The sequence below is a fragment of the Enhydra lutris genome, unplaced genomic scaffold (assembly GCF_002288905.1).
Source record: "Enhydra lutris kenyoni isolate GAN:26980312 unplaced genomic scaffold, ASM228890v2 scaffoldscaffold1, whole genome shotgun sequence".
Taxonomy (NCBI): domain Eukaryota; kingdom Metazoa; phylum Chordata; class Mammalia; order Carnivora; family Mustelidae; genus Enhydra; species Enhydra lutris.
Window position 1 is genome coordinate 75040195 of NW_019154085.1, and position 144179 is coordinate 75184373.

At 36.3% G+C, this 144179-nt stretch overlaps 1 protein-coding gene across 2 annotated transcripts; it reads right to left on the reverse strand.

Annotated features, from left to right (window-relative positions):
• Positions 1 to 10474: 10474 nt before the first annotated feature.
• LOC111142665 (SEC14 and spectrin domain containing 1) lies at positions 10475 to 106017 on the reverse strand. Of its 2 annotated transcripts, none has more exons than XM_022495973.1 (17): positions 105748 to 106017; positions 101827 to 101935; positions 79224 to 79314; positions 74514 to 74627; positions 60657 to 60770; positions 58942 to 59039; positions 56242 to 56297; positions 53723 to 53934; positions 40449 to 40571; positions 29959 to 30153; positions 29316 to 29430; positions 27717 to 27876; positions 19613 to 19694; positions 18645 to 18767; positions 17695 to 17886; positions 13938 to 14059; positions 10475 to 11360 (listed from the first exon to the last, which is right to left on the reverse strand). In XM_022495973.1, the coding sequence occupies exons 1-17, from the start codon at positions 105800 to 105802 to the stop codon at positions 11228 to 11230; spliced, it is 2094 nt and encodes a 697-aa protein (XP_022351681.1). In that variant the 5' UTR covers positions 105803 to 106017; the 3' UTR covers positions 10475 to 11227. The 2 variants fall into 2 exon arrangements, with proteins under 2 accessions (XP_022351681.1, XP_022351685.1); XM_022495977.1 differs by having other exon boundaries at positions 74514 to 74564; positions 105748 to 105823.
• Positions 106018 to 144179: the final 38162 nt, after the last annotated feature.

Below are 144179 nucleotides of genomic sequence, written 5' to 3' on the forward strand. Positions count from 1 at the left end.
AAGATGATCAGACAATGACTTTGAAAGGTTCATATACTAAATTTTTTATAAAAGATATCTTAGAATCTTGTAATCCAAAGTGGTCTATAGACTGGTGTTAGCATCAACATCTGGAAACTTATTGGAAATGCAGAACCTCACTTCCTACCCAACTTACTGAATCAGAATTTGCATTTTAATAACATCTCCAGTTAATTTACGGGCATAGTCAGATTTGATAATTACTGATCTAGAACACATATTCTAATTCAAACTACATGTCTACAATGTAACTATGTTCCTCCCTTGAAGTTAAATCTATGTTCATGTCCTAAGCACCAAAGAGATATCTCTGTGGTTTACCAGCTCTAAACATTTTTTTAGGACAAAAGCAGTCTCAGGGTGCCTGGGTGGCTCAGTTGGTTAAGTGCTGGGCTCTTGATTTAAGCTCAGGTTATGATCTCAGGGTCATGAGATTGAGCCCCATGTAGGGCTCTGTGCTTGGTGTGGAATCTGCTTGTCTCTGCTCTTCCCCTTGCTCTCTCTCTCTCTCTCTCTCTCTCTCTCTCAAATAAATAAATAAAATCTTAAAAACAAAAATAAAAACAAAAGCAGTTTCCAACTACTGAATGAAATATGTTCTAAAAATCTATTGGTAGGTAAGTCAATTGTTTACAACTTGCAACATACAGTAATATTATTAATACTAACTATATGTCTAGGTCACCCTACAGAGTAGCTTGCTTAACCCACAAGTAGCTAAAGTGGGTCAAATTGCATTTTAATCATCATTTTTGATGGGAAAATTTGTTCCCAGTCCGAGCAGAAGAGTATAAGAAAGCCTGGTCCTGCCATCAACACAGCACTTCCGCATAGCTGCAACTGTGTAGACAACTGGTAGAGCTAATAGTCTAATTCAGAGAGTGTTGTAGATACAATAAAATGGATAGAAAGACAGAATGCTAGGTGTTGCTATTGACTCATTCATGTTGTCCCCCAGTCTTCATTTTTACTAAGAATAGACATTGGCAAGATTACTTATCTTCAGGGGTTTGGAGGAACCCTCATCCTGGGACTGAGGGATTTAACCTTTCCAAACAGGCATGGCTTCATTAGCACCAATCGGTAACAAAGGATTTATAACTGAACTATCCATTAAGAGTATCTTCTTTGCTTGTCCACTCTTAAAATGCAGTTTTGTCCTACACAAAATAATGTTTGAAATAGACCTGAAGAGAGGGATATTAGCAAATTTCAGTGCACATTGTTTTCATGAGGTATTTAAACCATGATGTTAGAGTCTCCATATTTCAGACATTTATGACTTCAATTGAGATTTACTTTCTATAACAGTTTAAAAATAAAAAAGGTACATTGATTTATACTTTTAAAATTGTATTGCCCCAGATTTTCTTATATATTATTTCACCTTGAGAATTCTTGTTGCAACAGGTATTTCAGGATAAGAATATACTTGGTAGGCATTTTATACTTACAAGTGTTTTTAAAACACCAATTTTAATAGAAAATTTAGAAAATAAAACAAACATAAGAAAATTACAATGATCTATTAATTCTGTATCTCAAAGGTAACTTACTAAAGTTCTGCAAATAGCTAGTTTTATCTTTAAAAATGGGTCATACAGATGCTGGCGAGGATGTGGAGAAAGGGGAACCCTCCTACACTCTTGGTGGGAATGCAAGCTGGTGCAACCACTCTGGAAAACAGCATGGAGGTTCCTCAAAATGTTGAAAATAGGACTACCCTATGACCCAGCAATTGCACTACTGGGTATTTACCCTAAAGATACAAACGTAGTGATCCGAAGGGGCACGTGCACCCGAATGTTTATAGCAGCAATGTCTACAATAGCCAAACTATGGAAAGAACCTAGATGTCCATCAACAGATGAATGGATAAAGAAGATGTAGTGTATATACACAATGGAATACTATGCAGCCATCAAAAGAAATGAAATCTTGCCATTTGCGACGTGGATGGAACTAGAGGGTATCATGCTTAGCGAAATAAGTCAATCGGAGAAAGACAACTGTCATATGATCTCCCTGATATGAGGGAGAGGAGCTGCAACATGGGGGGTTAAGGGAGTAGGAGAAGAGTAAATGAAACAAGATGGGATTGGGAGGGAGACAAACCATAAGTGACTCTTAATCTCACAAAACAAACTGAGGCTTGCTGGGGGGAGAGGGGTTGGGGGGGTGGGGTTATGGACATTGGGGAGGGTACGTGCTATGGTGAGTGCTGTGAAGTGTGTAAACCTGGCGATTCACAGACCTGTACCCCTGGGGATAAAAATATATATGTTTATAAAAAATAAAATTAAAATAAATAAATAAATAAAAATAAAAATGGGTCATACTATTCCTATGGTTTTGAAAACTGTTTTTCACTCAACAATGTATCATGAATATCTTTTTAGTAGACTTCTACCAACTTCAATAAATAAAGTTCTATAACATTTTCAATGGTATAGTATTCTTACAGAGTATGTTTTTAAAACATTTGGGTTATTTTCAATTTTTTGTTCTTATAAACATTTAAAACTAAATCCTTTCAAGAGTAGACCCTTTTTGTTAAATAATCAAAGTAAAGTGGAAGGTAAACTTCCTATTATGTGTTGTAGTGCAAGGCTATTTAATAAGGGAGCATGGCTTGTTAACCACTACATTTTATTTAATAATGGTCACAAATGAGCTTTTATGCTTATTGTTCACTTCTTTTCCAATTTTTCCACCTATTTTTTTGTTGTTGTTGTTAGATACCTTTTGACTCCTATATCACGGTAATTCTTTTCCTTTTGGACCTGGCAAAAACTGGGGTATTTCTTGTGCACATATTGACTTTCACATAAGAATTTATGATTATGGGGGCACCTGGGTGGCTCAATCAGTTAAGCGTAGGACTTCAGTTCGGGTCATGATCCCAGGTTCTGAGATTGAGCCTGGTATTAGGCTCCCTGCATAGTGGAGAGACTGTTTCTCCCTTTGCTACTCTCCCTGCTTGTTCTGTGTCAAATATATATATTTTTTAAAAAGGGTTTATGATTATCAGAATACTTTTGGGTAGACTTTACACATTAGATGGAATAGCTTTGTGGATACACTAAGTCTCTAATGGGAAATCTAAAGATGTGGGTGAATAGTGCAACTAATAAAATGAAAATATTGAAAATAAAGGTACATTCTTTTTTATATACATATTTTGATCATATGTTGAACGGTCACCCAAATGTACTTAACTTCTTTGGACAAGATACAAGGCTCACCAATTTCCAAACTTTGGCAATTTCCAATTCTAAATTCCTGGAAGCCATTCTGGAGCTGCTATTATTTATAGCATAGTATGATTAATTTTGTTATTTTAAATATAGCTAAATTTGTTCCAATATGCTTTCCCCAGTCCAAATACATATTCACCTTTTAAGTCTTAATAATGGACTTCTTGGTCGGGAAAAGAGGAATTTAACCACTACCTATTGTGGTAAGAACCTAACAATTTCACACAATGTAGGATTTAAAGGAAACCCTGAATTTCTGTGCCAAACCTGTGGGTGGGATGAGGGGCTGTTGACAGAGAATGAGAAGCACAAGGGAAGGGGTATTTAGCCTCTGTCTTCTAGGACTCCAGATTTCAGAATAAAGAGGTCACATTTTGTTTTAATTATTTTAGAAAACAATGTTAGAATAAATTTAAAGCTTTAGAGAACATAATTCAAATAGATTCAAAGATACAGAACTCATCAGATTATGTTATAGAAACCAATATAAGTTAATTCTCCCTAGATTTTATGAACGATCTTTATTAACAGAAACCAAAATTATTGTCCAAAGTGATAACATATCAAAGAAATACATATCAAAATATGCTGCCATTATTAATAGTTTTTAACATCTTTATTGCATTTACAATGTGTGGAACATTATAGGGATTTACAATAGAGGCCAAATATCCCAGCCCTTAAAAATTGAATAGGAAAGATTGGATAAACCATACATAAGTATCTTTGAACATAAGCATTAGAAACATACATATGATCATAATTTCACAGGCTTATACAAGTAATTGCTATATGTAATATAACAGGCAGGAAGGGTAAAACACAGTGAATAAGAAAGTCACTGGGGTGTGAAATAACTATAACTAGGTGGTACTAAACAAAAAGACAACACAGGAAATATGATTTGTAAAGGCTAAAATGTCCTGCAAAAACATAGCTATCCCCTATCACAACTGTGAGGTAGAATTCTTCCCACCCCGTTTTCTGGTTTCTTGACCACTAGTTGGGGGCCTTTCCCATCCAGATGGCGCTCTCTCACATTGCTGTACTCAGGACAGACTAGTAGCACACATTTTTTAGACCCCTTCTACCCCAATTGAACAGAAGTAATCTTTTGTTTAATTGGTCTTACTTCACCTACTGAAAACGGGTGGCAAAAGTTAGTAAAATAAACCAGTGCTGTTTCTTCTAGCTAAGATATCACCATGCTTGGGAAATGCTTTAATCCTTCAAGAAGTGAAACTAATGCTAAAATTTCAGGTATAGGAACCTGTTGGGTGCTGTTTAGGGCAGACAGGTATTTCTTTCCTCAAAGAACACCAACTGCCAAGTGTTAATGCCATTTCTATCACAAACCCACTTCTAATATTTCAAATATGAATCATAAAAATAGTTTACACCTTTCTACACATCCAAAATATAGTGAAAATCCAGGACACAGTATAACCACATTGGAAAAAGTATAGCAGTTTCTTTTAAAACTACCCTATGACACAGAAACTCTAATCCTAGGTACTCACCCAAGAGAAACAAAAGCCTATCTTTACATAAGACTTACATTAAGAATAATCATAGCAGCTTTATTTATAACTACTAATGCTGGAAACAGCCCAGGTATTCATAAATAGAAAAATGGGTAAATTGCAATATAGTCATACAATGGAATACTACTCAGCAATAAAAAGTAATGAACTACTGAAACACCTAACAATGTGGATATATTTTCAAACCATGGTAAGTGAAGATGCTTCTAGAAAGAGTACATGCTGTGTGGCCCTATTTACATAAAGATCTAGAAGAGAGAAATTTGATTTGTGGTAGACAAAGAACAGTGGTTGCCTTTGGGAGGGTGGAGTGGGGTCAAGGATTGACTAGAAAGGGTCAAAGGGGAATTTTCTGATTATATATTTTGATAGCACTGTATACATTTTCCAAAACTAAGAGATGCACACTTAAGATTTATGCACTTCATTGTATGCTAATTTTACATAAAAAAAAAAAGTGGTTAAGCACATACTGAGCTCTAGAGTTAATGATATGTATGCTGAAGTTATTAGTAGGAAGAGTGAAGATGCCTGCACTTGGATGAACTGTTGGATGGAGATGATAATGCAAATATAGTTAATGCTAACTAGCGTACGGGTGGCTGATACACTATAAAATTTTAACTTTTTTGTATGTTTGCAAGTTTTCATAAAATGTTGGAAGAAAAATTCCACGGTGCAACACTTACCAAGTAATGCCACTGAGAATTACATTATTGATCTCATGGCAAAATAATCATCAAATTCTTCCAATCAGTGTTAATTTAGAAATTTAAGAGCTTGTTTTAGATATTCCTGAGTGTGAGGTGACAAGTCAGCTCTCAAATCTATACTGGCTCAAAACTGTCAGTTACATTTTGATCCCCTTACACTTTCAATATATATATATATATGTTGAATATATATTTATATATTTATATATTCAATAAATTTGTTGGCTGTGTAGACTAAAGTTAAGAGTTAAGGTGAAGAAACATTAAGAGAAAAATCTAGTACAGAAATGTTTACCTGACTTCTAAACTAAAAAAGAACTACGGCAACTATAATAAAAGATGTGTAGAATCAAAACACAGTGTAAGGTTTGGTCATACAGACAGGCCCCTATGTTTTGAGTGGAAGGACATCTGAATTATCCTCTCAAAGGAGGGACTCATTTGGGGGTGCCCTGAAGTGATGGCATGAAACTTATAAATATTTCTAAGGCTACTCCTTGAGATTCACTAAGATTGGCTCCAGACTTCATTAGCCTTTTGTCAGAAGTAGTTTTCCACATGCCTGACTTAAAATCCATTAACAATACTGTGCTTATTATTTAGTGGCTGCTATCTATCTTTAGGTGTTTGCTAAGAATTTCTATAGAACTGTATAAGGTGTACACACACACACACACACACACACACACACACAGCCTAAGGGTTCTCTAACAAAAATAATCAAATAATCTTGGTTCTTTAAAAAATTTACTCATTGCTTTCAAAATGTTTAGTCACAGTTCTCACTTTCCTTCGATCTCTAAGTGCTTCATGTTCTAGTACAGGCTCTGCTTTTCTTGAAGCACATGGACTAGCGCTGTCAAGCTTTCAAGTTTGCTTCAAAATACTGCAGTCATGTTATTCAGGATCATATCTACGAATGTTTTTAGTCTTAAAACCTTCCCCTGCATTTATGCTATTTCATGGAGCATCCTTAGTTCTAGCAGTCGACGACAGGACCAGTCTTTTTCATTATCACGGCTCAAGTTTATCAAGATTGCTCTTTTCTAACCATAACAGTAGTAATGGTGGTTTCAAGCCATGCTTGTTGATTATTAGGATACTTTTTTAACAGCTTTGTGCTTTTGTTGTTTCCACTGGCTGGTGTTGACTCTCTGAAATCCACTGAGTATGATTTTTACTTACTTATTTATTAATGTCACTGTGTCATGTCCTGTCACCCTCAAAGTAGATGATACTCCTCACTTGTCTTCACTTTCGCTGGTCTATCATCCTGCCATAAAAGAGTTAAATCTGTCAGATTTAAAAGTCTTGTTACTTACTGATGAGCTCATCGACTCCACCCTTAGTATTTCCAGTACGTAATTCTGAATGTAAGGGAAATGGCGCTCAGAGAGGTGAGCATAGTGCCATTTCCCTCATGACCCCATGCTTGTCATCAGAGATAAGAGCAACATTAAAGATGCTCTATTTTCTATTCTGAGAAGATAATTATATTAATAATTCCTTCCACTTTGGATAATATTGTAGTTTTCTACTTATTTTTTTAATATGATTATATTTACAGACCCAGAGAAGTTTAGCCATTTTTACAAAGGTCAGTAAATGGCAAAGCCAGATTTTGAGCCAGATATTCGAACTCCAAACTCATTCCATTATATTCACTACAGTTCTTACTTTGGCTTTTTTATGATCTTTAATATGTTTGCCATTACTTATGCTTCTTAGCTAAACATAGATGTTTCCATAGCACACACTAAAGCCACGTAATGTCAGATGTTAAATCAATACTTAATTTTGCCTTATCAAGGTATTTGTTGCCCTCCACAGCAGAAGTGTATTTCCACTTCTAACTGAAGATTTTTATTTTCAGAACTGAAAGTTAACAGTGCTAAGTCTACTAATTGGGTTAATTGGCTAGGTATGTTCTAGCCTATCTCCTTAATTAGGGAATTCTTCCTTTGGGGGTTTAACCAAAGATACCTCAACCATGTAACTTGTCACTGATGATACTTATGTTAGTTTCCCATGCCATTTTCAGTAAACTTAAGATGTGGAGGACTTTCACAACCAGAGCATGTTTAGTTCTTAGGAACCATAGGATAGGAAGAGTAACACAGCAATATCCAATCTCTCTGGCAAAGAACATTACAATACAGTAGAGAATTCTGAGTTCTCTGACTGTAGACTGTACAGTGAGTTCCGTTCAGCTAATCTCACAGTCGTGCTGTTAGTTACAAGAGGTTTACAACAGAGAGTATGGTTAGCTCACCACTATCAGAATGTAATCGTCATGTTCACCTTAAGAGTATGCCACCAACAATAACAACGAACTCAACAGCACACCCCATATTTCAACTGACAGGGTAATGAAACGACACATTAATACTAGTTAACACTAGTTAATACTAGTTAACTAGCTAACACTAGGAGCACTGGCCAATTTAAATGCCTACAAAGTGATAGTAGTATTCAATCTTCCCCACAGTAATGAAGCCTAGACCTGCCATCAACATCCTGGCTGGGCAGGCTGAGCAGTTTCATCACCATCATCAATGAGTCACCTTAGCAGAATAAGGTCACCAACAATGAGGACTGGGAATGAAGTTAATTATATCTGAAATAAAGTTACCATCTTTGCATCTTAGCTCTGCCGGGCGAGACGTGAGAAGAACAGATGTCAAAACTGTTATATACTGAGCCTATAAAGGAGCAAATACATAGTAAGAAGGCAAGAGAAAAAAAAATCCCCCAAACCAGAACAAACAAAAAACAAAACTAGCCCAATTAACACTTCAAGAATTCCCTGAGATGAGCCAAAGTAATGTGGAAAGTTGTGGCATATACCAACAATGGCATATACAAATGATGGTTCTTTCTCCATTTGTGGGCCAATATTAATTCATGATGAACAAAGAACTCATGCTTTCAAACAGACTTCTGTCACTTCCTTCACATGTACTCTAAGTAAATGCTATGAAAAAAAAAAAACAACACATTAGGACACTGTTGGGTTTTTAATCATCACTGTATGTATACATACAGATATACATATAGAAAGTAGCAGCAAATTTACAAATGAAGAGCAACAGTATTATGTCAAAAGCATATTCGGTTTCATCTGAAATCCTCAAATTACAAATAAATTTCCAGATGATGCCTTATTTTACTCTTGCTGTAGGCTGGATAGCTTAAGGCATATTAAAAATTAACTTACTGGACAGTAAGTAGTCGAGTTGATGATAAAACTAAGAGTCTCATTACTTACAGTGTAGTTCCTTTCTAGCAAAGTCTTAATAAAAAATTCTTACTACTCTGAAATTCAGTAGGATATTGAGTGTAACTAAATATCTATATTACCTAATACATAAGTATCTAAAATACCAAATGACTTCCTGATGAGTGGATTAATTCATAAGTCAGTCATAATTTTAGGAAGTATATTTAAAACACACTTCAGACTACAATATAGAGGGGATTATTACTAATGCCTACAACAGACCATTCACATACAGAGGAAGTGAGCAATTATTACATATGAGTAAAAGCCTGGGAAGAGGAGAATCCCACAAAATCCCTTCCCTCAACAGAGATAATGATGTAGGAGGCAAAGGCATCAATAAACAATTGTAGCATGTGGTTAGCACCATTATGAAGACTGAAATGAAGAATCACAAAAGTTCATACTCAGAAGTTAAGTCCTAAAAGACTGAGAAGATATAAAATATAGAAGGAATTTCTAGAATGTTCTCAGAAGCAGTGGCAGCATAAGAAAAAAGGGAGCAATTAGGCATTCTCCCAGATTTTCTGGCATGTCTGATTAGAAAAAAATTAACCAAATTGCTCGGAGAGAACAAAAGTGAAAAACAGGATGACTTCCTCTAGGCTGAAATGTCAAGTAGGTAGTTCAAAGGGGTCTGAAATTTTGGACCAGATATGGAACACAAAACATGGATAACACAGAAACCTAAGGATGAGATCGTTCCAGAAGCATTCTGAAAACAGAATCTGAGAGTCTATTTTAGTAGATACACTTTAAGTAGAAGTTATGTGACTGCACTCAAAGTTATGGCAGAGGATGACATCTTCAAGGGACACCATTTAGGAAAGGCTGCTCAATGGTGTAAATATTACAGAGACAGAAGGATAAGTAATCCAGACTGAAAGAAATAATCATTCAATTCTGTAACTGAGAGTCCACTGAGAACAGTTTCACTGAAGTGTGTAAAACCAGACTGTAAGGTGCTGAAGAGTGAGTGATGAGGATGTAGAGGGAATGATACGGATTTCTCCAAGAGGTCTGGCAGTGAAGAAGGCTGGAGAAACCAGCAGGCCGAGAGGGACTTTTTTGCTTTGGAGGATACATAAACATTTTTGTGGACATGAAAAAGGAACCAGCATACAATTCTTTGCATAATTCTGTATTGATCACAGCTAAAAAATTATTTTTAATCTTTTTCAAAAACATTTTCTGAAAAAAAAATTAACACAAAAATACGTATTTTACCATTTAAACTTAATATAAACTTAAAAGCACTAACATTTTATACATTTTATCTCTCTAAAAGACTTGTACAATTTTTGTTAGACTGCTTCAGAATTTTGAAATTCAGTAGGATATTGAGTGTTATTTCCTAACATGTTATTTCCTAACACTCAATATCCTAGACTGCTTCAGAATTTTGCTTCATCATGAGAAATTAAACTTTATTAACAATTGCTATATTCATTCCAGAAAGATTCGTCTGATATACAGGATTATACTTAAGTAATTATGTACGCCTTCTTCCCCAGCCCTCCTCCCCAAAGACAAAAGTATCTTCAGGGTTGTTAATAATTTGGATATTTTCAACTTGAAGAGAAGAACAATTAGAAATAGTATTCCATTATTTTTAAGTTAAGATCTAAATTGCTCTTCACAATTATTTTTCAGTATTAAACATGCTTATTTATTATATACACATGCTTACATATGAATTTCCTGGCTAAAACACATGCAACCAACATGAAAGAACAAATATTAAACCATCCTCACAATCCTAAGAATGCCCTTTTAAATAAGGCACTCATGTTTGGAAACAGGATATAGCCACCAAATTAAATAAGATGTTTAAAAGAAGCCTTTTATTAAGCACAAACAACTTTTAATACATTATCAATACAAATAGGAAAATGTCCTTTAATGAATATGATATATCAAAGATCTGAAAGTTTTCTTCATACTGACACAATAAAAATAATCAATTTTGAAGAAGAATTACAAAGTAAAATTTTTGATATACCACTGTCTACTAATAACAATTTAACTACAGTCTAAATTTACTACATCACCTGGGGAGGAAGGTCAACCATTTTTTATATAGAGAATTCTTAAACTCTTATTAGCACCATTCAACGCTTATTATCAGTTGTTCATCTACAAATTGACAGGTCAGGTAAAGCTTTAAAGCAAGTTTTCAGTGCAGTGTCTACAGTTCCTTCTCTTAAGATACTTGGAGTCTATGGTCTCAAAGCAAGTTAAGTAATGATGCCTTGTAGTTGCAAGGTGTTAACATGTAGAAAGAAATGAAAAATGAAAAGAAATGAGGCTTATCCTGGCTGTGAAATGTATCTTAATGTATTGCGGCTAATATGCTGTAGTACGCCAACAACATGCGGGACTATGAACTGCAGATTTGTGGGAAGCTGGTAGCTATGAGCTCTCTGTGGCCATGATTTCGGGATGTCTCAGCTGCTGCCTTTTGAGACTAACCAGTTTCATCCTGTCTCTGATGTGTTCTGCAGTGGAAGCCATGTCACTTGGGCTCCCAAAATATTGTTCAGTTCTAAAAATCAAAACAAACAGAAAAACCGCAATCAGATTCATACAAATCCATGGACTACAGCAAATGCAAAAGGGAGCAAAGATTACCATAAATATTATACAAGTGATAAGACAGTTCACTTGCAGACCATACTGTTTACCTTTGAATAGTAATTCAGTGGGAGGAATATTTTTAAATGGCATTAAATATATTAAGACATGTTGAGAGAAAAAGCCTAGTGGCATTAAATGTTGTATCATATGTACTTATAATAATCTCAATAAATCAAACAATGCAACCAAACAATGAAACAATAAAGGAAACAATGCAACATTGGAGATATTCTACCTTTCAGTTTTGGGTGCATATGCATATACAAATATAAAATCTGTATGTGTTCTTCAAGGATAAGGGCTATGTACACCAAATGTGTGTCTAATATATGTCTAATATAGCTGGCAAGCGAAATATCTGTTTAATGTTAAGGGATCATTTGAGACTTTAAAAGATAAAATCACTTAATGTTATCCTACTTAAAAAGGTACTGTATTCAGAGTCACAGAATCTTTTAGAGCTAGAAGAGTTCTTAGAAATTATTTGGTTAAGGTCTGTATTTTTTAAGATCAGAAAACTAAGGCCTAGAAAATTAAATGATTTAACTAGGATCACACAGTGGGAAAACCAACATTTGAACTGGAGTCTTCAAGCAGTGAATCCAGACAGACCATCTAATTTCTTTTATTTTTCCAGGACAGTGTTACGAAAGATACATCTGAATACGCTTACTGTCAAACAAACTATACAGTGTCAACAAGTTATCCATTTTTATGACAGATTAACAATTTCAAATATTAAAGGTGGTGGTTGTGAAATGTGAATACACAGTACTAACTTATTCCTCAATCTTAAAAACATGAGGAAATGCTATAGACTATTTGTAGAACACAGGAGGAGGAGGAGAAGGCCAAGCAAAAATCCTAGTTATAAAGGCTCCCAGGCTGACCTGAGTAGAAGAGAGATAGTGTTAACAACCAGTTGTGAAGCACAGAAATGGGGATGGGGACTCCCTGGAATGGAATAACCAGAAGGTATCCCTTCAATACTGTTGCAAGCTAAATTTATAAATTTTTAGATTTTATTCTTTTACACTGCATTGCAGATATCTAATACAAATTTAGGCTACTTCTGATGGTTTAATTTTGGCTATGACCAAAGATTATCTAAATATAGACTATGAATTATATGCTTTCAAGGGAATAAAATTGTATCCTCCCAAAATCAATTTCAAATAATCACTTGAAGTTCATGACACAGTAGTAGTGGCACTTACTATGTGTCAGATTTGGGGTTTTTTTGTTGTTTTTTTCTTTTTTTTTTTTTTTTTGAAGATTTTATTTATTATAGAGAGAGCATGCAAGCAGGGGAAGGGAAAGTGGGGGAGAGAATATCTCAAACAAGCTGTGTGCCCAGCACAGACTCTGGGCTGGATCCCACAACCCCTGAAATCATGACCTGGCTGAAACGAAGAGTAAGACACTCAGTTGAATGAGCCATCCAGGAGCCCCTGTGCCAGATTCATTGTAAGTAATTTATATACATTTAGCTCATGTAATTCCCTTGCCCCTGTAACCTGAAAAGGTATGAATAATATATCCCTAATTTTTAGATGACGGAATTGAGGCACAGAAAGGCTGAGTGGCTTCCCCAAGGTGTTACAGCTAGTAAGTGGCGGAGCTCAAATTTAAACCCATGAAATCTGATTCCAAAGTTCACAATCCTATCAATTACTCTACACTACAGAGTAAAGATAAATACATTCAATGATGTGGTTGCTCTGTCATTTGAAGTAAATATCCTCTGGATTACCTCTAAATTATTTTCACTGAGGTCAAGAACCTCAGGGATGAAGCTCCTTCAGATTCATTTAATGGCCCATTTATTTACATGAGATCACTTCTTTCTTTTATTAACTTTCAAAATGCAAAGCAATGTGGGAAGCAGGACCCCATCATTTTACAAGTGAAGAAATTCAGATTCCATATAGCATAGAGAAAAGAGAATGTGTTCAGAGTTGGACCAACATGAGACTGTATTCCAATTCTACTTAGAAGCTGTGAAATCCTGAGCACCTCACTTAATTTTTCTAAGCTTCAGGTTTCTACATCTGTAAATCAGGACTAACCATACTGGTCTAGTACTGTTTGGTCAAAAATAACGAAGTGAAGCGTTTAACTTGGTGTTTAATATATTATCAGCTAACTGAACATTACGGCCCTGCACTCCCCTTCCCTGCGCCAGACGCTGCCCAGAGGCATCCTACTCCCTCTCATCAGGGCTGTGGCTAGAACCCAGGTTATCAGCCTTCTGCAATAAGCTGTCAAGAAGCACCACATTTGATAGTGTCGAGTACCAACTGCTACTGTTGCTAAGAGCTAAGTTTATATTTCTTTTCATTACAAACCAATTTATTGTGAAACAGAAGGTATGAGCCAAAGCTAATTTACTTGGCTTTTAAAAAAACAGATAATTCCTCTCTTGATGATTTCACTTTAAGACTTCACCAATAAAAAGACAAAATTATAAGAACATGTATCATACCCATCAGGATAAACTACAGGAACAGTTAATCTATCCAAAAGTGATTTCCCAACTGCTTCAATCTCATCAAATTGCTCCTCATCATTAATAGCTTCAGGCTCTTCTGGACAGTCTTGCAAAATCTGTAACAAGTAAAATGGCAACCTCGATCAAGAGATAGAGAAAGGCAATCAAGCTCATGTGAATTCAGTAGATTGAAGCTGTTTTTGTTTCATTCTTAGCATCCCCATGTACACCACCATTGCGCAAGACTGATTACTAGCAAAGTTGGCTTAAAAAATTCAAATAAAATGAAACACATAATCCTTAATCATAATAAATAATTGGAGTAAAAAAAGTCTATAGTGACTTCTAAGAAAAAAATAATACTAGACTATTATTCGGAAAGTAAGTTTAAACTGTGCTTGAGAAATACCCTTCATTCATTCCTTATTGTACTAAATGTTTATTTAGCAGCTTTGGATGTGACTGAAATACAGATTGTGACCTCAAATAGCTTACAGACTTCGAAAATGAGAGGAAAATATAAATCCAAAACAACATATGCTTACACTACAAATAACTGATGGGATGACCTACATAGGCACAGTTATTTTAAAAACTGATCTGCTGACTTACCTGATATAAACTGGTAAGGTTATGATTCAAATACAGGAAGTTCTACAGTTCTTGATAAAATACTATTTTCCATAACTATTAACATTTAAATTTAACAAGGGGAGGAGAAGAAGGAAGAAACTGCTATAATTTATAATAGCTAAGTCTATAGGTACTGATCCACACTAGTCAATCCATTAGCAAAAAGCCTAGTGAACACTTGAACAGTGGCTAGTCCAAACTGAGATGTGTTGTAAGTCCAAAATATACACTACATTATAAGAAAAAACTGCAAAATGTGGGGAAGAGAGAAGAAAAAGAAGTATTTATTTTTGCAATTGTTTTTGCATTATACTTAATATAATCTGTTTATTTCAGCACTACTCATAAATAACTTTATATAAAATCCTAGATTCAACTTAAAATATCTTTGGGAGGGAGACAAACCATAAGTGACTCTTAATCTCACAAAACAAACTGAGGGTTAATGGGGGGAGGGGGTTGGGGGGGGGGGATTATGGACATTGGGGAGGGTATGTGCTATGGTGAGTGCTGTGAAGTGTGTAAACCTGGCGATTCACAGACCTGTACCCCTGGGGATAAAAATATATGTTTATAAAAAATAAAATTTAAAAAAAAAATCTTTAAAAAAAAAAATCTTTGCAGTCATTATACTATACAAGTTGTTTATAGTTATATTTATGCTTACCAGTATAAAATAAAATACAGTCAAGAAGAAAATTATACCTGATAACAAAAAGCTTTACAAAGGTTTGAGTAGTAAAGAACCTTAAATTGTGCTTGCTTTAAGTATAATAAAGGCAATGGAAGAGAATATTCTATGCAAAAAAATCTCTCAACCATTTACATTCTTATATGGCCTCATAAAGAAGTCTAGATCTTCATGTCCTTGCAGATACATTTTAAGTTTTTACTGAAATTCCATTCAATTAACATAGAATGTTATTAGTTTCAAGTGTACAATACAGTGGTTCATCACTTACACACAACACCTGGTGCTCACAAGTGCCCTCCCTAATCCAATCACCTATTAACCCATTGCTCACTCACCTCCCCTGTGATAACATCTCTGTTCTCTATAGTTGAGTCTGTTTTCTTGGTTCACCTCTCTTTTTTTTCCCCTTTCCTCATTTGTTTGGTTTCTTAAATTCCACTTGAGTGAAATCATATGGTATGTGTCTTTCTCTGAATTCTTTCGTTTAGCATAATCCTCTCTAGTTCCATCCATGTAGTGGCAAAGGGCAAGATTTCATTCTCGGCTAAGTGATACTCCATTGTGTGTACACTCCACATCCTCTTAACCTATTCATCTATGAATGAATACTTGGGCTGCTTCTGTAACTTGGGTTATTGCAGATAACGCTGTTATTAACATCAGGGTACATGTATACTTTAAATTAGTATTTTTGTATATTGTATTCTTTGGGTAAATCCCTAATAGTGGGATTGCTGGATTGAAGGGCAGTTCTCTTTTTAACTTTCTGAGGAACCTTGTACTGTTTTCCGGAGTGGCCTTGCAGATAACTTTTTTTTTTTTTAAAGATTTTATTTATTTATTTGACAGACAGAGATCACAAGTAGGCAGAGAGGCAGGCAGAGAGAGAGGAAGAAGCAGGCTCCCTGCTGAGCAGAGAACCCGATGCGGGGCTCAATCCCAGGACCCTGGGATCATGACCTGAGCCGAAAGCAGAGGTTTTAACCCACTGAGCCACCCAGGCACCCCGCAGATAACTTTTTAAGATACTGCTTTCAAAATGTATCAGTAGTGTTAGATATTGGGCCAGTAGTCACCCTTGGACAGGAGGCAGGGGCAGCAGGAACAATGTGACTAAAAGAGCTTCTGAGGTGCTGGGAATGTCTGTTGTTTGAATAGTGCAGTGATTTCACAGGCATGCTCACTTTGTGAAAATTCATTGAACAGACTGAATTCAACAAACATTTATGATCTGTACACTTTTCTGTGTTAATATACTTAAATAAAAACTTTTCATTAAAACAATCAGTAGGGGCACCTGGGTGGCTCAGGTTGTTAAGCGTGTGCCTTCGGCTCAAGCCCTGCATCAGGCTCCCTGCTCAGCGGGGAGTCTGCTTCTCCCTCTCCCTTTGCCCCTCCCCCAGCTTGTGTGCATTCTCTCTCTCTAATAAATAAATAAAATCTTTTTAAAAAAATAAAACAATTAGTAGATAAATAGGTGAAGCCATTTATATACTTTCACCTTCATTATTGTTAGGCCTATTTTAAACCAAAACACTGACCTGTGGAGTTCTGTGACCAGCTCAGCAAGAGTTAACTATAAACACTTCCCAACAGAGGTACAGTAGAACACTGCGCAATTCCTGAATTCCTGGTCACATCTCTTCTGTTCTACAGACTAGGCTATATCACATTTACGCCTTCAGTTTCTCACATTTCATATTGTACTGAACATCCCCTACACATAAACTTCCATTGTGAGAGATCAAAACAAAGTTAACTACATAACAAAGCTCCTCTTCAGAGTGGAGATGTAAGGGTTGAGTGCTATGAAGTTTCTCTGTGCAGTTACGAGAAGGGCTCTAATGAAAATCTGCCCAAGTAACACTACATATTGCATTTCTGGTTTCCAGGACTAATAAATTCATGAAATAATAAATTCTAGAATGAATCTTTAAAGATAACAAATGAAAAAGAGGTTTTATTTTTATCTTTATTCTCATTATTTTTGGCTGAGTAGTCTATACTTTAAACCTTATAAAATTACAAAGTGCCCTTTTAAAAAATTTATGACAATTAGTTGTAGTTGCTGAGGCAAAATGTCCTTTCCTTGCATAATGAAAGCAATGGGAGTTGTGACACCCTAAAGATAGCTCATTTTGGGGGTCAGATTTGGTAAGAAGAGAAGCACTGTTGAGAGAAGACTCTTAGATGGTTTTGGATTTCTCAAACCACAGTAAGCCAGCATTGGTATAGATTATACTACAAGAATTTGATTTGAACTCTCTAAGACAATATATTATATCTAAAACTTTAAACAATGGGATTAAAATAAGGTGGAAAAAACACAAAGGCTAATCACATAATTATAATATTACAATTAATGCATTTTAAACATACAAAGTAAGTATTACTTTCGAGACTACAATTTTTAAAAAAGCGAACCTTTTCAGCATTTGAGTGAAATGCAATAGCCATTTCCAGCCTATGCACTCTCTCTTCAGATGCTATTGTAAATTGTTTCCATACTCTGTTCAGTCGAGGAAGTGTGTCTCCAGATGACCGAGATGTGCAGCGCAGAGACTGACACAACACCACCGTGGCCTGTAGCAACTGTCTGCCGTAGTCATAAGTGCTCTAAAAAAGAAAAAGTAAACGTGAAATTATAGTATAAGAATTCTGAAAAGAGAGACAGGAAAGTGTGCAGGAAGGACTGTGGTTGCAAATAATAACACTACTGGGAATCAGTACTGAATGACTCCACTGACACTTACTACTACAAATTAACTGCAGGCATAAAAAAGGATGGGAAGACAACACTTTGAATTTTTAGTAAGTTTCTTTCTTGTTAGCTTTTGCTCTCTTCTTCTGTTTTCCCCATCTCATTCTTATCAATTCCACAATCCAAAAATAATGGCTGATCTCATTAACCAAAACAAATGGGTAAAGATGGGCTCTTCATAGGGCACTTTATATCCCATACAGAAAACTCAATTATTAGGGAAAATAAATAAAGATACTTTTAACACACACACAAAATCTGCATTGTTATACTAACACTGGTGAAATAGAGAAACTGGGGTTTCTACTATACCGCTATTAACTCCTCTATTTCTTACTCACTTTCGTGAGTGAACAGATGGATTGCCTAAAAAATGGCATAATCTAAAACAAATCAGAGGGAGAATACAGAACCTGTATTCAGGAAAACATAAACCCTCTCAAGTTTATGCAGCCTGCTTTTGATGCACCAGCTGACATTTTCTTAGTTCTGTGATATTTCTGGAATAATATAACTAACCTTCTTGGGCTTGGAGGGTTAAGTTACATTATAATCATGCAGAAAGCTATTCAAACACTGAGCTTGTAGAAAAGGAAGATAACCAGTTCTGCACCTGTGCAACATCAACAAATTTTCTATGCTTTTCTAGTAAAACTTTCGTTTCCTGAGCATCATCACCCAATCTGATGTGGGTCTTAAGCAGGGCATCCAGAAGTTCGCTTAGCCATTCTACCGCCTAAATAAAAAAATAAAGAAGAGTGACGCTGGATCCATAACTCTTATTATATCAAAACAACATGTTTATCAAAAGAAAAATTACTACCATGTGATTAATTAATCTATTAGTTATAACCCAAGTCCTTAATAGCTTATTTCATTTAAGAAAGCTACATGAATTAATGATCTTTCCACCCCCTCAAAATTTTTAAAATCTAAGGACAAGATATATTAAAGAGAAGCACTTTTTAAAAATAGCACATGATTCATATTAATAGATTGTGTGTTTTCCTTAATGTCCAAGCACTGGTATTACAGAAGACTGATGAATCACTGAACTCTACCTCTGAAACTAATAATATACTATATATTAATTAACTGAATTTAAATTAAAAAAAAAAAGATAGTGTGTTTATGTAATATGGATCTTACTGGAATCTCATTACAGATTATGTTGTTACTTAAAATCATAAAGTTCCTCTAGGTCAAGCTGCAATGATGTTCTCTGATGCTAATTACACAAAGACAGCATATAGTTTTCCTAGTGGAAAAACCCTCTTGCAAGTTAAAAAAGCCATGTGCTAAACCAGCCTTAATCTTAGCATGTAACTAACAAGTCAATAATAATAAATAATAAATAATCCCAATTTCTCACTTAAGAGAGGAGTTCATTAAGAAGATAAGTCATATGAGACCAGTAAAATAACTGGAAATTAAAAAACACTTTGTTATTTTAATAAGATAAACTAGAATTTGACTTAACACATTTACTTTCTTAGGACCATAAAAAGTACACTTTTTTAACAGGTGAAATCAATCTTTTAAGAGAAGACAACTACATCATGTGCCTGACTGATCTTTTACCTGGGCAGCATCCTCTTCACATTTAAACAACTGCACCATTTGAAGCATCTTTAACCTTCGCACATCCACCATGTCTTCACATCTAATAAACACAAACATAAGGCAGAACATCATTTCAGTTTCATTAATAATTATTTTAACATCATCATCTGGCATGCATGTTTTATAGTATACTAAAATACTTAATCCTATACACCATGGAGACTTCCAACTACTTGTACTGATTTGTAAGAATTTTAAGGATATCTATGTTACATCAAAATACTTCAAAACTTCAAAATACCTGAAAGATTCCTAATTACAAACCCCTGAGGACAGAATGGATTCTGTGAAATACTGAAGCAAAGCATCAACAAAGTAATACACTAAAACCCAAAGAAATCTCCATTGCCAGTTAGCATTAAACAAGCCTCAAAGATAAACATATGAAGTTTCTTAAATAATAATTTTGACAATGATGCGCCAAGGAAATAAAATAAAAACGTTCTGAGGAAAGATACTATATCATAATTAAAGGATCTATACAACAAGAATATCTAACAATTATATAAATATTTATGCTACTAACTTGAGAGCAGCTAATTACAAAAACCAATAACAAAATTAAAGAAACACATTGATAATAATACAATAATATTAGGGGACTTCAAAAGCCCACTCATTGCAATGGACAGATTATTTAAGCAGAAGATCAACAAGGAAACAAGGGCTTTGAATGACACACTGGAACAGGTGGATTCACAGATATATTCAGAACATTCCATCCTAAAGCAACAACTTACACATTCTTCTTGAGTGCACATGGAACATTCTCCAGAAAAGATCACATCCTGGGTCACAAATCAGGTCTCAACAGGTACCAAAAGACTGGGATTATTCTCTGCATATTTTCAGACCATAATGCTTTGAAACTTGAACTCAATTACAAGAGGAAATTTAGAAAGAATTCAAATACACAGAGGTTAAAGAGCATCCTACTAAAGAATGAATGGGTCAATCAGGATTGAAGAATTCAAAAAATTCATGGAAATAAATGAAAATGAAAACACTACTGTTTAAAACCTTCGGGATGCAGCAAAGGCTGTCCTAAGAGAAATATATAGCAATACAAGCCCTTCTCAAGAAACAAGAAAGGTCTCAAAACACAACCTAACCTTACAATTAAAGAGCTGGAGAAATAACAGCAAATAAAGCCTAAACCCAACAGGAGAAGAGAATTAATAAAGATTAGAGTAGAAATCAATGAAATAGAAACCAAAAGAATAGTAGGACAGAGCAACAAAACTAGGAGCTGGTACTTTGAAAGAATTAGTAGGATCAATAAGCCCCTGGCCAGACTTATCAAAAAGAAAAAAGACCCAAATTAATAAAATCATGAATGGAAGAGAAGAGATCACAACCAACACCAAAGAAATACAAACAATTATAAGAACATATTATGAGCAACTATATGACAACAAATTGGGCATTCCGGAAGAAACAGATGTATTCCTAAATGTATAAACTACCAAAACTGAAACAGTAAGAAATAGAAAACCTGAACAGACCCATAACCAGCAAGGAAACTGAAGCAATAATCAAAAATCTCCCAACAAACAGGAGTCCAGGGCTGGATGGTTTCCCTGGGGAATTCTACCAAACTTTTAAAGAAAAATACTTACTCTTCTGAAGTTGTTTCAAAAAACAGCAATGGAAGGAAAACTTCCAAACTATTTCTATGAGGCCGGCAACCTTGATCCTAAAACCAGACAAAGAGTCCACCAAAAAGGAGAATTACAGACCAATATCCCTGATGAACATGGATGCCAAAATTCTCACCAAGATACTAGCCAATAGGATCCAACAGTACATTAAAAGGATCATTCCGGGGTATCTGGGTGGCTCAGCAGGTTAAGTGTCTGCCTTCAGCTCAGCTAATGATCCCAGGAAGCTGGGATTGAGCCCCACGTTGGGTTCCCTGCCCAACGGGGAGTCTGCCTCTCGTTCTCTATCTGCCTCTTCCCCAGCTCATGCTCTCTCTCATGTGTACTCTCTCTCTCTCTCTTGCAAAAATAAATAAACAAAATCTTTAAAAAAATAAAAGAATCATTCACCACAACCAAGTGGAATTTATTCCTGGGCTGCAAGTTGGTTCAACGTCCCACAAATCAATCAACGTGATACACTACATTAATAAAAGAAAGGACAGGAACCATATGAGCCTCTCAATAGAGGCAGAAAAAGCATTTGAATAAATACAATATCCATTCTTGATTAAAACTCTTCACAGTGTAGAGATGGTGGCAACATACTAAATATCATAAAAGCCATCTATGAAAAGCCCACAGTGAATATCATCCTAAACGGGGAAAAACTGAGAGCCTTTCCCTTAAGGTCAGGAACACATTTGGGATGTCCACTCTCACCACTGCTGTTCAACATAGTACTAGAAGTTCTAGCCTCAGCAATCAGACAACAAAAAGAAATAAAAGGCTTCTGACATGGCAAAGAAGTCAAACTCTGACTCTGCATATGACATGATACTCTATGTGGAAAACCCTAGACTCCATCCCCAAAATTGCTAGAACTCATATAGGAATTCAGCAAAGTGGCAAGATATAAAACCAAAGCACAGAAATCAGTTGTATTTCTATACACTAACAATGAGACAGAAGAAAGAGAATTAAAGAGTCAATCCCATTTAAAATTGCACCAAAAACCATAAGATACGTAGGAATAAACCAAAGAGGCAAAGGATCTATACTAAGAAAACCATAGAAATGTCATGAAAGAAATTGAGGAAGACTCAAAGAAATGGAAAAACATACCATGTTCATGGATTGGAAGAAAAAATATTGTTAAAATGTCTATCCTACCTAGAAGAATGTATACATCCAAAGCAATCCCTATCAAAATACCATCAACATTTTTCACAGAGCTGGAACAAATAATCCTAAAATTTGTATGGAACCAGAAAAGACCCCAAATGGCCAAAGGAACACTGAAAAAGAAAACCAAAGCTGGCGGCATCACAATTCCACTTCAACCTCTATTATAAAGTTATAGTCATCAAGATAGTATGATATTGGCACAAAAGCAGACACATAGGTCATTGGAAAGAATAGATAACCCAGAAATGGACCCTCAACTCTACGGTCAACTCATCTTCAACAAAGCAGGAAAGAATGTCCAATGGAAAAAAGACAGTCTCTTCAACAAATGGTGCTGGGAAAATTGGAAAGCCACATGCAGAAGAATGAAACTGGACCATTTCTTTAAACCATACACAAAAATAGACTCAAAATGGATGAAAGACCTAAATGTGAGACAGGAATCCATTAAAAATCCTAAAGAACACAGGTAGCAACCTCTTCGACCTTGGCTGCAGCAACTTCTTGCTAGTCACCTCTCCAAAGGCAAGGGAAACAAAAGCAAAAATGAACTTTTGGGACTTTATTAAGATAAAAAGCTTCTGTACAGCAAAGAAAACAGTTGACAAAACCAAAAGGCAACCTATGGAATGGGAGAAGATAAATGCAAAAGACAGATCAGATAAAGGGCTAGTATCCAAAATCTATAAAGAACTTAGCAAACTCAACACCCAAAGAACAAATAATCCAGTTAAGAAATGGGCAGAATCAGCGGTGAGCCTGCTTCCTCCTCTCTGTCTGCCTCTCTGCCTACTTGTGATCTCTCTCTCTCTGTCAAATAAATAAATAAAATCTTAAAAAAAAAAAAAAAAGAAATGGGCAGAAGACATTAATAGGCATTTCTCCAAAGAAGACATTCAAATGTCCAACAGACACGTGAAAAGATGCTCAACATCACTCATCATCAGGGAAATACAAATCAAAACCACAATGAGATACCACCCTCACACTGGTAGAATGGCTAAAATTAACAAGTCAGGAAATGACTGATGTTGTCCAGGATGCGGAGAAAGGGGAGGCCTCTTACACTGCTGGTAGGGATGCAAGCTGGTATAGCCACTCTGGAGAATAGTATGGAGGTTCCTCAAAAAGTTGAAAATAGATCTACCCTATGACCCAGCAACTACACTACTAGGTACTTACCCCAAAGATACAGATGTAGTGATATGAAGGGGCACCTGCACTTCAATATTTATTGAAGCAATATTTATTGAAGCAGCAATGTGCACAATAGCCAAACTATGGAAAGAGCCCAAATGTCCATTGACAGATGAATGGATAAATAGGATATGGTATCTATATAGAATGGACAATGAATCTTGGAACACTGCGTCAAAAACTAATGATGTACTTTATGGTGACTAACATAACACAATTAAAAAAAAAAAGAATGAAAAAAAAATGGACTACTACTCAGCCATCAAAAAATGAAATCTTGCCATTTATAATGATGTAAATGGAACTAAAGGGCATTCATTATGCTAAGCAAAATAAGTCAGTCAGAGAAAGACAAGTGTCATATGATCTCACTCATATGTGGAATTTAAGAAACAAAACAGAGGATCATAGGAGAGGGAAGGGAAAAATTAAGATGAAATCAGGGAGGGAGATAAGCTAGAAGAGAGTCTTAATCATAGGAAACAAAATGAGAGTTCGCTGGAGGATGGGAGGTGATGGGATGGCATAATTGGGTGTTAAGGAAGGCACATGATGTAATAAGCACTTGGTATTATATATGTTGGATGAGTCACTGACCTCTACCTCTGAAACTAATAATACACCATGTTAATTAACTGAATTTAAATTTTAAAATGACAACAAACAATGTAAGTGTACAATAGAAAAATAAAAAATTATGGAATATTCATGGAAAACATATCTTTTATAGCAGTGTAAAGACTGACCTGCAATACATGAATTATTGGTATTGAATCTCTCAAACATAATCTGAGTTTTTTTTGAAAGGGCATTTTAATAAATCTTGAAAATAAGGAAAAAAAGTTAACACTTTTCATTATATTTCATCACCCAAAGTAATATCTAATTTTGAATTAAAAACAAACAAACAAAAAAACAAGAAAAAACCACCACTCCAACTATGTTCCAAAGAAGAAAAAAAAAAAACTCTTGATCTCTGGGTATAGAGAGACACAATTCAGAGTACTTTAAAATTTTAGTGTGGTCTGTCCTATATAATATACAACTGAATTTTCAAGGTGACTTTAGCTACCTCAGCTCTGATCTATTCGCTTTGTCCTCATGCAATTTCATGTATTTTAGAGGAAGAGTGAACTCACTACAATCTCAAACACTAATGACCAGTTACCCAGAAGGCACTGAGCTCCATGACAGTCAGTGTTCTTAAAGAAGGTGAATAATAATACAGAAACCATTGTCACAAGGCTATTTTTTATAAAGAACGCCCTTTATAAAAGCCTATAACATAGTACTAAAATGAATCTGGTTACAGTTATCCTACAAGGAACTAAAAGGAAGTGATGATTAGAAGTATTTTTAAAATCTGAAGATAAACAATGTAAGATTTTAATGATGAAGATGATATCATAAATATATTTAATGCATACTGTCAGGTGTCAGATAATGTGCTTCATGGTCTCAACTATTATGTTGGTCTCACTTTGGGCAGCAGAGTTCTAAACAAACAATGTGGTGAGGGCTACTATGGAGCTATGTAAAGAGTTCTATGGGAGCAGAGAGGAACAAGTAACTAATATGTCCTACAAATCTAAAAAGCCTTCCAAAAATAAGTATCCCCAAGTCTTTAAGAATCCAGCAAGTAGAAAATGAAGAAAGAAGTAGTCTAAGTCATAGATTCATGAAACAGCACGATGCATTCAAGAAAGTGAACAACTGTGTCTGTAAAAGTTGCAGGAGATAAGATTATATAGGATTGAATTATGAAGAATCTCCTACACTATTTCAAGGAGACTGAACTTCATCTGAGAAAACAGGAAATCACGGAGTGGGGTCTTATGATTAGATATGCACTTTACAATGATTATTCTCATGTACAACAGACTAGAGAGGATCAAGGCCAGAGGCAGATAAAAGAGAAGATTTTAAATAGACAATTTCAGGACTCAGAGATAGCAGAACTTAAAATATTTGATCGGGCTATACGGGGTGAGGAAGAGTATGGATTTTAGGATAAATCCCAAATTTGGTACCTGATACTAACTTTAACCTAGATAAGATATTAAAAAAGATCAAGGGGGGGCGCCTGAGTGGCTCAGTGGGTTAGAGCCTCTGCCTTCGGCTCAGGTCATGATCCCAGGGTCCTGGGATCGAGCCCCGTATCGGGCTCTCTGCTTAGCGGGGAACCTGCTTCCTCCTCTCCCTCCTGCCTGCCTCTCTGACTACTTGTAATCTCTGTCTATCAAATTAAAAAAAAAAAAAAAAAAAAAAAGATTCTCTCTCCCTTTCTCTCTGCCCCCTGCCTGTTCTTTTAAAAAAAAAAAAAAAAAAAAAGATCAAGGGGCCCCTGGGTGGCTCAGTGGGTTAAAGCCTCTGCCTTCGGCTCAGGTCGTGATCCCAGGGTCCTGGGATTAAGCCCCGTATCAGGCTCTCTGCTTAGCGGGGAGCCTGCTTCTCCCTCTCTCTCTCTCTGCCTGCCTCTCTGCCTACTTGTGATCTCTGTCTGTGAAATAAATGAATAAAAGAGAAGATCAAGTACCTGGACATACTAGGTTTGAGGAATGTGTGCAGCACCCACCTAGAGATACTAAGTAGGCCAAGTATAGTTATGGGTCCAAAGCATAGAACAGGAGTCTGGGTCAGAACCATAAATACTCAATCACAATCAAATAAGAGAAAGTCATTCAAGTAGTGAAACCATCCAGGGAGAACACATAGAATAAGACAACTGGGCCTCAAACCCTGAAAGCAGAGAAATTAGCTATAGGACAAGAAACCAGTGAAGAAGACTAAGAAGAAACAGACTGTTGGGATCATGAGGGTGTTTTCAGAAGACGACAAGGCTGTCAGAAAGTTTCAAGAAGAAAAAAGTCAGCTGTGTCCAATGCTATTCAGCGTGATCAAGCAATGTGAAGACCAAAAATACTCCCTGGATTTTTAGCAAGATCAAGAATTTATTACATGATAATTACAAAGTCACTGGTGATATCAGTAAGAGCAAGTTCAGTGAAATAGTGAGGGTAGAAGTCAGACTGAGGAGGGTTGAAAAGTTAATGGGAGGCAGTTAGGAAATAGTATGAGTGTAGATTAGACCTTCAAATGACTTAGCTATTAGGAAGGAGAATTCTAGGGCTAGAAGAGACAAAGAAAGAGTTGAGGAGGAAAGTATATGCATGTGTGTGATTTTTTTTTTAATGAGATATTTAAGCATTTAAATGAGAGGCAGAGATCAGAGTAGAGAATGAGAGTAGACAGGAAAGACATGAGGGTACATGACTTATTAAATACAGAGCTACAGCATCCTTTGTGATTAGAATAAAATAATGAAATGGGTAAGTTTGCATGTGAGGCTAGAAGGAATTCCTCACTAATGAGTATTTTCTCTGTAATGTAGAAATAGTTTCTGTGAGGTTTTGTTGATATCCTAAAATTTTTAAGTGTCCAAAAATTTCATAAACCATGCTACACCGTATATATTTTCATATATTAATTTAATCCTTTACTTTGTAATGTTCTCTCAGGTGCTACTGCAAATTGAATATTCAAAGAATCCTTTAAATTCCTGCCTCTATATGAAATAAAACTAAATAGCCTCTTGCCCAGAGTCCACTATCTAATCCTTTCAGAGCACATATGAGTACAATGCTAGTGTGACAATTTGTGAGAACTGTAAATGAAGAAACTGATGAAAGTAGATGACATATTTAATAGCAACTCTAAACCAAATAAAAACAGAAAATCAAAATTCTCCAAAAAGGGTCTTCTTAAAAGATGAAAGGGTCATAGGCTATAGTAGAGATATGGAATGCAAAGTACTTGGGTGTAACTAAAATTTTACCACTGAATTAAAAAGGGGAAAAGTACCATTAGTTGAACAAATTGTCACAATTTGTTAGTACAATTATATACAACAATTACATTCACCAAAACTTACTACATGCCTTCTATATTAACAGGTTAGAACTTCTATTTTGTATGGAAAACATAAATTATATCACTTCTCATTTTAGCAAAAATTAACATTAACAGTCAAACTTTGCCTTTGTTTCCTAAGCTGCATATCTTCCATCACTCCTTGTATGTGGTCCACATTTTCTTTATTTTCAATGGTTACATCCTTTCCATAGGCCCAGGATGCCTGATTGGAGATCTGATCCAGAAGTCCTTGACCTTTTTCACGCAAACCTTGTAATCCTACATCTAAAACAAAAGTTCCTAGATTTAATCTCTTAAACAAAGGAGGTGCTTTCCCTCCCTCAAGGAAATCCCCTCAGCAGATACTGTACTCGGGATTCTACGCACTGATAGCTTTGTATGTTAAACTACCTTGGGAGGGGGTTCTCTGAACACTTCAAGGAACAAACCCATTTAAACGTGGTTCAAATTGAGCTCCCTCTCATGCCAAATTCTGCCTAAAGATAATTTCCAAAAGGTGAATTTCCATTGATGATACTTATTTTTGAAAACTGAAAGCAGGAAGAAAATGTGAGTTCTATTTTGATTAGTAATATTTTTCAATTTGTTTCCTTTGTGCTTCTATGTAGTCCAATTTTTAAGAGAACACGCCAAACATTTTGTTCAAGATAATGTTTAAGAGTTACAAGACTTCAAAGCATTCAAGCAATGCAATATCACTGAAAAATGATGCTGAATATTTTGAGTTCAGGCATCTTCCAGCTTACACCTAATGAGAGGGAACATTTAGGATAGATTTACAGTACTCCAAACCAACAAGCACACAGGAATTCCTTTCTTTTTTAAAGGAGAAGTATGGTTCTAGAAAGCTTCTGATCCTTTGAAATAAATTGCATTTGGCAAATTAAATACAAAATATGTATTATGCCTATCATGTGTTAAAATAACAAAGGCTGCAAACAAATGCCCATACAAACATGATTTTTCAAACGCATTCCCTCAAATCCTTTTCAATAATTAATTAATTTGGTTCAATCATGTGTCACCATTTTCTACTAAGTCTGTCTTAGGTTTCTGCTTCCTCACCTCCATTCATTCCCCTTTGCCCTCCTATCCCACCCAGAACAACCCTTTCTTCCCTTTTGTACATCCACTATCTCCTCTCCAGTCATGACCTAGGGAAATTCACTGTACTTCCTTCCTACTGTAGTAAAATGTAAAGTGTCAAGTGAAATGGGATCATCCTCCCCTTGGGAGAGTAGGTAACCTTGGCAATATTCCCAATTTGGAGAAACAAATGCACAGAACCAAACCAACTATTTATTCACAAGGTTAGGATATAGCAACAACCAAAATCATTGCATAAAACACAGTTTTGGGGCATACAGGATTTACCACAGAACACTTCACAGCTAATTACAGCTTATGCATGCACTACAAATAACTGTTCGTAGTATATGCAAGACATAGCACCTATAGATATAGCTGGGTAAAGAAGAAAGGCTAAAGGCCCAATGAAGGAAGGGTGACAGACCATCAATGAAAAATAGGAATTTTAGCATGTATTACACCCTTCAAGAGAATAAAACCTATTTTATACTATTTTTTCCTGTGTTTTCTATAAATAATTATAATTAGCTCAGTGTGAGTTGACTTCTCTAACCATAGTAATGATATTTCTTAAAAAAGAACCTTATGTTTCAGCATTTTTAAAATCTGCTTACCAACACTTTTCAGCTTCTCTTCAAGCAGTTTTAAAGTCTGCTGAATCGATGCTCCATCAGCTGGTGCTACATCTACGCACAACATCCCTAATAAGCCATCCAACTGCTGAGACAACTAAAGCAGAGGGACACCAAAGAGATAACCCTGATGTGATCAGCATCTAAAGTGTTTAATGATTAATGAGGTTTATATCTAATGAGGTTATCACAATTACACTTGAAAAAGTCTATGCTGTTAAAAGACAAGGACCAATAATTAGAATACATGTTATCTGAAAAGACAGAACACACAGAGGCATGCACCAAGAAGACAAAGATTTATATCCAGGTAAGCAGAATGTAGGAAAGTACTCAAACGTCCATTGCAATCTATGTTATAAAGCATAAACAGAGAAATGATCAAAATGAAATATATCTAAGTTCAAACACTATTTAGACAAAAAATGTTTAGTTGCATGCAAAATGACTTAAAAATGAAAAGAAAATTTTTAAAAAAATCAAAGACTTTTATCATCTCCCCACGACTAAATTATTTTATTTTTCCAGAAAAATAATTAGGAGACATGCAAACCTGCAAAATTTATGTGCAGATAAGTGTTCAGATCATTTGAAGAAAAGAAAAGCAATCAGAGTAGACACTTACATCTTGGGCAACACCATGAAATTCAAGAGCTGCTTGTAAGAGATTCTGCCTAAATTCCAGTTGACTGGCCTGTCGATAGCAAACATCACTAAGTTGTTGCTGCAGTGACTTCAGTTCCACAAGATCTTCCTCGTCCCCAGCATTTAAGAGTGCTGCAATTTGCTGATTAAGTTCCACATACACTGCAAACCATTCCTGTAACACACATGTTGTAAATTAAGGATCAAATTGGTTCCTGAAGAACTGCACCACATTTTACAATTCTTCCAGATAAACTAAGTAACATATATGATAATTCTGTAAGGCAGAATTACTTAAAGTGAGGATGAGAAGTCCCCAACCCCCAAATCCTTTCACATGACTCCCAGAACTCACTCTTACCAACGTCAGTATCTATCCTGTATCTTCACTCTTGTATCTAAATGGTTCCTTTGTTGTTCTACCTGAAACCTGTCCATCCTCAGAGAAAATTATTACCAGACCATTTCTTCTCTCTTTCTCTTAAAACCTACATCTCCTTTAAAGTGCATGCTGTTGGATAACATCCTTCCAAACCTTTCCCATTAAGCACCTTCTTCCAGGGAGTTTGGCAATGGTCACGGCCCTCCACTCTGGGTCAGCGTTTCCACGGACTCCCACCATGTACACATCCATGAAGCACTCTTAACTCTGTCTCCTGATTCCCTCCCTCACTTGCAACCATCCTGTCCCTACCCCAAATCAGCTACCTACTCCAATACATGTAAATTCTTGTCGTAATCATATATTACCATACAGCTCCCAAAGCTTCAAGAATCTCATTCTCTAACCACCAGCTACTGACTCTCTTGGTAACACTCTTTAGGACACTCACTCCTACAGCTCCATGAGACTGCCCAATCCACTGACCTAATTGTTTCATGGCCCAGCACGAAAGAGTCTCACATCCTCACTTCTGTCTTTGGTCAGAGGCTATAATCACCTCCCAGAGCATAACCCATACTCATGCCCTGCTCTCTTCCTTCCTTCCAATCCACCTGTCAAGACCTCAGACCTGGTATGTCTGCCTACTGTATACCTACACCAGAGCAGCAATATGGCTGGATAATAACAATGATGTGAACAGGTGTCTTTTTAAAGTTATAGTGTATATAAATATATAGACTCTCTCCATATAAAAATATATAAAGTATATAAATAACCTCAAATAGACCTTCAGCAATCCTATTACATTTCTCTAGTCAATGCATTTTCCCACTCTCATGATTATTTGTTTTTTTCACTCCTTAAATCTCCAACTCCCTTTTCCCCTCTTCGTTCCCAGCCAAAACTCTAACTTCATTTTCTCTCTGACAAACCTATGACTCTCCCTCATTTCTGCAGCCCTATGCTTCGCCCTCCCCACTAAAATAGCAGATGAACCGTCCCTGGTTCTAAAGTAGCCACTTAACTTGCACTCTCTGTCCTCTATTGCCTACACAAGGCTCTGCCCTTGCACTTATCTTTTCTCTCCCATCATCAATTCATTCTTCTTAACTGGATTATTTCTACCAGCATGCAAATAAGGTGCAGTATCTTATATTTAAAAACAGAATTGCACTCAAGACCAAGGCTGTCCCTTAAAGGAATACTCTATACTCATTCTATCTCCTATTTCCCATTCCCTTTTTAACCCATTCTCATCAGGATTTTGTCCTTCCTGCTCTTAGCAAATTCCCAGTCCTTATCTAATTTGGGTCTCTCAGTTGCATTTAACATAGGCAACCACTTCCTTCTTGAAATGCCTTTTTCTATTCTTTCCTCAGACACAACAGTTCTGCTGCCCTCCTTCTGCTTCTTGTCCTCTAAATTTAGGAGTGACCTGGGGTTCAGTTTTCCAAAGGCTCTTTTCTTCTAAATTAGTACTCTTTGGGCTTGGATGAGTTCGTCTGGTCCCATGCCTTTAAATAACATCTATATGCTGATAATTCCCACATTAATATCCTCACCTTGTCCCCTTCCCTGAACCCGACAGTGATCCTCAAGTGTCCACCAACTATCTCCATTTGGATGAGTATTAGACATCTAAAATTTAACCTGCCCCTAAAGCTACTAATTCTGTAGAATCCCACCTGCTTCTCTCACAGTCTTCCCCAACTTAAGAGTGGCTAAGGCCAAACACCTGATTCTTCCAAGAGCAAGACTTGCTGGCTCAACCTCAGCAATGTGACAACTGCTTACTACATCTACTGCCTCCATGCTATTAGTCTCCAGTCTATTAGTCTCCAGTCTTCCTGTTTTGTTGTTTGTTCCTAGTCCTTATTTTCCACATGTTAGCCAGAGATCTTTTTATTTATTTATTTATTTATTTTTAAATATTTTATTTATTTATCTGACAGACAGAGATCACAAGTAGGCAGAGAGGTAGGCAGAGGGCGGGGTGGGGGGGGGGGGGAGCAAGCTCCCTGTTGAGCAGAAAGCCCGATGCAGGGCTTGATCCCAAGATCCTGGGATCATGACCTGAGCCGAAAGTAGAGGCTTTAACCTACTGAGCCACCCAGGTGTCCCCAGAGATCTTTTTTTTTTTCTTTAAAGATTTTTATTTATTTATTTGATAGAGGCAGAGAGGCAGGCAGAAAGAGAGGAAGGGAAGCGGGCTCCCTGCTGAGCAGAGAGCCTGCTCGGGGCTCGATCCCAGGACCCTGGGATCATGACTTGAGCTGAAGGCAGAGGCTTTAACCCACTGAGCCACCAGGTGCCCCTCCCAGAGATCTTTTTAAAAACATGTATCACACAGACCTGTACCCCTGGGGCTAATAATACATTATATGTTAATAAAAAAAAAAAAAAAAAAAAAACATGTATCAGTTCTCGGCTCAAAAATCCCTCCAATGCGCCTGGGTGGCTCAGTGGGTTAAAGCCTCTGCCTTCGGCTCAGGTCATGATCCCAGGGTCCTGGGATCGAGCCCCGCATCGGGCTCTCTGCTCAGGAGGGAGCCTGCTTCCTCCTCTCTCTCTGCCTGCTTCTCTGTCTACTTGTGATCTCTGTCTGTTAAATAAATAAATAAAATCTTTAAAAAAAAAAAAATCCCTCCAATGATTTCATGTAACATTTAAAATGAATGTCAAGGGGCGCCTGGGTGACTCAATGGGTCCTGGGATCGAGGCCTGCATCAGGCTCTCTGCTCAGCAGGGAGCCTGCTTCCCTTCCTCTCTCTCTCTGCCTGCCTCTCTGCCTACTTGTGATCTCTGTCAAATAAATAAAATCTTAAAAAATAAAATAAATCACAAAGGGTGCATGGGTGGCTTAGTCGTTTAAGCATCTGCCTCAGCTCAGGTCATGATACTAGGGTCGTGGGATCAAGCTCCATGTCTGGCTCTCTGCTCAGTGGGGAGTTTGCTTCTCCCTCTCCCTCTGCCTGCTGCTCTCCCTGCTTGTTCTCTCCCTGCCCCCCCAAATAAATAAATAAAATCCTTAAAAAGAAATAAAATAAATGTCAAGTTCCCTTTTGTGGGCGAAATTGACATGATTTGGCTCCAGACTCCCTTAGAAACATTGTTTTGTATGACTCCTTACCTTGCTCACTGCACTGCAACACCAACATAACTTGTTGTTCCATTACAATATAAGTAAGCACCTACCTACAGTATTTTTTTTTAAAGATTTTTATTTATTTATTTGACAGACAAAGATCACAAGTAGGCAGAGAGGCAGGCAGAGAGAGAGGAGGAAGCAGGCTCCCTGCCGAGCAGAGAGCCCGATGCGGGGCTCGATCCCAGGACCCCGGGATCCTGACCCGAGCCGAAGGCAGAGGCTTTAACCCACTGAGCCACCCAGGCGCCCCCCTACCTACAGTATTTTTACTTCTGTGTCTTCAATCTGAACTGCCTTTTGCTTGAATTACTCCTTCACATCATTTCAAGGTTTCTGATTAAATGTGATCTCAGAGAGGCCTTTCCTAAAAGCCTTGCCTTACCTTCTCTCCATTCCCTTTTTTCCAATATGAATTTAAATTCCATATTATAAGACAGTGCTATAAAGCCAAGAGTCTAGAACATGTGACATTTACTATGTGTTCAGTTAACATGTAGCGAATGAACATATAAAACACTTCATATCAGATACTATAGATTAGCTGACATTAAATTAAGTAGGTAATAGGTACTGCTCTAAATGTGGTCTACTCTTGTGCCCTGTACCTAAAACTTGGGTTTCTCTATTTTTTCATGTTGTTTTATTGCTTGAACTACTATGAAATTTCTGAATATTATTATATAGACAATGTAGTCAGATGTAGAGAAAAGAACAATGGATCTGAAAGACAAACTCAAGGTCTTTTTTCCTTATAAAGGGTGTCATCTTCATTAACTCATTTATCTCTCAGAACCTGGTTTTTTGTTTGTTTGTCTGTTTGTTTTTCCTTTCGAGCAGTGATTTTCAACTGGGGGCTATTTTGCTTCACAGGGATTATTTTGCAATATCCAGAGACATTTTTGGCTGTCACAATGGAGAGAGCGCAATGCTGATGCATCCAGTGGGTAGAGGCCAGTGATGCGGCTAAATGACCCGATAATGCACAGGATAGCCACTACAACAAAGATCCATCTCTGCCCAAAGTGTCATAGGGCCAAGACTGAGAAACCCTGTTCTGTACAACAGTGATGATATCATCTGTCTTACCTACCATATTGGTTATTGTATAAATTAATTACATAATACTATGTGTAAAATACTTTTGGAACCATAGAGTGATTATAAAGGTTAACGGAGGTGGATTTAAAGCAGAAAATACAACTTGAGAAAAATATCACAGTAGTGTTCTAAAATAAAAAGGGATTTCACAGTATTCTCTATAGTACTTGTAAATTTAATTAATATTCTAAACGAATAATTAATCCAATTCTCTGAAGAAGTAAGGGTCATGATTCAAAGAAAAATAGTAAGCTAAAGGATTAGCATCCTGGGTCACCATGTCTTACAGTGAGAACTATCTATATCATAATACCAGGGTGCTTACTAAAAATACCAAAGCTCCACCCCTGACCTACTAAGTCAGAGTCTGTGGACATATGGCTCTGTGACAGGCAGTTTAACAGTCACTTCAGGTGACTCCTAGGACCACTAAGGTTTAAGAACAACCATCCTGGGGTTGATTTTTTTCCTAGTCTGAACCTATAAAATAAAGGCCCTAATAACTAGAACAAGGAGGTAAACAATTTAAGAACTAGTATTTTTCTTGAAATTAACACTTGAAATTAAAGAAACTCACATTAGGAACTGAGGTTTCCCTAAAGAAATAATCAGTCTCTCTGGGATGTAAGGGAATAAAATCTGGAATGCACAGGCACACACACACTCTCTCTCTTCAAATTAATCAAAATGTTTTTTCCTAGGAAATAGGAGAATATAAAATTTATAGAACCTTAGCTGAACAGGCTGCATTCAGTTCAGTTTTGGCCATCCTCTGGCCTACCTTTTATGAACATTTAACTGCATAGGAAAAAAAATTCCAAGACATGCAGTTTGTATTTAGACGGTAGGTAAGAAAGGAGCTTGAATGTTCACATAAGTAGGACAGAGGTAGTCATCAGGATTGACACTGGAATTGTGCAGGAACTGGTGAGATGCATAGCTGCTGAAATAATGGGTATTTATGCTTAAACCAAGACACAGGAATTCTAATCTAGAAGGAAAGAAACACTGCCAGCTCACTTGATTAAGGTCAGTATGTTCATGAGAGATGGGTGTTGACCCTTCATGCACATCTGTTTTGCTGCTTACTATTAGGCATGACACAACAATGTTCTCTTTGAAGACCAAAAGTCAGCACTGTGAGATGGGAGATACGAACGGAATCCTAAAGCTTCAGAGATGTGTTTTCCCTAACAACCACCTACCTTAGACCAAAAGATAAAATCTGATTACTGAACTAAAACACGTTAAAATGTATTTTAAGTTACTATTATCATTTTTCTTATATCTTATTATTTTTTGTTGTGCTTACCTACTTCATATTAAAAAAGCAAACTTCCTTTTGACACTCGACAAAGAACTACATATTTGTAATATTTTCATTTTCTGAAAAGCTTCAGAGATGTGTTTTCCCTAACAACCACCTACCTCAGCCCAAAAGATAAAATCTGATTACTGAACTAAAACACGTTAAAATGTATTTTAAGTTACTATTATCATTTTTCTTATATCTTGTTATTTTTCGTTGTGCTTATCTACTTCATATTAAAAAAGCAAACTTCCTTTTGACACTCCTTGACAAAGAACTACATATTTGTAATATTTTCATTTTATGTATATTAAAACTAAATATTCTAATAAATTTATTTTTAGCTTTAAGATTATGCTTTTATCAGAATCTAAAATTTAATACTCAACAGAGTGATTTAACACAAAATGGTATGGTAATTTCTATCCCTATTAACCAATCAATATACCAGAAATTTGTCATAATTTCATTAAGACCTGAACAACTCCAACATATGCTTTAAAGTGTTCCTATTACAAATAGAAAAGCTTTTAATAAAATATTGGAACATCATAAGCTAATATACTCATCCTGAATCAACCTATTCTCAAGGTGACAATGTAGTGCCACCTATTGGTTAAAACAGTGCAATTCTCATTTGTAAACCTTGTAGAATGAAAAATTTCAAACTATTCAAAAGTGGAAAGAACAGTATAATGAACCCCATGTGCCATCCATCTTCAATAACTATCAACTCCTGACCAATTCTGTTTCTTCTACACTCCCACTCAATTTGTCCCCACCTCCCAATTTTGAAACTGACATACATCATTTAAAGAAATGAAATCCATAAACCATCAGTGTTTCTTTTCTCTGAGCACCAGGTCCATGAATGCAAACAACAATATATGTGCATATGTCCTCAAATACTAAGAGTATAGGAATGAAAAAAAAATGCTATTATCTTAAGCACGTCCATGATTAGCTTTCATTGTGAGCTAGCCAGTAAGCAAGTGAGACAGACTGACAGAGACAGAAAAATATAGAAAGGGAGAAAGAGAAATACAGAGAAACAGAGAGAGGAAAAAGAACTTCATGAGTATGAAGAGACTGGTGTTTCAACCGAGTCTAGCTACCCAGTGATCAAAAAATGTTCTCTCCCAGTTTATTCATATAAAAATAAGGTGATGACATTAGAAGAATCTGTAAGATCCTCTCCAATTCAAAAGTTCTGAAATTTTATTCACATTATAAGTAAACCTGAACACACAGAGCTATCCATAAGCAATTTTTTCATTTAAATTAATTTTTAGGGGCACTGGGTGGCCCAGTTGGTTAAGCGTCAGCCTTTGGCTGCAGGCATGATTTTGGGGTACGGGGATGGAGCTCCACATCGAGCAGGGAGTCTACTTCTCCCTCTCCCTCTGTCCCATCCCCAGCTCATGCTGTATTTCTCTCTTACAGAGATCTCTCTCAAATAAATAAAATCTTTTAAAAAAATAAGTAAAATAAATTGATTTTTAAACTTTATAAATAAAAATACAAAAATAAAAACCTAAACATAAGAATCTCTATGTATACTATTTATAATTTCATCCATACTGTATGCAACATAAAATGTGTTTTTCAATTCCTTTTGTGAACTTCTTTATAATAGGTACATAATCTAACTTCAAAGTATAATTATTCCTCTTGACATCTTTAAAAAATAGTAAAATATAGATAAATCCTGTCTTTAGGTCCCTCAAGTGTCACGTATCTTTACATAAAGGACTCTGGGGATACTTTCATAACCAAATCCTCTAGATGAAGTCTACAATGTTTTACAGCAAATACTGTTTTCAAGAACCAAAAACGGTGGGATGCCTGGATATCCTCAGTCGGTTAAGTGTGGGCCTTCAGCTCAGGTCATGATCCCAGGGTCCTGGAATCGAGTTCTGCATCACTGTCCTTGCTCAGCATGGAGCCTGCTTCTCCCTCTGACTGCCACTCCCCTTCTTATGCACTGAACTAATGCTAAGCTCATGCTGTCTCTCTCTGATAAATAATTAAATACATACAATCTTTTAAGAAAGGGGGAGTACAAACTATAGGATATAGTTACCCTATAGTAACATGCTCCAGAACAATCCACAGGGTTCAAATAAGTCACGGTCAGTATCAAAAATATCAAAAGAATTACGTTATTTAGAAAGTACCAAGAGAGGCGCCTGGGTTAAGCTCCAGCTCTCAGTTTGGGCTCAGGTCATGACCATAGGATCGTGAGATCCGGCCCTGTGGCAGGCTGAGTGTGGAGTCCGCTTGAGATCCTTTCCCTCTGTTCCTCTCTACTCACCTTGTGAGCATGTGTGTGCACTCTCTCTCAAATAAATAAATACAATCTTTAAAGATTTTTTTAAAATTTATTTGACACAGAGAGAGAGAGACAGAGAGAGAGGGGCAAGCAGAAGGAGAAGTAGGCTCCCCACTGAGCAGAGAGCCTGACATGGGGCTCAATCCCATGACCCTGGAATCATGACCTGAGCTCACAGCAGACGTTTAACCGAATGAGCCACCCAGGCATCCCTTAAATAAAATCTTAAAAATAAATAAATAAAATTTTAAAAAATAATAAAAAAAGTACCAAGAACATTAAAAGATTATAACCTCAGGAACAGGAGTTATAAGTTAAATACAAACTACTCAGTATATTTTATTAGCATAAAAGGAAAAAGCACTATGTTGGACCCTGTGAAATGAATAAAATATACAGATTTTTTTCAATTATAGGATTTCATAAGATTTCATTTCAATCTTTTATAAGTACTGGGGTGATCGGGTGGCTCAGTCAGTTTAACACCCGATTCTTAATTTTTGGCTCAGGTTAGGGTTGTGAGATCAAGCACGGCATGGGGCTCTGCAGTCGGCATGGAGCCTACTTAAGATTCTCTCTCCCTTTCCCTTTGCCCTTCCCCCTTCCCCTTCCCTCTCTATCCATCAATCAATCTCTTAAGAATACTAATTAGGAAAACTGCAGACAATATATAATCTTTAGATGATTCCAAATCCAAATCTTGTGATATCTCTTCCATATTATTCTCTCAGCTAGATTACAAATCCTACAGAGTACAGTATATATTTTATCTGCCAATACAACAGATTATTAAAGCTGATTTGGGGAATATTACAAAGAAAACAATATAAGTAACTAAACAGAATTGTATATATTAAAGAGTAAAATAATGTCAAATATTGTTAAAATACATCTTTAGTAAACAGTAAAAGACACATGGTCAACAATTCAAATTTATTCCTGAGAAACAGAGGTTCAACATTTCTTCTTTAATCTCATTTAGTTAAAATAGAATTTATTAATACTACTCAACTTTTAACTACCACTTCAATTGGGGAAGTTAAAGGGAAAAGAAAAACTTAGATGTTCACATAATCCATAAATTTCATCTGGGCCCAGAACTTAAAATTGTTATTGAACAATTTTTTTTTTAGTTCTCTATTATTGTGCATTTAGAGCCTAGTGATCGGGATGCATGTTATATTCATCCCTGAACACATGACTTTTTTTCCCAATTAACACATAAATCCAATCAGAGTGTCTTCTGAGCATTTGGATTTGTTTTTGCTTTTGTTTTGGAGGGGAAGGCTAACTTCTTTTATTACCTATTTATGGGAAAGATGTTTTATTCTTCATATTAAATGCAAGGTTGAATGGTGTGTGTGTGTGTGAACTGATCAATATTTTTAAGCCAGATAATCTAAGGAGATAGAAATAAATGAATCTGTTTATTTTTCTACTTTTCTAGTCAACCTATTTAAATTGCTATCAGAAATAATATGACTGGGGGGAGAAAAAGGATGAACTAATTGAACCACAAAGCAGATGATCACTTTCTCAATAATGAAGAGTTAACTTTAACAGAGCAAGAGCTTAACGTATATCAACTTCCTCCATACACAAGTTGTTAAATTTTAAGCCCTCCTGAATGATTATCTATAATCTGCCTATAGATCATTTTCTAATTTTATAACTGATTTGTTTGATCATCTCCTTCAGAATTACAAGTGGGAGCCCCTAAATGCACAAAGAATGGAAAGATATCCTGCACCCTCTGCACTCACTCTCCGTTAGTTGTGATTAATGCACCAGTTCTGCAATTATTCTCAGGCATTAACTGTACTGTACTCTCCCTAATAAAGCAGGGACATCCCAGGCCTCCCTCTGAGGATTTAAGGATTATAATTTCTGTCTCAGGACTGCAGACGAAGGTTCTATTTTTGCACTATCACTCTTTATTCTGTCATGGTAATTTTTAAAAATTTCATATGGATTTGTTTCTATAGAAATTTATAAACTATACTGGAGGCAAAGCAAAACCAAACTTCCAATAAATACATACTAAATTGTCAAAATGTTCTTTATGGCCTCTAAATATTAAACATACTATACTTTATGCCCTATACCAAAGTTTATAACAACTTATCCCTTAGCACCACACAGGCTCCTAATTATGCCCAGTAACAACAGCCGATAACCTGCAGAGGAGAGGGACTCACACTGTGCTGGCTCTCAATCTCTTCATGCTTCTGCTGTAGGGCCTGGGAGGCTCGGATGGAGTCTCCAATCCCCCACTGGGCTCGTAGTTGTTCTGATCCAGGACCTTCAAGCCAGTTCACAACCTATAAATGAAAGTTGAGACCAAAATCTTAAAATAATCAAAAGCTTTTCAAACATTCAATGTTTTCTCCTCCCAAAGCTCCTCAAATATTTTTTTCTAATTTTTAATTTTTACGTTTATTTATTTGACAGAAAGAAAGCACAAGTAGGGGAGCAGCAGGCAGAAGGAGAAAGAGAAGCAGGCCTGCTGCCTTTGACTCAGGTCATGATCTCAGGGTTCTGGGATTGAGTCGCACATCAGGCTCTCTGCTCAGCAGGGAGTCTGCTTCCCTCTCTCTCTCTCCACCTGCATCTCTGCCTACTTGAGTCAAAGGCAGATGCTTAACCGACTGAGCCATCCAGACACCCCAGTTCCTCAAGTATTTTTAAATTCTTTAAATTCTACTGTAAAGGCAGTAAATGTTTCTTTTCTAATTACGTGGCTATAATCTGACAACTTTTCCAAAAGCAAAATTTGAAAGAATGCACATTGTAGCACCTTAGGCTTTCAGCTCTCTGATCATCTGCCAGGCTAAAAGAAATCTGGAATGCTCTCCATAAAAGATTAAAAATTAACTTACGATGAAAGAAAATAAAAGAACTATAGGATTTTGCATTGGAAGAGACACCAGAAAGGACACTGGTCAAATTTCTTATCTAACACTTAAGAAAATTTAATTTCAGAGATTAACTGACCTGCCCAAGGTAATATAATCCATTATTAAAAACCTAGGACTAAAATCCCTGTCTCCAGACTCGTAGTCAAATGTTCTTCTCAAAGTACTGATAAAACTAAATGAACTAAGTAATTAACTAATATGAAGTTAAAATGCTACTTTTGTCACTTTGAAAATTACAAACTAACTGTAGAATTATACTACAGCAATACCCTCTAGGGGTCTTAGGATGAACTAAAACCTGCAGACCCACATACCATCTGAGGTCCCACTGGCACCACTCAGCAGGATGTGAGGTGAGGAGCTACAGTTTGCGAAAGCAGCATGAGGCATTCTTCTTCTGCCAAGTCAGTTTAGGCATGAGGTGATGAGATCCATATGGGACAGATTTTGGGGAAGACTCTGGTATCAATACTCCAGAGCCCACAGTGCTCATGCACGCTACAGAAGTTCTGAATTCAAGGGTGTTCAAGTTATGCCTTCCATCAAGTACTAACAGTTCTCCAAGTCCAGACCCAGAATAATTTTTACTATAAAAGCAGTAGTTGACATTCCAAGTTTTACAGGTTTTCAAGGAAACAGAGCTAGACAGTTAAGCAAAGATCAAAGTCTCATGCAGAAAGAGTTTTTCTAACTCTTCACACACACACACTACAAAACTACATGGACACAGTGAAGTAATTTTAACAGAAAAAATATTATCAAATTTTACTTGTTACTGAATTAAAATAAGGAATTCAACAACAAATGTATGGTTATGCCCTAAAATGTAAACTTAGGATAGCTGGTAAGAAGCGAATGAGGGTGTGTCCGTAGTATAATGTTATAACCCAGTGGATACACAGGCTTACCTCAGAACTTTATAACAGACCCATGCTGCATTTTTATTATTATCAGGTTAAAATATATTCCTTTAAAAATCTAATAGTTCATGGAATTTTTAGTAGTTATATAAAAGTACCACATCATAGGGAAAAATCATGTCTATTTCTTTCCATTATTTTTTCACATGCATTGCATTTTCACATTACTCCAGATTTAAGCACTACAGCCAATTCTTAGAGTACGGTTATTTCTATCCTGTGTTTTTCACTTAACATTACACTTAAAACTATAATGATTTTCTATGTGGCTACAGTTATAATTTATAATAGTTACAAACCTCTTTTTTAAGAAGGCAGAACTTGGCTGCCTTCTTCCCTCCCTCTCATCTGTCTAACCAACTAATCAACCAACCTATATACATATATATTCATATATGTACATATATATTTGTATATCTACAACAGCTACTTTACAATATATATACATATATACAAATACAACCACACACACCCTAAATATAAACTTAGGATATATAGAGAGACAGAAGTTCATATGTAGTTATTTTTTTTTCTCTAATTCTGTATTGTTTCCCTAGGAAAGATTTTCAGTAGAGATCCTGAATTTAATGACAATATAATGTTAGTATATACAAAAAAAATTGCTCTCTAAAACACCTTTTTCAGGACGCCTGGGTGGCTCAGTGGGTTAAAGCCTCTGCCTTCAGCTCAGGCCATGATCCCAGGGTCCTGGGATCGAGCCCCACATCAGGCTCTCTGCTCAGCGGGGAGCCTGCTTCCCCCCCCCCACCCCCGCCTGCCTCTCTGCCTACTTGTGATCTCTATCTGTCAAATAAATAAATAAAATCTTTAAAAAAAAAAACCAAACCCACACTTTTTTCTATATGAACATCCAAGCAATGAAAGTTTTAACTGAGAAACCTCTGCAAAGTATACAAACTGCCTACTCCTTTTAAAAAACTTCTGCCAAAGGGATAGAGTAAGATAAATAAAGCTAATATGGAATATAATATGGTATCTTGTTTGGAATCATGGAAAAGAAAAATAGCATTAAGTAAAAACTAAGGAAGTCTGAATAAAGTATAAAGACTGTTTAAAAAAAAAAACAAAACACCTTCTGCCAAATTGAAAAACAGAAACCTCTGCAGGTCTACTTTTCAATGTTAGTATACCGAATGCACTGCAAATGTTTGGTTACTGAAAGTATAAGATCTTTAGTAAATTATCCCTTCAAGTTAGTTCCCCACTTAACTTCTACGTTCTTAACTATTAATATATTCTCAGCTTCTACTTTCTCTTTACAAGGTTTTAATAATACAGTGCAAAAACTTAAAAACAAAAAAAGCCAAAGTATTATTTTGGATTCACTGGAATAGACTTAAGTGCTTTCATTTTCTTGGCTGTTTTCACAGTCCTAAATTAATCTGCAACCCCTTGTTGTCAAGTGTTCTTTGGAATACAAAGGTTGGCTCCTCAACATCTCTAGTCTTCCCCTTTAAACTTTGTATTAGCTCTCTTTGGAGGGGCAGAGTGCTAGGATTCTGTTTCTGTTAGCCCGTGGAAAGGATCACTCTTTCACAGTCATGAGAAAGCACTGGGCATGAGTCCCAATTCTAAATTCTGGTTCTGCTCCTACCAGTTGAAAGACTGGTCTGTCCATCTTTAAAATGGTGTTAACGCTACCTACCATACAAAGGTGCTGTATACCAGTCATTATATGTAAGACACTTAGCACAGTAGATAAATACTAGTATTTGTTAGTCTCTTTACTTTTCCCACTTTCTTGAAGAGAAAAGCATAGCTCCTTCTATCTATTCACTCAGTATTAAGCTTTTTATTTTAATTCCAGTATGGTTAACACGCAGTGTCATATTAGTTACAAGTGAACAATATAGTGATTAAACACTTCTATACATTACTCACTGCTCATCATGATAAATATGCCGCTTAATTCCCATCGACTATTTTACCCACCCACCTCCCTTCTCCCTTCTGGTAACCATCAGTTTGTTCTTTATAGTTAAGAGTCTGTTTCTTGACTTGTCTTTTTTCTCCTATGTTCATTTGTTTTATTTCTTAAATTTCACATATAAGTGAAATCATATTTGTCTTTCTCTGACTTATTTCACTTAGCATTACACTCTCTAGCTCTATCCATGTTGTTGCAAATGTCAAGAGTTCATTTTTTTGATGGATGAGTAATAGTCTATTGTATATATATATACACCACACCTTCTTTATACATTCATCAGTTGATGTACATTTGGGTTCTTTCCATAATTTGGCTATTGTAAATAAAGCTGCAATAAACATAGGGACGTATGTATCGCTCTGAATTAGCATTTTCATATTCTTTGGATAAATACCCAATAGTCTGATTGTTGGACCATTGGGGTTTCTGATCTTAGGGGAAAAGCACTCATACTTAACTATGATGTTTATTGTTGAGTTTTTGATATGCAGCCTTTATTATGTTGAGGTATGTTTCCTCTAGACCTACTTTGTTGAGGATTTTTATCATGAATGGATACTGTACTTTGTCAAATGCTTTTTCTGCATCTACTTAAATAACCATTTGGTTTTTATCCTTTTTCTTACTGATGTGTGTCCATTCATTCTTTATAAAGTTTGTCTTACACCTGCATTTTACAGTAAGATCCTGAGCTTCTTAAGGAAGTCACTGAACTGTTTTATTCAACATTTTTTCAAATGGAAATAGAAAGTGGGGGCTCCCGTGTGGCTCAGGTTGGGATCTCTGCTCAGGTTGTGATCTGGGGTCCTGGAATTGAGCCACTTGTCAAGCTCAGTGGGGAATGTGCTTCTCCCTCTCCCTCTGCCCCTGCTCACTCTGGCTTATGCTCTCTCTCTTTCTCTGTCTCTCAAATAAATAAAATCTTTAAGGGGAAAAATGGAAATAAAAAGTGTAAGTTTTAAGGAAGCTTATGCAAACATTTTGAAACCCTTTTCCATTTCCTTTATGCAACTCAAGTCTCATCTATTGCTATTTATTATGACTACAAAGACAAATATACAATGGCTTTCAAGTGTTCTGTTTCTTTTAAAGATTTACTGATTTACATATTTGAGAGAGAGAGAGAGCATGAGAGTGTGCGGGGAGGGGCGGGGGACAAGGGAGAGAAAGTCTTAAGCAGACACTGGCTCAGCATGGTGCCTGACATCTCACAAACCGAAGATCAGGACCTGAGCTGAAAGCAAGAGTCAGAAACTTAACAGACAGCGCCACCCAAGAGTGCTGGCTTGTAAGTATTTTAAATAATATAATTATTTCACTAGAAATATCTAAATTCTAAAACTAAGGATAAATAAGAGCATCTCAAAGTTTTTTAATTAATTAATAATGTGTTATATGTTATTTTTTATAACCTAAAATGCTATTTAAACATTTAAGCTTTGACTTCAGAATATTCTACAAGCAAAAGAAGCAGGCTAATATAAATCATGATACCTGAGGAAAAACAACTCATTAGCATGGAACTTTCAAAGAGCCATAAATTTAAAAATAAACTTTCAATAAAGCAAAGACATACTCTTGGTGCAAAAAACCACTCTCATAGTCAAGTACACATATAGTTTTAATGTATGCTGAAAGTAATTTTTCCTTAGTGTGCAACATCAGTAATGTAGACACAGTAAATGTATGACTATTTCTAATAAAAGTGATGCAAATTGAGGTTGATGCCCCAGTAAACAAGTCTATTTAAATGCATTAATGATGGTAGTTTGCCAAACCAGGCTATAAAACTTAATTTTAATCAGGACATCTTGCTCAGTCAATCTGAATATTAACTTCAGCAAGAGCAGTTTCATGCCCAATCCATATCAATGTGACCCCTCAAATGCCTACATTTATAACCTTGGAGATATGCTATTAAAATCTACCATGACAAGTATTTGCAGAGGCCAAAAATGCATGTGACTATACAACATTCTTTCCTAGCCAGGCTAATTTCTAAAGACTTCATGAGAGAACATCTGGAAGAATGTGGGGTCAAACAAGGCAGAAGGGCATGTTAAGCAATGTCAAGCATCTGACCTGAAGAAAGAATTGGGGAAACTAGAAGCATAGCCTCCAGCTGTATTCTTATGCAACTCTTAGTGTATCCTATTTTGCATCTATGATTCCTTTCTACAAAGGAAGAAAAGCACATGGATGATTCTAGAAATAACATTTGTAATGCTGGCTATAATTACTGCCTCAGTAAATAATGAGAATAACAACGGCATATTTCATTGAAGTAGCATCGTCTCCCACTTAAAAGTTGATGAAAATCTAATTTTTTTTAAATATAGCAGCAGCAGCATGGAGAACCTCTGCATACCACATAAACTCTAATACCACTGATTTAAACTGTGGGAAATAAATGATAATTTTAACGGTTATTACTTATCATATAGCTTATCTATTAGAGCTATTGATTTCTTTTTTTTTTTTTTCTAACATTTATTTCTTTAAGAGAAAGAGAGAGAAAATGGAAGCAGAGAGCAGGAGCAGATGGAGAGAGAGAATCCTCAAGCAGACTCCTCACTGAGTATGGATTCCCAACTCGGGGATCTATCCCAGGACCCTGAAATCATGACCTGAGCTGAAATCAAGAGTCTGATGCCTAACTGAATGAGCCACCCAGACACCTCTGATTTCTTTCATTATGCTCTCAGTGATAAGACAGTAAAGAAGAAATATGGAAAAATTCAGTTTTCACTAATTTAACATAAGTCATGATAATCAACTTTATGATTATCTTTATATAAACAATTTTTTTTATTTTCCCCAAATTTGTAAGACAAAAGACGAAAGACGAAAGACAGTGCATTTTATGTTCTGTGGATGCTGACATGATCAATACACATTTACTATATAGCTAAGTTTAAGTAATCATTCTGACAAGGGAAAGAGATCTTTGCCTAAAAAGTGACCTGTGAAAAAGAGAGAAGAGGAACCATTACATGATGCAGATTAATGTTCTAACCAACTAATGTGAAACATTCAGACAATAACCTTATAATAAAGGTTGTTTTTAACAATAATCTCGTTACCATCATCACCATCATAAATATCATCATCATCACCTCCCTTCTCTAGTTCTTTATTCAACTGAGCTGGTCTATCATTTCAAAAATGCATTTGCCCATACATTAACTCCTTTGCCAATTTTTTTTTTTCTAAATCATACCCACTGATCCCATTTAGCAAGGCACAAATGCTGAATGAATCCCATCACCCACATTCTCTGTACCCGCACTTCAACATCCAGCAATGAATTGATAAGGTCACACAACAAACCAGAAAGGTTCCAACATAAATCCAAGATCAATACTACCTAAAAATACAACTACATGTCTGTGGTATTTTACACGTCCAATCCCCACAGAGAAAACATTGAAACCTCTTATTCATTGTAACATCATCCTCTTCAACCACCACCACCCACCTCACCTTCAAATCTGTACCACTAAGCAGATGACCTTTTCTCTTACATTATTGAAAAAAGAACACATTGCATTGGAACCCCTTCATCTTCACATCTGACTCACACATGGAGACATCTCTGGACACATCCCATCATTCCTCCTGTTACAATGGAGTTCTCCCTATTCCATGCAAACGCTAATCCTTTCAACACAGTCTTTTGGAAATGATTCACTTCTACCTTGTGAGGAACTTGATAGTACTAAATATCTTTTCTCTTCTGTATATTCAACACCTCTTTCCACATAGATACTCCCCACTGGTCTTTACAACTTTGAGAGTTTTCCATATTACTTTAAAAAGAAAAACAGAACAAAATTATATCTGACCCCTGTTGTGGACTGAGTTTTGTTGTCCTCCCCCAAATCCATATGTTAAAATGCTAATAAGCCTCAGTACTCCAGAATGTACCCCTATTTATCTGAAGATAGGGTCTTTTAAGAGGCAATTAAATTGAAGTTGAAAATACATACATACTTACTTACATACATAAAATGAGGTTGTTAAGCTGGTGCAGCCACTCTAGAAAACAGTATGGAGGTTCCTAAAAAATCTGAAAATAGAGCTACCCTATGAACCAATAATTGCACTACTGGGTATTTACCCTAAAGATACACATGTAGTGATCCAAAGGGGCACATGCACCCCAATGCTTACAGCAGCAATGTCCACAATAGCCAAACTATGGAAAGAGCCTAGATGTCCATCAAAGATGAATGGATAAAGAAGATGTAGTATATATATATATATATGTATATATATATATATATATATATACACACACACACACACACACACACACACACATATATAATGGAATATTATGGAACCATCAAAAAAGGGAAATCTAACCATTTGCATGACATGGATGGAATTAGAGGGTATTATGCTAAGCAAAATAAGTCAATCAGAAAAAGATAATTATCATATGATCTCTCTGCTATGAGGAATTTGTGAGGCAGGGCAGGGGTTAGTCGAGGGCAGGGCAGGGCAGGGCAGGGGTTGGGGAGGGGCGGCAATGAAACAAGATGGGACCGGGGAAGGAGATAAACCATAAGAGACTCAATCTCAGGAAACAAACAGGATTGTTAGAGGGGAGGTGGGAAGAAGGGATGGGGTGGCTAAGGGATGGACAATGGGTGGCTGAGGGTGCTATGGTGAGTGCTGTGAATTATGTAAGACTGGTGATGCACAGACCGTACCCCTAAAATAAATAATACACTCTATGTTAATAAAAAAAAGAGGTTGTTACAGTGGACCCTAATCTGGTGTCCTTAAAAGGAGAGGAAATTTGGACACAGGAAGGTACAGAGTTAAGATAATGTAAAGATACAGAAATAAGACGGAGCATCAACAAGCCAAGAGTCTGGAACAGATTCTTTCCTCAATGCCTTTAGAAGGAATCAACCTTCCTAACACCCTGATCTTAGACTTTTACCCTTTAGAACCCTGGGGAAATAAGTTTATGTTGTTTAAGCCACCCAGGTCGTGGTACTTGGTTACAGCAGACTTAGTAACTAATACCACCCTTTTTCTACCGCTTTTAGGCATCACTATTTCTCATCTTTCCTTCAGAGACAAATTCTCAATGAGTTGCCCATACTCAGTGTCTCCCTCACTACACTTCACTGTCATTCCAAATTCACTCCAGTGTGCTTTACTCCATGCTCAGGGGTCACCAAGTGGCCTCAATCTTATACATTATAATGGACATGTTAAGTTGTCCTTTTATTTGATCTTTCAGCAGCATTCTACAAGGATCCCAATTCCATCCTGAAATGCTTCCCCTGGCTTCCATGACACAGAACTCTTCACACTTTTCTCCTCCATCTCTGGCCAATCCTTCCCTTCTTTTCAGGAGTATGCTCCTCTATCTTGTCATCAAATGCTGGAGTTTCTCAAAGCTCAGTCAGAAAGCCTTCTTTTCACATACTCGTAGGACCTTCCTTGGTCAACTCTCACCCACATCAATGCTTTTAATTGCCATTCATACACGATGACAAACAACTAAGTCACCAGCCCAGACCTATGTGGGGCTACCCTTCCATATTTTCTCTTAGTGTCTCAAAGTCACCTCAAATTCAACAAGTCTAAGCAACATCAGAAGAATGAAACTAGACCACTTTCTTATACCACACACAAAAATAAATTCAAAATGGATGAAAAACCTTAATGTGACACAGGAAACCATCAAAATCCTAGAGAACACAGGCAGAAACCTCTTTGACCTTGGACATAGAAATTTCTTATCAGACTTATCACCACAGGCAAGGCATACAAAAGCAAAAATGAACTACTGGGACTTCATCAAGATAAAAGGCTTCTATAGCAAAGGAAACAATCAACAAATCTAAAAGGTGGTCTACAGAATGGGAGAAGATATTCACAAATGACATATCTGATAAAGGGTTAGTATCCAAAATTTACAAAGAACTTATCAAACTCAACACCCAAAGAACAAATAATCCAATCAAGAAATGGGCAGAAGGGGCGCCTGGGTGGCTCAGTGGGTTAAAGCCTCTGCCTTCCGCTCAGGTCATGGTCTCAGAGTCCTGGGATAGAGCCCCGCGTCGGGCTCTCTGCTCAGCAGGGAGCCTGCTTCCCCCCTTCTCTCTGCCTGCCTCTCTGCCTACTTGTGATCTCTCTGTCAAATAAATAAATAAAATCTTTAAAAAAAAAAAAAAAAAAGAAAAGAAAGAAAGAAAGAAAGAAAGAAATGGGCAGAAGACATGAATAGACACTTTTCCAAAAAAGGTAATAGACACATGAAAAGACGCTGGACACCACTCATCATCAGGGAAATACAAAACAAAACCATGATGAGATACCATCTCACACCCCTCAGGATGGTTATAATTAACATAAGAAATAACAGGTGTTGGCAACGATGCAGAGAAAGGGGAACCCTCTTGCACTGTTGGTGGGGATGAAAACTGGTGCAGCCACTCTGGAGAACAGTATGGAGGATCCTCAAAAAGTTAAAAATAGAACTACCCTATGACCAAGCAACTGCCCTACTAGGTATTTACCCAAAGGATACAGTGATCTGAAGGGGTACACACACACCAATGCTTATAGAAGCATTATCAACAATAGCCAAACTATGAAGAGAGCCCAAATGTCCACCCACAGATGAATAGATAAAGAAGATATCGTATAGGGGTGCCTGGGTGGCTCAGTTCAATTGTCTGTCTTTGGCTCAGGTCATGATCCCAGGGTCCTCAGCAGGGAGTCTGCTTCTTCCTCTCCCTCCAGCCTTCCCCTGCCCCCATCCCCCTGCTGCTCATGCTCCCACGTGCTCTCTCTGCCCTCTCTTAAATAAAATATTTAAAAAAAAAAAGATGTGGTATATATATAATATATATATTATATATATATGTGGAGTATTATTCAGTCATCAAAAAGAATGAAATCTTGCCATTTGCAACAACATGGATGGAACTAGAGTGTATTGTGCTAAGTGAAAGAAGTCAGAGAAAGGCAAATAACTCATATATGGAATTTAAGAAACAAAACAGATGAACATATTGGAAGGCAGAGGGGAAAGGAGAGAAGGATACAAGCCATAAGAGACTCTTAACCATAGAGAACAAACTAAGGGTTGATGAAGGGAAGTAGGGTGTGGGATGGACTAGATGAGTAATGGTTATTAAGGCAGGCACTCATTATAATGAGCAATGGGTGTTGTATGTAAGAGATGAATCACTGAATTATACTCCAGAAACCAAAATGGTACTGCATGTTCGTTACTTAAAATAAAAAAACAAAAACAAAAACAAAAACCAACATGTCTAAAACCAAACTTATGATTCTCTATACCCTTTTTCACCCACAACTAAACCCAAATCCTGTCCAGTGTTTCCTAACTGAACAAGACCACCCATCAAGTCTTACAAATCAGAAAAATGATTCATCTCTGATATTTTCTTCTTACCGTTACTCCCACCACTTTCCTTATTGGGACTTGGCACAATTGCAATTTTACAACTATTTGTGTAATTATGTAATTATGCACCATAAAAGTGGGAATGCAGTCTATTCTTACTCACCATTATATTCTACCTAGCACGAAGTCACATTATTGTAGACATTCATTTTTTGAATGAGTGAGCAAATATCAGGTATTATTTATAGAAAATTCATTATATGCTAAGTACTAAATATTTTATAAATATTATTTTCTTTAATCTTTGTAGCAGCCCTATTAAGTTGGTATTATTATTGTTGTTGTTGCTGTCATCCTCAGTTTACTGAGGAGGAAGCTAGGGCACTGAGAAGTTACATTTCCTTCCTGAGAAAGTAAATAACTTGGAAGTAGTAGAAAAAGGTGGACCCAGATCATGTGAGAGACTTGTACACCACTACGTTATTCTGTATTTGTGGTTTTCAAAGATACTCTCAAGCTACTTGGCTGAAGTTTATCTACCTATACTATCTATACTATCTGTAAACTATAAATCCTATCTATAAGTTATAAATATATTACAAAGAAAAAGCTATCTACAATTAATGTATGCTTGGAAATCTTCAGTGTATACATGGCTATCACAAGAAAGATTAAATCTCTTTGCCTGGAATTCAAGATCATCCATGATCATCTTCTTCCTTTCAAGCCTTTTCTACTCTAACACCCTGATGTTCTAGTCAGGCGTCAGCAAACTACTGCCTGCAGGCCAATTTTGACTACCCATTATGTTTGTAAATAAAATTTTATTTTAGCACAGCCACACACATTTGTTTATATGATGTCTACACACTACAACAGCAGGGCTTCACAGCCATAGCTGTAAGAATTGTACAGTCCACACAGCATAAACATTTACTATTTGGCCCTATTTTATAGGAAAAGTTTGCCAACAATGGGACCAGACTTACAGACTAGAGTCTCGTACAATGGAAATAAATGTAATAGATACCATTAATCCAGCACTGGATTCTTTCAACAAACCTTTCAAAAGAGGTCTTGTTACCCTTGTTTCAGTTAATGAAAGAAGGAAGGAAGGGAAAGAAGAGAGGGATGTTAAAAAAGAAGGAAGTCTGTTTGAGTTTGAGGCACAAGTTGGTGAATAATGTGACCATGATCACAGTAAGTACATGGAGGAACTGGGATTTAAATCATACTTACTGACCATGCTTTATGATTCAAAGGCCAAAAACTTCCCACGGTGCCTGACTGCTTGCTTTTTCCTCCACAGAACTTGGGATTTCATGCACTGGTGTTTATTTATGCTATCCTTTCTCTTGCATATAATAATGCCAATTCTTCTTTAAAACTTAAAGGAGATGCCTAGTGAAATCTTTACACATTCTTGGAGAAAAAGCTCAACTACTACCTCCTCTGCTAAACCTTCCTAGATCCCCTGCAGTCAGGGGAATAGTCCCTCTTATAGATGCCCACAACACTTCTGTCTTCAGCTTTAACACTTAAGATTTTATCCCTTTAGCTTAATTTTAGCAAAAACCAAAACTATCTCTATATTCTATAGAAAACCCAGCACAATGTCTTCTACATTTCATTGCTGGATTTTTTAGGTAAAACATTTAACATTTATTTCTTAATTCAACAGAGGAAAATCAGAATGTGGTCTAAGTAACAGAAATGTCTTAGTATTGAGTTTCAGTATTTTTAACCTACTGTTTTTATAAAAATCAACTCTCAAAGGAACTAATAAAAATTCCTAAGTATTAAATACATTAAAGGTTTCTAGCAGCATCAAAAAATAATGAAATCTAATATTAAAATTCCTTACATTTTATGTCATCATTTTGTTAGGAAAGAAAACCTCTTCATAATGCCTAAATTAAAAAAATAACACTAACAAGTCATTAGAAATTAAGGATAACTTGATCATCATTAATAAAGTGTTACTTATTGCAAGAATGTAGAGATCATAGGTGATATTTTCCAACAACCAGTTACTTTTAAAGTTCATAATGATAGAGTAAAATGAATATTCAATGTCATCATTGTAGAAATAATATAGTTTTAATGCAAATATTATTTGTAAAAATGTACACAAAATAGTTTTAGTCTGTTTTGATAGGATTCAGGTTCTCTACACAGTATAATAAGGCCTAATATAAAATCACACAGTAGAAATTGTTTTTTAAAAACCTTAACATTTAGGTTTTTAAAAATTAAATATATTCACAAATCAGACACTTACCTGCATCACCTTCTGCTGAATCTCCTCTAACTGTGTACGTTTACTACGTTGTCTACAAACTTCCTGGTATCGAGTATATTGTTCTCTCAGAGAATCTAATAATTTCATAACCTGTGGCTGGGCCAGCAGTTCATCATCCATCGGAGACCATGAGACCCCTCCATCTGAGCCATTAAATCGACGCTGCTGTAATTCGGACAACAATTCATGCCCTTTACAAATGAAAGATACTTATAATTAATATCCTAAAGAAATACAATTCTTACTTCTCAATCTCCTCAATTTTAGGCCCTTATTTTTAGAATCTATCTGCCTATATATCTGCCTAACTAATAGGTCATAATTACTGAAATGCAATTTTTAAATTTATATAGAAATGGGAAATAGCATATTTTAGTATATAACTACATAGTATATTTATATGCTATATATCATATATATCATGAAGTATATACTATATATGCTACACTATTTAGTAAATATATGGCTTTTCTTTTTCTATATCTATCTGTCATCACATTCTTGTTATTGGTGGATTCATTATTCAGGAAACTGTGCCAACCAATCCTCTTTCTCTGTAGAGCACAATTACATACTGGGATTTCTGTCTAGTATGGTAATAACTAGTATGTTCTATTTGATAGTACTAATCAATACTAAGCAATATGTTGTAGGATTTCAGTATCAATCCATACCTTTAATCCTACTATCTAAAATAAAAGTTGACAGTGTAACAAATAAATGTATGATTAAAGGGAGAAAGCTTTATTACTGGTACAAAATAAAATTTAAATAGTTTCTATTTAAGGAGTCTCTACAACATATTAACTGTGAATCATGAGGGACTACACTAGTATAAGAAATTCATTCAATGTTATCCAATTATATCATATTCATGTAAAAATCCATTCATGCATGAGAAATTAAAACTGCAGAATATCCAACATCAAAATTGGAATTTTAAAAGTGAATAAATCGCAAACTGTTTTTCCAGGATAATACTATTCCAATTATTACTTAAGGACCAAAAATAAATGCAAATACTTAAATTCTCTTCATCTTTATTCAGAAAAATGTCCTATATTTAAATGGCTTTCAATACTTAGAAAAAGAATTTTTATCATGATTTGAAGGTATTACCAATTTCTAAAAAATACCCCAAATTGTTCTAAACCTCTCCATTTGTATATTCTCTTTTTTTCCCTACTCTAAAAGTCAAAAGCATCTAAAAAAAGATCTTAGTGGCATATAAAGCTAATTTCAAAATACAAATTTGAAAAGCTTCTTAATTCAAGGGCTTCAGTAGCTTTCAAAACATTAAATATAACAGTGGAATTAAAATTTAAACCTAAAGCAAGCCATATTTTTATTGACAGTCTACTGTACCTGCTCAACATGTAGGAATTCATAGATTACAATTATTTCCTTATTCTCTAAGGAAGATTAGTATCATACTGAAAACACTTGCCTCAACGGTATCAATACAATGAAGATATTCAAAATTACTTTCTTTACTCTTCATTACATGTTATAATTAGAAAAACAACTGTTTTAAAGACTTTTAAAGTCTCTATATATATTCACATACATTTTTTATATATATATACACGCACACATATAAAGCCATTAAAATCAGAAGCCATTTATTTTTTTCTTTTACAATTGTTATTATTCTTAATGTTTTCCATATAGAAACATTTCCGTTAGAGAAGCAGCACCATATAATGATTTCAAAGACCATACTTTGAAACCAAACTGCCTTCGTTCAAGTCCCAACTCTAGCATTACTAGTTGTGTAACTTGCATAAGTTACTGAGCTTTTTTTGGCCTCAGTTTCCCCATCTTAAACTTGGGATGATAATAGTACCTGTTTTTAGTAGTATGGTGACAGAGTTTAATAATTACTCCATCATGAGCAAGTTTTTTCATTATCTCTAAGCTTGAGCTTCCTCAAGTACAAAATAGGGAAAATGATACTAACTACGTCAAGAGGTCATTAAGGGGGCGCCTGGGTGGCTCAGTGGGTTAAAGCCTCTGCCTTTGGCTCAGGTTATGATCCCAGGGAGCCTGCTTCCCCCTCTCTCTCTCGGCTGCCTCTCTGCCTACTTGTGATGTCTCTCTCTCTGTCAAATAAATAAATAAAATCTTAAAAAAAAAAAAAAAAAGAGATCATTAAGGAGAATGGAATATAAAAACACAATCTTAGAACCCAAGGAGTATTCAATAATCCTCATAGCGATCCAATGAAATTGAAACTTATCTCAATTTCATAGACAAGGAAACAAATACAAATATTTCAAGGGAGAAATAATTTAACAATTTGTCATTATTAATACTTTCTAAAAATATTGTAAGGTATATTAACACACTGTTAGGTTAAACCAAAGGCCAGTTTTTAAATTCCCCTTGAGTTTTTGTCACATAATATATGCTTAATCAATGTTTATTTCATGAACCAATCAATATATGATTGGTTTATTGGATTTGACTGTCACCAATAAACACATTTTTTATCTTACCTGTCTGAAGAACTGTTTCAGGATCAACTGATGGAAGAAAGTTTAAATCCACAGACCTGGCAAACACCACAAGAATAACTTTTAAAAACTTTATTTTTATCTATACTACCAAAGAAAATCCTTTATGTATGCATATCAAACAGAAGTATATGGTGTTGAAATCTGAAGTATACTATTCTACCAGGCTAATGCTCTTAAGCATTAAGAAACCAATTAGATGGAACTAGAGGGTATCATGCTTAGCGAAATAAGTCAATCGGAGAAAGACAACTATCATATGATCTCCCTGATATGAGGGAGAGGAGATGCAACATGGGGGGTTAAGGGAGTAGGAGAAGAGTAAATGAAACAAGATGGGACTGGGAGGGAGACAAACCATAAGTGACTCTTAATCTCACAAAACAAACTGAGGGTTGATGGGGGGAGGGGGGTTGGGGGGGTGGGGTTATGGACATTGGGGAGGGTATGTGCTATGGTGAGTGCTGTGAAGTGTGTAAACCTGGCGAGTCACAGACCTGTACCCCTGGGGATAAAAACATATTATATGTTTATAAAAAAAAAAAATTAAAATAAATTAAAAAAAAAAAGAAACCAATTAGAGATAATTAAATACTAGTACCAAAAAAAAAACAAAAACAAAAACAAAAAACTGTGTGATAAATCATAGAATATACTACTTGAAAAAAATAGTTTATTATTATTATAGTATTATTTCAAATATATTGAAGGAATGCATTTTAGTATTTTCCCACTGCATATTTATTCCAAAATGAAATGTGTAACTATATAACAACCCAGAATGTGAACATTAAAAATGCATGAAGCCATCTTCCAATTGAGCATTTACTTATCTACAGCAACCTTTGAGAGCTACAAAGAATCTCTGATATTCATGTGCATGTGTATCCCCAAGCGGTTATACTCTCTTCCCTGTACTAAATAGTGCTTAATTTGCAGTTGGGCAATGCTCTGTATTTTTTTAAACACATATAGGAAGTAGAAATTGAAGGAAAGATAGGGTACACAGCAAATCAAAGCCTAGGACCTTGCTGCTGTAAATGACAGGTCCTGCTTTAAATCTTCCACTTTTGTCAATTAATCTGGGCCCTTGCCTCTTGTGTAGCCCGGACGTTTCTGGAATAATAACATTAAAAAGGTGATGAAAATTTCAAGTGGAGGGACTATATTATCTGGGATTTAGTGAAGGGACTTCATTATCAAGATTTTAAAAAGACTATGTAGTAACACTTGAGTTCCTTGGGGAGGAACTGGAAATACAAGATTTTATTTGATACTTCATGTAGTCACGCAAACTATAATTTCCCAAAGTGTTTCCCAAAACACTGAACAAGATATTATTAGATGGAGAAAAGGGGGTCCCACTGGCAGGTAAGTACAGGAAACAGGTTTCTTTACTGCAATGCTTTCTCAGGACCTGTAATCTATAAATGTTCACAGTCATTCTCAGAGAGGGAATATGGTAAACAGCATTAAGTTGTGACCATGAATTTGTTTTCTACAGGGACCTCTTAGGACATCTTTCCTGAGGAAAATGACTTTAAGAAGCATCAAACTTACTCTGCTGGGCTACTCAGAAAGCAAGAAGTTTGGCTAATTTTTGTCAACCAACTTGTGCGATGTTTTCAATTCCTAAGCCATAGCATGGAGTGTATGTGTTATCTATATACACACATTTATGTGTATGTCAAAATTTTATATTTTATAAAATATATTTTATAAAATTTTATATTTTTATATGATATCTACAGGACAATAATGTTCCTAAATGCTTCCTGTGACTTTAACTAGATTTCCATTCAAACCATTTGTTTTCACATTTTCACTTTGTTTTAATCAAGACTGGGTATTAAACTCTGACCTTCTCACATCCCACCTCCCTTACTATCTCAGTTAACTGGTATGTTGACTATATTTGTATTCAAGGAATAATAAGATTCATATTATCAAGGTTTCATTCCATTTTTAAGATCAGATTCAAAAGACATAGACAAGGATGAATGTTGATCCTTTCCAATTTCCTAATGAAAAATTATTGTTCTAGTAACCACTTTGTTGAGAGACCAGAAAGAATTAATTTGTTTCCTAAAAAGCTTTTAACCTGGGGAGAGGGATTTGGCTTATCAACAAAAAAATGAAAATTGTTAAGCCTGTAAAGTTCAATGGAAATCTGTTAAAATGATAAATCTAGATAGTTATATTTAGATAATACAGCTGAACAATTACTTCATCCAGAGTCAAAAACACTAAATTCTCCAAACTGAACTCATAAATATCACATATTTTATAAGGACCTAGGAGTTCTAGAAGGTAGGCATTTAAGAGGTATTTAAATAAGGTTATAATAATTTTACTTCAAGCCACAACCTTTTCCTTTATAAGCAAAGTAGAACTCTAAAAAGAAAATGGTTTCATTTTGAGAACATGTTCTTGCAGATGAATTTTTAAGGTAAATATTTTATTCATCAAAAAGCCTTTAGAGAGAAACTCTGATTCAAATCAAGAAATTTTACATATAAAGCAAATTCTCATGAATTAATAAACTTAATACAACTTTTGTATGTCAATTTTGACTGGAGAATTGCTACACCTTACCTCTTTTAGCTTGCATTAATAGAGATATTCTTCTTCAGGTTAATCACAGCTTTGCAAAGGTATAATTGCAAGACACCAGCCACCTACCTTTCTTTCTCTTGCTGATTTCCTTTATCACTTCCATTGTTAATCAAAGCAAGTTCATCTAGTAATGATGTAGATTCCTTTGTAAACTTCTCAAAAACCTACAATAAGATTTTGTTAACATATTAAGAATAATCCTGAAAGTTAGTTTACATAAGGATTTTCAGTTAAGATGAATAGAATTAGCCAGGCAGAATTCCCTTTTCCTCTCTTGACGTCACTTAGTACAATTCAAGGACCACTGCACAACAACTTAAAAAAGAGAAAACAAAATCCCTCTTCCAGAGGTGCCTGGGTGGCTCAGTGGATTAAAGCCTCTGCCTTAGGCTCAGGTCATGATCCCAGGGTCCTGGGATGAAGCCCTGCATGGGGCTTTCTGCTTAGCCGGGAGCCTGCTTCCCCCCTCTCTCTCTACCTGCCTCTCTGCCTGCTTGTGATCTCTGTCTGTCAAATAAATAAAATCTTTAAAAAAACAAAACAAAACAAAACAAAACAAAAAAACCCTTCCAGAACAATGAATAGTTTCAATGTAAGAAATTTTTAAAATTAAAAAAAGAAATATTTATAAAGATTTTATTTACTTATTTGACAGAGATCACAAGTAGGCAGAGAGGCAGGCAGGGGTGGGGGGGCGGGAAGCAGGCTCCCAGCTGAGCAGAGAGCTGATGTGGGGCTCCATCCCAGAACCCTGGATCATGACCTGAGCGGAAAGCAGAGGCTTTATAACCCATTGAGCTGCCCAGACGCCCCTAAAGACATTATTTTTATTCCTCAGACAAGTTTATTTTTATTCCTGTGTTTTGTGAAGAAACATCTGCACTAGTAACAGTTTTAACTACGTGAACATGCTTTGGGCCACTATTAATCTTCTAATTCCAGATTAGAACTTTTCTTTATGTTTTCCTATCACCAAGCCATACTGGTTGCATATACTGAAGACTTTTATATATAAGCATGTAGCATAAAAATAAATTAGTTATAACTTTAACATGGTTTCTTAAAATATTTCTAAAAACAGATTTGGGCAAGTCTGTTTATAATAAAGGGGACACTCATTTGTCTGATATAACTGTCCAAATATGATTGAAATCAAGTTATCCATTCTGAAATATCCCAGTTTATTATTCTTCAATAAAATTAAGCTTATACAGTTGACCCTTGACCATGTTTTTGGGAAGTCAAAAGTTATACACAGATTTTCAACTCTGGAGAGGGTTAGGGCCCCCAATTCCCATGTCATTCAAAGAATAATTGTAATCTAAACTGAGTTAGTTAAAAGTTGTTCTTTTAGTCCCCAGTAGTTTGTTAAACAATGCCATAGCAAGCAAAGGAGTTGACTTCAGTATGGCCAAAGATACATTTTCAGAAATGAAAACCTTAACCTGTCAAACTGCTTTTCCAGTCAAACTGATGTTTAAATATCCTCTCTGAAAATGGTACACCAATTAGATTACCTCTCAAGAAATTATGCTACTCTGTCATTCAACTAAAATATTCAAAATTTTGATAGTAATACTGCTACAAATGACAACAACAAAAGCAAGCACTTACAAGACTGACTGTAGACTATTTGCCTTCAAGCATTATGCTATTAAGTGGTATGCACTATATTTTATTTTTATAACAAAGAACAATCTACATGCTAGTTAATTAAAATGATAAAGTCACCAAAATATGCCTATTTGTATGTAATAACAATCTCACTATAATATACCAACCAGTCTCTTATTTAACCAGTCCATGTGATCATAGGTGAGACTCCCGCCAAAATCTTCTGTTAACTGGCATGGTTCTATGTAACGAGTCAATTTATTGGCAGACACTAAAATAACCTATAGAAGTAAAAAGAAAAGAACCATTTAGCAAGCCAGTGTTAATGGCAATGAAAGCAATAAGGAGGTAAAATCAGGTTAAAATATGCAATACTGTTTCCAAAATGATGATATTATCATGTATTTGATTAATACAATATTTAATACATTAGTAGAAGCATTTAAAATCAATTCAAAAATTGTGGATATCTGCTAAGAATAAGTTATTATAAACCTTATATAATACCACATTTTAAAAAATGAGATGCAGCTGAAATGAAATATTTTCAAAATTTTATCAATATTAATAACTTCTTGGTAATAAAAATCAGTTCCTTTGATACAATGTATTCAGCAAAAAAGTTTGCATATGGCCTTAAAATTAGCTAATTACAATAAGATGATAAACACAAATAATGATAAATCTGGCAATCAAAAAATTATACACATTAAAGTTTCTATAACATTTTTTGATTATGTATTAACAAAACATGTCCTGATATAGTAAAGTAAAACTCAGGATAATATATATTAATATTTAATTTGAAAATCAGAACTAAAAAGCAAGGAGAAGTTCAGAGAATTCATAAACTTGAAATTTACATATTAACTTGATAATCTTTTAATGCTGAACTTTAAAATATTAAAACATTTTAAGTACAAATTATAGAATGACCTAAGAGATCATTGTGTGCTAAATAAAATTTCAATGAGGATATACAGGAATACAAAAGAAAATGTATGTGTGAGAGAAAGAAATTCAAATGGTAGTGTCAATGCAAAATGATACATGGACATTTTAATACCCACCCCCAAAATGTGCAAGTGAAACAACGTGTTTAATGTGCTCAGCTGGAAAAAGCACCATTTACACCTTAACAATAACAAAAGCCAGATATCAATAAAATTATAACTTCTGTGGAACTTTCTCAGAGTGCCATGGTCACAGAAAAACCACCTACTCTGAAAACAAAAACAAGACAGCACCATAGAGAGAATGGTGGAAGGGGAGCCCTACAAAGTGGCCTGAGCAAAGTTTTGGGGGATGTTGGAATTCTTCGGTATCTTGACTGTGGTGAAGGATTTATAACTATATGTATTGGTCAAATCTCATAACTACATGAACATTACTGCTCAGTAAAGCTCATTTTTAAAAAAAATTTTTTAAAAGACAACAACAAAAACACCATAAGAAGGACTTATGGGCAAACTACTAGAGAAAGAAAGAAGGAAAAGAAAAATTTAGAAATATATGCAATATGCAAAACTGGGTACATCTGTAATACATATATATGAAATTATATGAAATATATGAAATAATATATATGAAATTATAATATAAACACTAAATGAAGAGAGATTACCAAAACTGTAAACTGCTTTGGCTAAAGGGGGAGAGATAAATCATCTTAGTAAGATACCAACAACATGGTATTAGAAGTTCAAAAAAATATCAAGGAAAAATGGATCCTATCATAATTATTAAACTTTGTAACAAACTGCTAGTGATAATAATATATTAAGTATAAACCAAAAGTCTTAAATGTTTATATGAGAAAAGAAGGGATAATGAATAATGAATTAAATGACCTATTTATGAAGTTGGGATCAGAAAGTAGTGCAAGAACAGAATAAATCCAAAGAAAATAGAAGGAAGAAGGTAAAAAAAAAAAATTAATAAAGCCAAAGTTGTTCCTCAAAAAAATTAAAATAAAATTGACAAATTTCTGAGACAATAAAGAAGGAAAGCACAGATAAATAAATAATAGTAAGAAAGAAAAGAACACAGCTACATTGACAGCTGTGGTTTAAAAGATAATACAGACACAAAACAATCTTGTATAAATAATTATGTAAATTTAGAAGAAATGGACAAATTCCTATAAAAAATCATTTAACAAAACTGACATAAGAAAAAACAAAACACTTATACCAATGAAGTAAGTGAATCACTAGACTCTTTACATTTTCAGTAATCATACTATTATTGATAATTTTAGTATTGCTATTCTGAGATCATTTGATGAGGAAGAAAGCAAATGACTAATACAAGACATTTTTAACTCTGCCATTCCTGAGGGCATTAAGAAAATGGAATTATTGAGAAGAAGATGTAACAGGGAAAAAGTTACCCTTATGCTCTTCAATTTGAGTTGGAAGTATCAATTTAAACTCATGATGTATTTCATTTTGAATAAAAACATACACACTATTCTCACACACAAACCTAGTTCTGACCATTGAGAAGTTTAGAAAGATGACAAGTTCTGTAGAAATGCACACCTCTAGTACCCAGACTGTTACCTCCAAATACCATTTCCCTCTAAAGGCAATCAGGGCTCCTTGGAGAAATGTCCAATTTCAGCTCTTGGGGCTACAAACGTTCATGATGAGCTTAAATCATCTTCTTATCCAGATATCAACAGAGGTATAAAGCCTACTTGGGTTGTGCCAAAAGGCTGGAAAAGTCTTCCAATGGCAGAAGATGGAACAATTTGCATACCAATAAAAATAATAAATGCCATATTTTGAAACATTAAGTATGGTTAATTCAATGAGCTCATACTGATACAAAAGAAATTATTATTGGACTATATTGGGGAAAATTTTAATTTATTGAAAGCTAGCAAATATAGGGAAACAGGCATTTATTTCACCTTTCATATACAAACTGTACCACTGGGTAAACAATCAATGAAGGTAAGTTTCTCATTACTGACGTGTTCCAGCTAGTGAATGAAAAAAGAATAGAACTCGAATATTATCATTTTAAATCTTTACTAAATCAAGGCACTAAACATAAAGGGACATCGGCATCACAAAAAAGATAACCATTGTGAGTTTCATGATCAAGGAACACATTAGCATTAATGGATGACCTTGAAAAAGAAAAAAAAAATCAAACATGAATCTAATCAACTGTCTAAATCCAATTATCAATTTATAGAAATACAGAGATTCAAAAAGGCAGAAGAATATATTAAACTACACCACAGAGATGCTTGCTGCAATGAAAAACTGTAAGACAACAATGTGGTCTTGTCAAGAAAAAAAATACGTAAGAAAGGAGAAAGAAAAATTAACACTAAAAAGCTTTATTTAATGAATTAATATAGAATCCCACAACCAATAATAAGAGAATTATGTATCCTTTTCAAGCAGGCATTAAATATTTAAAAACTTGACTATGTATCAGACCATAAAGAAAGCCGTGGTATATTTCAAAGGAAATAAGTGATAATATTCTATCACCACAATGAAATTAATTAGAAATCAATAATTATTCAAATCAGAAATCATTAATAAGATTTTAAGACCCTATCTACTTGGAAAGGGATCTCAATCAATTACAATACGTCAACACTATTTGGATGCTGATTCAAATCAATCAATCAATCTGTGTATATGCATAATTTATATATAAACTTAAAAATGCATTTTAAAATATATTACTTATATATTTATATATAGCTCAACCCTTTTATGATATTTATTAGATAATTATAAAATTGAAACCAACTAACTCTTTGATACTAAGGAATTGTTTCTTTTAAGGTATAATAACAGTATTGGGTTTTTTGTTTTTTTTTAAAGAATCTTTATGTTATAGAGACACATAGTATAATATTTACAAATAAATTCAAATGCCTTCAATTTCATTCACTGTAATATCCCCAGTCTTCTTTGAGGGAAGTGGATAAGGGTAAGGATGGAGCAGGATGGATCATGATTTGACAGATGCTGTAACTGGGTTTAGGAATGCCTGGAGTTAAATGTAATATCTTGTTTACTTTTTTATGTGTTCATAATTCTTTATAATAAAAATACTAAAAACCTAAAATACATATATATAGACTCTCTTTTAGAAGAGTCTTTTCAGAAAGAATATGCCCAGCCAGTTTATAAGTTTTAAAAATCAAAGAACAAATCATTTCAATCTTTTTTCTTTAGAGGTTTTTTTTTTTTTTAAAGATTTTATTTATTTATCTGACAGAGAGAGCACACGAGCACAAGCAGGGTCAGCAGCAGAGGGAGAGAGAGAAGCAGACTCCCCGCTGAGGAGGGAGCCCAATGTGGGGTTTGATCCCAGGACCCTGGAATCATGACCTGAGCAGAAGATAGATCCTTAACTGACTGAGCCACTCCAGTACCCCCAGATCATTTCAACCTTAAATAAATGCTTCTAGAGAACAGAAATGTAGGGAACACTCCCAACTTATTTTATGAGACGAACATTGATACCGAAGGACAATGTGAAGAAAGAAAAGACCGTATGACTTGCAAATATCAAGTATTAGCCAATATCAAGCTAGGGTGTGAAGCAGTGAAAATTTTATATACTACAAGTGGATAGATATATTAGAAGGCTTTTTTGGAAAGCAGTTTGGCATTATCTTAAAAATCTGAACACTTGTATAACCTGTGCCTAGATAATCAGCAGAGAAAACCTCATGCATGTTTTATCTGGAGAAATGTACAAGAATGTTTGTAGCATATCATTCATAATGGCAAAAAATTGGAAACAACCCAAATGTCCATGAACAGGAGAATAAGTGCATTGTTTTTATTCACACAGCAGACTAACACTCAGCAATGAGAATGAATCAACTACATCTACTGTAAGAATATGCATGAACCTCAAACATACAATGAGTGAGAAAAAGCAGGTCAGTGAACACTAAAGTCATACCATTTTTAAAAAGCTCAAAAACAAGTAAAACTAAAATAATCCTTAATAATAAATAGTATCTTTAAATGGCAATTCTACAGATATAAATGTAAAATAATAAAAGATAAACACTCCCTATTTTCTTCTGAAGATTTTGTCCTTCACATTTAAGTTTTTAATATGTACACACACAAACACACACACACACACACACACACACAGAATGAGAAAATGAACAAAAGATGGATAAATACAAATAAATACCTTTATTTCAAGACACTGATAGCTAGGTTCTTAGGCTGGATCGTGGGTATCCAAGTGTTTTAGTTTTGTTTTGTATATACATACATTTTTAAAGAATATATACCAAGGGATGCCTGGATGGCTCAGTGGGTTAAGCCGCTGCCTTTGGCTCAGGTCATGATCCCAGGGTCCTGGGATCCAGTCCCGCATCAGGCTCCCTGCTCAGCAGGGAGCCTGCCTCTCTCTCTGCCTCTGCCTGCCTCTCTGCCTGCTTGTGTGCTTTCTCTCTCTCTTTCTGATAAATAAATAAATAAATAAAATTAAAAAAAAAAGAGAGAGAGAATATATACCAAATACTGTGTTAAAAAACTGAAACAGGGCGGCTGGGTGGCTCAGTTGGTTAAGCCAGTGCCTTCAGCCCAGGTCATGATCCCTGGGACTGAGTCCCATATCCGGCTTCCCCTGCTCTGCAAGGAACCTGCTTCTCCCTCCCCTCTGCCTACCATCCCCACTGCTTGTACTCTCTCTCTCTCTCTCTCTGTGTGTGTGTGTCAAATAAATAAATAAATGAAAACTTTAAAAAAAAAAAAAACCTGAAAACAGAAAGACTCAAGAAAGAATCAAGAGAAGGGACCGACTAACAGCAGGAGCACAATGAAATCTCATGCACCAACTGAAGAAAGTAAATTCTCGGAGCACCGGGGTGTCTCAGTCCTTAAGTATCTGCCTTTGGCTCAAGTCAAGATCCCAGGACCCTGGGGTCGAGCCCCACAATGGGCACTCTGTTCAGCGGGAAGCCTGCTTCTCCCTTTCCCACTCCCCTTGCTTGTGTTTACTCTCTCGCTGTGTCCCTCTCTGTCAAATAAATAAATAAAATCTTATTTTTTTTTTAAGATTTTATTTATTTATTTGACAGACAGAGATCACAAGTAGGCAGAGAGGCAGGCAGAGAGAGAGGAGGAAGCAGGCTCCCCACTGAGCAGAGGGCCCGATGCAGGGGGGCGGGGGGCGATCCCAGGACCCCGGGATCATGAACTGAGCTGAAGGCAGAGGCTTTAACCCACTGAGCCACCCAGGCGCCCCAATAAATAAAATCTTAAAAAAAAAAAATGTAACTTCTCTGAGGCAGCTTTCAGGGAGGTTACAGCGAGAACAAAGAAAAATCTAGAGATGGTGGTAAGAGAAAAGCTGAGGGAGTTTATATGCCTTTTTTCCCCATTTAAAAAGTAAAAGAAAAAAAAAGAACTTCAAATTACATTTTTGACTAGTTTAGAAACAGCAAACTATATTATGCCTAAATGGCAATTAATGTAATCTCTCTTTATGAGTTTAGCATATCTCAATTTCACTGTTTTCCTGTTTAGGTAACAATAAGAGCTAATTTAAAATAAATATCTTAACTTTTTTAAAATAAAATAAACATCTTAAAAAAAAAAGAACACAGAAAAATATTACTCTTTTATTCAAAAACTTGTCACAGACAGCTTTATCCTTTTGTTCCAAAGAGGCTTATTTAGACTAGCTCTTAGAAACCGGCATGATGTTAAACTGTCACTGGAAGTGGAGTAAGAGCACAGGAACAATCTCATCGGCCAGCAAGCCCTTCTGGGATCTAGGCAGATACTTCCACACAGTCACCTCCTACGAAGGGGGCTTTTCCTTTCTAGGAAGTGCCTAGTAATCAATTAACTAGATATATACTAACAATGAAACAGAAACATGTATTTATGAGGAAATAACTACCTTGCTAAATTGAGCACCATTCGCATCTGAAAGATACCCCCACAATGCTCTCTCCTGAAAAGACAACTGAATAGAAAATGTAACAAATATAAAATATAATGAATGATCTCTCTGCTCTTCTACTGTGCCCTATTTGGCACAGTGGTCTATTTAAACACTGAAATAATATCTCTTGAAAAATCTATCATGTCCCTTATAATTTAACTTTTAGTGATGTGTCATTTGTTTGTTCAACATTTTTTACTTAATATGAGTTAAATTTATTTATTAGAAGTATTATTTAGTAGAAGGTACGTGTTCTACTGCTGAGAAAAGGATAAACTAAGATATGTTTCTACAAAGGAAATGAGCTTTTATTTCTGCAGTATCCCAGAGAGAGTTGTGCAATGCTTCCACAAAAAGAAATAGATTAAAGTTTTCTGGTTTATTTCTACAGCCTTAGTAAAAAATACTTTAAATCTAAATGTTGTTGTCCCTTTGATATAATAGAACAGAGGGACAAAGTTTTTACTAGAATATGCCAAATGATTTCCAAATTCCTGTCTTAGGTTAAGCACCAATATAACTGAAAGGATACTAGGCACTAGGAGCCAATCACTCCAGGTTTGTACCCTAGCTCTGCCACAAATTCACTGGCCTTGTAAGAAGTCAACCTAAAGGAACTCACTCCAGGCTTATTTCTCCAAACTGCCAAAGAAGGCACCTACATTAAACTATCTGTGATGTGAGCTCTACGGGCTCTTTCAGCTCCGTAGAGGATTCTAATAAGGTGTCATCCTATACATTTAATTTGGGCCATTCTCTCTTATATATGACCTATCTTGTGCAATGAAGAGCATTTGTCACTTTCTACACACACTGGTCTTGGATCATTAGGCCTCAAAAAACAAAAACAAAAACAACAAAACAAAAAATAAAAAATAAAAACCAGAATCAGATGCAGTATTAAGAAGAGATAAGAAAACAATTTAGAATGGTGACTGATTATCACTGCCAATAAATAACACTTTCACTCTCATGAATGACAATACAGAATAAGGTAGAGATCCTTTTGATTATTAGTCTCCCAATTTGAGGATAAGATTAATACCAGTACTACTTCAATTTTATCTTGTCATTTGATAGACTACAGATACTATCATCTAAGCAACAAAAGCTTTCAGAGTCACTAGGTATAATACTGCTGAAGATAAAAGTACATGAATCTCTGAATTGCTAAAAGGGAAACTGGACAGATAGATAACTATTTCAGAGATAAGACAATACATAAGGAAATATTTAGGTGAGCAACAAGAGAAGAATATTCAATAGCTAATGAAAAACAATAGAGAAGTGAGGAGGAAGAAAGTCTTCTAGAAGAAAAATTAAGATGACGAGGAAGGAAATGTGAAATCATGTGGGAAGAACAAGGTGTCATGAAAACAACTACTATGTGTTTATTTGATCAATGTTGTCGACAACTGGTAATAAATCCTTCTTATGGATAATTTTATGAAGTAAAACATACTCTTGCTTCTAGGAACAGCAGTATTTATACCAAAGTTATACTTTAAAAATACTTAGGATACAGGCATGCCTGGGTGGCTCAGTCGATTAAGTGTCTGCCTTCAGCTCAGGTCATGATTCCAGGGTCCTGAGATGGAGCCCTGTGTTAGGCTTCCTACTCAGTCTGCTGCTCCCTCTCCCTTTGCCCCTCCTCCCTAATTTGTGCTCTCTCTCACCTCTCCCTCTGTCAAATGAATAAATAAAATAAAAAATAAAAATATTTAGAATATAAACAAAAACACAAGCTTAATTACAACAGCCCAAATGATCCAAATAACACCAAGGAAAATAATTTTTAATTAAACAAACATCTACACTGAATTTAATTATATATAGCTCTAAGTATCAAAAACGGCTGTGTTGAACTGTACCGTAAAGTCGAATAGGTTTGTCAGTGCATTAGCCAGCATTTGAAATGACTTACTCTCACCTCATTAGGGATATTACAGGCTTTTTAATAAGTGCCTAGTGCTTATTTACTTGGGAAGATATTCTAGCTGAATCTTCAGAGTCTAAAAGAAAACAATATGGAGATAACGAGAAACTTCATAGTTGAGTTTTAAATATCAATCTATGACATTGGAGCCAAGCAGACAGGAAATGTGTCTTCTACTTAACCCTCTAAGATGCAAGGTGTTTAGCCACTATGAATTCATATATATCATGAGACCAACAAAGCAAAGCATTTCTGAGCAGATGCCTATGCTTAAGCAGGATGTGACAGGCTCTTCATAAAAGGGATCTTTTCTCCTACTGAGTGTTCGCAGCTTTAGGTTCTACACCACTTGCCTCTGCTCACTATGCATTATCTCAGAGCAACATTTCCTGTGCGCCCTTGGCATGAATAGCACACATCCCACCAGTCAAAAGTACTCACTCACCATGGCAACATTCAGGCCTCCTGCTTTCAAACTTTACTTTACTCTCTTCCCTCGCTATACTTTTGTTTCTCCTCTTTGGGATGTGTTTCCCATTCAACTATCAGGGTAACACCTTTCCTAATGGAACCCAGCAGCCCAGACTGCTTTCCCCTACAATGCTAGCACAGCTTTCCACTAAGTCTATACCACAGTCAAGTTAACCAATGATTAAAGCGTATAAGATAAAAGCAGGGGGGAAATGCAACTCATTTCTGCTTAGGATGTAGAAGGCTGGAAAGAACAATGCTCCAACCCTTACACCACCATCTCCACCTTCAAAATGATGCAAGTTAATGAAAAACGAAAACTTTTCTTGAACCCATGAGGGTTAACAGGACAACCAACTAACTTGAAATCTAAGGATAGACCAGTGCCTTCGAGAAAAGATGGGGCTGGAGCACTTGTTTACCTGGGAAAAAATGCCTGACACGATACAAGCCAGGAAAGAATTCAGCTAACATTTTTAATGAATTGCTAAAGGCCAAATGTGAACTAATGTGAAAATAGAGAACCCCTGGGAAGCATGGACACGAAGAACTCCACCACTCGAGGGCTCTTCTCCACAGACCTCCTGGGAATCATGAGAAAGACTGGGATAATAAAGATCAGAAACTTCAACAAAACAGCCTCTCTCAGAGTACAGGCCTGGGGGATGCAAATAGTAGCCACCACTGGAAAGGCATGAAGCTGAAGAATGGCAGAGATTCTTCAACTCTATCTCTTCTGGAGAATAAAAATCTTCATGACCTGAGGGAAAAGCAGCAAAGCCAGATGACCTTAGAGCACAAATACAGCCCCACTGTAGCTAGAGGAAAGGAAAAGAAAAGCCCTCTATCCTACTAGAGACAAGAATATATGATCAGCCCAGGGTATCCTAGGCCTTCTAAACCTGAGTTGAGGGCTGTATTCCCTAGACTCAGTGTCACAAAGCCAGCCTAAGACTGAGGGTGACCAGAACAACAGAAAATGCCCCTCTGACAAATACTGAATAACAAGGAACAGCAGTCTTCTGCTAATGGAGTGTCAAAATTGCAAAGAGATCTTTTCTGAGGCAAGGTGCAAAGGAAAGACCTATAGTTAAGGGTGGTATAAACACAACCTAAGCCTGTGGTGCACTGAAGAAAATAATAGCAACAATAAAAGTCAAAGTCAATTCAACTCCTGGCTAGGCTAATTCTCCTGCCCCATTAAAACCCTAGCAAAAGCCAAGATGGACCCATGTGTAGATACAATAGTATTTACCTCATTCCTAAACAAGATGTCCAACATGCAACAAAAGACAAGGAAGGCAAAAAGCAAGAAAAAAACCAACCCACTGTCAGGAAACAAAGCAAAAGATATAACTAGAGTAAGACCCAGAATAGAAGAAGTATCAAGTAGGGAATTTAAGATAATACATGCTGAAAGTTCTCATGGAAAAAGTGCAAGACAACATGCAAGAAGAAATGGGGAATTTCAACAAAGATAGAAATTTAAAAAATAGAAATGTTACAAACAGGGAATGCAAGCTGGTGCAGTCACTCTGAAAACAGTATGGAGATTCCTCAAAAAAGTTGAAAATAGGTCTACCCTATGACCCAGTTATTGCACTACTGAGTATTTACCCCAAAGATACAAATGTAGTGACCAAAGAGGGACCTGTGCCCCAATGTTTATAGCTGCAATGTCTACAACACCCAAACTATGGAAAGAGCCCAGATATCCACTGACAGATGAATGGATAAAGAAGATGTGGTGTATATATACAATGGAATATTATGCAGTCATCAAAAAGAGCAATCTTGCCATTTGCAACAACATGGATGGAACTAGAAGGGATAATGCAAAGTGAAATAAGTCAATCAGAGAAAGACAATTATATGAACTCACTGATAGGTGGAATTTAAGTAACAAGGCAGGGGATCATAGGGGAAGAGAGGAAAAAATGAAACAAGACAAAACCAGAGAGGGAGAAAAACCATAAGAGACTCTTAATTTTAAGAAACAAACTAAGGGTTGCTGGAGGGGAGGAGGGTGAGGGGAATGAGGCAGTTGGGTGATGGACACTGGGAAGAGCATGTGTTGTGGTGAGCACTGGGTGTTGCGTTAAGACTAATGAATCACACACCTGTAACCCTGAAACAAATAATACATTATATGCTAATTTTAAAAAAAATTGGGGTACCTGGGTGGCTCAGTTGTTAAGCATCTGCCTTCAGCTCAGGTGATGATCCCAGGGTCCTGGGATTGAGCCCCACATCAGGCTCCCTGCTCAGCAGAAAGCCTGCTTCTACCCTCTCCCACTCTACCTGCTTGTGTTCCCTCTCTCCCTCTCTCTCTCTCTCTAATAAATAAATAAAATCTTTAAAAAAAAGGGGGGGGGAAGAAATGTCACAAACCGAAAACATGGTAACGTAGATAAAGTAATTTACAATGAATAGGTCTCAACAAACTCAATAAAGACAAACAAACAGTAACTTGAAAATGGATCAACAGAAAATACCCAAACTGAAACATAAAGAGATAAAACAGAAAAAATAAATAAATAAATAAGAACAACAACCCAGAATGGTGAGAAATTTTCAAATAGTCTAAGATACATATAATCGGACTTCTAGAAGAAATAGAAAAAGAAAATGGGGTGAAGAAAATATTTAAAAAAAAAATCTAAGAATTTTCCAAAATTGATGGCTGACATCAAACCAGAGATCCAACAAATGCAGAGAACACCAAAGAGAACAAATACCAAATAAAATACACCTAGGCATTATATAATAAAAATGCTGAAAACCCAAAAATAAAGTGAAAATCTTTTTTTTTTTTTAAAGATTTTATTCATTTATTTGACAGAGAGAGAGATCACAAGTAGGCAGAGCAGCAGGCAGAGAGAAAGGGGGAAGCAGGCTCCCCACCGAGCAGAGAGCCTGACGCAGGGCCACCAGGAGCCCCTAAAGTGAAAATCTTAAAGGTGGCCAACAGGGAAAAAAGATATATGGCACACAGCAGGCCACGGATACAAATAACAGAATTCTCCTCAGAAGCTATGGGAATGAGGGGAGCCTGTGTGGCTCAGTGGATGAAGCCTCTGCCTTCAGCTCAGGTCATGATCTCAGGGTCCTGGGATCAAGCCCCGCATCGGGCTCTCTGCTTGACAGGGAGCCTGCTTCCCCCTCTCTCTCTGCCTGCCTGCTTTTGATCTCTCTCTGTCAAATAAACAAATAAAATCTTAAAAAAAAAGAAGATAAGGGAATGAGAAGTCAATGTTGTTATATAGTTAATGTGCTAAAAGAAAAAATCAATGAAACAAAATTCCATACCCATTGAAAATATCTTTCAAAACCATAACAGAAACAATAGGTTTTTTTAAGGAAAACAAAAGCTAAAAAAATTCAAAGCCAACAGACCTGCTCTGCAAGATATGTTAAAGGAAGTCCTTTAGGCAGAAGGAACATATCAAACAAAAAGATGAATCTCCAAAAAGAAATGAAGAACACCATAAGTGGCATAAAGAAAGATAAAATTCATTTTTTTATTATTTTAATTGCTGTAAATAAACTATCAGTGGCAAAAATAGTAACCATCTATTGTGTGTTTATAGAACAGGAGAAGTAAAATGTATGACTACAATGGAAGTGCTGGATATATACTGTTTTAAGTAATTTCTACTACATATTAAGTGCTATATTATTTAGGTAATTAAAGATATACAGTGTAAACTTAGGGCATGCACATAAAAAAATTCTTAATAAGGATATAAACTACAATGGAGATAAAATGTAATAATAAAAAATAATCCAAAAGAAGGCAAAAAAAGAACCAAAAAGTACATAAAATCTAGCAAGATGATAGATTTTAATCGACCTGTATAAATAATTACACTGAATATAAATGGTTTTATGAAACACTGTAAAGGACATATTGTCAGAATGGATATGAAAGCAACACCCAAGGATACTATAAGAAGCCCACTTTAAATATAAAGAAATAGGTAAATAGATGATAAGTAAAAAGGTATTATGGAAAAAGATACAACATGCCAACACTAGTCAAAAGTAAGCTGAATAGCTATACTAATGTCAAACAAGGTATAGTTCAGAACCAGATATAGTATCAAGGATAAAAAAAAACTTTTAACAGGTTGTGGCAGGAAAAATATGACAGAATTGTTTAAATTTGTATTCCATCTGGAACTTCTTTCTGATCTACAATAAGATGTACTTTTTACACAAGACAGATGAAGACAGAGTGTCCATAGGAAAGGACAGATAACTTTTTTCATGGATGAAAACCAAACCAGATACTAAAAATAATTATGACATATCACACAAAATACACTCCAATTTCAAAATGTCCAGGGTTTCCTAGTATTAGCTAAATGTCCTCTCAGTAATACAATATTTTTTTGTTTAAATAAAAAGTTCTACTTACTCAAAGTTTATAAAGAGTGATACAAATGAAAACAAGAAAAAATTTATAGTCTTTGACAAAGAATCATAATATATTCCACAAGTATCTGAATGTCAATTACATACTATTCATTGCTTAGGCACTGACTCATCACTGCACAAGCTCAGCTTAGTTTCCAACGATGAGCAAATAAAATACCAGCAATATGCTATTTTTAAAGATACAACACATTTCTGCTTTTTAATAGAGTTTATTTACCTCAAAGCCAAGTCTATCCTTCTCTTTCCAAAAACAAAAATGTGTTACTTTCTTATCCCAGAATTCATCAGGCTTCACTACACAAACAAGGGATACCTCAGCTGGAACAACATTCTATAAAATACAAAAAAAAAAAAAAAAATTATAAATTATACATGTAAAATGAATAATTTATTAAAGTTATAAATTACTAGGTTTTCATGGTTGGGCTGAGTAATTAAAAGACCCTTAGAAAAGAATTAAAATAATAAGAAATACTCCAAGCTTCAAAACATACATGGCAATAAAGAAATACTTGGAAAGGCAAGTCGATTCAGAAAAGATTTCAATATAATATACACAGTACATGTGAATTATTTTTGTGTTGTACAAATCTAATAGGTATATATTCAGATTAAACTGTAAGACAATTTTTAATTGGCAAACTACTACATTTGGTTTTTCTACTATATGAAAAAAAAATTTTTAACACAATCACCTTGGGAGAATTTCTTCAAAAATGTAAAATCAATTTTCTCATAAAATAAATTTCTTACTGGCTATTATACAAAAAAGCCCAGATTCTGCTGGATTATTAACTTGAAGAACAGGACTAGCTAATCTCTGACAAATACAATTTCACATTTAATAGATATGGTTATTCATATTACCTAAAGAAGAATGGAAGTTAACATTTACCGAGTTAATAAAATATTCCATGTATATTTTATCAGCAAACCCCATACAGTCTATCTTTAAATAAGATCTTAAACCTATCCATTTCTACCACCCACACTGCTAACATCCCCAAACGAGTCAGCTTTAAAAAAAAAAAAAAAAACAAAAAAAAAAACAGGCCGCCTTCCTTTCTTCACATTTTTTCATGCTCACAGTAAAATTCAAATTCCTTTCCAAAGCCTAGAAAGCCCTCCAGGCTCAGGGCCCCACTGACCCTCAAACCTCAGCTCATACCCTCCCCTCTTAGCTCATACCCTCACCATAGCCATACTAAGTTTCCTGCTGTTGCTGGAATATAACAAGTCTGTTTCCACCTGAGGCTTATACCCTCGATGTTTCCTCTGTCTGGAGTGTTTTTTGTCCTATACACCTAGGAAGAATGCTCCCTCCATTAAGATTCTACTCAAACACTCCCTTTACAGAGAGACCTTCCCTGACCACCCTATCTAAAGTTGCACCATCTGATTCAGTCATCTTCTACTACTGTATGTTGCCTCATAGCACTTATCACTGTCTGCTGTTACATTAATTAGTAGTTAGCCTTATTACTTACTGACTCCTTAAGTAGAACATTAACTTCCCAATGGCAATTACCTTATCTATCATGTCACCCCTATATCTCCAGCCTATGACAATGCCTGGCATATAGAAAACACTCCATAAATATCTGTTGAATAAATGAATTCACATTAGCAAGGAAATCTCATTCTCCCAATTTTACAGGAGAGTAAACTGAGTTTCAAAGAAGCTTTTCCAATATAACAGAGTTGTTTACTGATGGTACTAAAACAGAAACCAGGTCTGACTCTAAAGTTCTACCACACCATTTCAAATGTTCTACACCAGGAGTCAGTAAATTCTTTCCAAAAGTGTAGATAATAAATATTTTAGGCTTTGCAGGCTATGCAAAGTCTCTATTGCAACTACTTCAAATCTGTCATTGTAGTATGAAAGCAACTATAAAAAATATAAATGAATAGACATAGCTGAGTTTCAATAAAACTTTATTTACAAACTCTAGGGGTCAAATACCATTTAAGACAATAAATCTCACAACTGAATAATAATAAATTATGGCTAAAATTAATTATTATCAATTAGGAGAAAATAGAAATCTTTCAATTTAAACACATTTTTAGGCACATAACAAATCTGGTGCCCTCTGCAATGACTGGGTTATGAGTAAGATAAATAAATTCAACAGTATCAAAAGTTATCAGAGGTTGGAAAATCTAGGCTAGACTGAGGTTTATTTATATATTGACTAGTGGAAGGCTATTACTTCAAAATGATTGAATATTAAAGTAGTGAGAGACAAGAAAAACCAAACCACTCATTTGAGAGAATATTTAGTTACAAACAAAGCCAACACTAAGCTCTGGGATCCCAAATAACTGGTACTAGTACCTTCTGAAATAAAAGCAATGAATGATTATGTATGTAAAAACTGTTTGAATAGGAGTAAACAAAAGGCCATTGCAACTTCTGAAAATGTTAACTATTAATAAATCCAAAAGTTGTTAAAATACCTATCAGAAAAGAAATCGCAAGAGGGGATTAAATCATCCACTGATTGTTCTTCAAAACTGCCACTGATCAAAGTCCAGTTCATACAGCAAGTCCCAAAGAGGTCATCTGTGACACAGTTGAATGACAGGATGAAAGGAAGAACACAAGGTCATAATTAATGGATTTCTCACCTAATAGTTATTTTAACAACTTTTACAAGAAGAGTTCATCTTTAGGGTTGGGATATAAAAGTGCTGGGAATACACCAGACAAAAAAAGTGATGGAATACCAATCTGTGCTCCCTTAAAAAACTGATCCTCTGTGGGCTATATCCTTTCCAACCCAAAGGAATGATTCTAATGATAAAGGTTTAGGCCACACATTTAAGAAGAAGGTAACGGATAGATAATTTGGATAGACCTCCAATACCCCCCACATTGGTAAATATACCCTTTGTAAAGGATAAAGCCAAGACTTGGGGGTTAGGCTATGTTAAATTCCAACTGCAGCTCTTTCCCATGTTCATTATAAGAACTTAGTTATTTAAAATCATTGAGCATGGGGGTGTGTGGGTGCCTCAGTAGGTTAAGCATCTGCCTTCAGCTCAGGTCATGATCTCAGGGTCCTAGGATCAAGCCTGGCATCAGGTTCCCTGCTCAGCAGGAAGTCTGCTTCTCACTCTCCTCTGCTCATGCTTTCTCTCTCTCAAATAAATAAATAAAATCTTTTTAATAAGTGAAATGAAATGAAATAAAATAAAATAAAATAAAAACTCTGAGCCTCAGCTGATCTTTGGGATAATAGAACCTGCCTCCCAAGGTTGTGAGGATAAAATAAAATGAGATTAATTTATAGAAAGTTTAGTACACTACCCGAACCATACTGAGCACTGAAATTACTAGTTCCCACGCCCCAAAATCCCTTTTTTCTAATCCCAAATAAAAAATAAAACATTAAGAACCATTCTTCTGGGGCGCCTGGGTGGCTCAGTGGGTTAAAGCCTCTGCCTTCAGCTCAGGTCATGATCCCAGGGTCCCAGGATTGAGCCCCGCATCGGGCTCTCTGCTCTGTGGAGAGCCTGCTTCCTCCTCTCTCTCTGCCTGCCTCTCTGCCTACTTGTGATCTCTGTCTGTCAAATAAATAAATAAAATATTAAAAAAAAAAAAAAGAACCGTTCTTCTTAGTTATCATTTAAAATTCTAAATTATGGAGCACCTGGGTGGCTCAGTCAGGTGGCTTCAGCTTGGATCATGATCTCAGGGTCCTAGGATGGAGTCAGCGGAGGATTCCCTGCTCAGCAGGAGGCCTCCCTCTCCCTCTCCCTCTGCCACTCCTGTTTGTGCTCTTTCTCTCTCCCTCTCAAATAAATAAAATCTTTAAAAAAAAAATGAAAATGAAATAAAATTTGAAATTATACTTCTTTCCACAGAACCCAAAAGCAGTTACTACTTATTTCTCAATTCATTTAAAATACTTGATCTTTCTTTCAATGTCACTGATATTTCCCTAACTGAATATTCACTATCCCATATAACTGTCAACTTCTATTTTCCCCAAACTGACCTGCCATCAAATCCCTTTATTATATTTGTTTTATCTCTGAGCTATCACTAAGTCAGTGTTCCTGCTAGGAATGTCCTTTTCACTTTCTTTCATCTAAATTAGATAATCTCTTTTATTTAACTCACTTAATTTTTACACTCTCTTGAAGACTTTCTAAGGAAACACAGATACATTAGAGCAATCTGCTGCCTTTAAATCACTCAAATGGTTTATTTTTCCATTTCAGATCACAACGTCCTCAATAACCTAATAATAAAGCAAAGAATGTTTACTAGGTAGGTAGGTACCTAGTTCAAGCAAAGATCGTGAAATCTTCCTGTGAGGAACACAAGGAAACACAAAAACTAGTATCAGACCAAAGACTTTGCAACTGCAGCTGTTTATTAAATGCTGATTTGTGGGCTGCTCAAGTTCCCAAGGACACAGCTGTCAAGTACATTTCTTCCAGGAAGTACCACAAATCCTGGTACTCTTTAGAGGAAAGTACAGAACAGAAGGAAAAGACTGCTCAGAACCACATGAGAAGCTCTTCCAGACTAGACTTACCCAGTCCTGCTGCCACCTACAGTATCAGAACGGAGGAGACAGGGGACAATGTAGATATCACAGCACACAGAAACTCCAGGTAAGTCTGACAATATCTTACACTTTTGGACTCACTGGCCTACTTACTAAATTATTTAAACACAACATACTATTTTTGATCATTTACAAATCTTTAGAATAGGTCTCAAATTTATTTTACTATTCAAATCAAACCTCTCAGAAATGAATTTTAAAAATCCAGTAGTGTGCATTTCAGAACTCAGTCACTGCTGAGAAGGTTGGGCACAGTGAAATAAATGAAATGCATTTGCCATTATCACTTTATCTGCTGCTATAAAATAAAACCATTTCCTAATAGTCAAAAATAAAATTACCTGTAGCATTAAGACTACTGTTTTCACCACATTCCACTGTGATTTTCTGCCATCCACAATCACGGTAAATCCTCTAGCCTTACACTTTTCACTGAAACAAACAAACAAACAAAATTACAAAGTATTAAAACAGGCTTCATACTTTATAATCCCAGATAAAGTCTATAGCTTAATCATATATGGCACAGAATTAATCTCACTTGGTTTGGTTTACACTGTCTTTAATAAAGTTCTCAGAGTAACCTTTCAGTTTTGTCTTTTTTTTTTTTTTTAAAGATTTTATTATTTATTTATTTGACAGAGAGAGATCACAAGTAGACAGAGAGGCAGGCAGAGAGAGAGGGAGGGAAGTAGGCTCCCTGCTGAGCAGAGAGCCTGATGCGGGACTCAATCCCAGGACCCTGAGATCATGACCTGAGCCGAAGGCAGCAGCTTAACCCACTGAGCCACTCAGGCGCCCCAACCTTTCAGTTTTTTCAAGCAATTTGAGTTTTCTCCTTTTAGGAAAGACTGACAATTTACAAACTAATTTGGCAAGAAAATTACTCTAAAAGTACAGGGAAAATGTCCTAAAAAGAGAAGAAATCAGAACAACATTCAGTCTCAAGAGCCTTTCAATTTTTTCATTTATAAAATGGGATTCTAGTGAAGTATTTAACTAATGACTGCCAAGTGCATACATCTTGCCTCTCCTTCCTGCCAGAAGTAAAAGTGATAGTTTAAAACCGGTAGAAAATAGGGGCACCTGGGTGGCTCAGATGGTTAGGCAGCTGCCTTCCGCTCAGGTCATGATCCCATCAAGCCCCACATCGGGCTCTCTGCACAACAGGGAGTCTGCTTCTCCCTCTCCCTCCATAATCTCTCTCGCTTTCACTCCCTCTCAAATAAATAAATAATTTTTAAAAGTGGCGGGGGGGGCTGGTGGTTCAGTGCGTTAAGCCTCTGCCTTTGGCTCAGGTCATGATCCCAGGGTTCTGGGATCGAGCCCCACATCCGGCTCCCTACTCGGCAGGGAGCCTGCTTTTCTCTCTCTCAGCCTGCCTCTCTGCCTACTTGTGATCTCTGTCAAATAAATAAAATCTTTAAAAGGGGGGGCTGAAAATAGAGTAAGCTATTATTAAACCACTGGAAATGGATTTTTTGGTGTTCTTTTGGGAAAATTTAATGAAATGAGTGTGGGAGGCCACAATAAGGCTTGAGACGAGGACCAAACCAGGCCCTGACTTGTGCCTCCTTTAAAGTCAGAATAACCTAACAAAAGGTTTAGGACGGGAAAAGTTGAGTAGCACTGAAAAAGGGTCTGTGCTATGTGTTGTGCGCTCACCTACGTGACTTCCCACAGGCTTGCTAAACAAATGAGAACAATTTGGTTGGGGTCATAAGTTCATGGCTGGTCCTTGCTGCCCTCGTACAGCCCATAAATTACTTTCAGGTTTGCTGTATCAATACAGAACAATTGTACTGGCATCAGCCGTTCGGCGTCAGGAGGTCTGCTTATAGTTAATTGTGAAACTTATTATGGGAACTCGTGGTTGTTTAACTAGACACAGGTGTATTGCTTCTCCTATTGTAATATCACTATATATATGGCCTTAATGCTTTGAATAAACTTAGCACTGTTGGACATCCTCCTCAGTGCCCCCATCTCTCAGCTTCTCGAGTTCTTTTCTTCATCCTCTTACCCTCACGTTCCTGGTCGATTTGTCGCTCCGGCCACGATAAATGAGGTAGTATTTATCAACTACATAGTAGTTGAAAACTTGACTACACCATGTCTGAACATACACCCCCTTCACCTTTGCATTCTCAATTACTTGACCAGCAAAATATTCTCGAGTGTTAGAATATGTTACTGCTATATATTACATTCAATTATTCCAGTAATACCTAAAAACTTCTAGTAAAATACAACTAGTAAAATACAACTACACTAAAAAACTCCATGCTAAAGACCAAACTCCATAGCTACTTCATGATTATTATTTTTTTTACTTATAAAATGAATCCAGTGCGAGGATCTCAACTGCTCTCTCTCCAATACAGTGGAAGATACTGCAGTTTTGCTTAGCAGAGCAAGGATTTGGTAGAGAAACCTCTCCACACTCAAAAGTCCTATCAATCACATACATTATAGAAAAGGTAATTGGCAAATCCTTTCCTAAGATTTAAATCCAGCAATCCAGGGGATTTTACTAATCCTGCCTTACTTCCTCCAAGTTTTCACATTAGACTGAAGAGGTTTCTTGGAGAAATAATGTCTAAATCATACCAAGCAACAGTAAGGTTAGAAGTATGAGGATGTTACTGCTAAAGATTTATAAGAACAGGGGCTTGGGGCACCTGGGTGGCTCAGTGGGTTAAGCCTCTGCCTTCAGCTCAGGTCACGATCTCAGGGATCGAGCCCCGCATCGGGCTCTCTGCTCAGCAGGGAGCCTGCTTCCTCCTCTCTCTCTCTCTGCCTGCCTCTCTGCCTACTTGTAATCTGTCAAATAAATAAATAAAATCTTAAAAAAAAAAATTAAAAAAAAAAAGAACAGGGGCCTCTGTAGGCAGGGACAGAAACTGAGCTTCCAAAGAACAAGCAACGGTTCAAAAGATAAGATAAACTGAAATATATGTCCGTACAAAAAACGTGTGCACAAATGTTCACAGCAGCATAATTCCTAACAGCCAAAAGTAGAATCAAATGTCCATCAGTGATGAACAGAAAAACAAAACATGGTAATCTATATAACAGAGTATTATCCACTATAAAAATGAATGAAGTACTGGGGCACCTAGGTGGCTCAGTCAGTTAAGTCTTCAGCTCAGGCCATCTCAGGATCCTGGGACTGGATCCTGAGATGTCCTGTGGTACTTTCTTCTCAATTAGCATGTGCTTCTCAGAGATACAGGTTACATGACCATTTCGTTAAAGAAGTTTTACACGATAACACATTTTTATTTCAGACAGAGTCTACTTCTCCCCCTCTCCCTCCCCCTGTGCTGGTGGCTCTCTCTTTCTCACATAAATAAAATCTTTAAAAAAGCGGGGGGGGGGGGGATAAAGTACTGATACATGCTACAACATGGATAAACCTTGAAAACATTAAGCTAAGTGAAAGCAGCCAAAAACCAAAACCTACATATTGTACAATTCCATTTATATGAAATGTTCAGAATAAACAAATATGCAGAGACAAAAAGCAGATTAGTAGCTGCCAAGGGCTAGGAGGAGGAGAGAATGGGGAGAGAATGCTAATGGGTGCAGCATTTCTTTTCGGGCCAATGAATGAGTGTGTGTAATGGTCACACAACCTTGTCAATACACTGAAAAACACTAAATTGTATACTTTAAAAGGCCGATGTTTAAGGTACGTGAATTACAACTCAATAAAAAAAAATGGTGAAGTACTCCATTTTTGGATTTTGCATTTTAAAATAAATGACTCACTAAGTATTCTTTGGCAGGGGGAATGTGAGGCAATACAGTAATCACTTTGGATTAGCAAAAACATATAAAAAAATTAGTTGGGGAAGCAAATCTAACATCTAATTGCTAGTTGTAATTCTATGCTAGTTGTAATCAAGTAAGGAGGAAATTCTTAGAGTTCCACCAACAAGCCATCTAGGAAGACCACTATAACTCAAATAGGATCCAAGTAACTTAAGTAAGGATACTTCACCAAAAGAGACCGACCTTGATAAGGCAGCTGGCTATTGAGTGGTCTTCAGAAAAGTAAATGCAACTCAGGGTCTCTAACAATGCCTTATGGAAATCTGCAAGCGGGAGAGATAAGACACAGAGTTGTCCAGTAGGAGGCCTTCCCTTGTTGGTACTACAGCCAAGAGAAGTGTGCCATCCCTATAATGTGGTAATTTCTTCTCAACTGGCATGTGCTTCTGAAGAGATACAGGTTACATGACCATTTTGTTAGAGAAGTTTTACACGAATAACACATTTTTATTTCAAAGCACACTCTAAATTAATCTGTATATTAAGAGAAAAAATACTGACACTTGCAAATACCATCTGCAGTGATCTTAAGGGCATAAAGTACTCTAAATTTAATCTCTTAGGATACTTAAAAAAAGACTTAATCATAATTTTCTCACATTTTGCTAATATAATGAAAATTCATACAACTGAAAGATACTATTTGAAAACTGCAAAACCAAGTAATGTTTCAAATACATGAAAGGATTGTTTTTCTTTTTCTTTTCTTCATTCCTACAAGTGAAGTGATAGTTTCAAGTGTTTTTTAACATACTTCAGAAGCATGTTCTGTCCTTTATAAAAGGGTATGTCAGAGGAGCTGCAGTACTAGTATTAATAAACTCTTACTGCTTTTAACATGGGTGGCTCAGTGGGTTAAACCTCTGCCTTCAGCTCAGGTCATGATCTCAGGGTCCTGGGATGGAGCCCCACATCCGCCTCTCTGCTCAGCAGGGAGCCTGCTTCCCCCCCTCTCTCTGCCTGCCTCTCTGCCTACTTGTGATCTCTCTGTGTTAAATAAATAAAATATTAAAATAAAAAAAAAGAACAATGACAAAGAAATCTCTTAACACTATCTCCTTGTTCTTCTCCCATTAGAGCTTTTTTTTTTTTTTTTTTTAAGATTTTATCTATTTATTTGGGACAGAGAGAGGTAGGAGAGAGGTCAGAGGGAGAAGCAGACTCCCTGCCAAGCAGGGAGCCTGATGTGGGACTCGATCCTGGGATTGCAGGATCATGACCTGAGCCAAAGGCAGTTGCTTAACCAATTGAGCCACCCAGGTGCCCCCCGTTAGAGCTTTTTGAGGGTGAGGTGGCTGAGTTAAAACTTTGGTTAAGAGGAGAGGCTCCTTAACAAGCCTACTCACTTTGATTAGAAACAGATGGTCAATTGATTTCTCGGGTCCAGTAGCTCCTCACTAATTTCTGTGATTACAATTAAGGGTTCCTTCTTTTCCACTCATACAGTTCTGCTTACATTTACATTATGGCAACTAATTTCACTTGTGCTTTTATTGTAATTACTTGTTTACAATTTATCTTCATTAGATAACATGCTTCCAGAAAGCAAGGGTATTATCTTACTGATACCCTGGCAGCTTTTAGCACAGTGCTTTAAACACAAACAGCCTTCAAAGATGTTAGAGGGTGCACTACACATCACTCCCTAGTCAGAAAGCAATAATGGCTTTCCTTCTCCTTCAGAACTGAAGCCTTTACCATGGACTACAACATCCTCTATGATCTGATTCTAGCCTTTCTCATCTGACCACAGTTCTAAAACTCTGAACCTCTCTCAAACTGCTCCCACCATACCACCTCCTTGTTGATCCCACATTGTGCTGATCCTGTTCTGCCTCAGGGTCTTTGCACTAACTCTGTCATAAATGTTCTTTCTTAAATGCTCTTCCATTAGATATCTGTACAGCTTGTCCCTCACTCCCATCATCTCTGGTAAAACATTATCCTATCATTTTATAAAATATTGCCACACATGCCATCTTCTCTTCTTTTCATGCTTTGTTTTCATAGCATTTATGAACATCCAATATATTGTGAATTTATTTGTAATATTCATTGGATCATTACATATAAGGCCCATAATAAGGGCGGGACTGGGTCTCCTTTGTTCACCCATTTTCTTAGCATCTAGAACAATGAGAAGCTTATTATAGGGTCTTACATATTTACTGAGTGACTTGAAGACTTATGATCTTAACGCCTATGTGATTTTTGGTAAATCATTAAACCTCTGCATTCTGATCTTTATTCTGTAACACAAATGAGTTTTTCTACAATTAGGAAGAACTGACTTAAGATCCAAGTTTGAATTTTTTAAAAAATCAAAACTTGAAAAAAATGGAAAGGTAAATTTTATAGATTTTGAATTACTACAGAATCAACAGTAATCTGATAAAGATTAATCTGGGCAAGTACTTGGCAGTAATTCTACAAAAGATTTAAGAATAGAAAAGGTGGTAGTCTAGATGATTGTTAAGGTACTTTCCAACCCTAATGAGGTTCCATGATTCTACAATTGGATGATCAACAAGCTCCCTTTACACTAGAAAAATACTGATTTTTAAATACAGGTATTTTATTTTTTTTAATTGTTTTTCCACATTCTTTTTTTGTTAGGACTTTATTTACTTGAGAGAGATTTAAGATTTTATTTATTTATTTGAGAGAATGAGAAAGAGAGAGAGAGAGAGAGCATGGGAGGGGGGGTTGGTCAGAGGGAGAAGGAGACTCCCTGCTAAGCAGGGAGCCAGATGTGAGACTCAATCCTGGGAACCCCAGGATCATGACCTGAGCTGAAGGCAGTCACTTAACCAACTGAGCCACCCAGTCGCCCCAGGTATTTTACTTTATTTTATTTTATATTTTATTTTTTAAAGATTTTATTTGATAGAGAGAGAGAGAGATCACAAGTAGGCAGAGAGGCAGGCAGAGGGAGAGGGAAGATGGCATGTGTGGCTCTGCTGAGCAGAGAGCCCAATGTGGGGCTTGATCCCAGGACCCTGAGTTCATGACCTGAGCTGAAGGCAGAGGCTTAACCCAGGCTTAACCCTTGAGCCACCCAAGCGCCCCCCAGGTATTTTATTTTTATTGTACTTTGCTTTATTGCACTTCATAGATACTACATTTTTTACAAATTAAAGGTTTGTGGCAACCCTGCATCCATCAACTCTACAGGTGCCATTTTTCCAACAGCTTTTGCTCGCTTTATGTCTGTGTTGTATTTTAGTAATTCCCGTAATATTTCAAACTTCAAATTATTATATTTGTTATGGTGATCTGTGATCTATGCTGTTCCTACTGTAATTGTTTTGGGGTGCCAAAAACCATACCCTTGTAAAATGGAGAATTTACTAAGTGTTGCGTGTTCTGTTTCTATCTACAGGTTGTTCCCCTGTCTCTCCCTCTCCTTGGGCCTCCCTAGTCTCTGAGACACAATAATACTGAAATTAGTCTAATTAATTACCCTTCAGTGGCTTCTAAGTGTTTTAGTGAAGTGACAAGTCTCATGTCTTTTACTTTGAAACAAAAGCTAAATATGATTAAGCTTAGTGAGGAAGGCATGAGCTATAGGCTAAAAATAACAAAGGCTAAATAAAAGCTAGGTCTCCTGCACCCGTCAGCCAAGTTGTAAATACAAAAAATATTTATGGAAGGAAATTAAAAGTGCTACTCCTGTGAACAAATGAATAATAAGAAAGCAAAACATTCTTATTACTGATATGGAGAGAGTCTTGAGTGGTCTGGATAGAAAACCAAACCAGCCACAACATTCCCTTAAGTCAAAGCCTAATCCAGGGCAAGCCCCTAATTTTCTTCAATTCTAGGAAGGCTGAGAGAGGTGAGGAAGCTGCTGAGAAAGTCTGAAGCTAGCAGAGGTTGGTTCATGAGGTTTAATCACAGAAGCCATCTCTGTAATGTAAAAGTACAAGGTAAAGTTGCAAGTGCTGATATAGAAGCTGCAGGAAGTTCTCCACCAAAACATCTAGCTAGGATCATTAATGGAAGTGGCTACACTCTACAAAAGATTTTCAATGTAGACAAATAGCCTTCTACTGGAAAAAAATGCCATCTAGCACTTGTACAGCTAGAGAGGAGAAGTCAATGTGGCTTCAAAGGACAGGGGCACCTGGGTAGCATAGTCAGGTAAGCGTCTGACTCTTGGCTTTGGCTCAGTTTGTGAACTCAAGGTCCTGAGACTGAGCCTCATGTCTGGCTCCATAATCAGCACAGAATCTGCTCAAGACACTTTCCCTCTCCCTCTGCCCCCAACCACCCCAGGGCATGCTCTCTCATGTGCACTCTCTCTCTCTAAAATAATTAAATAAATCTTTAAAAAAAAAAAAAAAAGTCAAAGGACAGACTGACTCTTTCAGAGGCTAATGCAGCTGGTGACTAAATTGAAGCCAATGCTCATTTACCATTCTGTCAATCCTAGGGCACCTGGGTGGCTCAGTTAATCAATTAGTTAGACTTGATATCAGCTCAAGTCTTGATCTCAGGGTCATGAGTTCAAGCCCCACTGGGCATAAAGACTACTTAAAAAAAAAATTAAAAAATAAAAAGGAATTATGCCAGGGTGCCTGGGTGGTTCAATGTGTTAAGCCTCTGCCTTCAGCTCAGGTCATGATCTCAGGATCCTGGGATCAAACCCCACATTGGGCTCTCTGCTCAGCAGGGGGTCTGCTCCCCACCCACAACCTGCCTCTGACTACTTGTGTTCTCTGTCTGTTAAAAAATTATAAATAAAGTCTTTTAAAAAAAAAAAAGGAATTATGCTAAATCTACAATGCCTGTGCTCTATAAATGAAACAAACTCTGGATGAAAATACATCTGTTTATAACGGTTTACTGAAAGGGTTTAAGCTCACTGTAGAAACCTACCGCTCAGGAAAATACCTTTTAAAGTATTACTGTTCGTTGACAATCCTTCTGATCACCGAAGAGCTCTGATGGAGATGTATAATGAGATTAATGCTATTTTCATGCTTGCTAACATGACATCCATTCTCTAGCCTATGGACCAAGGAGTAACTCTGACTTTCAAGTCTTATTATTTGAGAATATTTCATTAATCCATAGCTGCCAGAGATAGTGATTCCTTTAATGGATCTGGGCAAAGTAAACTGAAAGCCTTCTGGAAAAGATTCACCGTTCTAGATCCTATTAAAGAACATTCATTGATTGATGGGAAGAGGTTAAAATATCAACATTAACAAAAGTTTGGAAGAAGTTGATTCCAACCCTCATGAATGACTTAGGGATTCAAGACTTCAGTGGAGGAAGTAAATGCAAATAATGCTTTTCTGTCATATTCATTCACTGCAGTGGTCTAGACTTGAACCTGCAATTATCTCCAAGATTTGCCTATATACACTGAATATACTCTTGAAAGAAAATGTTAAGACAAAAATGTTTTCAATATTTCTTTTATAATACTGTATTACTTCATTTGTTAATTATCAACTGTGATAGATCTAGATTAAATGTGACTAAATACTGACACTTATCAATAGCTACTGCACTGTGATTACAGCAGAGGTGGCTGTAGGGCAGTAATTAGGAACACAGGCTAGCAGCCAAACTGCCAGGTTCAAATACCCCTTTTACCCCTGATTTACCACATGCTCTTGGTCAAGATACCTAAAATTGCCCACTCTTTCTATGTCTCAGATCCCTCATACACAAGACAGGGATAATGATGACTATATTCATCATAAGTTTGTTATGAGAATTAAATGACTTAATGATATCTGTTATTTCCTTAAATATAAGATATTCTTTTCACATATGCCTCCCAATCATCCATAAGTAAATCCTCAGGTCCATTTGAATTTAAAGTCCTAAAAAGGAAAGCAAGACCATCCTAGAAAATCTTCTTATCCATCAAAATAGTTTCTACTGAGCCACCAACTTCAGTATGCTTATTTGATTTTCCAACAAAATGTAAGATGTGCTGAGAAAGGTCAGTTACTAGGTCCAGTCAGCCCACACTTGAGAAACCAAACTAGTAAAATAAAATAAAAAGTACCCATAAGCCATACTGACCACTGACTAAGAATGAGGTACTACACTGACTTATGAAAAATACGAATTATAAGATAGAGTTTCTCCCCTCAAGGAGCTCAGAATCCCTTAGTGTCTACTCTATATTGACATTACATTATTTAATGTTACTAGGGAAACAATATATGCTTTTGAAATTTTAAAAAAAGACAAATAATAAATGTAAAAATAAAATAAAAATTTGGGCATCTGGGTGGCTCAATCAGTTAAGCATCTGCCTTTGGCTCAGGTCATGATCCCAGGGTCCTGGGATTGTACCCCACACTGGGTTCCCTGCTCAGCAGGGAGCCTGCTTCTCCCTCTCCCTCTGCCCCTGCTCATGTTCTCTCTCTTGCTACCTCAAATTAATAAAATCTTTACAAATAAATAAATAAATACTTAAGAATCATCATTAAACATATCATGGCTTAACTCCTAAAGAATCAGAAGCAGCAAGGAATATAAGTGTGGATAACAGCAGAATCTGGAAGAGATCTACATAAAGAAGCTAATAAAATTTAATGTCAAAGGAGGATGTATTAAAGAGCATAAAGAATATAGAACATAAAGAATATGATCAAAGGCACCAAATACTAATTTGATAAAGTTTCTTAATTTCTCTGCCCTTTTTCATCTATGAAACAGAAATAATAATACTATCTTATTACTTTGAAAACTGAGTTAATACAATACTTAAAGCTAAGTGCTTTGCATAGTAAGTGTTTAAGAAATATTAACTGAAAAGATGAGTCGAATCATATAAGGTCTTGGCACAGCATTTAAGAAGGCTGAAAGACTGCTTTTGAGAGCAAAGACCTAGTCTTTCCTGCCTTCACAATGCAAGGCATACAAAATAAGTGGCTACTGAACTGAATTCACTGTGCAGTAAGAAAAAGAGGAGGTCAGAGAAAACTGGGAAGGATGAAACTATCGCATCAGTGAAATCAATCCTGTTTTTGTGCGCAAAGTGGAGAGAGAATAGGGACAGAGAAGTTAGCTTGGCTATTGTACTAGTCTAGCTTGACAACTCCCCCATCCCTTGATGTGAACTGAAGCATATATGAAAAGGAAAGAGAAAGTAGAGAAAAATAAAAACTACATGACAAATAAAGCAAATACTGGCTTAGTAGTCTAGTATTGGACTGGCTTTGAAATTGCGCATTATAAATTTTCAATACATATGTGTTGTATGAAGTGAGATGATTATTAAAAACAACAACAACACTCATCAAGAGAATAAAGAATGCTCAGGAGAGCCAGGGTGGCTCAGTCAGTTAAATGCCCTACTCTTGATTTCAGTCCAGGTCAAGATCTCAGGGTCAGAGATCTTGAGATTGAGACCTGTGTCAGATTCTATGCTGCATGTGGAGTCTTCTGAAGATTCTCTCTCCCTCGACCCCTCCCCATCCCATGCTTGCTTGCTCTCCCTCTATAAAAAATTTAAAAAATCTAAAAAGTAAAACAAAACAAAAAGCATGTTCAAAGCACTTAACCACAGTGTTTTGAAGTAACTCTAAGGTCAAGGCAATAACCCCATTTGCTAAAAGTACATTTCTTAAGGAGGAAAAAGGAAGCTGCTGTGGCTCAAACTTCCTTGGTCCTACAAGTCTCATTAAAAAAAAGAAAAAAAAAAAATTAAAAAAAAAAAAAAGAGGAAAGCCTTCCAGTCATACTCTTACAGACTATACTGAAACTTCCAATGTCTAAGAAGACAAATCAATGATCAATTAAGGGTGTTAGATTCATATTCAAACTATCTTCTAATTGCTCCGCAGAGTCCTATACACTCCAAGAAGGCTCCTTAAAAGTGTGAGAGGGGGCACAGCAGTGAAAGTGGAGTTTGAGAAGGGAAGATGATAATGAGCAGAAATGTCTATGGCCCTCCATTTCTATATGTTTTATAAATTTGGCTTCCGTGTCAGATTTTCACTGAAGAAAAATGTCCATAGGTAGATTCTTTTTTTTTAATTCTGAACATACAGAATATATACCTTACAGAATACTAGTAGCTACACAGTCCAGAAGAGAATGGCATGATATATTTCAAGTGCTCAAAGAAAACAAAATAAGACAAACAAACAAACAAAAACCTTCAACCAAGAATACCCTACCTAGCAAGATCATCACTTAGAATTGAAAGATAAAGAGGTTCCCGAACAGGAGTTTAAAGGAGTTCATCATCACCAAAACAGTCCTATGAGAAATGTGAAAGGGCATTCTTTAGTGGAAAACAAGAGAACATAACTAGAAGAAAATTATGAGAAAAGTTCACAGGTAAAAGTAAACATAAATTAATTGCTTATAAAGCCAATATCAAGGTTAAAGCACAAAAGGAGTAAAGTCAATTATATCCAAAAAATTCCAAGGGATACACAAAATAAAAAGATAAAAAATATGACAACATATACATAAAATGGAGGGGTAGTAAAAATTTAGTGATTTTTTTTTTTTAAGATTTTATTTATTTGACTGAGAGAGACAAAGCGAGAAAGGGAACACAAGCAGGGGAAGCAAGAGAGGGAGAAGCAGGCTTCCCACTGAGCAGGGAGCCCGATGCAGGGCTCGATCCCAGAACCCTGGGATCATGACCTGAGGCAAGGCAGACACTTAACAACTGAGCCATCCAGGTGCCCCAAATGTAGTGCTTTTAGAATGTGTTCCAACTTAAGCAACTATTGACATAGACTGCTATACATATAGGATATTACATATAAATCTAACAATAACCACAAATCAAAAACCTATAATAGATACACACAAAAAAAAGAAAAAGGATTCCACGCAGAACACTAAAAAAAGCTATCAAGTCATAAGAGAGCAGGAGAAGAGAAGAACAGACAAGAACTACAAAAACCAGAAAACAATTAACAAAATGGCAGTAAGTACATACCTACCAAAAATTACTCTAAATATAAGTTGACTAAATGCTCCAATCAAAAGACATGGGGTGGGGCACCTGGGTGGCTCAGTGGGTTAAGCCGCTGCCTTCGGCTCAGGTCATGATCTCAGGGTCCTGGGATCGAGTCCCGCATCGGGCTCTCTGCTCAGCGGGGAGCCTGCTTCCCTCTCTCTCTCTCTGCCTGCCTCTCTGCCTACTTGTGATCTGTCCCTGTCAAATAAATAAATAAAATCTTTAAAAAAAAAAAAAACTTTAAAAGACATGGGGTGACTGAATGGATTAAAAAAAAAAAAGAGCTGCCTACAAAAGACTCATTTCTAACCAAGAAACACACAGATGGAAAGTGAAGGGATGGAAAAAGATACTCTAGGCAGAAGGAAGCAAAAAAAAGAAAAAATGTTGTGCTAGCAATACTTATATCAGACAAAACAGACTTTAAAAGGAAGACTAGCAAAAGACAAACACTGGGCATTACATAGTGACAAAAGGATCCACCCAACAAGAGAATGTAACAATTGTAAATATCTAGGCACACAACATAAAAGCACCTAAGTATATATAACAAATTTTAATAGACATAAAAGGAAAAACTGACAGTGATATAATAGTAGAGGACTTTAACACCCCACTTACATCAGTGGATAGATCAGCTGAACAGAATTATTAACAAGGAAACAATGGCTTTGAATGACACACTAGGCTAGATGGACCTAAAAAATACAAAAAGTAAATACAGAACAACCCAACCAAAAAGAGCAGAATAAATATATCTTCAAATGCACATGGAAGATTCCAGGATAGATAACATGTTAGGTCACAACATAAGTCTCAGTAAATTTAAGGGACACCTGGGTGGCTCAGTTGGTTAAGCAGCTGCCTTCGGCTCAGGTCATGATCCCAGCGTCCTGGAATCGAGTCCCGCATCGGGCTCCTTGCTCTGCAGGGAGCCTGCTTCTCCCTCTGCCACTCTGTCTGCCTGTACTCACTCCCTCTCTCTCTCTGACAAATAAATAAATAAAATCTTAAAAAAAAAAGTCTCAGTAAATTTAAGAAGACTGACATCATATAAAGCATCTTTTCCTATCACAACACTATGAAACTAGAAATCAATTACAAGAAAAAGAATTAGAAAAAACACAAACAAAATGGAAGACAAACATGCCACTACACAACCAACAGGTCAATGAAGAAACCAGAAAAAATAAAAAAAAATACATGTATACAAAACCAAAAACAAAGAGTATAAAATCTTTGGGATGCAGCAAAAGCAGTTCTGCAACAGAAGTTTTTAATGATACAAACCTACCTCAAGAAACATGAAAAATCTCAAATAAACAATCTAATCTTACACCAAAAGGAACTAGAAAAAGAACAAAAAACAAAACCCAATGTCAGAAGGAAGGAAATGATAAAGATGAGGGTGGAGATAAATAAAATAGAGACTATAAAAAAATTAGAAAAGTTCAAAGAAATGAAGAGTTGATTCTTTAAAAAGATAAAACTGATAAACCTCTAGCTGAACTAATCAGCAAAAAACAGAATTCAAATAAAGTCAGAAAGGATGAAGAACACTGACACCACAGAAATATAAAGAATTAGGAGATAATGCTATAAAAAATATGCCAACAAATTAAACAACCTGGATGAAATGAATCAACTCCTAGAAACACAATCTTCTAAAAGTGCATTAGGAAGAAATAGAAAATTTGGACCGACTGATTTCTAGTAACAAAACTGAATTGGTAATCAAAAATCTCCCAAACAAAAGTCCAGGACAAGATGGCTTTCCAGGTAAATTCTACCAAATATTTAAAGAATTAATACCTATTCTTATTCTAGAATAGAATAAGAATAATTACTTATTCTAAAAAGTAGAAGAGGAGGGGCGCCTGGGTGGCTCAGTGGGTTAAGCCGCTGCCTTCGGCTCAGGTCATGATCCCAGGGTCCTGGGATCGAGTCCCACATCGGGCTCTCTGCTCTGCAGGGAGCCTGCTTCCCTTCCTCTCTCTCTGCCTGCCTCTCTGCCTACTTGTGATCTCTGTCTGTCAAATAAATAAATAAAATTAAAAATTAAAAAAAAAAAAGATTTTAAAAAAATAAAAAGTAGAAGAGGAAGGAAAACTTCCAAATTCATTCTATAAGGCCGACATTATCCTGATACCAAAACCAGACAAAGATAACACAGAAAAAGAAAAATACAGGCCATATGCCTAAAGAACATGGATGCAAAAATCCTCAACAAAAGGTAAGCAAAGCACATTTTTTAAAGGGATCATTCACCGTGACCAAGTAAGATTTATTCCAAGGTTGGAAGGATGGTTTGATATTTGCAAATCAATCAATGTGATGCCATGACATTAACAAGAGAAAGAATAAAAACTGCATGATTATGTCAATGGATGCAGGAAACCATCTAACAAAACACAACATCTGTTCATGATAAACATATCAACAAAGTGAGTTTAGAGGGAACATACCTCAACACAATAAAGGCCATATAAGAAAAACCCACAGCTAACATCATACCCAATGGTGAAAATGGAAAGCATTTCCTTTAAGATCAGGAACAAGACAAGAAGGTCCACTCTCACCACTTTTATTCAACATAGTACTGGAAGTCCTAGCCACCTGTCATTATCTGAAGATGACATACACAGATAACTCTAAAGATGCCATCAAAAAACTATTTAAAGTAATAAATGAAATCAGTAAAGTTGTAAGATACAAAATTAAAGAAATCTGTTGCTTTTCTATACTCTAGTAACAACATAGCAGAAAGAGAAATTTTAAAAATCTCGGAGCACCTGGGTGGTTCAGTCAGTTGGGCATCTGCCTTGGGCTCAGATCATGGTCCCAGAGTCCCAGGATCAAGCCCCAAGTTGGGCTCCCTGCTCAGTGGGGAGTCTGCTTCTGCCCCTACCCCTACTCCTTCTCCTTTGCTCTTTCTCCCTCTGTACCTCAAATAAACAAATGAATCTTAAAAAGAAAGAAAGAAAGAAAGAAAGAAAGAAAGAAAGAAAGAAAGAAAGAAAAAGAAAGAAAAACAATCTCATTTACAATTGCACCAAAAAGAATAAAATACCTAGGAATAAATTTAACCAAGGAGATAAAATCCTATACTCTGAAAACTATAACTGATGAAAGAAACTGAAGACAACACAAACAAATGGAAAGATATAACATGTTCACAGACTGGAAGAATTAATGTTGTTAAAATGTCCACACTACCCAAAGCAATACTGATTCAATTCAATCCCTATCAAAATTTTTCACAGAACTAGAACAAATAATCCTAAAGTTTATATGAAACCACAAATGCCCTTGAATAGCCAAATCAATTTTAAGAAAGAACAACAAAGGGCACCTGGGTGGTTCAGTGGTTTGGGCCTCTGCCTTCGGCTCGGGTCCTGGGATCGAGTTCCGCATCAGGCTTTCTGCTCAGCAAGAAGCCTGCTTACCTCTCTCTCTCTCTCTCTCTCTCTCTGCCTCTCTGCCTACTTGTAATCTCTCTCCCTCTTTCTGTCAAATAAATAAGTAAAATATTAAAAAAAAAAAAAAGAACAACAAAGCTGGAGGTATCAGAATCCCAGATTTCAAGATATACTACAGTATCAAAACAGTATGGCCTTGCACAGAGACAGACACAAGATTAGCAGAACAGAACAGAGAGCCCAGAATTAAACCCACACTTGTATGGTCAATTAATCTCTTACAAAGGAGGCAAGAATATACATACAATGTGGAAACGAGTCTTTTCAAAAAATGGTTTTGGGAAAACTGGAGAGCTACATGCAACAGAATGAAACTGGACCACTTTCTTACACCATACACAAAAATAAAGTCAAAATGGATTAAAGACCTAAATGTGAGAAATGAAACCATAAAAATCCAAACAAAACACAGACAGTAATCTCTTGGACATTGGCTTTAACAACATATTTATGGATATGTCTTCTCAGGCCAGGGAAACAAGAGCGAAAATAAACTACTGGGACTACACAAAAATAAAATGCTTTTGCACAGCAAAGGAATCATCAACAAAACAAAAAGGCAACCTAGGAGAAGCTGTTTGCAAGTGACATATACAATAAGGGGCTACTATCCAAAATATATAAAGAACTTCTACAACTTAACACCAAAAGACAGTAATAGGATTTAAAAAATGGGCAGAAGACCTGAAAAGACATTTTTCCAAAGAAGAGATACAGATGACTAATACACACTTAAAAAGTCGCTCAAGGGGCACCTGGGTGGCTCAGTGGGTTAAAGCCTCTGCCTTCGGCTCAGGTCATAATCCCAGGGTCCTGGGATGGAGCCCCACATCGGGCTCTCTGCTAGGCGGGGAGCCTGCTTCCCTTCCTCTCTCTCTGCCTACTTGTGATCTCTCTCTCTCTCTCTCTCTGTCAAATAAATAAACAAAACCTTAAAAAAAAAAAAAAAGTCGCTCAATATCACTAATAGGAAAATGCAAATCAAAATCACAAGGAGAAGACACCCCACACCAGTAAGAATAATTAGTATCAAAAAGAGAAGAAATAACAAGTACTGACAAAGATGTAGAGAAAAGAAAAACCTCATGGTCTATTGATAAGAACATAAAGTGGTACCATGACTATGGAAAACAGTATGGAAGTTCCTCAAAAAATTAAAAATAGAAATACCATACAGTCCTGTAATTCCACTAAGGGGTATTTACTCAAAGAAAACAAAAATACTAATTCAAAAAGATATATACACTCTTATGTTTATTGCAGTATTATACACAAGAGCCAAGATATGGAGGCGCCTGGGTGGCTCAGTGGGTTAAAGCCTCTGCCTTCAGCTCAGGTCATGATCCCGGGGGTCCCGGGATCAAGCCCCGCATCAGGCTCTCTGCTCAGCAGGGAGCCTGCTTCCTCTCTCTCTCTGTCTGCCTACTTGTGATCTCTGTCTGTCAAATAAATAAATCTTTAAAAAGGGGTGGGGGGTACTGAGTGGCTTAGTGGGTTAAGCCTCTGCCTTCTGCTCAGGTCATGATCTCAGGGTCCTGGGATGGAGCCCCACATCCGGCTCTCTGCTCGGTGGGGAGCCTGCTTCCTCCTCTCTCTCTCTCTACTTGTGTTCTCTGTCAAATAAATAAATAAAATCTTAAAAAAAAAAAAAGAGCCAAGATATGGAAACAACCCACTGTTCAGTGATAGATGAATGGATAAAGAAGGTGTGTGTGTGTGCATGTTTGAGTGTGAGTGTGTGTGTGTGTGTGTGTGTGTATATACACACATATATATAATTAAATATTACTTAACCATTAAAAAAAGGATGAAATCTTGCCATTTGCAACAACACAGATTGACAACAATCCATGGACAACATGGAAAGGTTATTATGCTAAGTAAAATAACTCAAAAAAGAATGACAAACACCATATGATTAACTTCTATGTGGAATAAAAAAAAAAGAACAAACAATAACAATAACAACACCAAAAAAAAGACTATTAAATACAGAGAACAAACCAATGTTGCCAGAAAGATGTGGGTGGGGATATGGGCTAAATAAGTGAAGGAGATTAAGAGGTACAAACTTCCAGTTATAAAATAAATGTCATGAGATAAAAAGTACAGCAGAAGGAATATAGTCAATAATATTGTAATAACGTTGTGTAGTGACCACATTTATCATAGCACTGAATACAGAATTTTCAAATCATTACGTTATAAACCTGCAACTAATATAACGCTGCATGTCAATTACACTTAAAAAATATTAGCAGTTGCAAAATGAGTTATAGGATTCAAATAATAATTTCACCATTTTAAAGAATTACAGAACTAAACACGGCTGTTCTACTTCCCTTCATAATGTATGTTAGGTCATTTCTATGACTTTGTTGTTAAGTCTGGTTGGTTCCTTCAATTTGCATACAATGAACACCTGACTCTTCAAAACATTTTTATTGGCGTTGTGAATATGGAGATAAATAAAACATTGTTCTGCAAAATATTTAAGGACCTCACAATCTGCTAACAAACTGTAATTTGACTACAAACTACTATGACACCAAGCAGAAGTAAATATAAAAAACAATCTAAAAGAGTTACCTGAACTTAAACTTAGTATTCAGGTCAGGCTACAAGTATCCTGACCCTCTCTTTTCTTCTAAGCCCCCTAATCAAGGATCTGAAACAAAAGCAAGCTTAGGGGCAATCTGTGTGAAAAAGAATCAGGAAATGCCTCCATTGTCAAATGTGCTGGGTTACCTGTTTAAAGTAAATATATATGGGAGAGCCTGGGTGGCTCCGTGGGTTAAAGCCTCTGCCTTCGGCTCAGGTCATGATCCCAGGGTCCTAGGATCGAGCCCCGCATCGGGCTCTCTGCTCAGCAGGGGAGCCTGCTTCTCCCCCCCCTCTCTCTCTACCTGCCTCTCTGCCTACTTGTGATCTCTTTGTCAAATAAATATTTTAAAAAAATAAAATAGATATGTATCAAATAAAATATGTATGAAGTATAGATAAGAAGCTGAATAGTTTCTTTTCATTTTTACAAAACTTTTTAAAATCTAATGTTACCTTCAAAATATTAACGTGTTCATTGCAAAAGAGACCACTTTGGGGCATGTGCTGTAAAGGAAGGGACCAGACAAGCATCACTGCTGGACCTGTCCTGAGACAGTCACAGCTTGGGAGGGGTCAAACTTTAACAGCAGAAGACTGGGAGACACAGCAGGTCCCACAAATAAAATGAAGACATACTACTAAAATGAAAAACTTTCCAGGCTGAGCACAGTCTAACAGGGTAAACTTAAAAACAGTTCCGGGGTGGAAAGAGAGATGGATAAATGAATACATATGTGATCAAGTCCAATTTTGGTTGGAAATTTCTAAGTGAGGGGCATAATAGTGTTTACTGTACAATCCATTAACCTTTTCAGTGCATTTGAAATTTTTCACAATAAAATGCTGGGGCAATTATAATTGAAAAGCAGTTTGGTGGGCACCTGGGTGGCTCATTCAGTTAAGTGTCCAACTCTTGATTTCAGCTGATGTCATGATCTGAGTCGTGAGTCAGGCTCTGCATTGTGCGTGCAGCCTGTTTGAGATTCTTCCTCTCCCTCTCCCTCTCCCCATCCCTGCTCTAAAAAAATAAATAAAATAAAAAATAAAGTAAATGCACTTTTGAGTGGTAGACATTTTGAAGGAGAAAAATCAGTTTTTCAGGTTACACCTAATAAACTAATCTCCAGAGTTGCAAAGAAGAGCTCAAAAACACTCCAGCGCTCTAAGGAAATAGAAAGTACTGATATAAAGAGCTACCAAAGTTATTGGAGGCTACTGCAAGAAAACAGAAGGTTAACAATTCAAATTAACAAATATTTGAGGGCCAAAACCTTGCAAAACAATTTTTAAAAATAAAGTATCCAGGTATCTATTCTGCCTTGCTAAAATAAGTTCTTTCATCTTGCTTCAATTCATATCTTCTCTATTAGCTGGCAGGTATGTGTAGATATGCAGAAACTGATTCATAATTTACACTGGAATAGCATTATATGTATATTTATCTAAAAAAAAGAGAAATTTCAATAGCGTACGCTATTTTGCCCTCCATTGTACTTGCTGCTCATACACCCAGAATGAACAGACAAAAGAGGTGAGTGAAACTATTGGTCCCTTAGCCTGCCTCAGTCACCCAGTGCCCCTTATAATAGGAGCAACCTGCTGGGCTGAGTGTGAGTCTCAAATATACAAGCATGCATTTTCTTTTTTTTTTTATTTTTTTTAAGATTTTATTCATTTATTTGAGAAAGAGAGAGAGAGAGAGAGAGAGAGAGCATGAGTGAGGGGAGGGGTAGAGGGAAAAGTAGATTCCCTGCTGAGCAGAGCCCAGGACCCTGGGATCATGACCTGAGCCAAAGGGAGACTTAACCAACTGAGCCACCCAGGCACCCCGTAAGCATGCACTTTTTTATTACAAACTTAATCACAAGCTGAATGTGTCTTCTGGAACGTAACCTTCTGGAACGTAACATTTCTCCAGTGTCCATGCTAGGAAAATAGCATGTTCATGAAAAAACAGTTTGTAAGTCTCTAATCTCTAATCCTTACTTAGGCATTTTTCATGGATAATTTTGACTATCAGTAATTTGTATAGTACATTCCAACTTCAGAACCTAACCTCACCTCACCTAAGATTCAACTATACTAAATTCTATTCATTTGAAATATTAAGAGCTCTGGATTGGTGTCAGCAATGATAGATTCTAGTCCCAGCTCTACTACTAATTAGCTGTGTAATCCTGGGCAAGTAACTCTAACGTGAGTCTCAATTCCCTCGTCTACATAATAAGACATTTGGTTCAGATGGCCTCTAAGTTCACTAACCACATGTAACCATCTATGAATCATGCATACTTTTTTAGAATTTGTTAGCTGTACTCCAGCTGGTATCATTTACCTAGAAACAGTTTGTTATTTAATGGTGAATAATACAAATCAGCATTCAGCCCAGAGTTATTGAAGGTTATTCAATACTAACACACTGTCAGTTCTGCTAACTTTCCTTTCCAGAAAGTAAAAAAAGAAAATTGAAAATTCTCACTTGAAGACATCTATTTCCCCAATACAGAAAAACCAATCAGCAAGAGAATCATTAAATTACAGGCCAATACTGGAAGCAGGTATGATTAAAGTCAGTGGTTCTAAAATATAGTTTTAACCCTGTTCTCAGCAAAGTGGCTTAAAATGAAATAATCTATTATTCCAATGATGCAAATACGGAAGAATACAAAGAACTGTTCTGACTAAAATGTTTTTTAAAATTCATTAGCTGGAGCTTAAGAGCATTATATGAGAGTTTTGTTCCTTTTACCACCTCTATATTTTACAAACAAAAAAGTCTGTCCTCATTCTCATTTTTTTTTTGTAATATTTTATTTATTTATTTGACAGACAGAGGTCACAAGTATGCAGAGAGGCAGGCAGAGAGAGAGGAGGAGGAAGCAGGCTCCCTGCTGAGCAGAGAGCCCGATGCGGGGCTCGATCCCAGGATCCTGAGATCACGACCTGAGCCAAAGGCAGAGGCTTAACCCACTGAGCCACCCAGGCGCCCCCTCATTCTCATTCTTTATTGCAGTGGCTTGCAAATCTGATTGTAAATAAGAATTATCTGGGAAGCTTAAAGGTTTGTAAAGGATTTTTTTAAAAGATTTTATTCAAAATGAGCGGGGGGATGAGGGAGTGCAGAGGGAGAAAGAGAATCCCAACCAGACTCCATACTTATCGTGGAGCCCGACACAGGGCCTGATCCCAGGACCCTGAGATTATGACCCAAGCCAAAATCAAGAGTCAGATACTTAATCAACTGAGGGTCCCAGGAGCCCCAAGGAATTTTTTTTTAAAGATCTTAAGTAATATCTACACCCAATGTCGGGCTTGAACTCACAATCCCAAGATCCAGAGTTATATGTTCCACCAACTGAGCCAGCCAGGCACCCCATTAAACAATTTTTTTTTTAAACTGATGAGCAGACTTCCCAGAAACAATTCAATCAGAGTCTCTCAAGAGCATTAGAATTTAAAAAAAAAAAATCTCCAGATGAATCTAACATGCAGTCAGACTTCAGCCTCCAAATATCACATATAGAAGAGGAAGTTGAGGAGGGAGCTTATTTTTGTTTTTGAAGTGATGGGGAAGCTCAAGCAAAAAGAAAAGTTTGTCTGTCTTCACCCAAGAAATACAAAATCCAAGGATCTTTGATTAAAACATATACATTTTTTGCATTTTTTAAAATAAAAATGCTTTGAACTCCTAATAGCCTTTACTCAGTATATTAAAACTTACAGATTTATATCTATATAGTGAAATAGCTATTCAAATAAAAGATGCTTTCTACCAAATTCACTTCTCTGTGTTTTCTCAAGTTGCATGGTACATAGATGCTCAGTCTTTGTGTTCCTTAAAAGTTGACAGTGCATACATTTTGGAAATCTGTATCACATTATCCAGTGCCTTAAAAGCATACAATAATTCTTTTATTTGGTGTTGTATCAGAAAAGACTGATTCTAGTGTTTTTAATTATAATTTCACTAGTAAAAGCAGGTGACATAGCAACATACACCTTAATAACAGAAAACATTAGTAAGTGAACAACAACATATCAAGATTTTTTTAAAAACACCTGTAGAGTCACCTTGGAATGCTGAGTAGGTAGTCTAAGGTAACACTCAGCTCGTCCATATTTGTCTGTTCCAGGCATAATGGAATTGTCAGAATGAGGCCACTCCGTCTGTCCTTTCCTCCTATTAGGAAAAAAAAGACATAAATACAACATGTAATAGATATTAAAGCACTAAATAAATATGTTTGGGTCCAATGCTACTAAAACAAATAGTATTTAAGATATAAGTAAATAGAACTATCTAATAGCTGCTTATTTTATACATTGTAAATGTTTATAGTAGTATAGAAAAATTATACCAAATTTAGAAAGAATAAGAGAAAAAAATTCATCCATGAAAACTTCACTTAAACACAGCAATTATCATTCTGTTTAATTTTCTTCATTTAGGCTGCTTCTTAATGTAATCAATTCATCGAGCTCCTACTGTACACCTAACACTATAAGCATTTACAAGTAAAGTAAATTTCCAATCAACCCAGGAAGAAAGGCTTTACATCATAAGAAATAACAGTCTGAAATATAAGTTTATCTGCTAGACTGTGTTGTATCATACATATAAAGTATTATAAAAAAGGATTTAGAAAATGAGAAAATGATAAGAGCTGTGATAAAGGTGAAAAGCTTCGTAGAAAAGTTAAGACTTAAGAAAAATGGGCAGAATTTATAAACCAAGTTAAGAGTATTAGAATATTCTGTGATGAGGAATGATCTGAGTGAACTCACAGAGGTCAGACAGGACTTCTGCATTCATGAGGCAAGAAAGAAAGTTCTGCCCAGCTGTGAAGAGCACACGGGACCTGGCTGTGGAAGCCTGAAAGCCAGGCAGTGGAACATACTTGCATTTTGTGGATGCTCAAGCCCTCTCCAATCTTCCATAGGCATTAAAATCTAACTAATACTTTTATACACGCATATCTTCTGTGAAAATTCCCCATGTGACTAGTTTTGACACTGATGTCCATTCTCTGACCCAAATGACATTTCTGGCAATTTCAGAAGCTTAAAAAACAGTAAATACTAAAGGTAAAAATTTTATATGATCTCTAGAAATCTATCACTAAAAACTGAAAGCTGTAAAGTGAAAAAAACAAATCCTTTGAGTGACATGAGGGCAATTCATGATGGACCAACCACAAATAATCTTCTTTTTATTAGGATAACCTTATAAATTAATGACATTCAACCAGTCTGTTTAAGATGAATAAATGTAATTTTAAATGGTTCAACTTAATAGATAATCAATAGTGACTTCAACTACTTATGGTTTTGGTTCAAGTTTTGTTTTGTTTTTTGTTTTTTTAAATGGATTGAACCCATGGTTTTCAAGCTGAATCCCTGAAATGATTTTGGTTTGAAAAGTTTTTCTCTATTATTAAAAAAGGCAAAAATTATTGGTTGATATAATTAAGAGTCAATAGAGAAAGTCAAGAAGTATGGGCTAAGGGAAATTTCATTTGCTAGTCAAAAATTGCTAAGCTTTACGCCTGCATTAAACTAAATGTGCAAAAAAGGTTCATATCTGTACTGCAGCATCCTGACCCACTGTGCATTTGTCTTCAGAGGACAGTTCTAACATACAGAACTACATTTAACCTCATGTCCTCAGCCTTCACTAAGGAACAATAAAATAATTACTAGAGTAAAAGAAAAAGCCAAGAGAAAAAAGATCTTCAAGGTAGATATGGCTGGGATGCTTTGGTGGCTCAGTCAGTTAAGCAACTGACTCTTGGTTTCAGCTCAGGTCATGACCTCAGGATCTTGAGATCTAGCCCCGAGACTGGCTCCATGCTCAGCAGGGAGTCTGCTCAAGGACTCTCTCCCCCCACCCTTGCACATGTGCACACGCACCCACACCCTCTAAATAAATAAATATTTTTTTAAAAAAAGTAGATATGGGGGCGCCTGGGTGGCTCAGTGGGTTGAGCCTCTGCCTTCGGCTACCATGGTCTCAAGGTCCTGGGATCAAGCCCTGCACTGGGCTCTCTGCTCAGAGGGGAGCCTGCTTCCCCCTCTCTTTCTGCCAGCCTCGCTGCCTACTTGTGATCTCTGTCCAATAAATAAATAAAATCTTAAAAAAAAAAAGTAGATATGACAATGGAATACCATGCAGCCGTCAAAAGAAATGAAATCTTGCCATTTGCAATGACGTGGATGGAACTAGAGAGTATTATGCTTAGCGAAATACGTCAATCAGAGAAAGAATTATCATACGATCTTCCTGATATGAGGAAGATGAGAGGCAACGTGGGGGATTTGGGGGTAGGAAAAGAATACATGAAACAAGATGGGATCATGAGGGACACAAACCATAAAAGAGACTCTTAATCTCACAAAACAAACTGAGGGTTGCCGGGGGGAGGGGGGTAGGGAAAGGGTGGTGCGGTTATGGACACTGAGGAAGGTATGTGCTATGGTGAGTGCTGTGAAGTGTGTAAACCTGGCGATTCATAGACCTGTACCCCTGGGGCTAATAATACATTATATGTTAATAATTTTTTTTTTTTAAAAAGTAGATATGTCCAACAGAGTGAAATGCTGCACGTAGGTAAGTGTCATAAAGATGAAAATATGTCAGTGATAAAGATTACAGAAGAATAATATCTACACAGCAACAGTGTGGGCAAAAAGGCATTTTCTTAAACTGGTGGGAGAAAGAGAAATTGAAATACTCTTAGAGCGTAATCTGACAAAACCTAACATAAATTTAAATGTAAATTCTCTTTAACAGCTCCACTTACATGGGAATTTATACTGCTAAACTTGTACAAAGTGCATGAACGATGAATAAGAATGTTTCCTGTAACACCATTAATATCAGAAAAGAATGGAGAAAACATCAGCATCAACTGGTAAGGAAAGAAGTTGTTCTTTAAAAAAGCAAATACAGGGACGCCTGGGTGGCTCTGTCAGTAAGCATATGCCTTCAGCTCAGGTCATGATCCCAGGGTACTAGGATTGAGCCCTCCATCTGGCTCCCTGCTCAGCAGGAAGCATGCTTCTCCCTCTCTCACTCCCCCTGCTTTTGTTCCCTCTCTCACTGTGTCTCTCTCTGTCAAATAATAAATAAAATCTTAAGAAAGAAAAAAGAAAATACATTAAATAAGGAAACAAGAATTCTAGTGGAATTCAATATCTTATTTTGTCCTATATAATCTGCACTAGAAAAACACAGCAATTCAAAGAGAGATACAACATACTTTTTAAAAAAGATTGTTGGTAGCATAATGATCAAGATAATTATGATAGGATCTAAAGTAAAAAAGAAATAAAAAGCAAGATAAAAAAAAGTCCAAGTAACTCTAAACAGGCAGACCATATTACCTATTCTAAAGCATACGCAAATTTACTCAATGATCCTTAATTCCAGATAATCAATATACCTGAAGTACCCTGCAACTAATAAAGTATCTTTCAGCTTCTCTCCGATTCTTAGCTGATACACACTTTAGGTTAATAGCCAGAGAAAAATTCAAGCCTGTATAAACCAATTCGAAGAGTAAAAAGTGAAAACCATGTAACTGGTATTTCCTAACAACTCCTACTGCACTGAAACTATCTCACAGGAAGATGGAAGACAAAAGCTATGATGCAGGATATCATAAAAACTAATTCTGTATTTCAAAAACAATTATTTAGGTGCTGGTTAGTCAATTATTCTTGGCCCGTATTATTTCATTTTTATATAAAAAGATATGACATCTACCTTGCAGAGGTCATTTTAATCAATTATAGAGTAAATATTGGCCTGCCAAGTACCAACAGTGACAGAGGTGGCTCGCGCACAGCTATCCACTCTGATTAAAAGAGGTCTCAGAAATATCGCTGAAATGAAACCTTCACAGAAAAATGCATTTCTGTTGAACTTACCAAAGGAAAAAGTTTAAACAAATTTATATATCAAACACTTCCAGTTTAAAGAAGAAAGCATACCTGAAAGGAACGCAAGTTTTTTCTTCAGAATGGGTAGTATTACTGAGGCCTCCATTTTACTCCAGTAAACGTCCTCACTTCTGAAAAGAAAGGTAAATGTTAACTACAAGAAAATAATTATTCTGTGAAATACATACTTATGATGGCTTATCCCAGGAGGTCTCAATTTCAGCATTACTAACATTTTGAGTCAGATTTTTTTTTTTTTTTTTTTTTTTTTTTTTTTTTTGGTAAGAATTGTTCTGGGCATTGTGTTTAACAGCATCCCTGGCCTCTACTCATTAGAATACAAATAACACTCCCCCTTCCAGGCTATGACAACCAAAATGTCTCTATAGACATTGCCAAATATTCTCTGGTAGGCAAAAATCACGGCCAGTTGAGAATCACTGGCTTAACTCTTTTTGTTATTGTTTTTTGTTTTTTTGTTTTTTTTTAAAGCAGGCTCCATACCCAACATGGGGCTCTAACTCAGGACCCTGAGATCAAAAGGCACATGCTCTACCAACCAGCAAGGTGCCCCACTGACTTAATTCTTCTCTGGAGCAGTACTCTTGGGGTAGAACAGTAGTAATTCAATAAATTCTTGCTGAATAAAGGAATGAATCAATTACTCAAAGAGGCAATCTTTTCTCTATTGCTCTCCTCCTTAATTATACAGCTTAATTCCAAATATCTGACTCTTTCCATTCCACTATTAAATAGCTATTCCTAATTTCTCATATTTTTGCTTCTCCATATCACTTCTTATCCTCATGTTTACCTCAAGATATTTCCTAATATACTGTTTCAACTTTTGTCCCCACTGTTAACTGTCTCCATCTCTCCACAACCTGAATTTTTTTTTTTTAAATCTCCAGGGAAAGATCTGATTAACCCAGCTGATCTCCTCCTATCAAGCTATAATTCACTGTTCTTGGTTTCGTTTTCTAGTATTCACTTGGCCACAGCGAGGGGTTATGCCTAAATACAAAATGGGACTATCCATACAGCAAGGCCTAAGGACAAGACAGTTTCCCTTGAAAGGGAGCTTTAACAGCATAGGCATCTGGAGGCTTGGCCAGCCCCATATACTATTAAAATAGGATTTTGAGGAGAGCAGGACATTTAAAACAAAGCAAAAAAAAATCAAAGGTTCAATTATATTATCCACCTATACTTAACTACACGTCTGAGATGTATTCTCCAGCACATTTTATTCTTCCTTCCCCATCCCACCTCACACCCACCCACCATCACAATATAGTGACAGCTCCCTGCAACACCCCATGAATTTGCTTTGTATTTAGTGAATTTTAACAGCCTCCTTTTTTAAAATTGAGATATAACTGACATATAACATTATATTAATTTCAAGTGGACAATATGATTCACTATTTACATATATTGCAAAGTTATCACAATAAGTCTAGTTAACATCAGTCACCATACATAGTTTCAAAATTTTTTTTCTTATGACAACTTTTAAGACCTATTCTCTTAGCAATTTCAAATATGCAGTATAGTATCATAAACCACAGTCACCACAAAGCACACTCTCTTGAAAATTATTTTCAAGCAGAGTAGAAAATGTGACTCCACATGAAAATATATTACTTATTCAGCAAAAATTTGTTATGAACTTATCCCATTACAGATACAGCTGCAGCTAAAAACTCAAGTCATAGCCCTACCCTAGGAAAAAAAAAGTCTTTTAAGGAAAAAAACCCTCAGATATTAACAAAATAAGATGTGATCCTAATATTTGTCAAATAATCACTAATTAAACAAGATTACTTAAAGAAATATATTATTTTACAGCTTCTGTTATATACAACAACAACAAAAAATCACCATTATTTGTACCTGTCTACAAAGAAAAAAATCGCTATCAAACTAAATAGGATATATTTTTCTCAAGTTTTATTCTTGAATATTTGTTTGCAATTTGTTCATTTTTGTTCTACATTGGCTGCTGCTGACATACAACTAGTAGGAAACGTGATGGAAAAGCTCACATTATACATTTTAAATCTAAAACCAGTAGCAGGAGCACCTGGGTGATTCAGTCGGTTGAGCATCTGCCTTTGGCTCAAGTCACAATCCCACGGTCCTGGGATCAAGCCCTACATCAGGGTCCCTGCTCAATGGAGAGCCTGCTTTTCCCCCTCCCATTACCCCTCTCCCAACTTGTGCTCTCTCACTCTTTCTCTCTCACTCTATCTCAAATAAATAAAATCTTTTTAAAAAATAAAAATTAAGGGGCGTCTGGGTGGCTTAGTGGGTTAAGCCGCTGCCTTCGGCTCAGGTCATGATCTCAGGGTCCTGGGATCAAGTCCCGCATCGGGCTCTCTGCTCAGCAGGGAGCCTGCTTCCCTCTCTCTCTCTCTCTCTCTGCCTGCCTCTCCGTCTACTTGTGATCTCTCTCTCTGTCAAATAAATAAATAAAATCTTTAAATAAATAAATAAATAAATAAATAAAAATAAAAAATAAAAATTAAATTAAATAAAACCAGTAGTTCATACTTGCAGGTCAATACCCTAACCTGAGGAGTCAGTTACCCAGCTCTACAAAAACCAGAGAGCTCAGATTCACATCTATGGTCCCTTCTCTTGTGACCACCTTATCAGAGACCAGATTTGAAAATGAGATAATGTGGGGGTTCAGAGTGAGTTACTTGCCCCCAGATATGTCACTGGGACATTCAGATATTTTTGAGTTAAAAACAAAAATAATCAAGGCCCAAAAGACATAATTAGAAACTCTGACCTTCCCCCTAACTGCCTAAGCGAACTCAAATAAAGGACTTGCTCCAGGAAGAGCTATCAATCACTGTAGATAAACCACGTTAAAGTATGAACTCAGGGCAGTAGACCTTGAGGAACTTAAGCAATTTTGATCTTTGATTAAAGTCCTCTCTATAGCTTATTGTTCCTACTGTTTCTATAGGGCCTAACATTTGTTTACCAAACATTTACTCTTTTTCGTCTTCCTGTGAATTGTTTTCCTACCCCTTTCTCCTAAATTCAGGATGACATATATATCTCATTTTGCCTGGCTGTCTTTAGAATCTCATAATTATGTGGATTCCCTATAGGTAATTAATTTGATTTTCTTCTGTCAATCTGTCTCATGTCAATTTAATTCTCAGACCAGCTCCAGGGCGCCTGTGTGGCTCAGTCGGTTAAACATCTGCCTTTGGTTCAAGTCATATCAGGGTCTGGGATCAAGACCCACCTGGGCTCCCTTCTCAGCAGGGAGCCTGCTTCTCCCTCTTTCTCTGCCACTCCCCCTGCTTGTGCTCTCTTTCTCTCAAATAAATAAATAAAATCTTAAAAATAAAAAAAAACTTAGAGCAGAAGAACCTTCAAAGGCAGAGAAAAATTTTTCTTCCCCAACAATAATCAAAATGATAATGAAAATTAATATTCACCTAATATTTACATAAACCATGCATTGTTCTAAATAATTTATTTGTATTAACTTATTTAATCCTCACAATTTTTCTATGCGGTAAGTATCATCATCCCCATTTTATAGAAGAAGTAACTGGGGCTTAGACAACTTAAACGTTGCCCAGCATCTCACAGCTAGTTAAGTGGGGAAGTTAGGATTCACACCCAGGCAATATATTCCATAATGATATCCTCACATTACATTATCAACTTACTGGTAAAATAGCTCTGAAAATATCCAGTGACATTTGGTCAAATGAGAAAGATGGAGCTCTAGACTATATACAAAATTAATACACACACACATATGTGTATCATATATATATATAGAATATATACATATGTGCTGTCTTAATTCATGCTAGGTGCTATAACTTTTGCCTACCATTGCTTCCACAATCAACAGTGCAAATGCCAAGTGATACAAGAATTGTTACAAAAAGGTTTGACCCAAGAGAATAAGCTGGAAACAAGAGAACTACTGCTCTAGGTAGTCAGTGGGATGCAGCCACAAAGTAATTTCAACCTTGAAGGGGTAATACAGATGCAGGAACAACTTAGTCATAGAAACAGAACGGGCTTTCTAATCAAACTTTCTCTTTGGCATAAGCACAAACCAATTCTCAACTGTCTTTGGTTCCTTCCTATTTTCTGAGTCTATTTCTCCATGATTCTTATCAATTCTGTGAGTTATATAACATCCTTCCAATAAATCCCTTTTCTGCTTAAGTTAGCTAGAATACCCTTCTCATTTAGTCAATAGAGAAACTTGCTTGGTATAGGAAGCAAAACTGTAGTCAAAGTTTAGTAGTATCTGCCATCATTTAATGTTTTTTTAAAAATCTTTTGCCATTTATTCTGACTGAAAACGTCCATCAACACTAAGGTTTAAACCATTGCCACAATAAAACCTCATTAACCAGTACCCAAGAGAAAAGAATATATGGAATTCCTAGGATCCCAAGAGGCATAAGAAATTATAACTGCAGCTGACCTTTAAAGTAGTATCTGTGTTATCCAAGCTTTGCAAGTCAGGTTATTGACTGTATGCAGACAAGGCCAAATTTTTCACCATTGTATTATTCTCCATATACTTAAAGTGAAAAAGATAGATGGTCTTAGTCTCCAGTCTAGATTTACCTTGACACACTATGATATCCAGAAGCAATCTTATTTTTTGTCACTGTCTCCTGAGAGATGGATGTTTTATCCAAACTTTCCATTACTTTGTAGAACCATCCCATTTTGACAAAATACAAAGAATTTTTTTTTTCTAAGAACATGTTGATAGTGATGAAAAAGTAGCTTAATGAGAAATAAAGGCTTTTGGGTGTGTAGGCCACTTCAAATGACCTCATGGATAAAATGTAAAGCAGCCAAGAAATGAAAGCCGATGGAGCACCTACCCAGGTGGCTCAGCTGGTTAAGTGTCTGACTCTTGATTTTGGGTCAGGCCATGATCTCAGGGTCGTGAGATCAAGCCCCACACTGGGCTCCACACTGGGTGTGGAGCCTGCTTAAGATTCTCTCTTACGGGGGCGCCTGGGTGGCTCAGCGGGTTGAGCCTCTGCCTTCGGCTCAGGTCATGGTCTCAGGGTCCTGGGATCAAGCCCCACATCGGGCTCTCTGCTCAGCAGGGAGCCTGCTTCCCTTCCTCTCTCTCTCTGCCTGCCTCTCTGCCTACTTGTGATCTCTGTCAAATAACTAAATAAAATCTTAAAAAAAAAAATAAAATAAAATAAAAGATTCTCTCTTATGGCTAACAGACACATGAAAAAATGTTCCACATCACTCATCATCAGAGAAATACAAATCAAAACCACAATGAGATACTGCCTCACTCCAGTCAGAATGGCTAAAATTAGTAAGTCAGGAAACAACAAATGTTGGCAAGGATGGGGAATAAAGAGAACCCTTTTACAGACCTGGTGAGAATGCCAACTGGTACAGCCACTCTGGAAAACAGTATGGAGGTTCTTCTAAAAGTTAAAAATAGAACTACCCTATGACCTAGCAATTGAGCTACTAGGGATTTATCCAAAGGATACAAACATAGTGATTCTAAGGGTCATGTGCACCCCAATGTTTACAGCAGTAATGTCCCCAACAGCCAAACTATGGAAAGAGCCCAGATGTCCTTTGACACGTGAATGGATAAAGATGTGTTATCTATCTATCTATCTATCTAGATATGCAATGGAATATTACTCAGCCATCAAAAAGAATGAAATCTTGCCATTTGCAATGACATGGATAGAACTAGAAGGTATTATGTTAAGTGAAATAAGTCAGTCAGAAAACAACAAATACCATATGATTTCACTCATATGTGGAACTTAAAACAGATCAATGTAGGGGAAGGGAAGGAAAATAAAATAAAATAAAAACAGAGAGAGAAGAAAACCACAAGAGACTCTTAACTGTAGTTAACAAACTGAGGGTTGCTGGAGGGAAGGTGGACGGGGGGATGGGGTAATTGGATAATGCACATTAATGAAGGACTTGATATGGTGAGCACTGGGTGTTGTATGGAACTGATGAATCACTAATACCCCTGAAACAGATAATACAGTATACCTTACCTAAATTGAATTTAAATAAAACAATTTTTAAAAAGATTCTCTCACTCCCTCTCCCTCTACCCCTCCAACTACTTCCACCCACTCTCTCTCTCCCTTAAAAAAAAACTTTGAAAAATAGAAAAATTAAGAAAAAAGAAAGCTGTGATGTTTATCCTTCTAGAATCTGCTTTCCACTGATTTTTCATTGTCCCCATCACAAAGGAGATGGGTAATGAAAATAATTACTGTACTACTAGTTCCAATTAAATAGTTTTTCAAAAGTTACTTGTTTTAGATTTTTCAACTCATTAGCACAGCCATTTAAAAAAAAAAAAATTGCCAGGGCACCTGGGTGGCTCAGTGGGTTAAAGCCTCTGCCTTCGACTCAGGTCATGATCCCAGGGTCCTGGGATCGAGCCCCGCATCGGGCTCTCTGCTCAGTGGGGAGCCTGCTTCCCCCCCTCTCTCTGCCTGCCTCTCTGCCTACTTGTGTTCTCTGTCAAATAAATAAAAAAATTTAAAAAAAATTGCCTATCTCTGGTTATCTTCTATCTCACAGAACAGTTAAAGTGCAAAACACAAAAAATAAAGGAAAATCTTGCGAAATACAATCACCCAATACCATCACCACAATAAAATGTTATACAACACAAAGGTATCCGTTCATGCTCTTCTCCAATAAGATAGATACAGACCATTATTTTTCACAACTTTAATATATTACATATTATATATACTATATATATATATATATATATATATATATATATATAGTTAATATATTAACTCAGATAAATATACCTGAGTGGATCATATTCTCAAACAAGAAAAGAAGCAACCATTCTCTTCTCTGTCTCTATGAATTTCACTACTCTAAGCACATCATATGAGTGGGAAAATAAATAAATAAACAAAGCAAGCAAATTAAACAGAGCCCTTTACAATTAGAGATGATGAATTCTGAGAATTAGATATGTAAAGGAGACTAAGTTTCAACTATTATTTGTATCCATCTTCTACTTTGAACATCTCTCCCAAGATCCTGGAGCATTAAAAGAGGAAAAATTGGGACAGCCAAACAGGTAAATTGGTATCTTGTCTCCCCAAGGCCAGAGATCTTCTCTGATTTATCTTTGTATTACTCACTCATTCATTCCTCATTTAACAAAACTATAATGAGCACCTAATAGATCTAGGCAACGCTAGGTGCTAGTCAGACCTGGCATTCAAAAAAAATCTAATAAATGAATGTATAAATAAATGAACAAATAAAGAAATATATAAAACAAACACCCTACAAATCTTAACATCACCACAAGTGTGGAGCAATCATAGGATCATATGTGCATGTTTTTCCTTCAAAGAAGCTCTTCCCAGTTTCTCTCTACTGGGACAGTCTCTCACAGATCCAGGAGGCATATAATTGCTAGACGCTGGAGAAAGGCAGGTCCATGATGGTGGTTTGAGGGACAACAATGATGCTACCAATGGGCAGCCATTAGAGGGCAGCAGAGGATGTGCTGAGGGTCAGGAAAAGAGACTTGCAAGCCTTTTAATCAAGACTGGGCAAATTACACTTCATAACAGATTGTAATTGATGATATGAGTGGGTGCACTGGAACTCCTCTCTCAATAAATATAAATCAACCAGTTTATTTGGAAAATTTAGTTAGATTCTTCAAAGAGCTTTAACAACCAGTGAAAACCCATTAGATAGCCTAAGGCTAACTAAATCATCTCTAATAAGTCTACATCATGTAGACACATAATGGCGATGAACAAAATCAGAATGTTGGCTCCTTAGCCTGCATTTCCAGAAGAAATATTGCAGCTGTCCTTAAATTCAGATTAGAAATACCTTCAACTGCTGTTATGAAATAAGAGCAATCTTGGGGATGAAAATAAGCAAGCACACATATAGATACTAGATACATCACTCTACATATCCATATACGAAATTATACATTTCGAAGTAAACATTATCCAGATTTACAATAACACAACAGTGAAGCAGATCAAGAGTTAAAAATTTATGTAATTTTTCATTATGCCAGTATATGATTACTAATCTGGTTTTGCAATAATATTGACAATTCTAAATGAAAGAACAACCCTTTTTAATAGATTTTAAACAAGTGATTAAATAATAATTATCATTAATTTTATTATACGTATACTATATAATATATATTAATTATATTATTACCATAATTAATATAAACATTATTATATTAATAACAATAAACTTGCACCATAATACACATCTAGCCAAAACTATAATTTCTATAATATAACTGTATCAGGACCTAGTTTATTCAGTAAGGGAGGAAAAAAGGAAGAAAGGTTAGAAAGAGAAATATTTTGAGTTTGCTATGAAAATATCAGAAGGTCAAGAAACAGAGGGAAGTCAGTTCCTTAAAGATTTCTCCACAACTCTAGCTATTCTACCAAACCCTTAGCAGCTGCAAACCTCCATTTTTTGAAAGTCCAACTTTAAAATTCCTCAACTGCATAAATTTTTCAAATCTTTGGTTCTTCTTGTCTGTGTAGTGATACACTCAGGAGTCTGGCTGCTTCTTCACTAAAAGTGGGGGAGCAGGAAAAGGGAATATTGCTTTAGTGAAATGAATCAGGATTGAAGAATCCCAGGAAGGTAAAGATATTTCTGGCCTCCCCAGCTATAGAGTAGCCCATTCCAAAGATCTCAGATAAGCTCTCTACCAGCACAGTTTCTGCATCTCAGTCTTCCTGAGCTCCAAGAAGCCTGGACCACTTCCTTTACCAGGGCAATGAATATGTCCATCGAGTTCACCTGCTGGGTAGGTCTCCCTCCATCACCAAAGGAAAAAGCACATCCAGCCATAATAACTTCACAAACTCTCATTTCAAGATTTCAAACCCTCTTTACCTGCTATAGGTATCTCTTGCCTTTCTCTTGATCTCAGAATTTCTTTGGGTAATCACCAAACTTCTTCTCTCTTAACCTTTACCCTAGAAAAAAGTGGTTTTCCTCTATCCTTGGCAAAGACATACATGCCTTTCATAGAGATGATCTCAGACAAAATCCAATATCCCAGATATTAACAGTCTAATGAATCTGAACAAAGGTTCACATGTATCATCAGATTCCTAATTCCAAAGAATTGGCATAAAAATTAATTTTAGTATCCAATCATTTATATGTTGGATACCACACATTCACAAGAGAACTTTTGTTCAACTGAAATATACATAAAACATGAACTGAGATTCTGGCACTACCACATTCTGTTGTTTATATGTTGTCAATTTAAGACACATACCAAACACCACCCTGGGAAAAAAGTAAAAAAATACTAAAAAATGTTTTAAAGTATTTAAGTTAACTAATACAATGGAAAACTACTCAAAAATGGAATTACAGTATTACCTGGCAGAAAGAAGCCAGTGGAACATGTAAAAGAGTTGTTTTCCATCATACTAAACATCTCGTTTAAAAAAACAATGTATAATGTAACGTATTTTTTTGAAGTGAAACTACAAAACTACAAATGCAATACTGAACATACTGCAAACCCTTTAACTTGTCCACTAACTGAAATGTCACTTCACCATCAATGGAACAAAGTAATATAAGACACATGAAAAACTATTTATAAAATGATCACCTCTTTTATACCTCATTAGGACTGTTAATACTAGCTACCTTTTCCCAAGCAAAGACTTCCCCCACTGAAAACTTTTCTGCCATGGGATTCTGTTCCAAAGAGCTATTCTTTCCAAAAGGCAGTTTAGTGCAATGGTAAAGATCATGGCCTTGGGGACAAGGTGTGATTTCAAAGCAGCCATTTACGAAGTAGGTGGCTTAGGTAATTACTTCAATTTCTCTTATGAGTATAATCAATGAACTAACTCACAGGACTGAGGATTAGGTGAGCTAAAAAAATAGCATTTAATATACTCCAGGATGGTAGGTACTCAATAAATCTATCAGCAGATAAATTTTCCTTCCTCCACTAATTACTGACTTACTACCACTGATTCATCACAGGCCATAGCCAAAGCATTCCCTCCCAAGGCTAAAATGGCCACATCTTTAAGTAACTCAATACATCCTGTTACTTTTTTTTTATGTTCAAGAATATTATTTCATCCTCACAACAACAGACTACTTTGTTAGCATGTCTATTTTTTTGATAAGTGAGGCACAGAGAATTTCCCCAAGATCATACAGAAATTAACAGATTTGTAAATCATAGAATCATAGACAGCATTCACTCCAAGTTTTTCATTTTATTGATAAGGAAACTGTCTTAGTCTGCCTGAGATGCTATAACAAAAATACCAGACTGAGTGGCTTATTAACAACAGAAATTTATTTCTCACAGTTCTGGTTAAGCTGCTGTAACAAAATACCATAGAGTGGGTATCTTACAAATAACAGATATTTCTTACATTTCTGGAAGCTGAGAAGTCCAAGATCAATACACAGGTGTGTAGTGAAGACCCACTTCCTGACCCACAAGAGGACCATCCTCTATGTGTGTCCTCGCATGGTAAGAAGGGCAAGAGAGCATTCTGGGGTCTCGTTTATAAGAGCACTAGTCACCTCCCAAGGCCCACCTCCAAATATCATCACATCAGGGATTATCTTTCAACATATAAATTTTGGGGGGACACAAATATCCAATCTAGAGCATCATCATGTTTTAAAACAAATCAAGACTGCTTTTGAGAAAAGTATAAAATGTGCCTTTGAACTAAAACAATACTAAGACTGTTCTGTAGGCCCTAAATATCAAAGGCTTAAAATTGAATGCAAGTCACTTTAAAATAACACCTATCCTAAAAGGTAGAATCTTCAATTACTTACCTGTGTATTTCCTTATACCTCCAAATAAAAAGTAACAATGAGTAACATTACTAGAATGTTTTACAAAACAGTATCCTAATCACTTTGCAACACTGCTTCATTTATAACTCACAACAATCCTGTTAGAAGTAATGTTGTCACTATTTAAGAGCTGAGGAAACTAGGCTTAGTGAAATAAAGAAAAGTTCCCCTGCCCAACCTCATGTAGCTCACAAATCCTCATGTAAAACTGCTGAGGAGGAGGAGACCAATTCTGTCAAAGGCAGAAACCAGAAGATAAAGAGAAGCAGGCAGGCAGGCAGGATCCTTGTTTCTGCTGTTCTGTTGGCACTAGAGAACTTGGTTTCCAGTCTCTTCAGGTTGTTCTCTGTGACTGGGGTCATTTCCTCAGCAGTCTCTCCCTCCCTCCACCACCATCACCATACCATACTCTTTTTTAAGTGAATAAATTACTAAGAAAAGCATATGTCCACAACAGGCATTCACTGTAATGTGTGAAGAGCAGTGGTTGGTCCAAGACAGGCAGATCTCTTAGGTGAAGAATCAATATCATATTGTTTAATCCTAAAACAGTCCAAAGGTTTTGCATGCAACACATTTCAACAGGTGAGAGCACAGTTCCAAATTTAATATCAATTTATTTTAGCTACATAGTCAACAGAACCAAAAAGATTATTTCTGAAATCTAAAGTAGGTGATGGAGTTCAATTTGTTTGACTATGTGTGTTTGCCTAGGACAACACTTGGCACATGACCAGTGCACAATACTTGCTGAATTAACTCCCTTCTCATGATCCCACCATGGCTTTCTCATTTAGGAGTCACTGGGCAGAATAATTAGGAAACAGGAGAAAGAGTAAGAAAAACAAGCTTAGGTAATTTTAAACTTGACAAAGCACTATGAATAGAGCATGCATTTACTTTGAGCAGAATATTAAATTACATAGTTCAGGAACCTTTACTGAAACATCTTGGGACCTGGAGCATCAGGATCATGAATGGAGAGAGGCACTTTATAAAGCCTTCTTTATGCTGTAACCCATTCTAACTTCTGGCTTTTAGAACCAGCTTATTTAACTTTTTACTACCTTTAGAGCCTAAGTGAGTTTTCATTATCTATATTTCAACACTTGGGAAAAAAATCACTAAATATAACATGAATATTTTTCCATTTTCTGAATTATATCTTCAATTTTACGTATTCACCATCATCCCCTCCCCTAACTAACTCATTTGCTCACTTTAGTATCTATAAATACTTCCCAGCTCCTATTTCTTTCTTGCAATATTTAGATGGCTCCCAATTCTAGCACCCACATCTCACTGGGCAGATTACCTGATCTATAAAATTCACAAAAGAAACATAGAGGAAACTCTGGGATTCCTCTAGACAGTCAAAAAGAAGTTTTTGCTAGCAAAAAAAAAAAAAAAAAAAATTCCTTCCTTCCTTCGTTTCTTTTTAAGATTCCATTTATTTAGAAAGAGAGAATGCACAAGCAGGTGGGAAGAGCAGAGGGCAAAGAATCTCAGTCTCCACAATGAGTGCAGAGCTCTGCGTGGGGCTCAATCCCACAGACTGAGCTGAAACCAAAAATCGGACACTTTTTAACCGACTAAGTCACCCAGGCGCCCCTTCACTAGCAAATATTTCTAATAATCGAGGCAATGTAATTTCTGCCATCACCCAATATTATACTCTAGATGTGAGATTGTGACAACAGCAATTAAACAAATCAAAATATTTTTAAAAGAGAAGAAATGGCGACTGTTTAAAAAAATGAATGAAGTTTAAAAGGGCCTTCTTGATGTGACCAGTGCTTCTAGTACAAAGCATACCACTTTAGGTAGGAGGCACAAAGCAGCACTTCTCACTTTTAATGACTTCAATACTGTTCATGGAACTCCTGAAAACAAGCAGAGGCAGCAGGGGGTCATGATTAAGAGGAAAGTCAGACAAGGGGTCAAATCCTGACTCTGTCCCTTATTAGCTGTGACAAATTGCTTTACATCTCACCCTGGTTTTCAGTACCTCAAGAAGGCCCAGCTGCAGTTCTGTGTTGGGTGGGTGATATGCCAGAATTGTCTCTTTAAATCCCCCTTTTAACTTAAGCTCATTATACCCGCTTCAACGCTTAAAATTAAAGGGACCACACCTATCACCCGTCCAGAGCCCTTTCCTAGGACTGATTCTTACACCTCCCAGCAATCTACCATGAATCTACCACTGAGGCAAACTGAGAGACTCAATCCTTTCCCCTACAAGAAGAAATAAAGATGTCTAACAAACTATACTTTGCTACAGTGACCGAGAGGGTACTCTTGATTTAGTATTCTTTTTATAAGGCCCCCCCCAAAAACATCAGCCTTGCTCACAGAAATACAGAGGAATAAGCAATCTTAATCTATATACTACTACTATAAAAAATGAAATCAGAAAAATTAAGCTGATGAAACGTACCCCCCAAACAACAATGAAGCAGAAACTTTAATAAACATCCCAAACTGAATTATATCTCTTTAAATGGGCATTTGGAATATGAAAAAACACTCTGAATCAAAAATTTGTAAAAACCTACGGGTGCCTGGGTGGCTCAGCAGGTTAAGCCTCTGCCTTCAGCTCAGGTCATGATCTTAGGGTCTTGGGATCGAGTCCCGCATTAGGCTCTCTGCTCAGCAGGGAGCCTGCCTCCCCCTCTCTCTCTGCCTGCCTCTCTGCCTACTTGTGATCTCTGTCTGTCAAATAAATAAATAAAATCTTAAAAAAAAAAATTTGTAAAAACCTAAAAATGACAAAAGCAAAAAGATATGAAAAAAAGAGATGACTAACCTCAGTTAAGAAATAAAAGAAAAAGGGGTCCCTGGGTGGCTTAATCAATTAAGCATCTACCTTCAGGTCAGGCATGATCCCAGTGTCCTGAGATGGAGCCCCACATCAGGCTCCCTATTCAGCAGGGAGTCTGCTTCTCCCTCTACCTCTCTCCCTGCTCATGTGCACATGCTTTCTTTCTCTCTCTCTTTCTCTCTCCCCCCCTTCTCAAACATATAAAACCTTAAAAAAATAAAGAGAAAATCACATCAGGATTGAAGACAAAATTATATGCTGCTTCACAATAAATTCAAGTAAGAATTTAATAAAACACACTGAAGAAAACAGTAAAAGAAAGAAGAGAATGAAAATGAGATAATAAAGTAAAAATAGAAAGTTTTGATATGGAAGAGAGACAAAGAAGATATAATTATGTGTAAGTGAAGCCCCTAAAGAAAAACAAAACACTGGAATGGAACTAATATTTTAAACTATAATCCAAAAAACTTCAGAAACAAAAGACCCACTAGATGGCAGGGAAAACTGAACTGCTACAATAAACTCTAAGACAAATTCCAGTAAGACTATTAGACTTTAAAATTAAAAAAGAAAAGAAGGGGCACATGAGTGGCTCAGTCCGTTTAGCATCCAAAAGTCTTGATTTTGGCTCAGGTCATAATCTCAAGGTCCTGAAACAGAGCCCATATTGGACTCTGCACTAAGCATGGAGCCTGCTTGAGATTCTCTCTACTTCTCTCCCTCTGCCCCTACCCCCATTCTTGCTCTCATAAGCGTGCATGCTCTAAATAAATAAATCTTAAAAAAATAAAAGGAAAAATAAGTAAGACCAGGTATTCCAAGCAAAGAGATGAAATAACTTAAAAGAACAAGAAAATTAAGACTGGTAGGGGCCCAGGTGTGGTTCAGTTGATTAAGCATCTGACTCTTGATCTGAGCCCCAGTCTTATCTCAGGGTCATGAGTTCAAGCCCCACATTGGACTCCACACTGAGCACTGGATCCACCACATTGAGTGTGAAGTCTACATTAAAAAAAAAAAAAAAAGGAAAAGGAAAACTAAGGCTGGCAAAAGGGTTCTCATAAACAATATACACTTCAGGGGCATCTGGGTGGCTCAGTGGGTTAAGCCTCTGCCTTCGACTCGGGTATGGTCTCGAGGTCCTGGGATTGAGCCCCGCATCGGGCTCTCTGCTCGGCAGGGAGCCTGATTCCCCCTCCCCATCTGTCTGCCTCTCTGCCAAATAAATAAATAAAATCTTTAAAAAATATATATATATATACATGTATACACTTCAAGACCACATTGTAAACGTGGTAAGTGTGAACCAAGGATTTTATTTCTGGCCAAGCTGTCTTTCTAGTAGCAAGGCTACCAAAATACTTTAAATATCCAAGAACTAGGGAAAACTGTGCCCTGAGCTCTTCTTCAGAAATCTACTAGAAATTGAGCTATATCTAACCAGTGGGTAACTAGGAAACTCAAGCAAAGAACTGATGGTGAGGGTTTAATATATTTATTTGTAAACCTAAAAGCAAAACAAAGTTTTGAAGGCGAAGTAGATAAAATGCAACTAAAAATGGCAGAGGAAAAAAATGTAAAATAAACTCACTGTTGAAATAAGAATAAGAAACAAAACATACCATTAAAAACTAACAAAGAATAGCAGAAAAAAAAACAAGAAAATAAGCAAAATATTTAAGTAGCTTCTGTACCAACAAAAAAAATTCATTATATCCAAAGAATTTCTTTAGATGAAAGCACATCATAAACAAAGAAAAACATAACATAATGTAAAGTTTTTATAACATAAAATAATTTGACAATTGAGATCATATTCAAGTCATTAAAAGAAAATGATTTTAATATGACTCATTAAAAAAGATCTCACTAATTGCTATGTAAAGAGATAACTGATAACCTAAAACAAAGCAAATCAGAAAGACTAAAAAATAAAAGGATAGGCAAAGGCATATCAAGCAAATAGAAACAATAAGAAACCAGGAACAGTGATCTTGATACTAAGGAATTCAAGCCAAAAAGCAATAAATATGACAGAGAAACTTTGTTAAAAGCCACAATATCCAAGGAAGATGCATAACAAGTAAGAATATGTATGCATCAAAAAACAACTTCCTTTACAAAGCAGAAACTACAGGCACACAAAGATACAGAAAACAACTTTAATAATACATAAAACCAACACACACACAGGAAGTTAACTTAGAATATAAGAATTACTGAGAATATAAACTTATATAACATAAATAAGATACCTCTTATAGGTATATATCAAGTTTTACAGCCTGATAATAAAAACTCTACTTCCTTCCAAGGACATGAATACTGACCACCAAAAAAAAAAAAAAAAAGTGGTCATATTGTAGGTCTTAGAGAAAGCAACAGTATATTTCATGATATAAACACTGATTACAATTCTAAAAAAACTGGACATTACTAACAAAATCAAAAATAATCACGGTATTCTACTTCAAAAATTTAGAATTTTCTACTACCAAGCAAATCTTGAGTAAAACGAAAATTAGATTTTCAAAACTAATATCAAAATGATACATCTAATGCACTGAAGAGAGGAAAATCTGGAACTGTGAACATTTATATCAATAGTAAAAATAGTAAGTTCCTCGTTCAAAATGAACACAGTAAATCAGAGGAAAACACAAGGATGGAAATGATAAAAAAGGAATTAATGAGGTAGAGAATTCGAAAAAAAAGTATATCTAATTCATAAATTGAAGTCCTAGGGAATTTTTAAATTAAGAAAATACACAAGGTTAACTCAGGGAAAAAAAGAGAAAGCACAAATATGCAAAATAAGAAATATATAAGGGGGAAGATATGCTTTCAAAAATATAAAAATACAAAAAAAATACATGTTACACAAGATTAATTCACTACAGTACATACAGAGTTGGAAAATACAATTGTAAATAACCTGCACGTCCAGAAGTAATAGAGTATTTTAATAAAGAATGGGTATAGCCACACAATGGAGTACTATGCAGCTCTAAAAAAGAATGAAGAGCTCTATGAACTAACAAGCGTATCTAGTAGACTGTTAAGTGAAAAAAAGTAACACAAACAAGTTTTTACAGTGTGTTACTTTTTAGGTAATAAAAAGAAAAAAGAATATATACATTTATCTGTTCATTGTGTGCAGAGAAACAAAGGATAAATGAGAAACTAGAGTAGTTGCCTACAGAAAACAGGGGAGACTGTGTGCCAAACATAGGAGGCTGGAAAAGGAGAAGAGCTGATTCATGTAGTTCTGACTTTTGAAACCATGCTAATGTTTCACATACTAAAAAAAATATAACAAGATCAACAAAAATGAGAGAAAAAATAATAACCAAAATGAAATCAAAAAGAAAAAAATGTCTCTAGTAGCATTTCAAATGACAAACATACTACACTAAATGTGGAAAAGGGGAAAAACTAACCCAAGTAACTTCTGAATACCGTATTTTTACTACATACCCTCAGGCTGTAAACAAAACAAAACTGTAAATACTGAACACCAGTAAATGGGTTTGTTTGTTTTTTACAACATTACGGAGTAGCAATTCTGAATTACTTTCTGTTTTTTCTAGGATTGAGGAAATAAATAAGTAATGAGAGTCAGATTTCTCACTGTCAAATGGAGTTACAAATATGGAAGCAGGGAGGGAGCCTAGAATGCACCCCATAATAATGGCTGGAATACAAAACCTTAATATGTAATCACAGCTTTTAAAACATTTAGATATAGAGCTGTGTGTGTGAGTTTGTGTACATGTTCCTCAGCTCTGTCCACTGAGAGGGTTCTGATGATTAATTTTATGTGTCAATCTGACTTGACCACAGAGTGCCCAGATATTTGATTAAATATTATTCTGAATGTTTCTGCAAGGGTGTTTTTGATGATAGTAACACTTCAGTCGTAAAGCAGATTGCCCTCTGTGTTGTGTGTGAACTTCATCCAATCAGTTGAAGGCCTAAATAAAACAAATAGACTGACCCTTCCCTAACAGGAGAGAATTCCCTAATAGACTGCCTTCAGACTTAATCTGCAACATCAACTCTTCCTGCCTGATGGCTTTTGAACTGGATCATTCTTCTCCCTTGGTCTCCAGAGCCTGCCATCCTACCAGCAAGCTATGCCTGAAGCCTCCATAGTCACAGGAGCCAATTTCTAATGATAAATCTCTTTATGCATATGTCCTACTGGTTCTGTTTCTCTGGAGAACCCTAATACAAGGGTCTAAAATCAATAACATCTCAGTAGCAATGAGCATAGGTGCCTGGATCATGATTTCTAACTATTATTACCATTAAAAAAAATCAGGACTCCTTGAAAAAATGGCATATTCTAAGGCCAGTGGAGAATATGTAAATTGACTCTGGAAAATCTTGTTGCTAGAACATAAAGTTACTCAAAGATTTATAGGTACATGTCAGAAGAACACAGAATAATTCAGGTAAGAATTATTGTATGATAAAACACATAGGTAAAAAAGTTATGAAAAATCAAATATTTTGAGATTCTCAAGGCATCTCCCCTAAAGATACTTATTAGTTACAAAGGGGGGAAAAAAAAAAAGTAAGTTTACAGTGGGGAAACATGGAGGACACCACCATATCCACATGATAAGAATTTACATCACCAGTACTGGAAAAACAATAGCATGGGCCTCCAGATAAGATATACAGATACACTTCTGTAGTATTCCAGCCAAAACCGTATAACCTAAACCTAATCAAGAGGAAATGTCAGACAAATTCAAATGGTGCAATATTTCTACAAAACAACTGACATATATTCTTCAAAAATGTCCTATCATGAAACACAAAGAAAGACCAACGAAGTGTTCTAAATGAAAGATTTAAAAGGTATGACATGAGAAAATAATACACACTCTTAGACTGGAATCTATGCCAGGAAAAAAAAAGTTTCTTCTTTACTCAAAGGATGTTATAAAATTCAGCAAAATCTGAATAAAACCAATACACTGTTTTATCAAAGTTAATTTTCTTTCTTTTTTTTTTTAAGATTTTATTTATTCACTTGACAGAGATCACAAGTAGGCAGAGAGGCAGGCAGAGAGAGAGGAGAAAGCGGGCTCCCCGCCAAGAAGAGAGCCCGATGTGGGGCTCAATCCCAGGACCCTGGGATCATGACCTGAGCCGAAGGCAGAGGCTTTAACCCACTGAGCCACCCAGGCGCCCCTCAAAGTTAATTTTCTGACTTTGGTTATAGTACTGTGGTTATATAAGAAAATATCTTTAAAAAAAAAAAAGAAAAGAAAAGAAAAGAAAATATCCTTGGTTTTTAGGAATGCATCCTGAAGTATTTAGGGGAGAAAGGACATAATGTCCGCAACTGCTCTCAAATGGTTCAGGAAGCATTCCTAAAAACCAAGGATATTTTCTTTTCTTTTCTTTTCTATATATATATATATATATATATATACATATATATATTTACTGCTTTATAAAAAGCAAATGTGATAAAAAGTCAACATTTAGTGAATTGGGGCTAAGGAATATATAGAATTCTTTGAATTATTTTTGCAATCTTTCTGTATGTCTGAAGTTACTTGAAAATTTAAAAACTGGGTAAAATTAAGTATTTGATAATAAGCCTTTCTACATCATTCCCCAACATGTGTGCACCCACACACACATTATTATAAAAACTGAAACCAAAAACCAAAGAGAGACCTTCAAGTTATTCTTTTCCTGAAACCTCTATATCAATGGTCATATAACCTGTCAGCTCTACCTTCTTCTCTTCAACACCCCAAAGGTTCAATTACTGTATAACCTCTGAAAGATTCCCTACTTCAGAATCTCGTCTTTTGCACGCTTGCAAAATTAATCACCTCACTACTCTACTAGAAAATCCTGAACAGTCCTCCATGGTCAACTCTGGAGTCAGCCTTCAGTCCTTCCAGAACATGCCCCTGACTCTCTTTACCTAATGTTCTTCTCATCAGCAAGAAACCAAGTCCAGTTCTCTGAACTTGCAGTGCTATTTAACTGTTTGTGTTCTAGCATGTGCAGCTCTCTCTGTTGAAATACCCTTCTCTATCTAGTCAAAGAAATTCTCATTTATTCTTTAAAACTTATCTTAGCTTCACCTTGTCTGTGAAAGCTTCCCTGACACAATACTCAATGTCAGGATAAGTAACTGTTCTCTCCCTTCCTAGTATTACTATTTTATCTTCTGCCATCTCTTTTATCTTGTCACACAGCATAACTATCTCCCATTCTAAGATGAATGGGGACTCAGTGACAAACAGGATTAAGTTATGCTCATTTGCTGAATTAACTTAGAATACAATAGGTCCTCAAGTAGTTTATTAACATGAGTAATTACATTTATAAATACACAAATTATGAGAATAGAGGTTTAAAAAAAAAGTTAAGAAAGCCTCAATCTATATGTTGAAAAATAAAAGTTGAGAAAATAAAAAATAATCATAAAACTAATAAATATTTCACAGGGGAGATGACATGTGCTTTTGCTTGTTATTTAATATAAATTAGAACAAGCCCTAAATGTAAGGGTTTTTTGCATTTATCTCTGAAAAACAAATAATCCAATGTCATTTTTTAATTTTTATTTTCTACGGTTTGATGATTAAGAACTTTGTTTTTCATAGGCCTTTAATTTTTTTTTAAGATTTTATTTATTTATTTGACAGACAGTGATCACAAGTAGGCAGAGAGGCAGGCAGAGAGAGAGAGGAAGGGAAGCAGGTTCCCCACTGAGCAGAGAGCCCGATGTGGGGCTTGATCCCAGGAGCCTGGGATCATGACCCAAGCTGAAGGCAGAGGCTTTAACCCACTGAGCCACTCAGGAGCCCCTTTCATAGGCCTTTAAATCATGAAATGAAACTAAAGTAAATTTATGTAAATGAAATAATAGGAAACCAAAAGGAATTTTACTTCCTAATAATTAGTACAAGAATCACTGTTTTGGCTAAAGTACTTTAAAAGCAGTTAAGTCCTGATTTAAATTCAACCCTATAAAAATCTAAAAACTTCTCGGGGCGCCTGGGTGGCTCAGTGGGTTAAGCCGCTGCCTTCGGCTCAGGTCATGATCTCAGGGTCCTGGGATCGAGTCCCGCATCGGGCTCTCTGCTCAGCCAAGAGCCTGCTTCTCTCTCTCTCTCTCTCTCTCTCTCTGTCTGCTTCTCTGCCTACTTGTGATCTCTGTCAAATAAAAAAAAAAAAAAAAATATTAAAAATCTAAAAACTTCTTAATCTTGTTTTCTCTATCTAAAACTAAATTGATTATATAATCTATCACAAAGAAGTTTAAAGAAAAATACTACAATCATTACACTTGCACTACTTCATGATATACACATTATAGGGAAAATGAAACTGCTTTCTAATTTTCAGAGAGAGATGCTCAATTATCAATGCTCAAATTATCAATAATCCATGTTAAAGCTTCCATGGAAAAAGTGCTGTCACTTTTGCATACAAATATGCAAAATCATAACTATAAAAATTAGCACTGCTGTTGACATCCTTGATATCTCCTTCTGGTCTTGATAAAAACCTTCTGGTTTTTCCAATGGTCACTCTGTCTTAGGACCAGGCATGATCTGACCTTTGCTTACCTGGCCCTTCCTTCATGTTTCTATCACAGCCTATATTTCCAAGTACAAACTTTAGCATCTGTTATTCACAGGATATGTTCCAGAAGTTCAGAGACTGGGCCAATTTTACTTTACTTTGACGTCTATCCTATGACAAGCGCAGCGTGTGGAGCATAAAAGGAACTCAATAAATAATTATTTTAAAAGGGGGGAGCGTGTGGGTGGCCAATTGGGTTAAGCCTCTGCCTTCGGCTCAGGTCATGATCTCAGAGTCCTGGGATAGAGCCCCCAACTGGGAGGGGGGGGTCTCTGCTCAGCAGGGAGCCAGCATCCCCCCCCCCCGCCTGCCTCTCTGCCTACTTGTGATCTCTCTCTCTCTGTGTCAAATAAATAAACTAAATCTTTTCTAAAAAAGAGAGAGAAATGGGACGCCTGGGTGGCTCAGTTGGTTAAGCAGCTGCCTTCGGCTCAGGTCATGATCCCAGTGTCCTGGGATCGAGTCCCACATCGGGCTCCTTGCTTGGCAGGGAGCCTGCTTCTCCCTCTGCCTCTGCCTGCCATTCTGTCTGCCTGTGCTTGCTCTCTCTCCCTCTCTCTCTCTCTGACAAATAATAAAAAGAAAAAAAAAAAAAGAGAGAGAAATGGCTGAATTAGTTGGAAGACATTTTAAGTGGTAATTTTCATCAAGATACAGTTTATTTTCTTTAGGAATAAGGAAGGTGATTATTTTCCAGAATAAGCACTAATAATCAGACATGTGTGCCAAAGTAGGCCTTTAGACGTACCTTTAGAAGGTCTAAATGCCTACTTTCAGTAGCAATAAAGGGTACTTCAAAATCTCCCCTCATTGTCTGTAGAACCTCTTCTACAACTGTTCACCAAAGACAAAGAGTCCACGGGCATTGGTACCTTTATTGCTTATTAGAAGGACAGAGATACAACTCTGGCAACAAATTTTGAAATGATTCTGTAAGTATAATGACACTAATACACCCACAGGAAACTGCTGGCATACTGAAAACAAATGCCTTCTCTTGAGCTTCCCTCAAGAGTCCTATGACCATGCAGTGCCTAGGTGGCTCAATGGGTTGAGCATCCAACTCTTGATTTCAACTCAGATCATGATCTCAAGGTAGTGGGATCGAGTCCCACATCAGGCTCCACATTGAGCATGCACTATGCTTATACCTATCTCTCTGCTTCTACTCCTGCTCATGTGCACATGTTTTCTCTCTCTAATAAGTAAATAACACCTTAAAAAAAAAAAAAGTTTGATGATCATGAATTAAATTCCTTTAAAACTTTTATATTCCATAATATACATTAAATAAAACATTATATCTATAGCATACACTATATTTAGAAAAACAAAAAATCTAACAATTGACAGTAATCTAATAACATTCTCACAATGCATTAAAATTTTCTTAAACTACAACTCTTTTGAAATAGTCCCCTCACAGTCATGCCAGTTTCCATATGAAACCAGAAATTAGCAAATTACTAACTATAGAACAAAGTCAGTGTCATCTTATAATTCTTTGTGTATCTTGCTTATAAAGGTCATATATAACAAAGCAAACTGAGTAAGTGTCCCAAAAATAAAGAACAAACTAGAGCACCTAATTTCTTCTTCCTCAGAGGAAAGGATTTGTTGTCATAAAAGTTAATTGAATTCTTGTCTTTGATCCTATTTTTTTTCTCTAGTGTTCTCTACTAACTGACCTCTTTTCTTTCTTCCTCCTCTAACTTGTGTTTTTTTTTCCTTAGCCCTAACTGCTTTTATTATTGAAACTTAAAGTCCTGTCTACCTCTGAAGTTAAATACACTACTTAGATGATACATGTCTACCAATTTTATCATAAGACATTTTAGAGTGCCATATTTACTAATCACTGCCAATGTCTGATTGCTCTGGTAGCACATTGCTTTTTTTTTACAACTAGTTATTATATTTTTACTGTGTATCTCAGTGCTTGACAAAAAATAAATACTCAAAGTTAGATTATATAAAAGAATGCTACATTATCTGCAGTGTCCCTACAACTATCTTGCAAAAAAAAAAAGCCAATAATTTTTCAGTAATTTTAAGTTATCTAAAGAAATACTTTTTTCATTAAATGCCTTCTCTTTGCAAATCAGATCATATTTCATGCAATGCTTTATACTACAATCACACAGGTGTCATATGTAGGAATGACAATAGGGTTTTTAAAAGTCTGCTATGGTAAAAACAATGAAAGACAAAGTTCAAAACTACACAGCTAGAAGAATTTCAGAATAGAACCTTAAAAGTAACTGAAACCACTGATACTCGTATTTTTTGATAGTATCATTCTAGACCTGTGGTTCTCAATCTGGCTATACATGAGAATCACTTGGGGAACTTTGAAAAAATATCCACTACAGGTCAACTGAATCAGAATCTCTAGGGTTTGAATCTGGACATGAGAACTGTTTTCTTTAGGAATAAGGAAGGTGATTATTTTCCAGAATAAGCACTAATAATCAGACATGTGTGCCAAAGTAGTCACCTCCCCAGGTGACTATATGTTCAATTAGAATTCAAAACCATTAGGACTCCATAATTATTAACTGAATAAAATATTAAGGTATCATTTAGCACAACATTTTATTCTTAAAGAACTGCTATTCAACTAATCGAAGTCTTTAAATTAATCTAGCAGTATGACAACACTTAAGACCATTACTCAACAAAAATGAGGTCCTCCACTATCATTTGCTGGTGATGCAGAAATCACAACAATTAAAACTATGATTATTATTTTAAAAGGAATATGGGGCTACTATAATACAAATATGTTATTTCAGTATTTTACAGTAATTCGAGGTTCAAATTCTCCAGAACAGTTGATGAGATGCAATGAAATACCTAATAGCCTGCAAGTTACAGGGTGATAGGAAATACCTTGAGAGGAAGAACTGAGGCATCTCAGGCAGAAGAATAAATTGATCAAGGTCATGTTATAAAGACAGTACAAGTGTAGAATCTGTATAGAACAGAGGCGGAAGTTCAGTGTGATGGAGTCAAACAGGAATACTCAGATATGGGAAGAAAAGCTAAGACTGTGTACAGACTGAGAAGTCTCAGAATAACAGACTCATTAGTCTGTCCTACTTGCACTAACTAAAAATGAATGACAGGGTGTTCCACTTCTGACAAGATGGAATACTTTTCTCATTCCTCTCACTAGGTAAAACTGAACACCTTCACACAGAAAACAAACCTAAGAAGTCTGTGAAAGGTGGAAAGAGGAAGGCAGACTGGCTAGGGACCTCAGGACCGAAGGAACAAGTCAGTGGTGAATTCCCTGGGTTTTCTTTTGTCTTCATGTATCTCACAGCTGGAGTTAAAATGCTGACCACCTGCAAACACCAACAGATCAAAATTAGAAAGACCCCAACAAAAGCTTGTTCTCCTTAGCCAAAAGACCAGGAAAGGGCAGTCTAGTAACATACAAAACTTTTAGATAATGACTGCGCTATTCTAGCTAAACAATACACAAAAAAGTGACCCCACTCTTATCCATGTCACCAAAGCCTGAGTGAGGAGACCAGAATTCCACCCTCAGGAGTATGTAATGAGGTGCTCTTAGACCCCCAAGCAGGATGGTGTCACAGATAGCCAAGAAGGGATCCCAGACTCTCATCTGAGAATGAGCCCTCACCCTCCAGTACCTGCCATCCCTGTAAGTGAAAACCACATAGAAAGCTGTTAGAATTATCTGATAAAGGTTTTAAAGCAGCCATAATAAAAATTTTCAATGAGCAATTGTAAACATACTTGAAACAAAAGAAAAACTAGCCTCAACAAACAAAATCTCAGCAAAGAAACAGAAGATAAAAGTTCCCAGATGGGAACTTGAACTAAAAGGTATAGTAACTGAATGAAAAAGCTCTTTAGATGGATTCAAAGCAGAACAGTGGGGACAGAGGAAATAATCCCTGAACTAGAAGAGAAAGAATATACATTACCCAATATTAACAACAGAATGAAAACTAACTGAAAAATAAATGAAGAGATCCTCGGGGAGCCATGAGACAACAAAAGACCTATCATTTATATCACTGGAGAGGGTGGGGGGTGGTGAGGAACAACTGAAAAAGTACTTAAAGAAATATTGCAAGAGACATAAACCTACAGTTTCAAGAAGTTTAGTAAACCCGAAATTGCCCAAAGAAATCTGGCCAAGTCACATCATAATTAAACTTCTGAAAATTAAGGACAAAGAAACCATCCAGAAAAAAAAAACCTTACCCAGAAGAGAAAAACAAGTCAAATGACAGTGATTTTTCATCAGAAACAATGAAAGCCAGAAAGAAGTAGCCCAATATTACTCAAGGGCTAAAAGAAAAGAGTGTCAACCCAGAATCCCATACTCAGCAAAAATATCATTCAATCAGGGGGAAATCAAGACCTTCTCAAATAAAGAAAAACTGAATAAATGTCACCCGTAAACATACTTTAATGGCCAAAAAACTCCTCTACACAGAAAAATAATGAGTTTACAATATAGGAAACAAAAATATGGGTAAATACACTTTCCTTGTCTTCTTGAGTTTTCTAAATTATGTTTGACAGTTGAAGCAAAAGTTCTATGATATGGTTCTAAATGTATGCACAAGAAACACTCTTAGACAATTATAAACAGGAAAGAATAAAGGAACATAAAAGGAGGTAAGGTTTCTACAGTTAACTCAAACTGGTAAGACGATGAAAACAATAGACTGTAGTAAGTCATGTGTTTACAACATAATACCTAGAGCAAACACCAAAAATGATACACAAAGAGATATGTCCAAAACACAACATATAAATCAAAATGGATTTCTAAAATATTCTCAAGTAATCCAGAGGAAAAAAAATGAGAAACAGAGAAACAGAAAACGAAAATTAAATGGCACACTTAAGCCCTAACACATCTACAACTACATTAAATATAAAATCTAAACACCTTCAGACATATTAGCACAGTGAATTAAAAAACATGACCCAACTATATGATGTCTATAAGAAATTCGCTTCAAGGGGCGCCTGGATGGCTCAGTCAGTTAAATGTCTGCCTTAAACTCAGTTCATGATCACTGGGTCCTGGGCCCCACAACAGGCTCCCTGCTCAGTGGGGAGTCTGCTTCTCCCTCTATCCCTCCCCCCAACTCATGCTTGTGCTCTGTCTAAAATAAATAAAATCTTTAAAATCTAAAATAATAAAATATTTTATAAAATAAAATAAAATCTTTAAAATAAATAAAAATCTTTAAAAAAAAAGAAAAGTCACTTCAAATATTATAAAGGCAAGTTGAAAGTAAAAGAATGGAAAAAGATAAATTATGTAAACTAATGTTTACCCAATGTTACCAAAGGAAAGGAGTAACTATATTAATACATAAAGTAAACTTCAAAACAAAAAAATTTACCAGAGACAAAGAAGTATATTACAGAATGACAAAAGGATCAATCCATCAAAAAGACATAGCAATCCTAAATGTGCAGGTGCCAACTACACAGAAATCAGAAGGATATAGAACTCAAGAACACTATCAACCAACAGAATCCAACATTTATAGAACACGCCACCAATCAACATCAGAATACTTATTTTTCAGGGCACCTGGGTGGCTCAGTGGGTTAAAGCTTCTGCCTTAGGCTCAGGTCATGACCCCAGGGTCCTGGGCTCTCTGCCCAGTGGGCAGCCTGCTTCACCCCTCTTTCTGCCTGCCTCTCTGCCTATTTGTGATCTCTGTCTGTCAAATAAATAAATAAATCTTTGGGGGGGAAAAAAAAGAGTATTTATTTTTCTCCAAATGCTCATGGAACATATACTAACATAGACCACATATCAAGAAAGACGCTGGACCACAAAGCAAAACTGAACAAATTTAAAATAACTGAAATCATACAAAGTATCTTCTCTTACAACAACAGAAAAAATCTCAATAAGGGAAAGATAAAAGGAAAATCTTCAATCACTTAAAAACTAACACACTTCTTATCTGACCCAGGGTTTATTTAAAAGTCTCAAGGGAAATTTAAAAATACACTGACCTAACAATAATAATAATAATAATAATAATAAATATACTGAACAGAATATAAAAGAAAAATACAGTACAGCTGGCCCTTGAACAAGGCAATAGAAAATCCACACATAACTTTTGACTCTCCAAAAACTTTATTAGCAGACTACTGTTGACCAAAAACTTTACAGATAACATAAAGTCAATGAACACAGGTTTTATATCTTATATGTGTCATATGCTTTATTCTTACCATAATGTAAGCTAGAGAAAATGTTAAGAAAATCCTAAGGAGGGGCCCCTGGGTGGCTCAGTCGTTAAGCGCCTGCCTTGGGCTCAGGTCATGATCCCAGGGTCCTGGGACGGAGCCCCACATCGGGCTCCCTGCTCAGCAAGGAGCCTGCTTCTCCCTCTTCCACTCACCCTGCTATATTTCCTCTCTCACTATATAGCTCTCTGTCAAATAAGTAAAATCTAAAAAAAAAAAAAAAGAAAGAAAGAAAATCCTAAGGAAAATACATTTACAGTACTGAACTGCATTTATCGATATTGTAAGATTACACTGTTTTTACAAGATGAATTGTTTGTACTGACAAATCTACATCAATACAATCTTACAGGATACAAAACCATAGATAGTATGCATATTAATAACACTAGACATCAGAAATTAAGATAATGCGAAATAGAAAGTGGCTTTAAAATTATTACAGTAGGACAGTATATACTACAGTTAACTTAATGCAGAAGGGAAGGGAAAGGGGAAAGAGAAAGGGAGGAAAGGGAAGAGAAGGAAAGGAAAAGAAAAGAGAAAAGAAAAAGAAAGAAAAGGCATACAGATCAATAAATAAGAAATGAAATTCGCCCTTCTTTCAGATGACTCATTTGTCTATATAAGAAATCCTAAGGAATCTATCAAAAAATTTTAAAAATAAATGAGTTCAGCAACGTTGCAGGATAAAAAATATCATATAAAAATCAACTGTATTTCTATATACTAATAATAAGCCTGTGAACACAAAATAAAACACGATTTATAATCACTCTAAATAACAGAATGCTTAGATATTAACCTAATAAAACATACAATACTTCCACGCTGAAAACTACAAAATGCTGATGAGAGTAATCTAAAAAGACCTATAAAACATGGGGAGAGATACCATGTTCATAGATTGGAAGACACAATATAATAAAGACGTCATATCTCCTCAAATTGATACATGGGTTTCAAGCAACTCCTGGCAAAATCCCTCTCATCAAGATCCTTTGTAGATAGAGAGATTATTCTAAAATTTATATAAAAAGACAAAGGAACAGGATGCCTGGGTGGCTCAAGTGGGTTGAGCAGCTGCCTTCAGCTGGGGTCATGATCCCAGAGTCCTGGGATCAAGCCCTGCATCAGGTTCCCTGCTCAGCGGGAAGCCTGCTTCTTCCTCTGTCTGCTGCTCCCCTTGCTTGTTCTCCCTCTCTCTGACAAATAAAATCTTAAAAAAAAAATAATAAAAAAATAAAATAAAACAAAAAAGACAAAGGAACTAGGCTAGCTAAAATAAATTTAGAAAAGAATAAGGTAGGAGGAATCAGTCTACCAGATCTCAAGACATGCTATATATCTATGGTAATCAAGACTGTGGAGGGACGCCTGGGTGGCTCAGTTGGTTAAGCAGCTGCCTTCGGCTCAGGTCATGATCCCAGCGTCCTGGGATCGAGTCCCACATCAGCTCCTTGCTTGGCGGGGAGCCTGCTTCTCCCTCTGTCTCTGCCTGCCATTCTGTCTGCCTGTGCTTGCTCTCTCTCCCTCTCTCTCTGACAAAAAAGAAAAAAAAAAAAAAGACTGTGGTACTGGCAGAAGAATAAACATATAGGTCAATGGAACAGAACAAAGAACCCAGAAATAGAATTATAAACGTGCCCGTTTTTTGACAAAGGTACAAAATCAATTCAAGGCAGAAAGACTGCCTTTCCCACAAATGGTACTAGAGCAACTAGATATGGATATACATGGGAGGAAAAAAAAGAAAATTAACAAAACTAAACAAAATTAACACAAATTAACTCAAAATGGATCTAGTCTTAAATGTAAAAAACTCTAAAACTTTCACAAAAAGTTTTCAAAATCTCAGAAGTCAATTTTCAGGATCTATAGCTAAGCAAGATTTCACACCAAAGGCACAATCCATTAAAAAAATTAAAAACTGGACTTCATCAAAATCAAAAACTATTGCTGTGAAAGAACATGTTAAGAGAATGAAAAAACACAAGCTACAGAGTGGAAAAAAAATTTTTCAAACTACCTATCTGACTAAGAATTAATATCTAGATAATATAAAACAATACCTGAAATTTCCAACAGTTAAAAAAAAGTCCAAATAGAAAATGGGCAAAAAACATGAATAGAGTTTCACCAAAGAGGATGTATAGATGACAAATAAGCACATGAAAAGATGTTCAATATCATCCAGCCACCAAGACAATACAAATTACACCAACAGTGAGACCTCACAATGCACTTATCAGAATGGCTAAAATTAAAAGTCAAAAACCAAATGTTGTCAAGAATGCAGGAAAAAAAAAAAGGATCACTCACTGTATTAGTCTGCCAGGGATACTATAACAAAATACCACAGACTAAGTGGCTTAAACAACAGAAATTTATTTTCTCACAGTTCCAGAGGCTAGAAATCCAAGATCAAGGTGTCGGCAGGTTTGATTTCTTCTAAGGCCTCTTTTTTTTGGCTTGCAGATAACTACCATCTCACTGCATCCTGACATGATCTTTCCTCTGTGAATCGATATCCCTCAAGGATGTGTATCCACATTTCTTCTTCTTATAAGGACATCACTCAGATTGGATTAGGCCCACTCTAAAGTCTTCATTTCAACATATACTGCCTCTTTAAAAGCCCTACCTCCAAACACAATCATGTTGTGAGATACTGAAGGTTAGGACTTCTACGTATCAATTCTGGAGGGATCAAAATCCAGTCCATAAGGGAGACAAACCATAAGAGACTCTTAATCTCACAAAACAAACTGAGGGTTGGGGGGGGGTGGACATTAGGGGAGGTATGGTGAGTGCTGTGAAGTGAAGTGTGTAAACTTGGTGATTCACAGACCTGTAACCCTGGGGCTAATAATACATTATATGTTAATAAAAAATTAAAAATTTTTTAAAAATTAGTAATTCATTATACCCTAAAGTAGTTATATATTAGTGGTGTATAATTAAGCATGTGCTTTGGATAGTGTCCTTTGTTTCCAAAAGTTAATAAAAATAATAATAAAATTCTGTTTCATCAGAAAATAAAATTTTAGGCCATAATATTCATACACTGCTACTGGGAATTAAATGGTACAGCCAATGTGGAAGAGTTTGACAATTTCTAAAAAAAAACCATGAAAACCATACAACCCAGCAAATGCACTCCTGATCACTTATCGCGGAAAAATGAAGACTTGTGCTCACACAAAAACCTACACGGGGCACCTGGGTGGCTCAGTCCTTAAGTGTCTGCCTTCAGCTCAGGTCATGATACCGGCATCCTGGGATCAAGACCCACTTTAGGCTCCCTGCTCGGCCAGAAGCCTGCTTTCCCTCTCCCACTCCCCCTGCTTGTGTTCCTGCTCTTCGCTGTCTCTCTGTCTCTGCCAAATAAATAAATAAAATCTTCAAAAAAAAAAAAAACTACACAAAAATGTATGTAGCAGCTTTAGTCATAATAACCAATAACTTAAAACAATCAAGATGCCCTTCAATGGGTGAATGTTTAAATAAACTGGGTACATCCATAGTGTGAAAAAGTACTCAGCAATTAAAAAGGAACAAACTATTAAAACACAAAGTAACTTAAATGAATATCCAGAGGATAAAAATGAAAAAAAGACAATCCCAAAGGTTTACATAATGCAGATTTCATTTACATAGCATTTTTGAAATGACAAAATTATAAAAAGAGAGAACAGATGAATAGTTGACAGGTATTAAAGAAAAAGGGGGTAAGTAAGAAGGAAGTTAGGTATGGCTGAAAAAACAAAACAAAACTCTTTGTATCTTACTACAAACGGGTGGGAAGTTTCACTGAAACCTTTGCACTTTCTGATATTTAAATGATGTGCTCTAAAAGTAAATTATAAGAATAATAATGATCAAATAGCAGTGGATGGGGAGTTATTAGTTACCATATGTGGATGATTAAGGAGGGCCAGGCTCTGTGCTAAACCAGACTTATTCTGGCTCCAACACCACCTATTCTTCCTTCACCAGGCTACGCTCAATTCTCCAACGTCATGGAAAATTAAAAACTAGTGTCCAGCATGACCCTGAACAAAAGATTTAAGTTATAAAATTACCTCTCCTCTTCTATCAACATTCTTATTTCCTTAATACCTTATCTCAGACAAGTATTAAGGAGAAAAGCAGTTAATTATCTGCTTAAATGATTCACACTAAGATAGTAACTGATAGGCTTAAATAGTCTCACAATTTATAAAAGCAAGTTAATTTGAATGGCATTTTTTTAAATTTTTTTAAAGATTTTTATTTATTCATGGACAGAGAGAGATCACAAGTAGGCAGAGAAGCAGGCAGAGAGAGGGTGGGGGCGGGGAGCAGGCTCCCTGCTGAGCAGAGCGCCAGATGCGGGACTTGATCCCAGGACCCTGAGATCGTGACCTGAGCTGAAGGCAGAGGCTTAACCCACTGAGCCACCCAGTTGTCCCAATTCAAATGGCATTTAAACAGAAACTGTATGGGGGCACCTGGGTGGCTCAGTCATTAAGTATCTGTGTTCAGCTCGCCTCATGATCCCAGGGTCCTGGGATTGAGTCCCACATCAGGCTCCCTGCTCAGCGGGAGGCCTGCTTCTCCCTCTCCCTCTGCTGCTCCCCCTACTCCTGTTATCCTCTTTCATGCGTACACTCTTTCTCTGTCAAATAAATAAATAAATCTTAAAAAAAAAAAAAAAAAACAGAAACTGTATGTTTAAGAAAGAATTAACTGGGGATGCCCGGGTGGCTCAGTCAGTGGGATCAGTCCCGCATCCAGCTCCCTGCTCTGCAGGGAGTCTGCTTCTCCCACTGCCTGCTGCTCCCCCTATTTGTGCTCTCTCTCTCTCTCTCTCTCTGACAAATAAATAAATAAAATCTTAAATAAAAAAAAAATAGAATTAACTGTATTCCAAGTGTTGTCATCTGTTCAATTCAGGTGCCCCAAAGCATCCATTCTAAATTTCCGATCTTGGAGTTCTAGCTTTTTTTAAAGTAAAGTTGATACAAAGGCCAAATTACAAAGCAGCAGTAATAGTTTCCATCATACTGTAATTCAAGATGTCTTTCTGGTTTGCTGCCTGTCCTGCAGAGAGGAAATATTTGGAGCAGAGCTTTTATTTGTCTGAGTAAAGATAACCCAGAATCTGGTGAAAATTGCAAAAATCCACATTTGTCTTCTCAGCTGCCTATGAGCTTTCCTTTCCCCTGCCTTCTGTGTTTTCTACCACCCTCAGGACATCCTTCATGCTTCTGGCCCCCAGGAGGGAGCTTTCTTCCAGCTTACTCTATCAAAACAGAAAAGGACTTATAAAGGACTGAACTCCATCTTTTAACAGACTTGTTTCAGACTTGTTTTGTAGTTTAAGGCATCTAGGAGAAATGTTCTCCTTTTGGTTTGATTTGATTTGAGGGAGTAGGAGATGTTTGTTTTTATTTTGCTGAGTCCTCTAGAAATGCTTTCATACCGCTTTCTGCCTGGGGGAACTGGGTCAAAAGAGTTCACAGGTTACAAGAGCTCTACTTTGCCCTCTCCACTCTTTTAATCCTATTCGGAAGCCAAGAATCTCAAATTCTAAGGACCCAGATTCCAATTTCATCGTGTCTACTTCCTTCTCCTCGTTTGGTATCTCTTTATCTTTCTTCCTTTCTTTCTCTCAGAATGGTGGTCATTTTGTACCTCTTCCTCTCCTCCAATCCCCCCTAATCTGTTCTCATATTTCAGAGTTCTTAGAGCCTCCAGTGTGTAGTGGGGACTGTCTGGGGGAAAGGGTCTGTGTCCTTCAAGATGGGCTAGGTTAAGCTCATGAACTCCAAATATGAAACTCAACAAAGGAAAAGAGCAAAGGGCCATCAAGCCCACTACCGTGCCCATCCAGGTTACATAAAGTAAGATTCAGCACTTTTGTTTTTTACACTGTAGTTAGTGGTGGGGTTGGGGGATTAGCGGGGGGCAGTTAACCATAACCACTTAACAGTACACAATATATGATATCAGAGGGGCCCCTGGGTGGCTCAGTCAGTTAAGCAGCTACCTTCAGCTCAGGTCATGTTCGTACGGTCTTGGGATAGAGTCCCGAGTCAGGCTCCCTTCTCAGGGGGAAGTCCACTTGCCTTCTCCCTCTGCCTATCACTCTGCCTACTTGTACTCCCTCTCTCTGTGTGTGTCAAATAAATAAAAACCTTTAAAAAAAATACATGATATCAGAAAAAGAACTATAAACTGGCCATGATTATACATACCGGAGAATGCAATAGTAAAGAAAAACTCATAAAACTGGATGTTAAAATTAATTACAGGGGCGCCTGGATGGCCCAGTTGTTAAGCGTCTGTCTTTGGCTCAGGTCATGATTCCAGGGTCCTGGGATCGATCCCCGCATACGGCTCCTTGCTTAGCAGGAAGCCTGCCTCTCCCTCTCTCACTCCCCCTGCTTGTGTTCCCTCTCTCACTGTGTATCCCTCTGTCAAATAAACAAATAAAATCTAAAAAAAAAATTTAATTATAAATATATATACAACTAATTACAATATATTTTAATTTCTGCCTAATTATTATGCAACATAAAAATAAGTATCATAAAAAAATGTATCAGGTTGATTAACTTTCAGTCTTACTTTAATGCAACTGCAGCCTTTCCTTCCAACCTGCACCCCTACAGCTTCCTTCATTTCTGACTACAAATGTAGGATGGTGGCAACCCTTCTTAAAACTCTTTAAAAGGGTGCTGCAGTTGGTTAAGCCTCTGCCTTCGGCTCAGGTCATGATCCCAGGGTCCTGGGATCGAGCCCCGTGAAGGGATCTCTGCTCAGCTGGGAGTCTGCTTCTCTCTTTATGCTCTCCCCAACCCTCAAATAAATAAATAAAATCTTTAAAAAAAAAAAAGCTTTTTAAAAAACAATTACAAAGACACCCCACTATCACACCAGAAGAGAGGCCAGCAACTTAATGACCCACTAATGACCCACTTCTTGCAACCATAGTCTTTCCCAGGTCCAAACTATTCCTTACCTAGTTATTATAATTATTTCCCCCAACAACATTTTTTATCATTTCCCAGCTGATGAAGTCCAGGTTACATCACAAGCAGCATCAAAATCTAAACTCTTAAATGGCTCAATAAAAAGATGATCGGGGCGCCTGGGTGGCTCAGTGGGTTAAAGCCTCTGCCTCAGCTCAGGTCAGGATCCTGGGATCAAGCCCTGCATCGGGCTCTATGTTCAGCAGGGAGCCTGTTTCCTCCTCTCTCTCTGCCTGCCTCCCTGCCTACTTGTGATCTCTGTCAAATAAATAAATAGAATCTTAAAAAAAAAAAAAGATGCTCAAATTAATTCATAATAAAAGTAGGCACCAATCGATTGGCAAAGATCAAATAATTTGATAACATGGATACAGAAACACAGATGCTCTCATATCTTTTTTTGTTGTTGTTAGAACAACTCAGCGTTCTCATATATCTGATGAATATACAAAATACTATAACCTCTATGGGAGGCAAATTTGGCAATATCTATCAAAATTACAAAGGCAAGTAAGCATTTCTAGAAATTTATCATATGGTATACTCACCTGCCCCACCACTGTGTATAAAATAACATATACAAACTTACTCATTGCAGTATTACCGTAAGGACAAAAAAGTGAACAGCAAACACTTATCTAGCACTTAATATAGCAGCAGACACTATTTTAAGCACTTTGCATATTTTCTCATTAAATTCTCCCAACAGTACTATAAGGTATGTGCTATTAACAACCCCATTTTAAAGATGAAGAAACTGAGAGGCCAAGTAAAAGTAGCCCAAGATCACATAACTAACGTGGAGCCAAGATTTGATCATTGGTAGTGTTGCTCTGGAGCCCGTTTTCTTAACTGTTACGTTAAATCATCTAAATATAGATCAACAGGAAAATAACTGAATAAAATATATGGTACATCCATCTTAAGGAGTATTACTTTTTTTTTTTTTTAAGATTTTATTATTTCTTTTTCAGAGAAAGAGAGGGGAAAATCGCAAGCAAGGAGAGCAGCAGGCAGAGGGAAAAGGAGGCTCTCTGTTGAGCAAGGAGCCAAACGCAGGACTTGATCCCATGACCCTGGGATCATGACCTGAACTGAAGGCAGATGCTTCACTGAGCCACCCAGGCCCCACAGGAGTATTATATTTTAATCTCTACACACAACTTGGAGCTCGAACTCACCACCCAGAGTTGTGTGCTCTTCGCAGAGTCAACCAGGCGCCCCCAAGGGTATTATGTTTTTAAAAAAGAAAGTCCTTTAGTTCTCCCTCCTACTTTGAAGGCAGACTGAATTCAGTGACTCACTTTTAAAAATGAAGTACAAAAAGGGAAAAATAGTAACATTACATTGAAGAAAACTGGCAAACACTACCTTAACCAAGTGATCCAGGTTAACATCACCAGTAATGTCACAGAAATATCAAGTATTCCCTCAATGACATGATGAGAAGAGCAACTCAACTTTGTGTATTATTTCCAGAAAGCCATAGCCCTATTCTAATCATGAGGAAAACATCAGACAAACCCAATTTGAGAGAGATTCTGTAGGCTATCTGACCAGCACTCCTCAAGACAGTTAAAAAAAAAAAAAGGACTGAGAAACTGTCAGAGGAGACTAGGGAGACAAGATAAATAAATGCAATGTGGTATTCTGGATGAAATCCTGTAACAGAAAGAGGACATTAATGGAAAAACTGGTGATATCCATATAAAGTCTACAGTGTAGTTACCAATAAGGTACTGATGTTCAGTTTCCCAGTTTTGATAAATGTACCACAATAAGATAATAACATTTGAGGAAACAAAATGGGTGAGTTATATATAAGAACTTTTTGTACTGTTTTGTGCAACTTTCCTGTAAATCTGAAATTATTCCAAAGCAAAAGGTTTTTGGTTTTAAGATTTATTTATTTTAGAAAAAGAGAGCTGGGTGGGGGGTGGAGACGGGCAGAGAGAGAGAGTCCTAAGCAGACTCTGATCTGAGCATGGAGCCTAACTGACGGCTCAACCCCACAACCCTGAGATCACAACCTGAGCTGAAACTAAGGGTTGGAGGCTTAATCAACTGTGCCACCCAGGCACCCCAAAAGGTTTATTTTTTTACAAAGAAGAAAATTCCTTGTGTATTGATATGAAAAAAATCTCTAAGAAATGAAAAATGTTAAGATACAGAATATTGTATATAGTATGGAAGAAACAGTTCCATATATAGGTACAGAAATATTTATTTGTGTAAAATGGACAGGAAAACACAAATGTATACATAAAATATTTCTGGAAAGATACTTACAAATCTGATAATACTGGATGACCCTATGGAGGAGAAAACTCAGTTGCTGAGAAACAGGAATAAAAGAAAGACTTTTTAATGTGTCCTTTTGTACCTTTTTAATTTTGAAATATATGAATGCATTAGCTACTCAAAAAATAATTTAACTTTTAAAATGAAAAGGATGACAAAGACCTGAACTAAAGCAAAACCACTGGAAATAATATTATAAGAATTAATTAGAATTTTAGGAGATAAAAAAGTCTAATCACCTCCATCTACCTGTTAAGGCTATCACATTCCATTCCTCAATTTTTTCGACCAACCTAATTTTTCCTTAATGCACTAGAGACACTATATTCTAGATGAACCAATCTGACTGCCAGTTTCAACAATTCACCAACTTGTTCCTCAAATCTACATCTTTTCCAGCCAAACCTAGCTCTAAGCGTAAAAATCCACCTACTTATTGTACTATTCAGTATGCTCTATGTTTTTTTCTATAAAAGGGATGGCAAATACAGGCACCCGTGCTATCACTACTCCCACACCCATAACAACAAAACTGCTCAGTGATCAGAGTGTGGTCTTTCCCACTAAATCTGCATGCTGCCTCCAACTACTCTGTAATGCAATGTTCCACAAAGCCACCATCAATCAAAGCTAGCCCATGAATAAAACCTATTTGCTACATCTGGTCTCTACTATATTAATCTGTTTGCCTTGATATGTTCTTCCATGGATTTCATGTATATTTATTTACATATACACCACTATTTTGTTCTGAAAATGATTAATGAGACTTACAAGAATACGTGAACTATAAAAAGTTAATAAATTTTTAAAATAAAAGCAAAAGAATAAAGAAAACAGTAAAAATGGTGCCAAGAAAAAGACAAAAAAAAAAAAAAATGTAGAGCACAAAATCACTATGCCTGCTCTGGAGTGTGCCACAAATCTGGCTTTGGCTTTCTAGTAGCCATCACAAAAAGGAAAACCCAGTCCACAGTCCTGGAGATAAAACAGAAAGGTACTCCGATGAGGAACTTCTATCTACTTAGACCAAAGAGTAATTTTTATAAAACAAAGAGAACAGGACGCCTGGGTGGCTAAGTCAGTTGGGCAGCTGCCTTCAGCTCAGGTCATGATCCCAGCATCCTGGGATATAGTCCCTCATTGGGCTCCTTGCTCAGCGGGGAGCCCTCTCCCTCTACCTCTGCCTGCCACTCTGCCTGTGCTCACTCGCTCCCTCTCTTTCCTTCTGAGACAAATAAATAAATAAAATCTTTTAAAAAAGAGAGAGAGAACACTATAGAATGAAAAAGATATACAAGATAAACAACTACCAGTTTTCAAAGAATTGGGATGTTTGTGATAGTGCCCATCAGGCGATACATATGGTATCTTACAAAAGCCCAATGCAGCAAAATTGATTTTCCAAAGAGCAGGCACAAGCTTTAAGAACTCACTCTGTCCTTTTACTTTGTTTCTTCCTTCAGTGCCTCCCTAAGAGTATAAACTCTTTGAAGACGAGAACCATATTTTCCAACACA

Bases quoted from the DNA above. Each gene is read 5' to 3' on its own strand.
- LOC111142665 (XM_022495973.1), bottom strand. From the start codon at position 105,802: ATGGAGGCCTCAGTAATACTACCCATTCTGAAGAAAAAACTTGCGTTC. The intron at 29,431-29,958 runs GTAAGTGTCTAC...CCTCTGCTTTAG, and splicing joins TTCATGGTGTTGCCCAAGAT to TTGTCTCAGCAGTTGGATGG. The intron at 18,768-19,612 runs GTAAAAGATCAG...TTTTTTATTTAG, and splicing joins GTGAAGAGGATGCTGCCCAG to GCGGTAGAATGGCTAAGCGA.